Source organism: Musca vetustissima, unplaced genomic scaffold (genome assembly GCF_032173495.1).
Source record: "Musca vetustissima isolate MV318-11 ecotype Yass unplaced genomic scaffold, APGP_CSIRO_Mvet_v1 utg20336, whole genome shotgun sequence".
In the NCBI taxonomy this organism is placed as follows: Eukaryota; Metazoa; Arthropoda; class Insecta; order Diptera; family Muscidae; genus Musca; species Musca vetustissima.
This window is the reverse complement of record NW_026886023.1, coordinates 1-135,480: the sequence shown is the minus strand read 5'-3', so window position 1 is coordinate 135,480 and position 135,480 is coordinate 1. Positions and strand designations below refer to the sequence as shown.

The window sequence follows — 135,480 nt, the reverse complement described above, 5'->3', positions numbered from 1 at the left end:
TACAGGATTAGATAACACCTAAAAGTACTTTACATACTCTAGATAACATGTAGATAAATTATGAAAATAGTTAGGATAATATAAATAACCTTTCAATAACATTTAGATGTCATATATAAACCATAAAGGCCCTTAGATAACGTGATCACGTCATTAACATGACATAGATAATCTATCCACATGAAAAATAACACCTGAAAGTATTATAGATAACGTGTAGATAACTTATGAACGTCGCTAGGATATCAAAAATAATCTATCCATATCGTTTTTGCTGCCATAGATAAAATCCTTAGATATACTAATTACGTCATTATGCATCAAAATATCATAGATTAACTAAGCATGTCATTGGAATGCCATAGATAATAGCTGAAGCTGAATTTCGATAATATAGATAACCAATATAAATTATAGGTAATCTATCCTATCTATGATATGGAGGCTTTTTTATAATGTATATATCTATAAAGATTATGTAGATCATGTAGATAACACTTGAAAGTACATAAAATATTATAGATAATTTTTAGATAAATTGTGGACTTCGTTAGTATATCGATAAGAACATTTCCATATCACTTCGATGTCATAGATAACCCTTTAAAAACCCATAGATAACTTATCCACACCATTAAAATTTTATAGATAAATTATAAACATTGTAGATAACTTGTCATCCCTCGTTTTATGGTTAACTGTGCACTCGATAAACTTATACACGTTTTCTTCTATATCTTCCATTTAATTCCACATTTGCACAGGTACACACAGACATGCATATCTCTGTATGTGTGTGTGTATCTACATGCATGTGTAAGTGACTATATCTCTATAACATATCATATGGAATTAGATGTGGAAAAGCCGTACAAAGCCAAAAACATATACAGTTGAGTGAACATGATGTAACATGTTCATTGGCGAAGAAGATCTGTTCTTGTTGTTTTGGTTGTTGTTGTTGCATGCAACACTGAAGTTAAGCAGCTAAGCAGCAGACAAAAATACCGGCAAACATTATCCGATACACAGTTGTTGTAAAGGGAAGTCACTGCTCTAAATCGACAGCTATGTGCAGGACACACTCTCACAAGCATAGCCATAGATTTTTTGGAGGATTTTACTAAGCAAAGGACTTGAGTTCGAAGCGAACAAAAAAAAAAAAAAACCCTTTACCACCATGGCAACTGACACAGCGCCAGAGAGGAATTTGGGGTTTTCAATAATCAAAATGATGTTTAGGTTATTGGGCGACTAATTTTTTTTTTTTTAATTTCAATATTAACTTCCAAAGGATATGTGCGGATCCTTTACATATATTCAAAAATTTCCCCCCGGTCCGCAAAATTCAAATCCAATTAGCCTCATTTTCAATTATCATGAACATTTGACTCGAAATTTTGTATTGCGTTTATCTTTGTCAATGGCTTGAGGTTTTTTTTGGAGGGGTATGAGTCCACACAGGAGTCTGCAGTTGAGTTGCCATAGACATTTGTACCCAACCCATCCTGCCTGGGCCGTCGTCTACTTCTTCTTGACCATTTGTAAATTTATGTTATTGCCAAACGGTGTTGGACATTTCGAGTGCAACATTGATAAATGTGTAGGGCAACAGCAGCAGTAGCTCACACACACACACACACACTGTGTCTGGTGGTGTGCTGGCTGTCCATAAAGGGCCTGAAGGGGAGCTTGTTATGGTAGGTTGAGAAGCTGATATTTTAAGTTAATTAAATATGGGATTGTTGTTAATTTTCCATTATGCCGGAGTAAGGAGGATGAGTAATGCATGAAATATGCAACGTCACGTAGGTGATAGACGCACTCACACATACACCCATGCACGTATATCACGTAAAGGGATGAATATGAAGGGTTATTATTTATAGAAGACCTACATGAGAGTTTCCAGGTATAGAAGAGCTTTAGAAGGGTTAAAATATATCATCAATATGAAAGGCCTATTAAAATCTCAATGAAGTGAATAATTTATCTATAATAAGATAAATTATTATTGATGACTAGGATAGCAATAATTGTGGCCTCTGGAGCGACCAGAAAAACAGACAGAAATTAAGTATATGGTCCATTTCATCCCCTAAATATTATCCTATCTTTACAAAAACCAATATGGGTCTTCATTGGGCAGAACCCATTCTACATGCAAAATTTCGTGAAGATTAGTTCATAATTGTGTCCTGTATCGAGTTTACAAATTATAATGAACAGACGGACGGACGGACATAGTTGTGTAGGGTATACCAATTCACGCCATTGGTACCTACTTGAAAACATTTTTTAAAATAATCTACGCCTGTGGTAGCTATTTGAAAATATTTTTTTTTAATATTTTTTAAAGAATCCATGCCAGTTGGAACTACTTGAAAAATAATTAAAAAACCAGTGAGCGGAGCAGTATAGTCGGACGGGGCCGACTACCACGTAACTCAAATTTTCTGCGGGTGTTTTTTCCCAGCCTGGGAAATATTTCGTGAAATTTGCACCCTTTTTCCCGATTAGAGGTAAATAGAAGGCGTTGTCCTTGACCATAACTGGAACCTCATGGAAAATTTCACTAGTTCCACTAAATAATCTACGAATACGGAGATACCTGTAAATATTTGGGTGTAACTCCCACATCCGAGCACATACAACAATATAATGGGTATTAATTTAAGGGTCAACCTCTCCCCTTGGTCTATGTCCTTCAGAATAAAATTTTTGTAATTTTTCACACAAAAGTCAGGGTCCATTCGGCCCGCTAAATATTGACCGATCTTTATTAAAACAGGCATGCTTATTGCTTGGCCCGATCCCCTTCTCCATGTAAAAGTATGCGATGCTCGAGCCATTATTGTGGCCTCTGGATCGACAAGAAAATCTGACAAAAATAAACTTTTTGGTCCATTAACCCTAAATATTAACCGATCTTTACCAGAAACAATAGAGATCTTCATTGAGCAGAACCCATCATACATGCAAAATTTCGTGAAGATTGGCGCATAATTGTGACCTGTATCGTGTTTACAAATTATAATGGAAAGGCGGACGGACGGAGGGACACATATGTCTAGATCGACTCAGGTAGTCGAGATTTGACGATCGGGCTGCACAAAGCTATAATAACCTGACAACATAGTTGTGTCGGCCAACGTCTGTCACCTCAGCCCATTGTGTAGAAGCAATAGGGCTGCTACAACAACAACAACTTGAAAAATATTTTTAAAAAATCCAGGCCTAAGCCAACCTATTTTTTACATTTCATTAATTTACATGTATTTCCCTTCCCTGCCTGACCATCCCCGCTGATAACCATTTATAAATTTTCCTTGCATGTAATGGAATAAACAAATCCCTTTGAAACCCTTCTGCGTTTGTGTTTTTGTCGCCCGGTTCTGCTCCAATTATTTCACACTTTAAATGTCATTCTAATGGAAAAATTGCAAACTGTTCCCCTCTTTTCCTCTCTCCCCAATCACCCTTTACTTTGAAATCAATGAAGGCTATTTTGTTGTTGTTGTTCATTATTTGTCTTTAAATAGAATCGAAATCAATGGAGCAAAGCAATTTTAATACGCATTATCTAATAGCTGATGGCCTTGAGGGTATGTTCTGGTTTTCACTACAAAGCCTATTGATTATCGTTATAAAGGGTGTTCCAACCACCCACCACAACCCTCATGACATTTTGCATTTAAAATTACAATTCGATTTAATTCCATTTTTGTTGAAATAAAGACATTTATGACAGAGAAACCCCTTAAGCGTTCGTTTAGAACTATCAAGGAAAAATTAATTAAACTAAAATCGCAAATCACTTCAATCGGGTGGGGGTGGAGGGAAATTCATTTTGAGGTCTTTCATTTGGAAGACTAATGCCAAGGATATTAGAGTGCAGTGCGCAACAACCACCAGACCGCTATTCAAGTCTGGCCAAAGGATTTATTGTTCGGCTCTAATGATGATAATGACGACGATAATGACTACCACGACAATAATTATGAGGTTTGGAGTGTGAGTAATCTCTTGTAGGCCTTTTGTGTGTGTGTGTTTCTCTGGTAACCACAATTTCCATGCAGCAAACCCCAGAGCTGACTGATTGCGGCCTCTCGGCATGGTAGCATTTTTTTTCTTCTGCAAATTCGGGAAAACAATTATTTTTATATCAAACAATGGAGGCAAACCTCCAACAAATTACTTTGCAAATTCTATTAGAGAATGAATCCATCCACCATCGAATCCAAAAAACACACACAATCTCATTAGACGATGGCCGGGTTCAATATGAATACCAAGCCAGCTGGAACTCTAAACCAACCTAACGCGCGGTCTCTACTTCTTTATACTCCACCGAAAACTGCAAACCATAACAAAAAAGACTCCATTCATACGAACCGAACATAAAAACCAAATCCCAGACAAGTGGATTTTGTGGCCAGAAGTGGAGCACAATTGGAATTCAATACACAGCGGCACAAAAATGAAATGCTGATATCCTGCAAAAAAAAGAGTACCACGAGAAGAGAACAACAACAACGGAACACCAATTCAAATCACTGCATTATTTGCTGAAAGAGGAGGAAATAACAAAAACAAATAAAATATTTGAACATAATGAAGCCACATAGTTTGCATACCAAAGCAACGTGAGCGGAAATGGCTAGAGAAAGGCTAGCTAGGAAGCCTTATAGAGGAGAATCATTACTAGTGCATATTTCCCGCAAGCATTGAAGTAAATAAAGAAGTTGAAAACTAAAATCTACTTGAGATTTGGTAGTAATTTTTCCAATACTTATACTTAAGAGAACAATTCAGATGAATTCTCAAAGTTTGGAAAATATAGATATTTTGAAAATCAACAGGAGTTCACTTATAATAAGATAAAATAGAAATGCAGTTTAAAAAATTATTTTTCAAGGCCTTACTATAGGCGTGGATTTTTTTAAAAATATGTTTTCAATACCTTATCGCGTGGATTTTTTACAAATATTTTTCATTGCCAAGATTTAGGCGTGGATTATTTAGTTTTAGGTTTTGCTGGTCGCTCCAGAGGCCGCAATTATGGCCCAAATGTTGCAAAATTTTACATGGAGAAGGGCATCGGGCCAAATAATAAGCATGCTTGTTTTGATAAAGATCGGCCATTATATAGCCGTTCAAATGGACCCTGAGTTTTGTGTGAAAAATGCCTCCTGAAGGACATCGATCCGAAAAGTTGATAGTGTATCCAAGAGGAGGTGTTTAGGTATGATGTGTGCTATGATTCGCGAAAATCGGGTCATATTTAGATATGGCTCCCATATATATTTTGGTCCGATTTAATGAAAATGGTGTACCAAAGTCCCTTTATATCTTTCGATTTGCACGAAATTTGGCACAGCGTAACGATTTAGGTCTAGAATGATGTGTGCTAAGTTTCGTGAAAATCGGTTCAGATATAGATATAGCTCCCATACATATTTTCTTCCGATTTAATGTAAATGGTGTACCAAAGTCCGTATATATCCTTGGTTTTTCACGAATTTCTGCATAGTGTACTGAATTGAGTCTAGAATAACGTTTGTCAAGTTTCCTGAAAATAGGTCCAGATCTAGATATAGCTCCCATATATATTTACGTCCGATTTAATGCAAATGGTGTACCAAAGTCCCTATATATCATTAGATTTGCACGAAATTCAGCATAGCGTAATGAATTAGGTCTAGAAGGATGTGTGTTAAGTTTCCTGAAAATCGGTCAGGATTTAGATATATCTCCCATATATATTTTCGTCCGATTTAATGTAAATTGTGCACTTGTGTGTCCGATCGCCACACAATTTTGTACAATGAACTGTAGTTAATCTCTGGCAAGTCTCATTGAAATTTTGCACAACGTACTGAAGTTAGTATAACCTAGAGGTTGGATATAAATGCTTTAACAAGGTGGGTCCAATCGACACAACAGTTTGCACTACGTAGTGAAGTTACTACAACATAACGTGTGGAAAGTTTTGTCATTTTCATGTTAATAGTCATTCAAAAATTCATCTGTGGAATATGCCAAAGTAGTGAAGGGTATCGGCCCGGTCCGACTTTATTTCTTTCCTTACTGGTTTTAATATGTTCTAGTAGTTCTTCTTTACATTTTATATCCACGTTTCCTCTCCTTATCCCTTAAAAATCAATATCCACATATATCCCTATGTCATGAATTATGTCAATGTCTGCTTTGAAAAAAAAAATTAATTAATCTTGTCTTTATTCTATGCAAAAATTTTGTTCAACCTGTTCTTGTGGCACGAATGACAAAAAAAAAGAGAATAGAAGAAAATATGGGATATAACTGAGTCACTAGATAGATGTTCGCTTACCTCAGAGTAACGACTGATGGATAAGTATGGCAAATCCTGTACTCCATATAGTATCTTCTTTTTAAGTTTTGCAGGTGACATTTTTTTCCAAACACCGTTATTTATGTCTGCCAACCAGTCATGACATTCGTTTTGGCAAAAAGTTTCTGGTTGTTTTTTATTTTCTATTCTGGCGTCAAAGACATCACCTAGCATGTCGCCATCAGTGCAATCACCACCACGAACGATGATGATGACGATCAAAATTATTGAAGTTTTTTTTCATTTTCTTCCCATTTTTTGGTAATGGTTTCTGCAGGTGGGCGATTGGAAGATGGAGGAACTGGAAATAAAAAAGGAATAAATGTAAAATGGTAGGTCTTGGAAAAAATATTTAAAAACCAGTAGGGATAGTAGTAAAGTCGGAGTGGGCCGACTATATGATACACTTAACCACTATATGTATATTGTAGATATAAGTATCCTAACAATTTAATGTCGTGTCAACCTATGCTAAATTTAATTTCAATTAAATTTTTGGAAATCGATTTAGTGCAAACTTGCTACACACGACTCAGTATGCCTCAATCTCAATCTGACACCCGTTCGAAATATATATGAAAGCTGTGTCTGAATAAGTCTCAATAAGATACGTTGTGCAAAATTTCGTGTCAATCGAACAAACATTAGGAGGTTGGTGCACCATTTACCTAAAATCGGACTAAAATACATATATGTGGGACCTATATCTAAATTTGAACCGATTTTCACAAAACTTAGCACAAAACATTCTACACTCAATTCAGTATATCTTACGCCAAATTTCGTGCAAATCGAAAGATATGTAGGGACTTTGGTGCACCATTTACATTAAATCGGACGAAAATATATAGGGGAGCTATATCTAAACTTGAACCGATTTTCTCGGAATTTAACACATCTCATTCTAGAATTATTAAGTAAGCCATGCCAACTTTCGTGAAAATCGAAAGATATTAAGGGACTTTGGTGCAATATGTATATAAAATCGGACAAAAATATATATGTGAGCTATATCTAAATCTGAACCGATTTTCACGAAACTTAACATTTGTAATTCCAGACTCAATTCAGTACTCCAAACCAAATTTGGTGCAAATCGAAAGTTATATAGGGACTTTGCTGCACAATTTACATAAAATCGGACAAAACTTGGCACACATCATTCTAGGCTCAATTCAGTACTCTATGCCAAATTTCGTGCAAATCGAGAGATATATAGGCACTTTGGTGCCTATATCGGACGAAAATATATATGGGAGCTATATCTAAATCTGAACCGATTTTCACGAAACTTAACACACATCATTCTGGACCTACTTCTGTACTCTATGCCAAATTTCGTGCAAATCGAGAGATATGTAGGCACTTTGGTGCCTATATCGGACGAAAATATATATGGGAGCTATATCTAAATCTGAACCGATTTTTACAAATTTTTTATAAGGTTCTTGGGCCAAATAAGTGACTTGTGCCAAATTTCATCCAAATCGGACCATAATTGCGACCTGTAATTTGTTTACAAATTTAATTAATGCATAAATCGACTTAGAAAGTTATTCTATGCATATTCTCAAAAGGAACCACGTGTCTATCTCGTTTCCTTTTGCCTGTTACAAACATATGCACAAAGACATAATACCCTGTACCACAGTGTGGTGAAGGGTATAAAAATCCAGGCCTATAAGTAGGCCTTGGATACATATTTTACACAAATCCTGGCCAATAGGTAGGCCTTGGAAACTACTCGAAAAAATATTTTTCAAAAATCCAGGCCTGTAGGTAGGCCTTGGAAGCTACTAGAAAAAATATTTTTCAAAAAGCCACGCCTTTGGAAGCTACTCGAACAAATATTTTTCAAAAATCCACACCTTTGGCAACTACTTTAAACTGGCCACCCTGTTCACCTTACAAAATAAATCCCCTCATTGGCACATGCAAAAAAAATCTCCCAGGTATTTTGATTAAGGATTAAATGTTTTGAACTTTGAAATGTGTAAATAATACGGAAAATGTTTTAGCTACAGAAACACATACCAACACGCTGATACACACACACACAAACACACATTCTGATACCACAAAGTAATTCCCAGCCATAACAGACGAGTGAAAGATAGGAAAAAAATGGGCAACCATTAAAAGTTTAATTGACCATAACATTAGAAACTAAATACATTGTGAGTACGTGTGTTTGTTAGTATGCATTGGAACGCAAATATAAACACATATATTGACTTGAACGCACGCACACACATACATGGATAGATAAATTTTCCATTTGCTCACAACCACATATTACTTGTTTGGAGAAAAAAACTACTCTTCATCTGAGGCAAATAACCACACAGTGCGTTGTGAGCCGTTGAGTGAATGTGTGTGTGTGCCAGAAAAACTATTTTCAGTTTTGTTTACAGATGGATGTACCCATATGTGAGTGTGCCTGTGTATGTGTGTGAGTGCTATGTTGATGGAAATAAAAAAAAATAACTACCAACTACGCACTACTCTTTATTTTGCTCATTCGTCATTTTAGCCAAAGTATGCACGAGAATAGTGTATCTGTGTGTGTGTATGTGTGTTTGCTCCATGTGTGATATGTTAGCTGTGGCTCAATGTCGGCCATAAGTATTGCCTTGCCTGTGTTTTGCCCAATGTTTTTAACATTGGACACATGAATGATGTTGTTTGTTTGTGTGTGTGTTTGATGGTATTAAGTACTGTTGCTGTTCATCTCGAAACATGTTGTTGTTGTTCTCGTTGTTGTTATATTATGGCAAGCTTAATGTCAGCTAGCTGTTGTTGTTGTTCCGTGTGTCCATGTCCATGGCTGGTTAAAGCTTAGTAAATGTTTTATGTGTTTATGTCAGGGTGTACGAATAACCGGTTATTGGAACGGACATTTCGAACAACATGCCCGAGGAACATGAAGTGGATCAGCAACACTGACACAACATGCAATGTGTGTGTGTGCGAGTGTGTGGGTACATACTTATACATGCATAGCAAGAAATAAAACATAATCTGGGGGATTGTTTTCAAAGTCATGCATTGGAAGTGGATTTGCGGGAGACGACATAATACGAGGGGAGGAGAAAAGCGCACAGGAAAATATTTAAAAAAATCTTAAAAAAATATTAAAAATAATTTCCACATATTTGGCTATATTTATTTAAATATTAAAATTATATATTTAAATTATAATATTTAATTTAGGTAACTACTTGAAAAAATATTTTTAAAAAATCCAAGCCAGTAAGAAAGTAGTAAAGTCGGACTGAGCCGACTAAAGAATACCCTTCACCACTTTGGGTATATTGTACATGTGTATCCTTACAATTGTAAGAATACAATGTTTCCTCGAAGGACATACTCGCGTCTTTTTGCAAACTATGATAAATTTAATTTCATTCGGGCAGATTTAGAGTCGTCTGCGTACCATGGGACAGATTTATGGAAAACGATTTATAGCAAAATTGATACACGCTATTGGGTACGCCGTACTGTTAAAAATTTAATCTCAATCAGACACCCGTTCGAAATGCACCAATTTCAACAAAACGCAATAACATCATTCAAGTGCAAAATTTCGTGTAAATCGGACAAACATTAGGTGCAATCGTAGGAATATATATGAATCTGTGGGTGTCATATCGAAATCTGAACCGATTTTCCCAAAACTTACCACTCATCATTCTAGACTCAATTCATCAAAGGACATATAGGGACTTTGGTGCACCATTTACCTAAAATCAGTCGAAAATATAATGGGAGCTATATCTAAATCTGAACCGATTTTCACAAAATGTAACACGCATCGTTCTAGACATATTTCAGTATGATAGGCCTAATTTCGTGCAAATCGAAGGATATATAGGGACTTTGGTGCATCATTTACATTAAATCGGACGAAAATATAAATGCGAGCTATATTTAAATCTGAACCGATTTTCTGGAAGCCTAACACACCTCATTCTGGACCTAACTCCTTACGCTGTGCCAAATTTCCTGCAAATCGAGATATATATAGGGACTTTGGTGCACTATTTACCTAAAATCGGTTGAAAATATAATGGGAGCTATATCTAAATCTGAACCGATTTTCATGAAATTTAATACGCATCGTTCTAAACACATTTCAGTACGCTATGCCAAATTTCGTGTAAATCGAAGGATATATAGGGACTTTGTTGCACCATTTACTTAAAATCGGTCGAAAATATAATGGGAGCTATATCTAAATGTGAACCGATTTTCGCGCAATTTAACACTCATCGTTCTACACATATTTGAGTACGATTGGCCTAATTTCGTGCAAAGCAAAGGATATATAGGGACTTTGGTGCACCATTTACATTAAATCGGACGAAAATATATATGGGAGCTATATCTAAATCTGAACCGATTTTCAAGAAACTTAGCACACATCATTCTAGGCTCAATTCAGTACGTTATGCCAAATTTCGTGAAAATCCAAAGATATATAGGGACTTTGGTGCACCATTTAAATTAAGTCGGACGAAAATATATATAGCAGCTATATCTAAATCTGAACCGATTTTTGCGAAACTTAGCACACGTCATTCTGGACCTAATTTAATACCCTATGTCAAATTTGGTGCAAATCGAAACATATATGGGGACTTCGGTCCCCCATTTACATTAAATCGGACGAAAATATATATGTGAGCTATAACAATTGAACATGGACAGACAGACAGACGGACAGACATGCAAAAATCGACTTAAAAAGCGATTCTATGCATATTCTCAAAAGGAACCATGGGTCTATCTCGTTTCCTTTTGCCTGTTACAAACATATGCGCATAGACATAATACCCTGTACCACAGTATGGTGAAGGGTATAAAAATCGACGCCTATATTTAGGCCGCAACAGTTTTTTTTAATTCAGCGTATATTTAGACCCCAAAAATATTTAAAAGATTTTATGCCTATATGTAGGTCTTAAAACATTTTTATAAAATCCTCGCCTAGTTATTGGTCTTAAAAATATTTTTAAAAAATTCAACCCAATTTATTTTCCCTCCTTCATATCTTAGAAGACATTTCTTAATATAACATCACTTAGTAAGTCATTCCTATGTAAGCTTATTTATATAATATCCCCAAAAGTATACTCATTTTAATTGAATAATTAACTAAAGTTCTCTATACAATTTGTCGTTGTCGTTTGAGAAATTTATTTAAAAATTTAATGAAACAAAAACCACAAAAATTAAATGCAATTTCTACAAATATGGGATATTCAAGTGGAGTTTCCTTCTGCATCACCCGTTCGGCTTAAACCGACCGAACGACTGGCAGACAGACAGACAATCAAGTTTACAAGTATCGGATCCTTTGTCTCCTATGGTCATAAGCAGACATTCATTCTCAGACTTTTGTCTAAGTGTTTGTTGACCAATAAGTGTATCCACTTTACAAGTCTGACTGACTGTCTGCCTATCTGTCATGATGGCTAGTGTTGGCTGTGATGTCTGCTGCATAACCATTCATTAAGTTGGTTAACGCCATGGCCCTTATAAAAGTCAAACCATGGATTTTTATTATCCAGCTATCCATGCTCGTTCGCTCGCTCTCTCTGTCTCTCGTCTGCCGTCCTGCTCCTGATTTGCTGTAGGGTAGGTTATTTTTAGTGCTATTGGAAATGGCCTCATAAATCCTTCAAGTGTTTCATTATAAATAATTTCATATGCACTTTACCAATACAATCAGACACCAAACAGTCGGGATGGATGGTTGAAGTTCTCCACACCCCTCTCTCTCTCTGTCACTCTCCACCTCTCTGTTATGACCAACCATTACCATGTTGCCATTGCACTAAAGTGCATTGCAATTGCATTGGAGCTTCATTCAATTCTCCGGCTCTACTGGTATTTTGGGTTTTATGGTTGGTCATGGCAGAAAGTAGTTTTATGTGTGTGAGAGTACACACAGATATATGTCTGTGTGTGCTCCAAAAGAATGCTTAAATTTCCAATGTCCTTTTATTGTTTATATTGTACACTGTGACTGCTGCTACAAGCCTGTCTGATAGGACTTAATGTTAATTCGTTTTATATTATTCATATGCACACTTACACACACATGTACATATATGATATTATATATATAAATGCATATAAGTTCCAGTTTACAAGTGAAGTATCTCTGTGTGTATATTCCAAATTGAACATGTAGCCCATATCCGTCCAAAATGCTGGCCATGGATCATAGCTTTTATAAGAACATAAAACGTACAAATGTGTTTCCCGCTGTAAATGTGTGTGTGTGTGAGTACGGATTTTTGGGTGACTAACAGAAATGTAAATTTTATAGGCATTAGTCATGATATTACGATTTAAAAAATATTTTTTTTTTCAAGTCCTTATTTACCAAAGGTGTGGATATTATTTTTCAAGTAGGCGAAGTTGTTTGAGATTTTTGAAAAAAAAATAATTAAGTAGCCAAAACTTTTATATATTTTTAAACATTTCCCGGAGTAAATCTTTAAAAATATTTTTTCCAATAGCCAAAAAGTGGCGTGGATTAAAAAAAAAACAGTGAGCGGAGCAGTATAGTCGGACGGGGCCGACCATACGATACCCTACACAACTACCACGGAAATCTCACTTTCTGCGGATTTGTATTCCGAATATGGGCAATATTTCGTAATAGTTGCAAACTCTTGCCAGATTAAAAGTCTAAAGCACCTCTTCCTTACACTGACATATTTTCCGGATTTTCCAATATTCAGTACAGCCCTTCTAAACACTTGTCCAGATTCCATTCACTGTGGGTTCTGTTGTGACGTTCGGCATGTGGTCTGTTGATCGAATCGAAAAACACAAAAAATTAATATTTTCGGCTCAAATGGACCATCCCTTTTGTGTGAAAAATTATTATCAGATCATCACCTAGAAAATTATTGGAGTTGTCCTTGATACCAATTATATAGTCGTATGTATTTACATAGTCGAAAATTTTAAAGCGATCAGTATTCGCCATTATTTAGTAACCCATTACCACACTAGTGTGGATATATAGGTTACTAAATTTTATATTAGATTCCAGTTATGGTCCAGCAACGCTGGTGATGATCATATAATAATTTGGGATAACTGCCACATTTTTTTGAGTTTCTTCATACCACAATATAATTGGTATCAAAATTTAAAGGTCAACCACTCCTCTTGGATATAATATAAACTTTTCGGGTCCAGGTCCTTCAGGGGTAAATATATACGCTGTAGAATACAAATTTTGTAATTTTTCACACAAAAGGCAGGGTCCATTTGGCCCGCTCACTGGTTAAAAATATGTTTTCCAATAGCCAAAAAGTGGCGTGGATTTAAAAAAGAAATAGTTTTTTCAAGTAGCTTCCTTAGGATTGGATTTTTTTAAAAAAATATTTTTTCAAGTAGCCAACAAAGGCGTGGATTTTTTAAAAATATTTTTTTTTGAGTGGCGTGGATTTTTATACCCCTCACCACTCTGTGGTACAAGGTATATCCATAGAATCACTTTCTGAGTCGATTTATGTGTCTGTTGGTAAAAAAAAGTACAGGTCGCATTTATAATCCTGTAAATTTGGTGTTTACAAATTATTGGACAGACGGACAAGAACGACACACATGTCTTGAAAAAAATCGGTTCAGATTTAGATATACCTCCCATATATATTTCCGTATACTGTAAATTGTGTACCAAAGTCCCTAATATCTTTCGATATGCGTTACAAATTTGGCACTGCGTAATGAATTAGGCCTAGAATACCCTGAAAATCATAGTTGTGTAGGGATATATATTTTTTTTTTAGGTAAATAGCTTCCTTATATCTTGGATTTTTTAAAAAAAATTTTTTACGGCGTACAGGACAAAAGGCGGGTGTGCTTTTTAAAAATATTTTTTTTTAGCTCCCGTATATATTTTCGTACCCCTCAATGTCTGTGTAGCAAAGTATATCCATAGAATCACTTTCAGAGTCGATTTATGCGTCTGTTGGTGTTAAATTGTAAAAAAAGTACAGGTCGCATTTATAATCCGAATTCGATTAAATTTGGTGCAGTTCATTTATTTGGTCCAAGAACGAACCATATTGAAATTGAAAAAAATCGGTTCAGATTTAGATATACCTCCCATATATATCTTCGTACGATTTTGGGTAAATAGTGTACCAAAGTCCCTAAATATCTTTCGATATGCACGAAATTTGGCACAGCGTACGGAATTAAGTCTAGAATGGTATGTGTTAAGTTTCGTGAAAATCTGTTCAGATTTTGATATACCTCCCATATATATTTTCGTCCGATTTAATAGAAATGACGCATCAAAATCCCTATATATCTTTCGATTTGCACGAAATTTGGCACAGCGTACGAAATTAAGTCTAGAGTGATATGTGCTAAGTTTCGTGAAAATTGGTTCAGATTTAGATATAGCTCCCATATATATATTTTCGTCCGATTTTATGTAAATTGTGTACCAAATTCGCTATATATCTTTCGATTTTCTCGTAATTTGGCACAGCGTAATGAATTAGGTCTAGAATGATTTGTGTTAAGTTTCGTGAAAGTCGGTTAAGATTTAGATATAGCTCCCATATATAGTTTGGTCCCTATATATCTATCGATTTCCACGAAATTTGGCATAGAGTAATAAATTAGGTTTGGAATGCTGAGTGGTCAGTTTCGGGAAAATCGGTTCAGATTTCGATATAGCTCCCATATATATTTTCGTCCGATTTTATATTGACTATACCCAAAGTGGTGAAGGGTATCATATAGTCGGCCCCGTCCGACTTTACTACTTTCCTTACTGGTTAATGGTCTACAATAGGCTAGTATTTATGAAAAATATTTTTTCAGTAGCTTCCTTAGGTGTGGATTTTTTAAAAATATTTTTTCAAGTATAACTATTTATGTACCCCTGCCTGTATTCGCCCTTTTGGAAAATGTGTCACTTTGTATATATGTATACAGTTGTGTATATGTATGTTTATGTGTCTGTGTGTGTGCGTTTTAAACATGGGAAGGAAATTGCATTTTAATGCAACAATTCATGTTTTATTATGGTTACATTTTATGCATCGCATGATTTTATATTTTTAAAATCCGTTTTCACACACACACACCAACACTTATTTATTTAATATACACATACCTATAAACAAATACTTATTCCCTTGGGTGTATTTGTACATATTTAAATTTTCTATTGTATTATAAATGATTTGGCATAAAATTTCACAAAAATTATCCTTACAAATATTTCTTTGCCGATTTACTTGCAAATATGTGAGTATTTACTAAGCTTAAATGTTTGTCCTGTGGTTAGTCACACACAGACGCACTCACATCCACAAATGGGATTTGATTTTGAATAGATGTCACAGAGAGACAGAGAGAGAGAGAGAGAGAGAGAGAGGATTCTTATCTTTGCTAAATGACTATCACTTAATAATCAGGATATGCTTCAATGAATTGGAATTAAATGTTATGGAGATGGATTTGTTTGAATAAATTTCGATAGGCGATCAAACTGGGGAGGTGAATGGTAGAGGGAAAATAAGTGACAGTTAGCATACAAATTATATGGAATTTTCTTGTTATTGGATTTTGAAATTATTTTTCTTAAATAAATTATAATATCATGTAAACATTTTTGTATAGGAAAATGAAAATAAAGACATTTACAAATTTTAAATATTTAATTTTCTTTTCATACAAAATCCCGATATAACCTCAGTTGGATTCCATCGGAACCAAATGGGCTATATTCACCTCTATGAGTAGTTGGAACCCCTCATACATTCCAAGCAATTTATTTTTCCATTAACCCCTTTTGAAAACAAAACAACAATTGCACACACCATCTATCAAAGATCAAACGACAACTTCGAAGACATCGGACACTACATCAAATGTAGCCAAACTTTAAGTACTAGCAGACTAATTTCAGCAATTCATTCCTCCCCCCTCATCTCCGAAAAACACCCCTCACCAAAAAAATCCATAAATAATGATTTAGATGCGGGTTCGGATGGTGTGATGACATTCCAAACAGGAGATGTTCACGCCAAGCCAAAATGAATAGGCAATGAACTTAGCACGCATCCATAGGACATGTTTGGCTAGTCAGTGTTACAAAATTGCTTATCGAATGTTGGTAGTGTTGTTGTGGCGTGTTGTTGTAATATTGGAGTTTAATGAAGTTTTTTTGGTTATTTTCTCAGTTGTTGTTGTGTCTGCTTTCAACTAACGCCCCGGGCCTCATCATAATGTCATGCACATCATTTGAATGACGTTGTCTGAAATGTTGTTGTGTGTCTTGCATTTTTTTGTTGTGGTTCGGATCGGATCTGTTGGAAATGGTTTTACACCAACTGAAGGTAATCATAACTCAACAAACAACAGCAAATGGCAACCAATGTTATAAGTTTTTCCGAAATGAATTTCTAATGAACAATTCACAGTTAAGGCGGCAAAGGTTATGAGGGCTAGGGAGGGAGTATGTGTGAGAGTTGAATGTACATAAAATACAATAGCAGACAGGTGAATTTAAAAGTAGACGCACGATGTTAACTAGGGTGGGAAGGACATGCATTTTTTTTTAAAATATAGTTTTTTTTCAAATAGGCATTGATTTGTTTCAGGGCCTACATATGGACGTGGGGTCATTAAAATATTTTTTTCAAATTGCCCTGGATTCTTGTATTTATTTCTTAAACATATTGTTGCATACTCCCAAATTGCCGAGGCGTAGATATGGAGATTTGTTGAAAATCCAACAGAAATTTGCTTTTCAGAGCTATCTTCTCTCTAAAATATTTTTGAATATATGTGGCGTATACTTACCGCCACAACGTATACGCCATAGGGACCGCTAAAAAAATTCAATCTATTTTAATTGAAGTTTCTTCAGAAATATTAAAGCCAATTATTTAAAACTAGCAATGTGCCCGCTACTTCGTATGCCGAAATGGGAATAAAAAAAAAACAAATAAGTAATATTTTATATGGGAATCGTGACTGTATAATTTGTTGTACTATAATTCCGAATTTCACTCATATTCCAAGTTTATACATCTAATATACAGATTCAAAAGTGATCTGACTTTCAATTATATATTTTAGCATCATATTTAGTTCCATTCAGCACCTTTCGAACACATAAGTACAAATTTACAATACTACCTCCATACATCAATCGTAAAATTTAGTACATCCAAATTGTAACAAATTTACTGCCATATTTATTACATTTCGTAGACGTAAGTTCGATTTTCCAAATCCTCCTCAATTCTACACTCCAACAGTAACGTTAATCACAAATTTCAGGATCACAACCCTATCCTTTCTAAATTCTACCATAGATCTAAATTGTTATAAATTCGAATTTCCAACACGACCTCAATCATGTTCATTTCAGTTCCTAATTTAGGTTTTCCATCTCTATCCGTTCACTCAAATCTAAATCTTCTAGTATGGTTCGTACCAATACATACGAAGTTTCTTAAGTACCTCATAAATGTTTTCTAATCGATTTACAGTCATTTAATTTAGCTGCATTGCATTTAGCTGCATTGCATTTAGCTGCATTGCACTTAACTGCATTGCACTTAACTGCATTGCACTTAGCTGCATTGCACTTAACTGCATTGCACTTAACTGCATTGCACTTAACTGCATTGCACTTAGCTGCATTGCACCGGGGTCAATGACCTTTAATCTGGGGTCAATGACCCTTAATCCGGACTAAGCCTTAATCCGGGGTCATTGACCCTTAATCCGGATAAAGCGTTAATCCGGGGTCATTGACCCTTAATCCGGATTAAGCGTTAATCCGGGGTCATTGACCCTTAATACGGATTAAGCGTTAATCCGGGGTCATTGCCCCTTAATCCGGATTAAGCGTTAATCCGGGGTCATTGCCCCTTAATCCGGATTAAGCGTTAATCCAGGGTCATTGACCCTTAATCCGGATTAAGCGTTAATCCGGGGTCATTGACCTTTAATCCGGATTAAGCGTTAATCCGGGGTCAATGACCCTTAATCCAGATTAAGCCTTAATCCGGGGTCAATGACCCTTAATCCGGATTAAGCGTTAATCCGGGGTCAGTGACACTTAATCCGGGGTCAATGACCCTTAATCCAGATTAAGCCTTAATCTGGGGTCATTGACCTCGGATTAAGGGTCATTGACCCCGGTTTATGGCTTAATCCGGGGTCTATGACCCTTAATCCGGATTAAGCCTTAATCCGGGGTCAATGACACTTAACCCGGATTAAGCCTTGATCCGGATTAAGCCTTGATCCGGGATCAATGACCTTTAATCCGGGGTCAGTGACCCTATTCCGGATTAAACCTTAATCCGGGGTCAATGACCTTTAATCCGGGGTCAGTGATCCTTAATCCGGGGTCAGTGATCATTAATCCGGGGTCAATGACTCTTAATCCGCATTAAACCTTAATCCGAGGTCAATGACCTTTAATCCGGGGTCAATTACCTTTTATCTAGGGTCAATGACCCTTGATCCGGGGTAAATGAACCTTAATACCTGCACAAACAACATTTCTGTGCAGGTAAGTCAAATGTGCAGCTATCTTAAATTTTTTACCTGCCTCAACCTGCACGTAAGTGATATCACAACATACAAATGGAACAATGGTAAATGTTTTGAAATGCGATATCAACGCTAAGTATATTTTAATGAAAATGAAGGACTATTGGCATCGATCGTGTCAATAATTGATAAATAGAGGACATGAATGTGTGTAGTTTGCGATGGTGAGTAAAAAATAACGACTCGTTGTTATTTTGATACTAGCATATACCCGCTATTTCGTTAGCGAATGTGGGATGTATTTAAAACCCTATACCGATTAAAATTTTATAGCCATTTAGTGTACGCCATTTAGTTGTGCGTTTTTCAAAACAACCTCTGTATCAAAAAAAAAAAAAAAAAAAAAAAAAAAAAAAAAAATAAAAAATAGTTCACCCAAATCCAAATTGATTGGTGTACATCATAAATTGGCAAGGGTACCCTGGGTCGTATACATGGTGACAATACGTATACGTTATCGGTGTTTAACTTAAATATTTAAATGTTCTCTCAGATATTTTTTTTAAATATAAATTTTTAAGGACTCAGTTTATTAAAAAAAATCCTCGTCCTTTGTTTCTGAAAATGTAGCACCCTAATATACGCACACATGTTATGCCAGACAACCACATCATCATCGACGTCATTGTTAAAGAGAGGTAGAGAGATGGAGAGGGAGTTCAAAAGAAATTATCAAAGTATGAAACTTTTTTTGATAATGATGTTCTCCATCATGATGAGACCAATTTAAAATTTCATGAATATAAATTGGATTCGGAAAAAATAACAACACATTATGTGATTTGGTACATACGCACACCAATACAGCCACATACATGCTCCGACTCATAACATATACAGGTACCTCCTACACATGTACATACATGCGTTATTTACTCCAGACTACTAATCACTGATATTTTAAACATTTTAGTATGCAATTTTTATTTTTTGTTGTTGCAAGGAGTAGGAGAGGGGCATTTTTGAAGAGAAAAGTTTATTTCTTCGTTTATGCCAAATGATGGGACAATTTTGTCGATTTTGAACTTGGAGGTAAAATAAATTGGGGATGGATTTTTTAATGGGAGGGGTTTAAGGTATTAAGAAAATATATGGAAGATTAAATTGAAAATATGTGTCTCAAATGTTTTGAATTGTTTTCTGTAGAAATTTTAATTTTTTGTTTTCATTTTTGTTGTCCTTTTTTCATTTCCTAATAAACATCCTTTAAATCCTAAATACCCATAAACCCATTTTTCCATAGAAATATAGTTTCCGAAAAATAATCTTTCACTTATCTTTAGTTTGAAATCATATCAAATCCGATTAGTTGTTGCTTTTCGACTTTTCTCGAAAAATTGGTAAACAGGAAATAAAGCAACAGCTGTTCCATATTCGACAGTTCTTTTCTTTTTTGGCTTTAGCTAACGGATGTCTAATGTAGTTGATTTTTGTTGCTGCCGTTTTATCTTCCAATTACCTCCCTAATTTGCCAGAAAATATCCTCCATCCTGCCAAAAAAAAATGGAGAAGAGGAAAAGAGGGGAATTTCGGATTAATTCTTCGAATGTTTATCCTTTTTAGCTTAAATGATGAACTTCAATTTCGGGCTGTTTGTTTATTTGAGTTGAGTTCGGCTCAGTTCGGTTCACTGCAGCCAAAACTAATGCTAAGCTGATGCCGCTGCCGTCACAGCTTCCAATCTCCATGGCCAATCTCCGCTGGAGTAAATTGCAAATACTTGTTGTGTCGTATTGCCAGTTGTTGTTTCTTGTGTGTGTGTCATTCAAACAACTTGTCTTGTCTATCATTTTCTTCTTGATTGGCTTTTAGTTTGGGACAGATTATTTGTTTGGCTGTGGATATGAATCTCCGGAGAACAAAACTGCACAACTATTGAGACCATTAAAACGTGGAGGGTGGCGGGGGGCAAGAAAACAATAATAGTTTTTGGCTAAAGATTTTTTGCAAACCCCCATCCCTCGTTCTTTCGTCCTGGCAAACAAAACTTCATTATACAATCAATGTCTGTCCTGATGTTCAATGTTGTATTTTTCCTTCAAAGGATTTACCAATATACGACCAATGTGGAACAGTAAATTTCCAGTTCATGTGCATGTTTGTGTATGTGGGAATATTGCCGCTACTGATTGTCTAAAAAACGTAACTACATTTCAAATACTTTTCTATCTAATATATAGTTTGTGATAGAAATGCCAATTAAAAGAGATTTGAAGAAGACAAAGAAACACAACAGAAAACAAAGAAATAATAAAAAAACAATATTTTACACCATTTAAATCCGATAAATTATAAAGGAACTATCGGGCGTATACATTGTGACGGTACGTATACGCAACCTGTATGCGGGTATACTTTTCATTCTTCTCTGAAAAGCGACTGACATTTTTTTTTAATTTTTAAAGCAATTTTTCAAAAATCGGAAGGGAAAATATCTTTGGCCCAACCGTCGGAAAATTCAGTCTTCATGAAGAAACATCCGACAACGGCATGAGGTTGATTGACTTCGCGGCAGCAAAAAAAACATGGTAGTTAGCAACACCAGATTCAAGCATTTCGATATACACAAGGCCACCTGGATCTCTCCTGATCATGCAACGAGAAATTAAATTGAACATGTTGTGATAGACGGAAGGCATTCATCCAGTGTTTTAGACATCCGATCGATCCGAGGAGCGAATATCGATTCGGACCATTACCTTGTGGCAGCCAAGTTACGCACCTGTCTTAATGTAGCAGCAAAGGTGCGATCTAACACAACACGGAAACTCGACGTCGAAAACACAACAGATAGCCGAGGCCTACTCCGCCCAACTTACTCCTCTGCTTGAAGAAAGCACTTCATGTTCCGATAATAGTATAGAAGCACAATGCAAAAAATTGCCCACTCCCTACAAACTGCAGCAAAAGCAACACTTGGGTACCAAAAACCACCACCAAGAAACCCATGGTACGATCAGGAGTGTCGTAATGCTACTGATGTGAAAAACGCAGCGTATAGGGCAACCCTGCAGACAGTAGCAACACGTAATGTGATGGAGAATTATCGGAAGAAAAGGAGAGATAGGAAAAACGTGTTTTCAGAAAAAAGAAGAAAGAACAAGAAAAACGTGAGCGTGAGCAAATCGAGATGTACAGGAGCCAGAATGAAGTCCGGACGAGTAAAACACCAAACCCAAGGCTTTGGTGCAGGCACATCCTCCTGTAGAGATAAAGAAGGAAACCTGGTGACAGATACTGACAGCGTGCTTAGGATCTGGAAAGAGCATTTTGAAAAACTTCTGGTATCAAATAGTGGCGTTGAAGAAGATACCCCAGAACCAATAATAGATGACGGTATAGAATGTATACCACCTACCCAAGATGAAGTCAGAATAGCAATCAATCGGCTGAATAATAATAAAGCAGCAGGTGCCGATGGGTTACAAGCCGCACTATTCAAGACTGGTGGTCAGATGCTGGTCAGCAGCATGCACCAGCTGATTAGTACAATTCGGCTAGAAGAATGCATGTCCAATGATTGAGGTTCCAATCATTGCATCCTGTGTCCCGTGCAGGAGAGACAAGGCGATACGTGCCAACTATAGAGGAATAAGTCTCCTTCCCATCGCATATAAAGTGCTATCCAGCGTACTGTGTAAACGACTGAAGCCTATGGTCAATGATATTAGTGGACCATACCAATGCGGCTTCAGACCTGGCAAGTCCACCATTGACCAGATTTTCACTCTAAAAAAAAAAACCCACGAAAAACACACCGACACATTCCACCTATTCGTCGACTATAAAGCCGCATTTGACAGCCCTATCCGATCAGAGGTGTATAAAGCCATACCTGCGTTTGGCATTACTGCAAAACTAATTCGGCTATGCAGGATAACTTTGACAGGCACAAGATCAGCAGTTAATGTCGGAAAGGACCTCTCAGAGCCCTTTAATAACGAATGAGGATTCAGACAAGGTGACAGTTTGTCGTTTGACCTTTTTAACATCCTGCTGGAAAAGGTCATATGAGAGGCAAAAGTGTACGGAAATGGTACTCTGTACACCAAACAACACATGTTACTCGCCTACGCCGATGACATTGAACAGATTGAGAAGGAGTCTGCCAAAGTGGTTCTGGCAGTAAACGGCGAGAAGACCAAGCTAATGGTATCAACGCCCAAGACGTCTAATGGACTCGAACCAACTGTGGAACTTGAGAACTACAGCTTCGAGGTAGTCAAAGATTTTATATACCTTGGTAGCGCCACAAATAAAACGAATGACATCAGTTTTGAAATTCGGAGAAGGATGATAGTGATGGTCAACTGATGCTACTATGGTCTGAGCAAACAACTCAAAAGCAAGGCCACCTTCCGCAAGACCCAACTCACATCTCTACAAGACGCTGATACTACCCGTGCTGTTATATGGATCTGAAGCATGTGTAATTTGCGCAAGCAAATGAGGCAGCTCTTGGAGTGTTTAAGAGAAAAATTCTTCGAAATATCTATGGGCCGATCTGCGTTGACGGTGAATATCGCCGTCGACATTGTTAGATGTATTGTAGCTGCAGTATTCTCGGACATGTTGTTAGACATATTGAGCTGCAGCGACTACGTTGGCTAGAGCATATTAAAGCGAACCAGCTGATGGCTCACGCAGAAGGGGAAGGCCACGAATACGATGGAAATATCAAGTCGAAGACAGCATTGCCGAAAATAGTCTTCCAAATTGGAAAAAATGCGCAAAAGACCGACGCTCCTGGAAATCTTTTCTAAGCTCGGCTTATGGAACGACAGTTCTGTCACAAGCCAGCTAAGTAAGTAATATACCATTAATTTTCATTGATTCTCATGCTGTGAGAATGGATGAAGATGCCCCAGTCCAGAAGGCATATAAAACGAACCAGCTGATGGTTCACGCAGAAGGGGAATGCCAAGAATGTGATGGAAAGATCAAGTCGAAGACAACACTGCCGAAAATGGTCTTTCAAATTGGAAAAACATGCGCAGAAACCGACGTGCCTGCAAATCTTTTCTAAGCTCGGGTTATGGAACGAAAGTTCTGTCACAAGCCAGCTATGTAAGTAATATACCACTAATATATATTGAGATGTTGTGGCGTATACGTTCTGTCAGAAGTTATACGATCCCACGTACCTCTAAATTGAGAATATATGACGTATACGTTCTGCCACAACGTATACGCTACCACGAACCTCTAAACATATCAATTCCTTAGAAATTTTTGTGTAGAAAAATAGAGAATACATGGCGTATACGTTCTGACCCAACGTATACGCTCCCACGAACCTTTAAACTTATCAGTTTCTTAGGATTTTTTGTGTAGAAAAATTTTGTTTCGGGAAACTGTGTAATTTTTATTTCATTCTTAACCAAGCAGATACTACTAATGGTCAATCCAAAAAAAGAGAAAACCCTGAATCCACATTCCAACTAGTATTTGTTGTAGATAAACCTTGATAAAAAATAATGCCAACTACTACTGACCATCTAACCAAATGACAATTGTACAAAAAGAAGAAGAAGAAAAAAATAAAATAGAAAACCTAGAGAGTTCACTTAGCTTTGTGGGGTCTCCTTTAATTTGTTTTGCAAAGTTGTTGCTTTTAAAGGAATCTCGTCTTTTTTCAAGTTTCCTCTTTTTTACTATTTTGTGATATAAGTTTATTGCTATTTTGTCTTGTCTCCTCCTTCTCCTCCGATTTTTGTTTGTTTTGGACAAAAAAAAAAACCCCAACTAAATCTTTAAATATCTTTGTGCTGGTCTTGAAGATTTGTTAGTTGTTGGTGAACATTAACTAAGTCTTTATTTGTTGCTTTAGCAAATTGTGGGAGCTGCGATGGTTGTTCTTCATGAGGAAGCAGAACTTTTGTTAATGCCATCAACTAAAGAAACTTTTGGCCGTTGGAGCATTGCAACGTGGCTTAAGTATAACGAAATTATATAATCCGTGATTTGGATGATGCGAATACGACGACGACAATGAGAAATGAATGTCTGAAAAGTTTTGCACACAGTCCAAAGTCCGCACAGACAACAAGTGGTCTGCCAAAGATGGAGGAGGAAAGAATTCCAAACCACAGCAACAAAAGGAAATAACATCTTGGAGATTGTTGAACTTTGGGTAAGGAATTCTTAATTTTATATTAGTTCGAGGGAAATATTTTTTTGTGCAGGAAAGGTCCATTGTAGTATTTTTTCGGAAAATAAACAATTCTTAGGAAGACCATTGCACATCCTGAACAAAGTAACAAAAACAGGTTACAGGAATTGAAAATTTTCTTAAAGAAAATAATATTACTTCCATTTGAGCATTGAAAAATAAATTTCTTACTCAGGGAGCGTATAAGTATTGACACAACGTATACGCCCCCATGGAATCCTTTCAAAATAAGTCGTTCAATGCTGTTTTTAAAGGAATAATTAATGGAAAATATTTACACATCGTTTATTTATAAAATCTACTCTATGTATAGAAATAATTTCCATAAATTATTTATTCAAATAAAGAACTCAATCAATGGTCTTCAAATAACCCAAAACCTTACACAAGCAACACTACTCTCCTTCTCATCTTTCCTTCTTCTTCTCGAAGTCCTCAACTCAAATTCAATAGTTTCAATTCGTAATAATTACATGCTATTCGTTTGTGCCTTTTGGTCATTTTGGCATCACGACATGACCTGAATATTATACTCGAATTTGTCACAGTGTCATCTGTCTTTGGATATCCCGAATTCAGTTCAAGTCGACCGAGAATTTATGTGCGCAACACATAAGTGATTATATTTTACAAATATTCACCATGAAGAGAAGAAGGGGATTTCAAAAATGTGTGTGTGAATGTCGTTTAAAATATTTGATTGCCCAGTTGGAAATTTTGGAAGAAGGAGGGAACTGGGGTGACCATGTGATGCCCAAATATACAAATGAAACTTCTGAAGACTCTACGACAATTAAGGAATTAAAACATTGAATGACCAGGGTCAGGTTTAATGGAAAAGATTCTCGAAAAATTTTTTATACAATATTTTTCTTTTAGAAAATTACTGTATATGTAGGAACAATACAAAACTAAAAATGCCGCTTGATAAAATTTGAAAAGGTTCTATAGGGTCGTATACGTTGCGACATTATGTATACGCCACACATAGCATTAGGTCAAACAAAATAGAAAATCCTCCCCAGGAATTCTTTTTTCTATGGGGAAAAAGTCCCCATGAACTGAGATCAAAATTTTGTTATATTGAAAAAAGTGATCAGGAGCATAGGTCCAATTTTCTTCTATCGAAAAAGGCTTCACAAACAGAATTCGATTTTTTTCATCAAAAAACGGCTTTATGAGCTACGGTCGAATTTTATTCCCATCTAAAAAAGACCTCAGGAACTGAGTTCGGATTTCACCTATGAAAAAAAGATCTCAGGAACTGAGTTCGAATTTCACCTATGAAAAAAGGCCTCAGAAACTGATGTTGAATTTGTTCTATCAAAAAAGACCTCAAGATCTGTGGTCGAATTTTGTTGTCTATCGACAAAAAGGACTCAGGAATTGCATTCAATTTTTTTCTCAAATTTTTTCCTCAATAACCGAGCTCATTTTTTTTCCTAATGAAGCGTTTATCTTGTGAAAAATATGCATCAGTTTCCGGGAGGTTAATCTTGGTGCGAATACGCGATGACAGTATGTATACGTTGGTGTATGCGTTTGGACAGAATGTATAAGGGAGGTCAAGAATGGAGGTCAATGTTTTCCTCTATTGGAAAAAAGTGGTCAGGAACTGAGGTCAAATTTTCTTCCTTACGAACTGAGTTCGAAGGACCAAAGGGAGTATTGTCTAATTTTTTTCCTATCTAAAGAAGACCCCAAGAACTGAGTTCGAATTTTACCTATGGAAAAAGGCCTCATGAACTGAATTGAATTTTTGCTATGAAAAAAAGCCTCAGATTCTGAGATCGAATTTGGTTGTCTAACGAGAGAAGGACTCAGGAATTGCATTCAAGCTCATTTTTTCCTAATGAAGAACACCACGAACTGCTTTTTAGTGTTTATATTGTGAAAAATATTTATCAGTTTCCGAGAGGTTCGTCATGGTGCGAATACGTTATGACAGTACGTATACGTCGGTGTATGCGTTTGGACAGAATGTATAACGGTGGGTTGACGTTATGACATTACGTATACGCCATATAGGATCAATTTAAATAAAATATAACTATTCCGGTCATAGGAAGTATGGACGATTCTGTTCTGAAAAAATCTCATACAAAAATGTTTAGTTTTTTTTAATAGGAAAAAATCCTGTAGAAAAATCTCAGATATTGATGTAGATCCCAAGGGTCTGAGGATATATTTTTTAATTAGAAAAATTCCTCAGAAGCTTAGGGAATTTCTGTTTGATAGGAAAATATAATCAGGAGCTCAAGGCAATTGTATTTCTTTCTCGGAAAAATTTCTCCGGAGCTGAAGACAAATTGTTTCTTTAGAATTTTTCTATGGAAAAATATATCGGGAGCTGAGTATAATCTGGACCTTAAAACAATTTTTTTACTTCACAGAAAAAAACTTCTGAGCTGAAAATATTTTTTTGTCTTTAGCAAAAATTGTCAAGAACGCAGTATAATTTTTTATATAGAAGTCCCTACGAGCTGTGACATTTTTTTCGATAGAAACAAATATTCATGAGTTTAGGGAAATTCTTTTGATAGGAAACATATTTCAGGAGCTGAGTACACTTTAGAAACGATCGTCAGGTACTAAGATTAATTTGATTTATATCAAAACCCCATTTTAAGTAGAACTTTATAACTGATAACGAGGCGAATACGTTGTGTCAGTACGTATACGCCACATATATCCAGATTAATTACAGTGAAATAAATCCGCACTTAGGAAGTGAGGATGAATTTTTTCCTTTAGAGAAAATCCTCAGACACCTAGATTTCTATCCTATATCCTGTAGAAAAAACGCAAGAGCATTTTTACAGAAAAAATCCCATGAGCAAAAATATTTTTAAAAGACCCACCCATACCCATAGGCATATGGAGACCTTAAAAATATTATTAAGTATTTCGCACCTGTTGTGTATATCGCCTATTCTTGTATTATTCTATATGTCGCACCTGGCCACCCTGCAGATTGCCACAAATCCTAACTGCAATATCAAATCTATTTTAAAAGGTAGTCTATGAATCTAATTACAATTCTACATTCCAATGCAGAATACTCACACACAGACACTCATATACACATACGACATTGCACTCTCTGCATGCATGTACGTCTGTCTGTACGTACGTGGCTAGGTGCTACAATTTATGTCCTGATGATTGGTATCCAACCGACATTGCTACTCTACGGCTACAATATAACTATGACTTAAATATTCAAATGCAACAACAACGCAGCAGCAAGGACAACAAGGATATCTGAAATAGAAACATACATTTACATTGGTTGTAAATGTACGACATACATAGATATGCATATGTATTTGTATGCGTTTGTTTACTGGGTCCTTTTTATAGAACGGACGTGTTTCCTGTCGAGCAGAGAAAATTATTTTCTCTGTGATACCCCACGCATGGAAGTTAGATCCCGTAAATATTATTAACATTTACAATAAAGTTGCAAAAATACCCAGGATCTGGGTGGCACATTGTCACTTCGTCATAAACATTCACACATGCCCACGAACACGCACACACACACATAAACGTTATTTCTGTTACACCTATGTCACGGTAAAGGGAGGAAATCCTCCACCCCCACTTCCTGCCATACCCAAAACATCTTTAATTCAATGAAACCATGAAATTGTTGGTGTTTATGGGTTTCGGTTAGGCCTGCAGGGTGAAGTGCGGGGAGAGTGTGTAAGGTGTCCTTTTAGCTCCTCAGAGTTACAACGATTTCTGTGGTAAAATTGTACAAACCCACAAAAAGTGTTGGGTTGTGATGTCAAACGAACGAAGAACCTGTAAGCCATTGCCCTTCGGAGCTTGCCTGGCGTGTCGTTCGGCTTGAATATGTTATTGTTATTCTTGTTGTTGTCGTTGTTGTTATCGTTGTAGCATCTATTGAAAATTCTATGCATAATGTTAACTGTGTATGCCATCAAAATTATATGCAAATACATACAAATTTGTGGCAAACACACACATTTTATGGTATTGTGAAACGTGTGTAACTCATCACAGCATCGTCATCAACAGCAGCAGCAGCATCCTCAACGTTCGAAGGTACGTTTGTACTTCAGTAACAGTTTTTGAGGTTATGGTCGTGGTTAAAGGATTGTAGGCAAGCCCAGAAAAAATTAAACACTCAAAAAGGAAGCTACTTAAAAAATATTTAAAAAAATACACGCTTTCGGCAGCTACTTGAAAAATAATTAAAAAAAATTCACACTTAGGGCAACAACTTGAAAAAAAAATATTTTTAAAAAAATCCACGCCTTGGGTAACTACTTGAAAAAATATTTTTAAAAAATCCACGCCTTAAGCAACTACTTGAAAATATAATTTTTTAAAAAATCCACGCCTTGGGTAACTTGCTTACTTACTTAACTGGCTTGTGACAGAACATTCGTTTCATAAGCCGAGCTTAAAAAAGATTTCAAGGCGCGTCGGTTTTTTGCTCAGTTTTTCCAGTTTGAAAGATCATATTCGGCAATGTTGTCTTCCCCCTGATCTTTCCATCTTATTCGTGGTCTTCCCCTTCTGCGTGAGAATAGCTGGTACAACTCATAGGTCATTCGACGGCGATATTCACCGTCAACGCAGATCGGTCCATAGATCTTTCGGAGAATTTTTCTCTAAAAACACTCCAACAGCTGCCTTATCTGTTTGCGTAAATACCCATGCTTCAGATCCATATAATAACACGGGTAGTAGCAGCGTCTTGTAGAGTGTGAGTTTGGTCTGGCGGGAGGTGGCCTTGCTTTTGAGTTGCTTACTCAGACCATAGTAGCATCTGTTGGCCAACATGCTTCGTTCGTTTTATTTATGGCAGTACCATGGTATATAAAATCGTTGACTAGCTCGAAGCCGTAGTTCTCAAGTTCCACAGATGGAAAGAGATGGAAAGATCCACCTGATCTTTCCATCGTATTCGTGCCCTTCCCCCTCTGCGTGAGAATAGCTGATACAGCTCATGGTTCATTCGACGGCGATATTCACTGTCAACGCAGATCCGCCCATAGATTTTTCGGAGAATTTTTCTCTCAAACACTCCAAGAGCTGCCTCATCTGCTTGCGCAAATACCCATGCTTCAGATCCATATAGCAGCACGGATAGTATCAGCGTCTTGTAGAGTGTGAGTTTGGTCTGGGGGGAGGTGACCTTGGTTTTGAGTTGCTTACTCAGACCATAGTAACACCTGTTGGCCAACAATATCCTTCTCCGAATTTCAAAACTGATGTCATTCGTTTTATTTATGGCAGTACCATGGTATATAAAATCTTTGACTACCTCAAAGCTGTAGTTCTCATGTTCCACAGTTGGACCGAGGCTACTGGACGTCTTGCGCGTTGATACCATCAGTTTGGTCTTCTCGCCGTTTACTGCCAGACCCACTTTGGCAGACTCCTTCTCAATTTATTCAAAGGTGGCTGTTACCGCTCTCAATGTTCGACCCATTATGTCGATGTCGAGGAGTAACATGTGTTGTTTGGTGTACAGGGTGCCATTTCTGTTCACCTTTGCGTCTCGTATGACCTTTACCAGCAGGATGTTAAAAATATCACACGACAAACTATCACCTTGTCTGAATCCTCGTTCGGTATTAAAGCGCTTCGAGAGGCCATTTCCGACTTTAAATGCTGATCTTGTGCCAGTTAAAGTTATCCTGCATAACCGAATAAATTTTGCCGGAATGCCAAACGCAGACATGGCTTTAAACACTTCTGAATAGATAGGTCTGGGGAATGCGGATTTATAGTCGACGAATAGATGGAATGTGTCGGATAGGGCTGTCGAATGCGGTTTTATAGTCGACGAATAGGTGGTATGTGTCGATGTGTTTTTCGTGGGTTTTTTTAAGGATTTGGCGCAGAGTGAAAATCTGGTCAATGATGGATTTGCCAGCTCTAAAGCCGCATTGATATGGTCCAATAATGTCATTGACCTTTGGCTTCAGTCGTTCACACAGCACACTGGATAGCACTTTATATGCGATGGGAAAGAGATTTATTCCTCTATAGTTGGCACATATCATCTTGTCTCCTTTTTTGTGCACAGGACACAGGATACTGAGGTTCCAATCATTGGGCATGCATTCCTCTAGCCAAATTGTACTAATGAGCTGGTGCATGCTCCTTATCAGCATCTGACCACAAGTCTTGAATAGTTCGGGTTGTTACCCATTGGCACCTGCTGCTTTATTATTCTTCAGCCGATTGATTGCTATTCTGACTTCATCTTGACTAGGTGGTATACACTCTATACTGTCATCTATTATTGGTTCTGGGGTATCCTCTTCACTGCTACTATTTGATACCAGAATGCTCCATCCAGATTCTCAGCACGCTGTCTGTGTCTGTCACCAGGTTTCCTTCCTCATCTCTACAGGAGGATGTGCCTGCACCAAAGCCTTCGGTTTGGTGTTTTACCGGTTGGTAGAATTTCGGACTCGGACTTCATTCTGACTCTTGTACATGTCGATTTGCTCACTCTCACGTTTTTCTTGTTATTTCTTCTTTTTTTCGGAAAATACGTTCCTTCTCTCTCCTTTTCTCCCGATAATTTTCCATCGCATTACGTGTTGTTACTGTGCGCAGGGTTTTTCATATCAGTAGCATATCGACACTCCTAATCGTACCACGGATTTCCTGATGGTGGTCTTTGGTACCCAAGTGTTGTTGTTGCTGCAGTTTGTAGGGAGTGGGCAATTCTCCCCCATTGTGCTTCTATATTATTATCGGGACAAGGGGTGCTTTCGTCAAGCAGGTGGGTAAATTGAGCGGAGTAGGCTTTTGTTATCTGTTGTGTTTGCAGCTTTTCGACGTCGAGTTTCCGCGTTGTGTTAGATCGCACCTTTGCTGCTACATTAAGACGGGTGCGTACCTTGGATGCCACAAGGTAATGGTCCGAATCGATATTCGCTCCCCGCATAAGGTAACTACTTCAAAAAATAATTTAAAAAAATCTACGCCTAAGGTAATTACTTCAAAAAATATTTAAAAAAATCCACACCTGTTTGTAGGCCTGGAATAGGCCTTAAAAATAAATTAAATTTTTTTTCGAGTGTATGTTTCTCATTTCTCACACTCTCTCTCTCCCTCTCTTCCTCACAAACTCTATTCGAAAAATATTCATATTTGTTACTTCGTCTACAATACAGGCTAACTAAGCTTTGGAGTTTTGCTGGCAACTTTCATATTTTCCTATTCAACCCCCTCTTCTCTACCCTCTCCCCTCTAACCGTGTAGTCGTCTACCTTAGAAAAAGAAGGGGTTTGTCCTGGAGATTTGAGTGAATATATTTTCAAAATATAAATTTCATATGTTTTACATTAGAAGAAGCAAAGATGTCGGTGATGATGATGACGAGCACGACGATGGATATGGAGATGGTTGTGACGAGAACGATGGTGATGATGACGACAAGGACATTGATGTGTAAGCCTTTGTTACACACAAAAATGTATATAAATTAAATTATAAAACTGGCAATAACAGCAACAACAACAACAGCAATAATAATATGCTGGAAAATACTGATGATGACGATGAGGTGGTAGTGGTAGGGGAAGTTGAGGTTGAAAGGGGCTAACTCGTAGTTCAAAGCAATATTGTTGTGATGGTGTTCTTGATACCCTTAAGGATATACATTTTGTAAGGATATGTAGATGTGTTGTTGCTGTTGTAGTTGTTGTCGATGTTTGATTACAAGTATAAAATTAAAATTTCAATATTTTATTATTATTATTGCTGTAAGGGGAATGTGTGAGAGGGCGGGAGGTGGTAGAGTGGAATCGAAAGGGGGTTTGGGTTCTAGAGCAACACAAATATTTTGTGTTTGCCATATTAATAAAATTATGTTCGAAAAAGTCAAAACTGTTAAGTAGTCCTTTGGGTGATTCGAGGATATAAAGGAGGAATAGGGTGGAGGAGGAGATCAAAATATTTATTATAGGTCAGGATATTTCATATTTTTAATGTGGTCCAAGCAAATACTGTGATTAAAATGTTTGCGGGTTTAATGGTTAATTTTGATATTTTGCTTATTGCCATTAATAATATCCTTGGCTTAATCCTTTTTATAAAATTTAAAAATATTCTTGCATATTTTCTTTCGAAATTTTATTCTCACAGAAGAGTCAGTCTCCTATGTAAATTTCAGTTTTCCCCATTTTTTTTATTATTTATGAAAAAATATATCCTTTTTGTCAACAATTATCTTCTTCGCCAAGTAGCCAACCCCTAGAAAAGGACTTTATTTCTAATTGCCCAGGCTCAAGTATCCCTTGCCAAAGGGACAGTAATCTTTGATGATTCCAACAAATCCTCTTAATAAATTTTGTGTGTCCTAAATTTTGTTTTTATTTTATGTTGTTGTGGCAAGGACGAGCCTTTTCAAGGACATCTAAAACTGCCAAATAATGTTACTGCTACTATTACCACAACTTTTTTTGATGGACACGATGATATCAGGAATGACAATGATGGAGATTGTTTAAAATATTATCATATCATTACAAAACTAACAAAAAGGATAATCGACAGAGTAAGCGTCAACACATATCGTCCTTTAAGAAAATATCATTTTTGTAAACATGATATCAAAAAAATGGCATCAAATATTCTGTCAAGGTTTTTGGGGGATTATTCACTTCAAATTAGTTGTAAAGTAAAAAGTTAGTCCTTTAAATATTTAAAAGGACGAAATATTTAAGCCAAACAGTGGAAAAACCTCCAAAAATAATTACCAAAAAAATCCACGCTTTTAGAAAGACCTCAAAAATAATTTAAAAAATCCACGCCTTTGGCAGGACCTCAAAAAATAATTTAAAACATACACGCCTTTGAAAGGACCTCAAAAAATAAGTTTTAAAAAATCCACACCATTAGAAGGATCGCAAAAAATTCAAGCCTTTGGAAGGACCCCAACAATATTCTTTTAATCCACGTCTTTGGAAGGACATATGGAAGGACCTCAAAAATAATTTCAACATATCACATCGATCGAACGTGTTGATCGATACGAGGAGGGAATATCGACCATTACCTTTTGGTAGCCAATGTAACACGGAAATTCGACGTCGAAAAGCTGCAAAAAAAAAACAGGTAGCAGAGGCCTACTCCGTTCAACTTACCCACCTGAAAGCACTTCTTGTCCCGATAATAATAAAGAAGCACAATGGCAAAGAATTGCCCATTCCCTACAAACTGCAGCAAAAGCAACACTTGGGTACTAAAAACCACCATCAAGAAATCCATGGTACGATCAGGAGTGTCGTAATGCTACTGATGTGACCGGCATGTTAGCAGTCGTAACATGGACCAGGAGCTAAAAATCGATCACAAACCTGTTTTAAACCATTTACACAAAGCTGGATTCAAAAAGAAGCTCGATGTTTAGGTGCCACACCAATTAACTGAAAAAGATAGGATGAATCGAATTTCCATCTGCGAAGCCATGGTCAAACGGAATGAGAAACACCCATTTCTTAAACGGATGGTGACTGTAGATGAGAAATGGATCACATACGATAACCCTGTGCGAAAAAGATTGTGGTCAAAGAGGGGTGAAGCAACTCAAACGGTGGTCAAACCACGACTAACGGCTAGAAAGGTTCTGCTAGGCATACACGATTTCCTTACAAAGGAAATGGAATGTGAAAAACCCTGCAGACAGTAGCAACACGTAATGTAATTGAAAATTATCTGGAGAAAAGGAGAGAGCAGAAACGTATTTTCAGATAAAAGAAGAAAGAACAAGAAAAACGTGATCGAGAGCAAATCGAGATGTACAGGAGTCAGAATGAAGTCCGAAAATTCTACCAACGGGTAAAACACCAACCGAAGGTTTTTGTGCATGCACATCCTCCTGTAGAGATTAAGAAGGAAACCTGGTGACAGATACAGACAGCGTGCTGAGGATCTGGAAGGAGCATTTTGAAAAACTTCTGGTATGAAATAGTAGCGGTAAATATGATACCCCAGAACCAATAAAAGAAGGCGATATAGAATGTTTACCACCTAGCCAAGATGAGGTCAGAATAGCAATCAATCGGCTGAAGAATAATAAAGCAGCAGGTGCCGATGGCTTACAAGGCGAACTATTCAAGACTGGTGGTCAGATGCTGGTAAGGAGCATGGCCCAGCTGATTATTACAATTTGGCTAGAGGAATGCATGCCCAATGATTGGAACCTCAGCATCCTGTGTCCCGTGCACAAAAAAGGAGACAAGACGATATGTGCCAACTATAGAGGAATTAGACTTCTTCCCATCGCATATAAAGTGCGAACGACTGAAGCCAATGGCCAATAACATTATTGGACCATACCAATGCGGCTTCAGACCTGGCAAGTCCACCATTGACCAGATTTTCACTCTACGCCATATCCTGGAAAAAATCCACAAAAACACATTCCACCTATTCGTCGACTATAAAGCCGCATTCGACAGCCCTATCCATTCAGAGGTGTATAAAGCCATGTCTGCATTTGGCATTCCTGCGAAATTATTTCGGCTATGCAGAATAACTTTAACTGGCACAAGATCAGCAGTTAAAGTCGGAAAGGACCTCTCGGAGCCCTTTAATATCGAACGAGGATTCAGACAAGGTGACAGTCTGTCGTGTGTCCTTTTTAACATCCTGCTGGAAAAGGTCATACGAGAAGTAAAGGTGAACAGAAATGATACTCTGTACACCAAACAACACATGTTACTCGCCTACGCCGATGACATCGATATAATGGGTCGAACATTGCGAGCGGTAACAGCCACCTTTGAACAAATTGAGAAGGAGTCTGCCAAAGTGGGTCTGACAGTAAATGGCGAGAAGACCAAGCTGGTGGTATCAACGCGCAAGGCGTCCAGTAGACTCGAACCAACTGTGGAACTTGACAACTACAGCTTCGAGGTAGTGAAAGATTTTATATACCTTGGTACCGCCATAAATGACATTAGTTTTGAAATTCGGAGAAGGATAGTGATGGCCAACTGATGCTACTATGGTCTGAGTAAGCAACTCAAAAGCAAGGCCACCAGACCAAGCTCACACTGTACAAGAGAGAAGGAGTCTGCCAAAGTGGGTCTGGCAGTAAATGGCGAGAAGACCAAGCTGATGGTATCAACGCGCAAGATGTCCAGTAGACTCGGACCAACTGTGGAACTTGAGAACTACAGCTTCGAGGTAGTCAAAGATTTTATATACCTTGGTACCGCCATAAATAAAACGAATGACATTAGTTTTGAAATACTGAGAAGGATCACTATCCTATGCTATCCAACCGATGCGACTATGGTCTGAGTAAACAGCTCAAAAGCAAGGCCACCTCCCGCCAGACCAAACTCACACTCTACAAGACGCTGATACTACCCGTAATGGATCTGAAGCATGGGCACTTGCGCAAGCAGATGACGCAGCTTTTGGGGTGTTTGAAAGAAAAATTCTACGAAAGATCTACGGGCCGATCTGCGTCAAAGATGAATATCGGTGTCGAATGAACCACGAGCTTTACAATTTATACGCGGTCAGTGGTATTGAGCTGCAGCGATTACGTTGGCTAGGTCATGTTGTGCGAATGAATGAGAATGCCCCAGCTCAAAAGGCACATAAAAGCGAGCCTACTGATGTTTCCCGTAGAAGGGGAAGGCCACGAATTAGATGGAAAGACCAAGTAGAAAACAACATCTTGGAACGTGGTCTTCCAAATTGGTGGATATGCGCATAAGACCGACGCGCTTGGAAATCTTGTTTAAGCTTGGCTTATGGAACAACCGTTCTGTAACAAGCCAGCTAAGTAAGTAAGTTACCAAAAACAATAGGGGTCTTCATTGGCCAGAACCCATCATACATGCAAAATTTCATGAAGATTGGGCCATAACTGTGGCCTGTATCGTGTTAACAACTTATAATGGACAGACGTACGGACGGAAGGACACACATGTCTAGATCGACTCAGCTAGTCAAGATATGACGATCGGTATACTTAAAGGTGGGTGTACGACCAATATTTCGCGGCGTTACAAATTCTTGGGGCTGCACAAAGCTATAATACCCTGACAATATAGTTGTGTAACGTATAAAATTCCAGGACTATGAAAGTGTCTCAAAAAATATTTAAAAAATAATTTTTAAAAAATCAAGCCCTTGGAAGGAACTAAAAAATATTTTTAGACCTCGCCTTCTCCTAGGCCTCGAAAAAAATACGTTTGGTAAACTTTTAAAAAATATTCTTTTAAATCTTGAAAACAAAAAAATAATCTTACCATTCCACCGTTTTAATCTTCTCAATATTTCTTTTCTGGGCAACGCGAGAACACCATCCGGAATTCATATGTATCCTCCTTGTATATTTACATTGGTCCACAAAAGATGTCCTCCTTTTAGATGTTTCTTATTTTTCGTTTTCGTTGCGTTTTCATGTTTTGTTTTTCTCATTTCTAAGCTCCGACTTGCTTAGGCAAACATTTTGTTGTATCACTTTCTCTTGACCCATATCTGAGGCGGCCTCGTCCTTTATGTCAACGTGTGGATTTGGTCCTGCAAAAAAAAATTGCAAACATAGAAAATGACAACAAGAACAACAACGACAAAACAGAACTAGAAAAATAAATCTTTGCATATTTTTGTTTTTTTTCTGTAGATTTTTTCCAGTAGAGTAACAAAAAACAAGTAAAGGAGGCTACCACTACAATACATAGACGAGGAATTTACACAATGTACAAGTGTGTGTGTAAATAGTGAAACAAATTTTGTAGGCAAAAAAGAGTTTTAGGATGTGCACAGTGGGAGGAAATTTTTGAAATATTAATGATATTTAATAAATAATAAATACGCAAAATATTATGTATTGGAACATTGGGTCGTATGAGTTGTGACGGTAGTTATACGCTCCATGGTACCATGTATTATATTTTTTTATGTTGAAGTGTTGAACAAGTATCAAATTTTTAGAAATTCTTATTATTTAAATAGTTACAGTCCAAATGGCTTTGGAAGACCTTCAGAAGAAAATTTTCAATCTAGAAGATATTCTAGTCGTTCCAGAGGCCATAATTATGGCCCAAACATTGTGAATTTTGTCTCAAAAATTTACCAACATTTAAAGTTCATAAAAATATTTCTAAAAAATTCTGGACACTTTCCTGAACATAGATGGTCGAGGCATTATACCAGATGATACTTCTAATGACTTCATGGACATAAAAAAAAATATTTTAAAATTTGTAAATTGTATTTCTACCAGAGATTTATACTAAACTTTTACTTTTCTCAGACCTGCTTTTGTCCCAATTTATTTGTCTACGTTTCCCAAGATTATTCTCCACATTTTGTGTGTGTGTGTCATTTATCATGTTTTGTTATGCAAACTCTTGTCATTTTTTGATGTTAGAATGTTAGCAAAATTTTAATGTGTTATTGCTTTGCAGATACATGTATGTATGTAAAGCAACGTACAAAATTTTGTTACATTTATGCATAGAGCCCTTCAAAAATATGTGATGTGTTTTGGTTTTTGGTGTCTAAGAGGAGGCCCAACACACATTTTGAGATGAAAAGGAAATTTTTCAATACTCTGGAAGAGAATAATGTCTTATGAATGTTAACAAATAAAATACTTTGCTAGATAATCGTATTATCGATTATTCCTTCAAAGAGAATTCAGTGCGTATACGTACTGTCAACACTCATACGCACAATTGGACTCAAAATTAATTGCTATGCTGGGTTAATGTATCTTCTAAAAAATAGGTTTCATTCTGCATTGCTAGGCTATGTTCTACCAAACGATGACGGATTCTAACACTGACATTATCTGTGCTAGTTGTTGTTTTTTTAGTTTTAAATCCTAGCATGGTATGTGATATGGAAGCAAGGATATGTAGCTGGTATGTTTTTGTTTTGTTTTGGGAAACTACTTTGCCTGTTTATAATTCCTAAGCAGTTTTGCTAGAAAAAATAAAATGGACTTAATTTTTAATGTGGGTTCTAGGTTGCGACAAACTAAAGTCTGTGGATGTAGTGTAGATTTGTGTGTGTTTTTTTTTTTAGCAAGGAAAAGGATTGAAAAATGAAACCTAAAATGAGGAAACTGCATGAAAGTAGATTTAGTATGGTAATGAAAAGCTATAGATTCTTAGGAGTAGATTTTAAAAAAAATTTTTTTGGGCACTACAAACAAGCGTAGATTTTTTAAAAATATTTTTTAGAAACTACAATTAGCGTGGATTTTTTATACCCCACACAACTATGTTGGCAATGAAAGGATATCGATTCTTAGGAGTGGATTTTTATACCCTACACAACGATGTTGTCAGGGTATTATAGCTTTGTGCAGCCCCAAGAGTTTGTAACGCCCTGAAATATTGGTCCTAGACCCACCTTTGAGTATACCGAACGTCATATCTCGACTAGTTGAGTCGATCTAGACATGTGTGTCGGTCCGTCCGTCTTTCCGGCTGTCCATTATAATTTGTAAACACGATACAGGCCACAGTTATATACCAATCTTCACGAAATTTTGCATGTAGGATGGGTTCTGTCCAATGAAGTCCTCTATTGTTTTTGGTAAAGATTGGCTAATATTTAGGGGATGAAGTGCACCAAAAACTTTATTTTTGTCCGATTTTCTGGTCGCTCCAGAGGCCGCAATTATGTCCCAAACATCGCGAATTTTTATATGGAAAGGGGATCAAGTCAAAGAATAAGCATGCCTGTTTTGAGAAAGATCGATTAGCGGAAAGATATTTAGCGGGTCAAATGGACCCGGACTTTTGTGTGAAAAATGACAAGCCTTCGAAAGGAATTCAAAAAATATTTTAAAAACAGTGGGCAGAGCAGTATAGTCGGACGAGGCCGACCAATATTCACGAAATTTTGCATGTAGGACGGGTTCTGGTCAATGAAGACCCCTATTGTTTTTGGTACAGATCGGTTAATATTTAGGGGATGAAATGGACCAAATACTAAATTTTTGTCAGTTTTTCTCGTCGCTCCAGAGGGCACAATTATGGCCTGAACATCGCGAATTACATAGGGAAGGGGATCGGGCCAAAGAATGCATCCTGACTTTTGTGTGAAAAATAACAAAATTTGTATTTTATAGCGTATAGATTAACCCTTGAAGGACATAGGCCCCAGAAGTTGATAGTATATCCAAGAGGAGTGGTTCGCCTTTAAATTGATACCAATTATATTGTCGTATGTACTCGGGAGTTACACGTAAATATTTGCAGGTGCTTCCGTATTCATATATTATTTAGTAACTCATTACCACACTGGAGGACGAAATTAGCGATGATCGCTTTCAAATTTTCAATGAGGATTCAGATATGGTCAAGGACTACGCCTATAATTTTCGGTGATTATCATTATAATAATATTGGGATGAGGTGGACTGAAAACTTATTTTTTTTGTGTTTTTTCGAGTCGATCTATAGGCCACAATTGAAAGCCGAAAATCACAACATAACCCACGGTGAAGGGAATCTGGACAAGTAATTAGAAAGGCTGTACTGAATATTAGTAATATTCTGAAAATATGTCAGTGTAAAGAAGAGGTGCTGTTGACCTCTAGTGGGTCAAAAGGGTGCAAATATTGCGAAATATTGCCCAAGCTCAGAATATAGAATAACAGAAAGTTAGAATTTTGTGGATGTTGTATAGGGTATCATATGGTCGACCTCGTCCGACTATACTGCTCCGCTCACTGGCTTAAAAGGCCTTCAAATAGGCGTGGATTTTTTTTTTAATTTTTAAAGATTATCAAGTAGTTACTCAAGGCGTGGACTTTTTAAATTTTTCAAGTAGTTACTCAAGGCGTGGATTTTTTAAAAAAATATTTTTTCAAGCAGTTACCCAAGGCTTGGATTTTTTAAAAAATATTTTTTTTAAAGTAGCTTCCAAATGAATTCCCTCTTTTACTTCCCCTCGTTTGTTTGCATTGCAGTTCGCTAAATTTATGTTAACATATTTTAATAAAATGCATGACGATGACGAGTGTTTCCTAGATTTCTAGGTCCTGGTGTACCACAAAAATAAACCAAATAAAAAAACCCAAATGGAATAGTTTTACGGTTAATGTGTCTTGATTTGTAGCTGCATTGCTGAAAGCCAGAAAAGAAATCTGACTGAAGTGCAGCAAAACATGACAAAACATTAACATATCACTAGATTTCGAGGGATTGCAAAAACAAAAAAAAAAAAAAATATATATCTCAAACTGAAACTGAGAATAAATCTACATTTTAAGGTCACAAGGAAAGTTGTGGGAAAACCTGAATGATAAAGGGTTGGATTTTCAGGGAAAGGATATGAAAATAAAAGTTTTGAAGGACATCTAGGAGATGGGCTGAAATGAAATTTCAGCCCATAATTTGGGTCATGGTTAGACGCACCTATTTCAGGAATATTTATTTTCTCTTAGGGATTTCCTGGATCAGAACCAATGGTTATGTTTGATATATTTATAGGTCATTGCTAAGGGATAACATGTGGTAAAAATGTCCAGGGGAAAAGAATTTCAAATATTTTAAGTGATTATTTATAAATATGATCTAAATGTTGCAATGAAAAGGAAAGCTTAACCAACGGCGAAACGCGTCGCATAATGGTGGGTACGTAGGTTCTTCTCCTGGCTTTCCTTTTCATTGCAAAATTTAGATCATCAAGCTCGACTCGAAAGAGTATAAATAATCACATAAAATCACTTTCAAAATGATCACAAAAATTCAAATAACAAAAAAATTTCAAATATTGATTTTAACATTTTAGAAAATAATATTTGTTCAGTGTGCCCCAAGCCTCCACCCTCTGTACGATTAAGCTCTATTGTCTTTTGTTGCTAAAGGATAATTTTTACCGAAAATTAATTGGAATTCTTAATCCTCCTCTCTTAAGCCTTTTTACAAATAATCATTAAATTTTTATTAAGCGGTAATGCAATGAACTTCTGCCATTAAGTAAACAAAATTCTAATTCATTCTTTCATCCACCCAGACGAGACAGACAGGCCAGTACATCCATCCATCCCAACGACCGACCGACAGTTTATCAATGTCAGAATGGAACAATAAACCCAGTTACTTTCATGGACTTCATTTCAAATGTCAAAAACATATGGCATTAGGCGTAACACACACACAAACACACAAATAACTAAATTCATATGCAGACACATTAAGGAGGTCCTGCCATTGGCCCTAAGGATTTATTTGCTTTTTTTGCGCATTGAAATTAATTTTCTTTGCTTGTCAAAAGTTGGGGGTTTTTTGTTATAATTCGAAGAATAAATTTGAATAGTAATTTTGTAAATAATAAATCAGAAGAAAATAATTTGAATAATTAAAGGGTATAAATATAGAAATTAAAAAAAAATGTTGTAAATCGACGCCTATTTGAGACCCTATAAAATATTTAAAAAATCACGCCTACTTGAACAAATATTTTTAAAAATCCACGCCTGTCGGAACTACTTGAACAACTATTTTTAAAAATCCACGCCTGTCGGATCTACTTGATCAAATATTTTTAAAAATCCACGCCTGTCTGAACTACTTGAACAAATATTTTTAAAAATCCACGCCTGTCGGAACTACTTGAACAAATATTTTTAAAAATCCACTTCTGTCGGAACTACTTGAACAAATATTTTTTAAAAATCCACGCCTGTCGGAACTACTTGAACAAATATTTTTAGAAATCCTCGCCTAAGGAGGCTACTTTTGGAGGCTCTGGAAAAATATCTTTAAGAAATCCACGTCTATTGTAGGCCATAGGAAAAATATTTTTTAAATGCACACCTATTGTATGTCTTAAAAATATTTTTAACCAGTAAGCGTAGCAGTATAGTCGGACGGGACGACCATATGATACCCTACACAACTTCCACCGAGATCTATGTTTTTGCGGATCCATATTCCGAGCCTGGGCCAACAGCTCCACATTCTAACCCTGTCATACTTTCCAATTCTCCTTTAACAGAGGTAAATATTTACGCCAATAAAAAGTTGGTCACTTTAGGTTTTGGTTGATTAGACCATCGGAATCTTGACCAACCATGAGCTAAACACCCTTTATAAGTATTTTGGCAGATCGCCTTTACCGTGTAAAATATGCGATGTTCTGCACATAATAATAGCCTATAGAGCGACTACAAAAATTGACAAAAATAATTCACCATATAAATATCATACCATAAACTTTCACCGAGATCTATGTTTCTGCGGATTCATATTCCGAGCCTGAGTCAACAGCTCCACTTTCTATAAATATTTACGTATAACTCCCACATCCGAGTGCATACACCGATGTAATTGGTCAACCAATTTAAAGATTAACCAATCCTCTTGGATATACTATCAACTATATTGGGTCTATGTCCTTCAGGGGTAAATATGTAGGCCCCAGAATACAATTTTTTTTATTTTTCACACAAAAGTCTGGGTCTATTTGAACTGCTAAATACCGACCGATCTTCATCAAAACAGACCGGCTTATTCTTTGGCCCGATCCCCTTCTCCATGCAAAATTTTGCGATGTTCTAGCCATAATTGCGGCCTCTGGAGCGACCAGAAAAACCTAAAAAAAAACCAGTGAGCGGAGCAGTATAGTCGGACGAGGCCGACCCTATGAACGAAAATCTAACTTGCCATGGTTCTATATTCAGAGCTTTGCCTATATTTCGCGATCTAATTCTAATATTCTAATATTCAGTAGACGGGGACTGTACTTGTCCAGATTCTCTTTACCGTGGGTTATGTTGTGATGTTGGGCTTTCAATTGTAGCCTATGGGTCCAATCGAATAAAACACAAAAAAATCATCATCCTAAAATTATTATCTGATTATCACCGAAAATTATAGGCGTTGTCCTGGACCATAATTGGAATCTAATGGAAAATTTCAAAGCGATCAGCGCTATATTTCCGTCCTCTAGTGTGGTAATGGGTTACTAAATAATATCTGAATCGTAAGCACCTGTAAATATTTACGTGTAACTCCCACATGTGAGTATATACGACCATATAATTGGTATCAATTTAAAGATCAACCACTCCTCTTCAACATAGGTCAACTTCTAGGGTCTAGGACCTTCAGGAGCAAATATATACGCCATAGAATACAATTTTTTTTAATTTTTCACACAAAAGTCAGGGTCCTTTCGACCCGCTAAATATTGACCAATCCTTATCAACATAGGCATGCTTATTCTTTGGCTCAATCCCCTTCTCTATGTAAAATTTCGAGATGTTGGGGCCATGATTGTCTTCAGAAGCGACCGAAAAAATTAAGTATTTGGTCCATATCATACCCTAAATATTAAGAGATCTTTATCAAAAACAATAGGGGTCTTCATTGGGCCGAACCCATCCTACATGCAAAATTTCGTGAAGATTGGTCCATAACTGTGGCCTGTATAGTGTTTACAAATTATAATGGACAGACGGACGGAGCTAGTGGAGACATGACCAATATTTTGCGGCGTCACAAATTCTTGGAGCTGCACAAAACTGTAATACCCTGACAACATAGTTGTGTAGGGTATAAAAATCCACTCTTATAGGTAGAGATTAAACAATATCAGGGTCCATTTGACCCGCTAAATATTGACCGATCTTTATCAAAATAGACCGGCTTATTGTTTGTTCGAGCTATAATTAGGGCCTCCTGAGCGACCAGAAAAACCTAAAAAGATAAGTATTTGGTCCATTTCATCTGTTAAATATTAACCGACATTTATCAAAAAAGGTTGGGGTCTTCCTTGACCAGAACCCATCCTACATGCAATATTTCGTGAAGATTGGTTCATAACTGTTGCCTGTATCGTGTTTACAAATTATAATGCACAGACGGACGGACACACATGTCTAGATGGACTCAGCTAGTCGAGGTGGGTCTAGGACCAATATTTCGCGGTGTTACAAATTTACCTGACAGTATAGTTGTGTAGGGTATAAAAATCCACTCTTATAGGTAGGGCTTAGACATTTTCTTAAATCCGCACCTGATCCCTAGGAAATTTCCATAAATTTTTCCAAATATACTTTCAGCCCCCATCCTTTCTTTGTACTAACCCATGAATGTTCACAAATCCTCGACTAATGTTCGCCGACACACTTAAGATGTCATCTTTAAGTGATTAGCCAAAAAGAGAGCCAAACGAAAGAAGTCTATCAAGGACTTGACAGCTTCATGCTTTAATCAATTAATGACATCGAACAAACAAAAACAAAAAACATCCTGGTATAGTGGTATGTGTGTACGTATGTGTGAGTTTGGTTGGTTGGTGTTGTTTGACTTGGTCAAAGACACTGTTTTTTTGTTCCTCCACTTCATTGATGATTTGTTTCTTAAGAGTTTTCATCAATTACTAACAACAGTTGGCGATATGTTCGATGAGGACGTCGAAGCTGCTATTGCTGTCGATGATTCTCCGATGATGAGAATGATGAAGACGCATTTGGTGTTGTTGTTACTCTGGCTGTTGATGTTTGTTGTTTTTACGCTCCTTGCACTTTACACTTCATTATAAGCAAGTGTTGTTTTGGTGGGTTGATGGATAGACGGATGGCTGGGCCAATACCAAGCGGAAAGGGGGAGAACCGTGCAGATTAAACTATGGATTCTGAAGCTGACGTTGCCCATGGCCATATATTGTGAAGGAACCTGCCAAGACGTAACGTTGCAAACTCATAAGAGTATCTTAAGTTGTTACTTCTTAGATGGCAGGGCAACAGTTGCTCGAAATGGTTGCTGGTTGTCACACACACTCAAACACACACAAGAGATTTCTGATATTATGACAATGACAACGATGATATTATATTTTTATTTGAAAGTCTGTATGTGTGTGTGTGCGTCTTGAGCTCATCAATGTGTGTGTGTGTCAAAGTATTTCAAACAAACAACTATCGATAGGGTTGTTCGGCATGTCTCTCCGTCTGTGTGTCACTGTAACTTTTCGTGCTCAAGTATCAATTTGTTGTCTTGAAGTATGTGTGAGAATGTACTTGTGTGTGTGTGTGTGCACCAAGTGGAAATTCTTGTAATGTTATTGACATATTGTTGAAAATTGGGTTAAGTTTGTCATATTACAACAAAAAATCGGAAAAATGAAAAAAATAAAACAAAAACAAGTTCATTGAACCATAAAGGGATTGAATAAAAATGTAAGAAGACTTTGCAGCTGGCTGCAAGAATGACAGGCTATTACTACCAGAGAATGTCGGACACACACAAACATGAAGGAAAATTGAGGGAAATTTTTAAGGAAAATATGTAGGTTAGACAAATATTAATCATAGTAACTAAAAGTCCTATTATGTCCAATATTAAAATTTTTAAAAAATATACAGTTTTTTCAAGGTCCATATTTAGCGGTGGATTTAAAAAAAATCAAAGTACGCCTGGATTTTTTAAAAAATATTTTTTCAAGTCGAACCTTACTTACTTCCTTATCTGGTTTGTGACAGAACTTTCGTTCCATAAGCCGAACTTAGAAAAGATTTCTAGGCGCGTCGGTTTTTTGCGCAGTTTTTCCAATTTGAAAGACCATTTTCGGCAATGCTCTCTTCGACTTGATCTTTCCATCGTATTCGTGGCCTTCCCTTCTGCGTGAACCATCAGCTGGTTGGCTTTTATATGCCTTCTAGGCTGGGGCATCTTCATCCATTATCACAACATGTCCTAGCCAACGTAGTCGCTGCAGCTCAATACGTCTAACAATGTCCGAGAATAACTGGTAAAACTAATGGCTCACTCGACGGCGATATTCACCGTCAATGCAGATCCGCCCATAGATATTTCGGAGAATTTTTCTCTTTAACGCTCCATGAGCTGCCTCATCTGCTTGCGTAAGTACCCATGCTTCAGATCTATATAACAGCAAGGGTAGTATCAGCGTCTTGTAGAGTGTGAGTTCGACGGCGATATTCACAGTCAACGCAGATCCACCCATTGATCCTTCGGAGAAATTTTCTCTCAAACACTCCAAGAACTGCCTCATCTACTTGCGTAAGTACCCATGCTTCAGATCCATATAATAGCCCGGGTAGTATCAGCGTCTTGTAGAGTGTGAGTTTGGTCTGGCGGGAGGAGGCCTTGCTTTTGAGCTGTTTGCTCAGACCATAGTAGAATCGGTTGGATAGCATAGGATAATGATGCTTCTCCGAATTTCAAAACTAATGTCATTCGTGTTATTTATGGCGGTACCAAGGTATATAAAATCTTTGACTACCTCGCAGCTGTAGTTCTCAAGTTCCACAGTTGGTCCGAGTCTACTGGACGTCTTGCGCGTTGATACCATCAGTTTAGTCTTCTTGCCATTTACTGCCAGACCCACTTTGGTAGACTCCTTCTCAATTTCTTCAAAGGTGGCTGTTACCGCTCTCAATGTTCGACACATTATGTCGATGTCATCGGCGTAGGCGAGTAACATGTGTTGTTAGGTGTGCAGAGTGTCATTTCTGTTCACTTTTGCCTCTCGTATGACCTTGTCTGAATCCTCATGCGGTATTAAAGGGCTCCGAGAGGTCCTTTCCGACTTTAACTGCTGATTTTGTGCCTGTTGAAGTTATTCTACATAACCGAATTAATTTTGCAGGAATGCCAAGCGCAGACATGGCTTTATACACCTCTGAAAGGGTAGGACTGTCGAATGCGGCTTTATGGTCGACGAATAGGTGAAATGTGTTTATGTGTTTTACGTGGTTTTTTCCCAGGATTTGGCGTAGAGTGAAAATCTGATCAATGGTGGAATTGACAGGTCTGAAGCCGCATTGGTATGGTCCAATAATGTCATTGGCCATTGGCTTCAGTCGTTCACACTGTACGCTGGATAGCACTTTATATGCGATGGGAAGAAGGATAATTCCTCTATAGTAGGCACATATCGTCTTGTCTCCTTTTTTGGAGATTGGATGTCAGGATTGAAACCTCAGGATACTGAAGTTCCAATCATGGGGCATGCATTCTTCTAGCCAAATTCAACTTATCACCTGTTGCATGTTCCTGACCAGTATCTGACCACCAGTCTTCAATAGTTCGGCTTATAGCCCATCGGCATCTGCTACTTTATTATTCTTCGGCCGATTGATTGATATTCTGACTTCATCTTGGCTAGGTGGTAAACACTCTATACCTATTGGTTCTGGGGTATCCACTCCCCTGCTACTATTTGATACCAGATGTTTTTCAAAATGTTCCTTCCAGATCTTCAGCACGCTGTCTGTATCTGTCACCAGGTTTCCTTCTTTATCTCTACAGGAGGATGTGCCTGCTCCAAAGCCTTCGGTTTGGTGTTTTACCCATTGGTAGAATTTTCGGACTTCATTCTGACACCTGTATAGTTTTCAATAGTTCGGCTTGTAGCCTATCGGCACCTGCTTGTTTATTATTTTTCAGCCGATTGATTGCTATTCTGACCTCATCTTGGCTATGTGGTATACACTCGATACCATCATCTCTTATTGGTTCTGGGGTATCCACTTCCCTGCTACTATTTGATACCAGAAGTTTTTCAAAATGTTCCTTCCAGATCCTCAGCAAGCTGTCTGTATCTGTCACCAGGCTTCCTTCTTCATCTCTACAGGAGGATGTGCCTGCACCAATGCCTTCGGTTTGGTGTTTTACCCGTTGGTAAAATTTCCGAACTTCATTCTAACTCGTGTACATCTCGATTTGCTCACGCTCACGTTTTTCTTGTTCATTCTTCTTTTTTCTGAAAATACGTTTCTCCTCTCTCCTTTTCTCCCGATAGTTCTCCATCACATTACGTGTTGCTACTGTCCGCAGGGTTGCCCTATACGCTGCGTTTTTCGTATCTGTAGCATTACGACACTCCTGATTGTACCACGGATTTATAAATGGTGGTCTTTGGTACCCAAGTGTTGCTTTTGCTGCAGTTTGTAGGGGGTGGGCCTAAGATTTATTAAGAATATCTTTTCAAGTAGCCTCCTTAGACGTGGATTTTTAACAAAATATTTTTTCTAGTAGCATGGATTAAAAAAAAAAAATCAACTAGCTGCCAAACGCGTGAATGTTTTAAGCATGATTTTTTAAGTATTTACCAAAGTCTTGGATTTTTCAAAAATAATTTTTGGTTTTAAATTCTAATCTTGTGCCCACGATTTTTTTTTGAAAATCATTTCTTCTGACAGTTCTTTTTATTTCGTTCATGTCCTGCCTCCCTTGGGTCTTCATATATGATAATCATGTCACCAAAATTTGCACACCCCAAAAGAATTATCAGCATTCCAAACAAGCTGTTTCAAAAAGTGACAGCAATTTGGAAATGTTTCATCTCCAGTTGGGTGACAGGGGGATCTGGAAGATAAAACCCACCGGTGTAACAACGATAATGGCAATAGAAAAGTTAAGAAAGCCAACATAATGATTGGTCTACTCTATACGTGCGGAGCAATTGACATAGTTACTGATACACAGAGGCAAGCATATATGGCTTTGGAAAAGGTGTATCATAGGGTGGAGAGGGTAAAAATGGGAAAAATATTTTTTAAAAAAATAAAGGGGGTGAAAGGGGGACTCGGAAGAAGGTATGGTAAAATGTAAAATATCCTAGGATGGATTTCGCCATTTCCGAATCTATAAATTTTAAAGCTGCCGGTATTATTCTTCCTTTGAAAGAGCTGCAGAAATTCCTCTTCCTACGGAAGATCTGCAGGAGTCTTATTCCTGTGAAAGAGCTGCAGGTATTTTTCCTTCTATAGGAGAGCTGGAGGTCTTCTTCTTCCTATGAAAGACCTGGAGGTATTCTTCCTTTAGGAGTGCTGCATGTAATTTTCTTTTTATAGGAATGCTGGAGGTATTTTTCTTCATATAGGAAAGGGGGACTCGGAAGAAGGTATGGTAAAATGTAAAATATCCTAGGATGGATTTCGCCACACATCTATCAGAAATAATTTCCGAATCTATAAATTTTAGAGCTGCCGGTATTATTCTTCCTTTGAAAGAGCTGCAGAAATTCCTCTTCCTACGGAAGATCTGCAGGAGTCTTATTCCTGTGAAAGAGCTGCAGGTATTTTTCCTTCTATAGGAGAGCTGGAGGTCTTCTTCTTCCTATTCTATTCTTTTTCCTATGAAAGACCTGGAGGTATTCTTCCTTTAGGAGAGCTGCATGCAATTTTCTTTCTATAGGAATGCTGGAGGTATTTTTCTTCCTATAGGAAAGCTGTGGAAGAACTGCAGGTATTCTTCTTCCTGTGGAAGAGCTGCAGGTATTCTTTTTCCTGTGGAAAAGCTGCAGATATTCTTTTTCTTATAGAACATCTGCAGGTATTCTTCCTTTAAAAGAGCTGCAGTTGTTCTTCCTCCTCTAGGAGGGCTGCATGCAATTTTCTTCCTATAGGAATGCTGTAGGCATTTTTCTTCCCATAGGAGAGTTTGAGGTCTTCTACTTACTAGAGGAGAACTATCGTATTCTTCTTCCTGAGGAAGAGCTGCAGGTATTCTTTATTTATTTTTTAAAATTTTTCTTAGAATATCTTCTATGAACTCCAATATTTTTTCCGAAAAAAATACATGTTTCCTTCATTCTCTCCACCCCAATGTCACCTTACCTTTGTCACAACTATTTTAAGTGTGACACATTTGAGCATCAGCACAAGACATGCAATCATGTTTAACTCTCTAAAGCAGTTCGCCCCGACAAAAAAAAGAACTTGCAATGCCTTTCAATATCGCCACAGCCATCATCATCAACACCACCATCACTGCCACCACCACCACCATATTACACTTCGTCCATAGTTTCTTGGAATAGTTTAGCAAAATCGGTGACTGTTAGTGTGTGTGTGTTGAATGCCAAACGCAGGTATGTGTGTATTTGTCGATGATTGCTGTCATTGTTGTCCTGGTTGAGTTTTGCAGATGAAAATGTCTTTTTGGCCACCGGCTGTTCTTGATAACCAAAACGTGATTTTACTTCTAACATAAAAATCGGTGCGGTGCTTCGTCGGGTTCTCCATGTCATTTGGAGTTGGAAACCACTGTTTTGGTTGGTTGGTCGGCTTCATGTCCCTCTTGTATGTTTGTAAGTTAGTTCGTAGGGAGTTGTAGCAATTCGGAGCAAATGTTGATGAGTTTTAGAAGGCTGTTGTTTTTCTTGTGTGTGCATGTGTGTGTGGTGTCGCATTCTTAGTAATGGTGCTAATGAAGATTCCAATAAGTAGCAGCCATGGACGACAATGCAGTGGCGATTTTGGGGACTGGTTGGATAGAAGGTATGGCGTTTGAGGCAATAACCAAGCAGAACTATTTTGGAGAGACATGGATTTTTAAACATATTTTTTTAATGTAGCCAAAGTAGGCGTGGATTTTTAAAAAAATATTTTATTCATGTATTTTAAAACAATATTTTTTTCATGTAGCCAAAGTAGGCGTGGATTTTTAAAAAAATATTTTTTTCATGTAGCCAAATTAGGCGTGGATTTTTATACCCTACACAATTATTTTGTCAGGATATTATAGCTTTGTGCAGCCCCAAAAGTTTGTAACGCCGCGAAATATTGGTCCTAGACCCACTTTTAAGTATACCGATCGTCATACCTCGACTAGCTGAGTCGATCTAGACATGTGTGTCCGTCCGTCCGTCCTTAAATCATAATTTGTAAACACGATGCAGGTCACAGTTATGGACCAATCTTCACGAAATTTTGAATGTAGGATGGGTTCTGGCCAATGAAGACTCCTATTGGTTTTGTTAAAGATCGATTAATAATTAGGGGATAAAATGGACCAAATGCTAAATTTTTGTCGGTTTTTCTGGTCGCTCCAGAGGCCGCAATTATGGCCTAAACATCGTGAAATTTTACATGGAGAAGGGGATCGGGCCAAAGAATTTATATGCCTGTCTTGATAAAGATCCGCAAATATTTAGCGGGTCAAATAGACCCTGACTTTTGTGTGGAAAATTACAAAATTTGTATCCTATGGCGTATATATTTACCCCTGAAGGACATATACCCGAGAAGTTGATAATATATCCAAGAGGAGTGGTTGAATTATATTTTCGTATGTTCTCGGATGTGGGAGTTACACTAAAATGTTTACAGGTGCTCCAATGGCACGATATATTATATAGTAACCTATTACAAAACTAGAGGGCGGGAATATAAAGCTGATCGATTTGAAATTTGCCATAGGGTTCCATTTTATGGTCAAGGACAGCGCCTATAATTTTCGGTGATGGTCAGATAATAGTTTTGGGATGAAGTGGACCGACAACATAATTTTTTGTATTTTTCGAATTCGATCTCTAGGCCACAGTTATAAGCCGAAAATCACCATACAACCCGCGGTGAAGGCCATCTGGACAAGTAATTAGAAGGGCTGTACTGAATATTAGAAATATTCGGAAAATATGTCAGTGTATGTAAGAGGTGCTGTGGACCTCTAATCGGGCAAGAGGATGCAAATGTCACGAAATATTGTTTAGGCTCGGAATAAACATCCGCAGAAAGTTTGAACTCCGTCGTAGGAACCACGCCTCTTTTGGCTACTTGAAAAAAATATTTTTTATAAAATCCACGCCTTAGGGAACCACGCCTCTTTTGGCTACTTGAAAAAAATATTTTTTATAAAATCCACACCTAAGGGAACCACGCCTCCTTTGGCTACTTGAAAAAAATAATTTTTTTATAAAAACCACGCCTCTTTTGGCTACTTGAAAAAAATATTTTTTATAAAATCCACGCCTAAGGGAACCACGCCTCCTTTGGCTACTTGAAAAAAATATTTTTTATAAAATCCACGCCTAAGGGAACCACGCCTCCTTTGGCTACTTGAAAAAAATCTTTTTTATAAAATCCACGCCTAAGGGAACCACGCCTCCTTTGGCTACTTGAAAAAATATTTTTTATAAAATCCACGCCTTAGGGAACCACGCCTCCTTTGACTACTTGAAAAAAATATTTTTTATAAAATCCACGCCTTAGGGAACCACGCCTCCTTTGACAACTTGAAAAAAATATTTTTTATAAAATCCACGCCTAAAGGAACCACACCTCCTTTGGCTACTTAAAAAAAAAATTTTTATTAAATCCACGCCTAAGGGAACCACGCCTCCTCTGTACAGAAAATTAGAAATATTCGGAAAATATGTCAGTGTATGGAAGAGGTGCTGCTGACCTCTAATCGGGCAAGCGGGTGCAAATTTCACGAAATATTGACTAGGCTCGGAATAAAAATCCGCAGAAAGTTAGAACTCCGTCGTAGTTGTGTAGGGTATCGTATGATCGACCCCGTCCGACTATACTGCTCCGCTCATTGGTTTAAAAATATTTTTTTTCAGACAGTAAAAATATAACTGGGTTATGTTTGGCCTCCATTTAGATGTTTTTTCTCTTTTCAAAATAAAAAAGGATGGAAACCAAAAGTGTTGAAAATAAAAACATGCTTCGTGACAAAATAGCGAAATGAACAACAACCCAATAAGTAAGAAGAAAAACAAGACATACACACACAGGCATACACAAGGTATAATTTTTGGCGTACCTAGGAAAAACTGTGCCTCTGTGGCTGACTGGCCTGTCAATAGGAGAAGAAACAACAACACACACACACTCTCTTCGAAGTTATTTTTAAGCATAGACTCCAATGGCACGATTCCATGGTGTGTGCTAGAAATTGCTGCTGCCCGGCTAGACGGTGCTGGTGATGACAGTGAATTTTGTGGATGCAGCCAAAAATCGGTGTTGTTTTTTCCTCTTCTTCTTCTTCTTCTTCTATTTTTGTTGTGAGACATTTTCGTTTTGCTACTTTGTGTGTTCCACATGGTTATGGTTATTTTCGCTTTTGAAAACATTTTCTCAACACTTGGAGAACGTGTGACACCACACACAAACACACAAGCCATTTTTTGGGTGACGTTGACAATGTAGACCGGAGACCAGCTTCGTCGAATATATAAAGAGAAAATTCAACGATGCGTTACTTTGTTATGATGCCTTTGCCGGGCACATGGGTTGTTGTTGCTGTTGTTGTTGTAGTTTTTTGGAAAATGAAATTGAAATTTATTTTTGGTGTAAATGGAAGCCAAAAATATAATGCTGCGGATCCGAGCAAGAACAACATAGTTGTCCCCCTTTTCTTTTGGTTGAGTTCTAGAAAATGAAGTTCGCAATGAAACGCAACATGTGCGGTTGCAGCGACAGAATATTCCTCTTGATTAGTTTGCGTTTTAAAAAAATATATATTTCCCCTCCCTACCCTTTTAAAATAATATTACCTTAACTAGCTGCATGCTTTTCGCGCAAGGTGCTATTGGAAACTTTGTTTCTTTTAAAATTTTGTAAAAAAAAGTTTCAACATATTTCCTGTTTACTTCGCATTGGGGGAGGAAAATATTCTGTTTTGTGGTTGTTGTTGTCGTTTTTCCTCATTTTGTTTATGTCATGTTTAATTTACTTAATTAAAACAAATCAATCATCTGTTCGTTTGATGCTTTCCATTCCGTTTACTTTGTATGTAAGTTGGAAATAATTATGATGATGTCTTTATTTGGAAAATCAAATCATAAAGAGAAGGAGGAGGGTGGGCGAACCTGGGGTAGATAATAAAAAAATTGTGGGAGGGGGATATTCACTGAAATCTATTTTTAAAAAAATCCACGCCTTGGGTAACTACTTGAAAAAAATATGTTTAAACCAGTGAGCGGAGCAGTATAGTCAGACGGGGCCGACCAGATGATACCCTACACAACTTCCACGAAAATCTAACATTCTATGGTTCTATATTAGAGCTTCGGAAATATTTCGCAATATTTGCACCCTCTTGACCGACTAGATGTCAACAGATATTAGTATTATTCAGTAGACGAGGGCTGTACTTGTCCAGATTCTCTTTACCGTGGTTTATGTTCTGATGTTGGGCTTTTGTAGCCTATAGATCGATTTAAAAACAAAAATTTAGTTTTTGGTCCACTTCATCCCAAAATTGTTATCTGATCATCACCGAAAATTATAGGGGTTGTCCTTGACCATAACTGGAACCTCATGAAAAATTTCTAAGCGATCAGTGCTATATTTTCGCCCTCTAGTGTGGTAATGCTTTATTAAATAATATCTGAATACGTAAGCACCTGTAAATATTTACGTGTAACTCCCACATCCGAGTACATACGACCTGGAGTGACCAGAAAACCCGACAAAAATTAAGTATTTAGACCATTTCATCCTCTAAATATTAACCGATCTTTGATCCTACATTGGACAGAACCCATCCTACATGCAAAATTTCGAGAAGATTGGTCCATAACTGTGGCCTGTATCGTGTTTACAAATTATAATGGACAGACGGACGGACACACATGTCCAGATCGACTCAGTTAGTCGAGATATGACGTTCGATATACTTAAAGGTAGGTCTAGGACCCATATTCCGCGGCGTTACAAACTCTTGGGGCTGCACAAAGCTATAATACCCCGACAACTTAGTTGTGTAGGGTATAAAGATCTACGCCTTTGTTAGAATAAAAAAAATTAGAAAAATCTACGCCTTTAAAAAAATATTTTAAAAAAATCTACGACTTTAAAAAAAATATTTTACAAAAATCTACGCCTTTAAAAAAATCTACGCCTTCGAAAAAAATATTTTAAAAAAATCTACGCCTTTGAAAAAAATATTTTAAAAAAATCTACGCCTTTGAAAAAAATATTTTAAAAAAATCTACCTCTTTAAAAAAAAAAATGGAAAAATCTACGCCTTTAAAAAAAATATTTTAAGAAAAACTACGCCTTTGAAAAAAATATTTAAAAAAAAAATCTACGCCTTTGAAAAAAATATTTAAAAAAAAGTCTACGCCTTTGAAAAAAATATATGCATTTGAAAAAAAAATATTTTAAAAAAACCTACGCCTTTGAAAAAAAATTAAAAAAATTTACGCCTTTAAAAAAATATTTTAAAAAAATCTACGCCTTTGAAAAAAATATTTTAAAAAATCTACGCCTTTGAAAAAAATATATGCATTTGAAAAAAAATATTTTAAAAAAATCTACGCCTTTGAAAAAAATATATTTTTAAAAAAATCTACGCCTTTGAAAAAAATTAAAAAAATCTACGCCTTTAAAAAAAATATTTTAAAAAAATCTACGCCTTTGAAAAAAATATTTTAAAAAATCTACGCCTAAGGAAACCACGCCTCTTTTGCCTACATGAAAAAAATAACCACGCCTCCTTTATACATTTGAAAAAAATATTTTTATATAATCCACGCCTGAGGGAACCACGCCTCCTTTGGCTAGTTGGAAAAAATATTTTTATATAATTCACGCCTGAGGGAACCACGCCTCCTTTATACATTTGAAAAAAATATTTTTATATAATCCACGCCTGAGGGAACCACGCCTCCTTTGGCTAGTTGGAAAAAATATTTTTATATAATTCACGCCTGAGAGAACCACGCCTCCTTTGGCTAGTTGGAAAAAATATTTTTATATAATTCACGCCTGAGGGAACCACGCCTCCTTTGGCTAGTTGGAAAAAATATTTTTATATAATTCACGCCTGAGGGAACCACGCCTCCTTTGGCTAGTTGGAAAAAATATTTTTATATAATTCACGCCTGAGGGAACCACGCCTCCTTTGGCTAGTTGGAAAAAATATTTTTATATAATTCACGCCTGAGGGAACCACGCCTCCTTTGGCTACTTGAAAAAAATATTATTTATAAAAACCACGCCTCCACGCCTCCTTTGGATTTTTTATATAATCCACGCCTGAGGGAACCACACCTCCTTTGGCTACTTGAAAAAATATTTTTTTTAATATCCAAGCTTAAGGGAACCGCGCCTCCTTTGGCTACTTGAAAAATATTTTTTATAAAATCCACGCCTACGGGAACCACACCTCCTTTGGCTACTTGAAAAAAAAATTTTATAAAATCCACGCCCAAGGGAACCACGCCTCCTTTAGCTATTGAAAAAAAAATATTTTTTATAAAATCCACGCCTATGGGAACAGCGCCTCCTTTGACTACTTGAAAAAAATATTTTTTATAAAATCCACGCCTAAGGGTACCATGTCTCCTTTGGATACTTGAAAAAAAATATTTTTATAAAATCCACGCCGGGTAACTACTTGTATAAATATTTTTAAAAATCCTATTCTTTCTATGAGTTTTTTAATCAGTTTTTATTTCCAGCTGTTTTTATAGACCTTCCACTTTTTCTAATCCACTTGTCATTATTAAAAAAATATTTTGCCAATTAACGGCTTATAATCTTCATTTAATATATGTACGTTTGTCATGTTAGGCCTATTAAAATAAAAAAATCAACACACACATCTTATTAGGAAATTTTGCACATGTCCACATCTCATCGCAGTGATTCCAATGATTTGTCATACCTCCCATAAGTCAGCCACTGTTAACCGAAAAAAAAACAAAATATAGAAAAAACTGGCACACATGTTGTAGTTTTTGTAAAATGCGTGGGAGTCTTTCACTACTAAAATAAATTAAAAGAAAAAAGTTCAAACTGAACTGAAAATATCAACAAAAGAAAAAAATTGAAAAAAGAATTATGGCCTACTCAGTCAACCGTAACAGCTATGCTGACAAATGTGACAAATTTTGTCTGCTACAACAAAAAAAATTAATTAAATAAAAATTTTGAAATTTGTGTGGACAAGAAAAAATTGAAAATAAATTAAACACATGATTTAGATAAATTATTTATTTAATTATTAGCTACTCATAAAAAACTAAAAACATTATTTTCCATTAGTCTAGCTATTAATAATATTTTTTAATTATTAATTGATAATAAATTGTGCAATTTATTAGTTATGACTATATTTTGAAATTTATTAATTGGAAATAAAATTTTGAAATTTTATTATTTATTGAAAAAATAAAAACAAACAATAATTTGGCAATGTGTGTGCCCGCCTGCGAAATCTGTAGTGGTTTCACACATTTACTTTTCTTCATTTCCCTTACAGGTGGCATCTCTCTTTAACAATCGAATTTCCCATTCACAGTTCTCTTCAAACATTTTCGAACTTAACTCTCTCTCTGATTTTACTCTCAGAGAGTAGAACATGCGCCTTAATAGCATCTCCACTCCCCAAGATTCTCTCCACAAAAAATACTGGGAATTTCCTTCAGAGGCATATAGGTGTGCCTGGTTGCAAGTGTGTGTGATATAGGTTTGTTGTTATTGTTGCTGTTGTTCGCTCTACACCTGACCACATCCAACAAACACAAGTTCTCTATATATACAATATGAAAATCCATAATAATATCCTCCGTTAAGGTGATTTGATGTGACATGACTTGGACAAGTGTTTTAATTAAAGAGCACACACACACACACACTCACACACAAAAAGGCCAAGAACAAACCCATATTTCAGAAAAACAAAAAAATATCAACAAAAAGCAACAACAACTATTGATGTATGTTGTTCTTGTTGTTCGTTTTCCTCAGGTAGACATTGAATTAAAAATAAATGATTTCACCTGAAAATGTCTTCGAACAAAAACGAAAGGTAAACTTTTCGTTTCATTTGCATGTGAAGGTGGTGGCAGAGGAGAAATAGGTGGTGATGAGGAGAGGTTCATAAGAAACTGAAACACTTTCTTTTTGCTGTCATGAGTTGAGGAATTTTTTTTCGGTTCGTTTGAGGTAGAGCAAAGGAAATAACATTGGAAATGGAAGTTGTTGGGGTCAATGAACTAAATTGAAGTGGAGAAATGTGGGTAGATTTTTTCAAATAAGTTTTTAAAGGGCTTTTAAAAAGTGAGGATTTTTAGATTTTTGGAAATATTTATACCCTTCACCACACTGTGGTACAGGGTATTATGTCTTTGTCCATATGTTTCTAACAGGCAAAAGGAAACGAGATAGACACATGGTTCCTTTTGAGAATATGATTAGAATCACATTCTAAGTCGATTTATGCATGTCCATCTGTCCGTCTGTCTGTCCATGTTAAATTGTAAACAAAGTACAGGTCGCATTTATGATCTGAATTGGATGAAATTTGGCATACGTCACTTATTTGGCCCAAGGACGAACCCTATTGAAATTGGTGAAAATCGGTTCAGATTTAGATATAGCTCCCATATATATTTTCGTCCGATATAGGCACCAAAGTCCCTATATATCATTCGATTTGCACGAAATTTGGTACAGCGTACTGAATTAAGCCTAGAATGATGTGTGCTTAGTTTCATCAAAATCGGTTCAGATTTATATATAGCTCCCATATATATTTTCGTCCGATTTATGGTAAATGGTGCACCAAAGTCCCTAAATATATTTCGATTTGCACGAAATTTGGTATAGCGTACTGAATGAAGTCCACAATGATGTATGTTAAGTTTCGTGAAAATCGGTTCCGATTTAGATATAGCTCCCATATATATTTTCGTCCGATGTAATGTAAATGGTGCACCAAAGTCCCTGTATATCTTTCGATTTGCACGAAATTTGGCATAGCGTACTGAAATAAGTATAGAATGATGTGTGCTAATTTTTTTGAAAATCGGTTCAGATTTATATATAGCTCCCGTATTTCGTCCGATTTAATGTAAATGGTGCACCAAAGTCCCTTAATATCTTTCGATTGGTACGAAATTTGGTATAGCGTACTGAATGAAGTCCACAATGATGTATGTTAAGTTTCGTGAAAATCGGTTCTGATTTAGATATAGCTCCCATATATATTTTCGTCCGATTTAAGGTAAATGGTGCACCAAAGTCCCTATATATCTTTCGATTTGCACGAAATTTGGCACAGCAAACTGAATTAAGCCTAGAATGATGTGTACTAAGTTTCATGAAAATCGGTTCAGATTTAGATATAGCTCCCATATATATATTCGTCCGATTTAATGTAAATGGTGCACCATAGTCCCTAAATATATTTCGATTTGCACGAAATTTGGTATAGCGTACTGAATGAAGTCCACAATGATGTATGTTAAGTTTCGTGAAAATCGGTTCCGATTTAGATATAGCTCCCATATATATTTTCGTCCGATGTAATGTAAATGGTGCACCAAAGTCCCTGTATATCTTTCGATTTGCACGAAATTTGGCATAGCGTACTGAAATAAGTATAGAATGATGTGTGCTAATTTTTTTGAAAATCGGTTCAGATTTATATATAGCTCCCGTATTTCGTCCGATTTTATGTAATTGGTGCACCAAAGTCCCTATATATCTTTCGATTTGCACGAAATTTGGCACATCGTACTGAATTAAGCATAGAATGATGTGTGCTTAGTTTCATCAAAATCGGTTCGATTTATATAAAGCTCCCATATATATTTTTGTCCGATTTAAGGTAAATGGTGCACCAAAGTCCCTAAATGTATTTCGATTTGCACGAAATTTGGTATAGCGTACTGAATGAAGTCTACAATGACGTATGTTAAGTTTCGTGAAAATCGGTTCCGATTTAGATATAGCTTCTATATCTGACCAAATGAAAAATTTAGTATCGGTTGTAGAATGCCATATTTATGAATCCAATTTCATTTTTCTGGTCCTTTAAAAATGCGACGTCTGTTAGGATTCATCTGTTGAATATACCCAAAGTGGTGAAGGGTATCATATAGTCGGTCCCGTCCGACTTTACTACTTTCCTTACTGGCGTTCCAGTTGTCTCCGCAGGTCTGGATTTCCTTAAAATTCCTCTTTAGACCACAGAAAATTAAAATGCCTTTTTAGGCGATAGAAGCCTTTAAAGGCCTTAAAAATTTTTTTTCTAGAAGACAAAAAATTCGCTTTTTTAGGCGATAGAAACCTTTAAAGGCCTTAAAATGCCTTTTTAGGCGTTAGAAGCCTTTAAAGGCCTTAAAATGTCTTTTTTAAGCGATAGAAGCCTTTAAAGGCCTTAGAATGCCTCTTTAGACGACAAAAAATTAAAATGCCTTGTTTAGGCGATAGAAAGCCTTAAAAATACCTTTTTTAGAAGACAGAAAATTAATATCGATTTTTTAGGCGATAGAAGCCTTTAAAGGCCTTAAAATGCCTTTTTCAGACGATAGAAGCCTTTTTCCAAGTATCTATCAAAGGCGTGGATTTTTTAAAAATATTTTTTCAAGTAGCGAAAATATTCTTTAATATTCAGACTTCATTAATAACAAATTTTATTTGTTGTGCATTGCTAATCATATTAATCGCCACACAATGACCCGTCCTGATAAGCAACAGCAGCTCATTTAATCCTAGAACAATAAACTTTTAACTTCGAAACGAAACGACTTGACCTCCAATTAGAGCAGAACACAAAATTTATATTAAACTACAAAATTGTGTGGTACTCCTAACCCAACTACCACCTACCCCTCCCTCATCCTGACACACTCAAACTCAAGATAAATTCGATAAATAAATTTCCATAATCCCCACTAATTGCTATTGTTGTTGTTGCTGTCGTTGTTGTCGAGTTCAACAAATTCATTGCTGGCATGCCTTCCTTCCTGCCTGCCGGCCAGCATTACTGACAACCAATTGTTTTTGTGGCAACAAAACAATTGCTTTGGCAACACCAACAACAACAACATTTGTTGCAATTGCCCCGACTGCAGTCGTTGGCATAGCTTCGGCCGTTACACCGAAACCACTTTAACCACAAACACTGCATTAACATTTTAAAGCAGCAACTTTGCAAACCAGCCCATCTTTTGTTCTCATCAACGGCAATACAAAATTCTACACCAATTTCGGTATTCCTTTCAGAAAACATCCCCCTCTGGAGGAGGGGTGGGGGAGGGGTGGCGGTACTTCGTTCAAATAACAATGGGAACAATTACCGATTAAATGAATTTAAATGGTTTCGGTCAAATAATTACAATTCAATTGAATTTGTTGTATCATCAGTAAAATACAATGTAAACTTATATGTGTGTGTGTGTGGGTAGTGTATATGTAGGCAACACGAAAAGTTGGAAGTTGGGACTTAGATAGGCAAACAATGCGATACTATTCTTATGTACATATTTATGTAGGAGATATTCCAAATGAGCCAATTAAAAAATAAAAGACTGGCAGTGGGATTTTTTTAAGTAGTTAGGAGATTTTTTAAAAATAGTTGTTCAAGCAAGTGTGGATTTTTCAAAAATATTTTTTCAAGCAGTTACCGAAGGCGTGTATTTTTTAAAAATATTTTTCCAGGTAGTTACCAAAGGCGTTGCGTGGCGTAGGGGATGATAGATACCAAGCTACGGCTCTGATTGGCTTTAACATGGCGAATCCCAGACTTATCTTGGTCCCCCTTTCATCTCAATTGTGGACACTGACCTCCCGCGGTGTCTCCTGGGGTGGCTATTTTTATCACCCGTTGACATAGTGAGCTGATGTGAGCAGGCTTTGGCACAGGCACATCCTCATGTAGAGATGAAGCAGGAAACCTGGTGACAGATACTGACAGCGTTGTGAGGATGTGGAAGGAGCACTTCCAAAAACTTCTGGTATCAAATAGTAGCTGTGAAGAGCATACCCCAGAACAAATAATAGATGACGGAATTGAGTGTTTATCACCTAGCCAAGATAAGGCTAGAATAGCAATCAATCGGCTGAAGAATAATAAAACAGTAGGTGCCGATGGGTTACAAGCCGAACTGAGACTGGTGGTCAGATGCTGATAAGGAGCATGCACCAGCTGATTAGTACAATTTGGCTAGAAGAATGCATGCCCAATGATTGGAACCTCAGCATCCTGTGTCCCGTGCACAAAAAAGGAGACAAGACGATATGTGCCAACTAGAGAGGAATTAGCCTTCTTCCCATCGCATATAAAGTGCTATCCAGTGTGCTGTAGTAAAGATTGAAGCCAATTGTTAATGACATTGTTGGACCATACCAATGCGGCTTCAGACCTGGCAAGTCAACCATTGACCGGATTTTCACTCTGCCCCAAATCCTAGAAAAGACCCACGAAAAACACATCGACACATACCACCTATTCGTCGACTATATAAAGCGGCATTTGACAGCCCTATCCGTTCAGAGGTGTTTAAAGCCATGTCTACGTTCGGCATTTCTGCAAAATTATTTCGGCTATGCAGGATAACTTTAACTGGTACAAGGACCTCGGAAAGGAACTCTCGCAGCCCTTTAATACCGAACGAGGATTCAGACACGGTGACAGTTTGTCGTGTGATCTTTTTAACATCCTGCTGAAAAGGGTCATACGAGACGAAAATGTGTACAGAAACGACACTCTGTACACCAAACAACACATTTTACTCGCCTACACCGATGACATCGATATAATGGGTCTAACATGGCGAGCGGTAACAGCCACCTTTGAACAAATTGAGAAGGAGTCTGCCAAAGTGGGTCTGGCAGTAAACGGCGAGAAGACCAAGCTGATGGTATCAGATGGCGCAAGACGTCCAGTAGACTCGGGCCAACTGTGAAATTTGAGAACTACTGCTTCGAGGTAGTCAAAGATTTTATATACCTTGTTACCACCATAAATAACACGAATGACATTAGTCTTGAAATTCGGAGAAGGATAGTGATGGCCAACCGATGCTACTATGGTCTGAGCAAACAGCTCAAAAGCAAGGCCACCTCTCGCCAGACCAAACTCACACTCTACAAGACGCTAATACCACCCGTGCTGTTATATGGATCTGAAGCATGAGTACTTGCGCAATCAGATGAGGCAGCTCTTGGGCTGTTTGAAAGAAAAATTCTCCAAAAGATCTAAGGGCCGATCTGCATCGACGGTGAATATCGGCGTCGAATGAGCTTTACAACTTATATTCGGACATCGATATTGTTAGACGTATTAAACTGCAGCGACTACGGTGGCTAGGCCATGTTGTACGGGTGAATGAGAATGGACCAGCTCAAAAGGCATATAAAAGCGAGCCTACTAATGGTTCCCGTAGAAGGGGAAGGCCACGGATTTGTTGGAAAGAACAAGTAGAAAAAAGAACATCTTGGAACATATTCTTTCAAATTGGAGGAGATGTTCACGTGATCGACGCGTTTGGAAATCTTTTTTAAGCTCGGCTTATGGAACAACCGTTCTGTAATAAGCCAGCTATGTAGGTATGTACTAAAGGCGTGGATTCTTTACAATTTTTTTTTTCTGGTGTGGTTTGTTATGGATTGCCTCATATGAAGGCAAATGAGTTGCAAATAAATTCTTCATTTCGAACAATTAACGTTTAACACTCCCCACAAGATGTTTGCCGGTGGGATAAATAATAAATAAATTGCAAAAGGTATTGAGGCATCGACACAAGGTCTCTACAAATATTAGGGAATTGGTTATATTTATATACACGAAATGGTGAAGGGTCTCAGATAGTCGGATGGGGTCGGACTTTTGGCCTTTCCTTAATGGTTTCTAAAGAAAAAAGAATCCACTCTTGTCTGAGCCCTTAAAAACATATTTTTAAAAAGTCCACGGTTTTGTAAGCATTCAACAACATATTTTTATAAATTCATGCCTGTCGGAATTACTTAAATAAATATTTAAAAAAAAAAATCCATGCCATATGTAGAAGAATATTTTGTTAGTTATCTGTCAGTCATCATTATTAATTTTTAGTAATTTAATTTAAATAATTATATTTCAAAAAAAAAGAAAACCTAATATCGTGTTGATAAATCAATTTGCAATTAAACTAATCAGGATATCAATTGTGAGGAAGGATATCTATGTCTGTCCATTTTCCCATATTTGTGTTCTAATTAAATAATGAAATTCGAAACTCTTAATTTTCTTTAAATCTATTGCAATTATAAAGAAGATGGCAACAACATCAACCACAATAACAAAACAAAAGATTAATTTGCAAACAAATTAAATTATTTTGATACACAAATTGGAATTGTTAATCACACACACACACACACATTCAAACCTACACAAAGATTGCTAAATTGATAAATTGTTAAAATAAATGCTTCCATTTCATCGAAAGGTTTCTAATTATTTCTTCCAGATTTCCTTTGTACTAACAACCCTAAATAATCTTCCCCAACACCTCCTCCCCTTCCTCTCTAGCCTTATCATAACTACAATCATATATTTAAATATATCACTAAGTAAATAATTGCATTAATGTAGCACTGCCTCTAATGATTGAGTGACCAAGAGTGTGTGTGTTTGTGTCGGCATATGTGTGTTTGTGTCCGTGTGTGTGCGTGAGCGTGAGAGCTCTCGTGTGTTTGTTCAAATGTGTCAATAGAACCCAAACATAAATATCATATTTATATCTACATTTATGGTCAGTCTGTCCATGTGACTGACAGTCCGATAATTTTGTGTGTGTTCAAATAGATAGAAGACACTGCGTAAATATGTATTTAAAATAAATATTGAAATAAACAAGAACAACAACAAGTTGTTGTTGTTGTACTACTTGTCTTTGGTAAATATAAAACCGTAAGAATAAATAAACGCACGAATGAACTCGAAGGGTATGGGTGATTGCACAGAAAAAATTATTTCTAAAAAAATTGGCGACTATTTTGGCCCCTTGAAAAAAATAATATTAAGGAATGCACGCCAAAGGAGGAAAACAATTTTTTAAAAAATCCACGCCTTTGGTAAGGCCACAAGTAGATTCACAAGTAAAACCAGTAAGGAAAGTAGTAAAGTCGACCGGGCCGACTATATGATACTCTTCACCACTTTGGGTATATTCAACAGATGAATCCTAACAGACGTCGCATTTTTAAAGGACCAGTAAAATGAAATTTAATTGCAAACCGAAAGATATTAAGGGACTTTGGTACAACATTTACCTTAAATCGGAAGAAAATATATATGGGAGCTATATATTAATCTGAACCGATTTTCACGAAACTTGGTAGACATCACTATAGGGTCAATTCCGTACGCTGTGTCAAATATCGTGCAAATCGATAGATATATAGGGATTTTGGTGCACAATTTACCAAAAATCAGACGAAAGTATATATGGGAGATATATCTAAATCAGAACCGATTTTCATGCAACTTTGCACACATCATTCTAGGCTTAATTCATTACGCTGTGCCAAATTTCGAGCAATATATATAGGGACTTTGGTGCACCATTTACATAAAATCGGACGAAACTATATATGGGAGCTATATCTAAATCTCGACCGATTTTTACGAAATTTTGCGCACATCATTCTAGGCTTAATTTAGTACGCTGTGCCAAATTTCGTGAAAATCGAGAGATGTATAGGGACTTTGGTGCACTATTTACCTAAAATCAGACGAAAATATATGTGGGAGCTATATCTAAATCTGGACCGATTTTCACGAAACTGGGCAGGCATCACTATAGGCTCAATTCCGTACGCTGAGCCAAATTTCGTGCAAATCGGATGATATATATGGGACATTGATGCACCATTAACATAAAATCGGATGAAAATATGAATTGGAGCTATATCAAAATCTGGACCGATTTTTACGAAATTTGGCATACGTTACTCTATGCTCAATTCAGTACGTTAAGCAAAATTGCGTGCAAATCGGATGATATATAGGAACTTTGGTGCACCACTTACATTAAATCGGACGAAAATATATATGGGAGCTATATCTAAATCTGGGCCGATTTTCACGAAACTGGGCAGACATCACTAGGCTCAATTCCGTACGCTGTGCCAAATTTCGTGCAAATCGAAATATATATAGGGACATCGATGCACCATTAACATAAAATCGGACGAAAATATATATTGGAGCTATATCAAAATCTGGACCGATTTTTACGAAATTTGACATACGTTACTCTATGCTCAATTCAGTACGTTATGCCAAATTGCGTGCAAATCGGATGATATATAGGGACTTTGGTGCACCATTTACATTAAATTGGATGAAAATAAATATGGGAGCTATATCTAAATCTGAACTGATTTTTTCCCAATTTCAATAGGGTTCGTCCTTGGGCCAAATAAGTGACCTATGCCAAATTTCATCCAATTCGGATTATAAATGCGACCTGTACTTTGATTATAATTTAACATGGACAGACGGACGGACATGCATAAATCGGCTTAGAAAGTGATTTTATGCATATTTTCAGAAGGAACGATGTGTCTATCTCGTTTCCTTTTGCCTGTTACAAACATATGCACAAAGCCATAATAATGGTAAAGGGTATAAAAATGTTTTAATAAAAAAATCCATGTAGTACCCCATATATAATTTACTTATTTACCCCACACAATGTCCATGTTCATGTCATTATCGATAAATTGATTACAAGAATAATTATGACTCTTTGAAAAACGGCTTCCTTATATTTGAATATTTAGTTTTTGTTAAGCCTTAATGGACAACAATTTAGGTCGCCTTAGCTGTCACTAGAAATCTCATGATAATTATCGGAATCATCATCGTCATCATCATGATGATTATTACCTTCATTTACAAATCTGAAAAGACAGCAGGGAATATTTCTACGTAGCGCCAGCTGCTTCTGCTGATTTTCCAAATGCCAAACGTCGATGTCCCCCCCTCCAAGTGTCGTTGTCACCATTGATGATTTCGTTGATGGACAGCAACAATTGTCACAAGTGACAATAATTATTCGAACATTGGAACACTTAAGTAAATGAATGGGGGACAATTGGACGGACAGATCGATGAACAGACTTTGAATCGATAAGTAATGGGCGGCTATAGGCAATCAATGGTTATTCAATTCTGATTCTAATTGGAAACAGATATTGAAATTTTTTTTTTTTTGTTTTTTCTTTAAGAGAGGACATAGTTATTGAGTTTTATTATAATAGTTAGATGGGTGATCTATTTGTAAATTATTTTGAAATTTTTTAATATCAAGATTTCAAAACCTAACTATTTATTTTTTTAATTTTAAAAATCCTCTATGAAAATTCCACACCATCCAACTGAAACTCTTATTTTATATGGACAAATTCTTTGATTTTTTTTAATATTTAAATTTTCCATTAATTCCTTTAATTATCCCTTTTGGAATTCCTTTTCCATATATAATCCCTTTGACACAATTCACCTAACCATCTAACCTATTTCCCTCTATCGCAAGCCTTACTCAAACAAATAAAACCATCTTATTAGAGGCAAAGCATGTTCATGCAAAAAAATACTACGAAAGCCTTGTGCAAACAACAACAACAACAAACATTGGCCAAACGACATGACCTATACGCTGTTGGTTGACACTGAGGAATGAAATCTAATCTGCTCTAAACCTCTAATGATGACAGTTTATAATAACAAACTCAAATATTCATAATGTAATTACCCTTTGTTGCCTTTCCCACCAAAAAAAGAACGAAACATGTACTTGCACGCACGCACTCACACAAACACACACACTCACGTAGAAAGACAGTAACAAGGACCGATAAGAGATGGAAATGAACCAACAGTTATAATATTGCCAAGCAACAAGGCAACAGGCTGTTAGTGTTTACAACACAGACAATATAAACTGTGTGATACCCAGTAGAGTTAGTGAAGAGATAGAGAGAGAGAGGCAGAGAGTGAGAGTGTATGCAAACTACCGTAGTCATTTCACTAAATAACAAAACAAACAAATTTCCCCGTTATTAGTGTTTGAGTAAAGGAAATTGTTTTGTTTCACCAGAGAGAAGAGTAGAGAGCGAGAGAAGTGATGCGAGCGAGATAGTGTGAATGGCAGAGAGTAACGGCTGTTCGAAAAATGAAAATGAAACATTGAGTTGTGTTTATTGTTCCCCCACTATACAATGGAGCAAGCAAAACACACAGTGTTTGTGGGTGCCATACACATATACACACACACTCACTCACCGTTTCACACACAGCCAGCCAGCCGGGTTAAGAACTATAACAGAAGCCACTTTTAAAGGGAAAATAATCAAAGATGAACATGTTTCGTATTCAGTATGAAACGAAACTTTAACGGATGCGGACGGTCTGGAAACGGATGTTTTGAAAGGTCTCTACAAAAGCGAAATAAAAATAAATAAATGAATACAAGGAAATAAATTGTAATTGAAAAATAAATTTCAAACGAAAACGAAAAAATAATTATTTCACAAAATAAAAAATAATTGGAAACGAAAAAAAGCCCGACGAAATTAAATAAAAATAACAAATTAAAAAAAATATATCGAAAAAAATTAAAATAAAAAATCTTTTAACATAAAATAATTTCTTGCTTAATCTTGAATGAAAATTTGTAAACCAATTACATCTTAACGACAACAACAAAATCAGCAAATTTATTGCAAACAAATCACCTTTTGGAGGTGATAAGGTGAACGAAAATCAAGCCGAAAAAATCGGGATAACAAAAATAAACAAATGTTAATGGCTGTCATTAGCCAGTGACAGGGAGTGCGTAAAGAGAAAAAACCGGCAACACGTAGAAAAGCAACAAAATAAAAAAAATACGTGAAACAAGTGACATTTAAATTTTAAATCACTCGAGCAAAGATAAAACAAAGGGAAAATGTAAAGGAGGGGAACAAATCAAGGAGGAGATGTAAAAAAATCTGACTTAAAACACAACACAAGAGAGAAAAAGAAAAAAAAATAGAAAAATTCAACAATAAAAAATAGAAGACAAATCTAAAATCTATCAAATAATAATAAAAAATTTTCGCGAAATACAAATTTTAAAGAAATTCACAAAACAGTTCCCAAAAATAAAATTTCTACAAAATTTCAATTTAATTTTTATTTTTCGTAAAAAACTCACCTTGCCATGAAAAAACCTCCCGCCCACAACATGTATAGCCTCATAATTTTCCTCATTTCCCTGCTGCCTTGCTGGGTAATGCCGGCTCCATCTACCGCACTGGATGCTGGCAGCTATTTTACCTCAAATGGTTATGTATCGAGTCCCTCGATTTATTCGTATACCATTGAAAATCAATTACCGCAAATCAATCAAACACAACGTGAAGTGCCATCATATTATCAAGCGGCAAACGGAAATAATAATCGGAACTTATATTATACATCAGAATCCTCTTCAAATAATAATCGGGATACTAATTCACAATCTACACCGCTATTGGGTTCAGCACCCACTCAGCCGGCACCAATAAGCGATTGCACTGTCGACCGTTTGGCGGTCTATAAAGTCGTCTTACACACCTATTGGACTAGGGAATTGTTTCCCAAACATTATCCAGATTGGCGGCCCACAGCACAATGGACTAAGACAATAGGTAAGTGGATGGAGGAAATTATTTTTCTTTATTTATAAGGGTTGGAAAATTGAAAATTTTGGGAGATGAAAATTTTAAACTAAAATCGTCAAAGATGAATTTTGAAAGTTCTGAAAAAAATTAAAACGTAAAAAAACACAGCAAAACCGAAGAGATTAACAATATTGGACTTATTGGACTTAGAACTATCATAGCCACAGAGAAGATAGTTTTCAAAGGGCCCAAACCTATGATTTCCCAAGAATATTTTTTTAACGACCAGGGCCTGAGCTTTTATTGCAATTTTTCAAAGAACCAAAGACGTACCCCTTTGAATAAGAATCAAAGTTTCGGATTTGTTACAAATATTTTTGAAATAAACCAAAGCCTTAAATTTCTTTGGAATTTTTTTTTCAAACGACAAAAAGGTGGTTGTTTTACAAAATAATTTTTAGGTCTTAAACTAACTAAGGGATACTTAAAAATAATATTAAACCAGTAAGGAAACTAGTAAAGTCGGACTGGACCGACCATATGATACCCTTCACCACTTTGGGTATATTGTACATACGTATCCTTACAATTATACAATGTTCCCTCGAAAGATATTTAGGAATTTTGGCGCACCATTCACATTAAATCGGACGAAAATATATATTGGAGCAATATCTAAATCTGAACCGATTTTCACAAATTTTAGCAGATATAATTCTAGGCTCAATTCAGTATGCTGAGCCAAATTTCGTGCAAATTGAGTGGTATATAGGGACATTGGTACACCATTTACCTTAAAACGGACGAAAATGTATATGGGAGCTATATCTAAATCTGAACTGATTTTCACCAAACTTACCAGACAGGCTTAATTCAGTACGCTATGACAAATTTCGTGCAAATCGAAAGATATTTAGGGACTTTGGTGCACCATTTATCTTAAATCGGACGATAACATATATGGGAGCTGTATCTAAATCTGAGCCGATTTTCACGAAACTTAGCAGACATTTTTTCAGGCTTAATTCAGTAGGCTGTACCAAATTTCGTGCAAATCAAGAGATATATAGGGACTTTGGTGCACCATTTACCTTAAATCGGACGAAAATATATATGGGAACTGTATATAAATCTGAACCGATTTTCCTATAGATTGACTCGAAAAACACAAAAAATTAAGTTTTTGGCCCACTGTATCCAAAAAATTTTTATCAGATCATTGCCCAATATTATTGGCGTTGTCCTTGACCATAACTTGAACCTCTTGGGAAATGTCAAACCCATCAGTGCTATATTCCGTCCTCTAGTGTGTTAATGGCTTACTAAATAATATCTGAAGACGTAAGCACCTGTAAATATTGAAGTGCAACTCCCACATCCGAGTAGATACATCACTATAATTGGTATCAATTTAAAGGTCAACTACTCCTCTTGGATAAACCACCAACTTCTCGAGTCTATATCCTTCAGGAGTAAATATATACGCCATAGAATACAAATTTTGTGATTTTTCACACAAAAGTCAGGGTCCATTTGACCCGCTAAATATTGACCGATCTTTACCAAAACAGGCATGTTTATTCTTTGGTCCGATCCCCTTCTCCATGTAAAAATTCCCAATGTTTGGACCATAATTGCAGCATCTAGAGCGACCAGAAAAACCGACAAAAATTAAGTATTTGGTCAATTTCATCCCCTAAATATTAACCGATCTTTACCAAAAAAAGGCCTTCATTGGCCAAAACCGGTCCTACATGCAAAATTTTGTGAAGATTAGTCCATAACTGTGGCCTGTATCGTGTTTACAAATTAAAATGGACAGATCGACTCAGATAGTCGAGATATGACGATCGGTATACTTAAAGGTGGGTCTAGGACCAATATTTCGCGACGTTACAAACTCGTGGGGCGGCACAAAGCTATAATACCCTGACAACGATTTTTCGAAATTTCAATAGGGTTCGCCCTTGGGCCAAATAAATGAGATGTGCCAAATTTCTTTAACTTCGAATCATAAATGCGACCTGTACTTTCTTTACAATTTAACGTGGACAGACAGACAGACAGACGGACATGCATAAATCGACTCAGAAGTTGATTCTATGCATATTCTCAAAAGGAACCATGTGTCTATCTTAAAATAGTTTTTAAAATATATTTTTTAATGACCCAGTTTAGGGCTATGAATAACTATTGAGAAATCGGATCATGTAATAGTCCTTAAAATTTTAAATTCCTTGATTTTTTTTAGATATATTTTGTATTCCCTATTTTCCAAATTTTAGTTTTCCCTTCTTCAAAAAATATTTCTACTCTCTTACATCAAAAATTAAATTCCAATTATTATTTCTTCTATTTGTGTGTTGGCATTCAAGATGTTCTTAGAACATATTTTATTCTCCGTTTTTTTTTCTTCAACAAAAATTTAATTCTTTAGTAAATAAAGGATTATGACCTTTTTTCTTCTATTTTTTTTTAATATTTTTTTGTTGCTGGTGTTCCATTGGCATTATTTTCTTGATATTCTTTACAAAGTTGTGAAGCATTTATGGCAACAGACTTTTTTATTCAGTCATTCTTTTATTCATTTCCACACATATTTAGTTATTCATTTTTGTTACATTCAAGCAGTTAAATAAATATGTATTTATATTAATATGGTATGGTGTGGGGTTATTAGTGAGCAGAGACGGAGAAAGGTAGGGGGGTTCTTTGGTAGAATAAAAATTTTGAATTAAAAAAGTTAATGAATGTTTCTTCTCCTTAAAAATTGGCTTTTAATGATCGATGTTGTTTACGACTTAGGAATATATTTTCTTAAACAAAAAAATTAAATATTTACCTCATCAACTCTTTTAAAAAATTTTTTATCTTAACTGAAGGGGTCTGCTTGTATTTTTTGTTTAATTATCACTGCTGTCTGTCTACTTTAATATTTTTTTTATTTTTTTTAATTTTAATTTTTAGAAAAATCCTACATAATCGACTCTTATGTCTCCTTTGAAGACAAATGTTGAACTTTGACAAATTTGAATTTATTTCGCATATGCAAGTTTCGCATCAGGGCGGAATAAATACAAGTTATCAACGTACGACCTTTGTAAAGCCACATAGCCCAATATGCCTGATGAGCCGCTTAACCAACGGCGAAACGCGCCGCATAATGGTGGGTACGTAGGTTCTTCTCCTGGCTTTCCTTTTCATTGCAAAACTTAGATCATCAAGCTCGACTCGAGGATATTTATTGAAAGTTATATAAAAAAGTATTTTTAACAAATTTCAAGTCTCAGTGTGGGTTTTTTTTTAAATATTTTTAGGCCTCAGCCCACAATGTGGATTTTCTGAAGATGGATTTTCTTTTCAAAAAAAATTTTTTATTTATAAAAATAGATTCTTTATAAAAATATTTTTTAGCATCAAAAATCTAAAAATCTGAAAATAATGAAGAAAAAAAATGTTTTTTTTTATAAAATCTACGCTCTTGGCTATTTTTGTAATTTTTTTCTAGACATTTTTTATCCTTTAGTTTTCCCCTCCCATAGTATCAATTTGGCCACGCCATTGATATCGTATTTTTTATGTATGTATATTTATATGTATGTTTGTTGCCATTCAAGTAATTCTTCTTTCAAGAAAACCATTCATTCAGCCAACCATCCAGCCAGCCCTTCAAAACCCGCCATATGTTTGCAGGGCAACAATGTTTAGGCCTCTTGCAAGGGTTTCCTAACCTAACTAAAGAAGGGAATGCTTTAAAGATTATTTTTATTTTATAACCGGATGTTGTGTGTAACAGCATTCCCATATATACCCTTGCACTTACAATTCACACACATACATACATAGCTACACATACTTAGACATACACAATAATAAAAAAAAGAGTTCCTTTTTGTTGTTGTTGTTTTTTTGCTGTAGTACATAATGCGATTTGTACGTGTTTAACCTACATTCAAAAGGCCTTATGTTAGCACCAGGACTTTTATGTGTGTGGCAGCCATCCTGCCTGCGATTCAGCCTTAACCATATCCTTATGCTGTTCCAGAATATCTTTCTACTCTCAGGGTTTTTGTTGTTGCTGTTTTTTTATTTCTACAACAACGAGAAAAGATTAAGTTTTCTTTCATTTTATTCCCTTACTGGGTTATTTCCTCCGTTTAAGAGGGCCAAAGAAACGAAACAAAAAACGGGAATAAAATGTAAGGCAATGTTGCAAACTTGAAGCGGTTCCTTGGCTCAGGAAAAAAATGGGTTATCATAAAATCTTATTGCAGAGGTATGAAATAAAAAAAACACACAAAACTACTACCATATGGCCACTTAGTAAGGAAAATGGAGCCTTTAACAGTTTTTTTAAACCATGGCTAAGCAGAAGAATTTAGATTTTTTAATAAGCCATCCCCCCACCATCATTCAAGGAGTTAAGAAAGTAGGGCAACTTAATGTAACAAGATGTTCGAGCTTTTTGGGGATTATAAAAAATCATGTTTAAAGTGAAAGTTAAGTGATAAAATGGCTATCACTTTACACACACCACCACCACCATGAGCTGTTTAGAAAAATTTGTGTGTGTGTATGGATGAGCGTTTTTTCTCTTTAAATTGTCAATAAAGTCAAGTGGTCTTGGATAGGTTTTTAGGGGATTGGAATATTATTGGAGGGTCCTAATTTTTACATATGTGAAAATTAAATGTTAAACATTATTGGAGTTTGGGAATGATGGCCACTTAACTAATGAAAGTTTGTGCATTTTTTGTTTTGCTTTTGAAAATTTGGTATCAATTTGCCATCCAACATGTTTGATAAGATGAGATAAAAAGTATTTTTGTTTTGTTTGCCTATTGATTTGTTCTTCGTTTAATTTTCAAATTGAATTTTGATGTTTGGAATAAAAGGTATTGAAAATGGAAACAACAAAAACGAAACACTTGATGCTCTATTTTAATTTCTCCAATTTTCAATTTAAAATATAATTAGAACTAATTAAATTTTAATTTTAAAATTAACTTTTTATTAATTTTTTAAATCCAGCCAGTTGTGAAGACTTTCAATAATGATAAAAAAGTTTCCCCTTAGTGTCAAATTCTTATTTTTGTAATAAATCTTTGCGTCTGCATTTTTAAAAATATTTCTGGCTAAAATATTTTTTAATTAAGTATTGACTCCTCTGCTAAAAAATTAAAAAAAAAACACATTGGTACCAACAAATTATACCCTACACAACTATGTTGTCAGGGTATTGTAGCTTTGTGCAGCCCCAAGAGTTTGTAACGCCGCGAAATATTGGTCCTAGACCCACCTTTAAGTATACCGATCGTCATATCTCGACTAGCTGAGTCGATCTAGACTTGTGTGTCCGTCTGTCCATTATAATTTGTAAACACGATAAAGGCCACAGTTGTAGAACAATCTTCACGAAATTTTGCATGTAGGATGGGTTCGGCCCAATGAATACCCCTATTGTTTTTGGTAAAGATCGGTAAATATTTCGGGGATGAAATGGACCAAATACTTAATTTTTGTCATTTTTTCTGGTCGCTCCAGAGGCCGCAATTATTGCCCAAACATTGCGAAATTTTACATGGAGAAGGGGATCGGGCTAAAGAATCAGCATGCCTCTTGATAAATTGTTAAAGATCGGTCGTTATTTAGGGGGTCAAATGAACCCTGACTTTTGTGTGAAAATTTACATTTTTTATTCTATGGCGTATATATTTACTCCTGAAGGACATAGACCCGAGAAGTTGACAGCATATCCAAGAGGAGTGGTTGACCTTTCAATTGATACCAATTATATTGCTATATGTACTCGGTGGGAGTTACACTTAAATATTTACAGGTGCTTACGTATTCATATATTATTTAGTAACCCATTACCACACTAGAGGGCGGAAATATAACGCTGATCGATTTGAAATTTTCCATAGGGTTCCAGTTATGGTCAAGGACAGCGCCTACAATTTTCGGTGATGGTCAGATAATAATTTTGGTATGGAGTGGATCGAAAACTTATTTTTTTTGTATTTTTCGAATCGATCTATAGGCCACAGTTATAAGCCGAAAATCACCATACAACCCACGGTGAAGAGAATCTGGAGAAGAAATTACTGAATATTGTGAATATTCGGAAAGTATGTCCGTATAAGGAAGAGGTGCTGTTGACCTCAAATCAGTCAAGAGGGTCCAATTATCACAATATATATATATATATATATAAATGCGCAAAAAGTTAGAGTTCCGTGATAGTTGTGTAGGGTATCGTATGGTCGGCTCCGTCCGACTATACTGCTCCGCTCACTGGTTTCTAATACGCATTGTTGTGTTCTTCATAAATGTGTTTTTGAACCACTCTGCTGTCTCTTTTTGTTTTTAACTTTCGTTTTTTTTTTTTTAATTCCACACCAGTACCTAATCTTTAATTGGTATTAAGTAAATATTTTTTGTTATTCCGTGACCTATAGTGAAATTTAGAGTAGAGCATTTCCTTCCCTTATACCAACCCTCTAAAGTGAACCACATTGGGAGATATTGGCTAACGTATGAAAGTCACCAAACTACCTTAACAATTATTCTATTTTTTAAATTATGTAGCCAAACTTCTGTGTGGATTTTTTGCATATACATATAATAATTACAGATTTCCTCTGTTCGGTGACCCATAGTGAAATTCGATGTAGAATAGTTGTTACCTTTATATCATCCCACCAGAGTGAGTAGCAAGAGGAGATTTTAGCTTTATATGAAAATAACCCCAAAAAATGTATAAAAATTAAACATGGATATATGCATAAATTTGTGAATGAAATATCTCACATATATATGACAGATACAGATTTCTTGGTCTCGGTGACCTATAGTGAAATCTAGTGTAGAATATTTCCTACCTTTATAACAATCCACTAAAGTGAACCCCATTGATAGATTTTGGCTGAGTTTCAAAATACCCCGAATTATGATAATTTTATTATTTATATACTAAGATTTGTGAGTAAAATATCACCTATACATGTTTCATCTAGAGATTTCTTCTGTTCTGTGGCCTGTAGTGAAATCAAGTGTAGAATTATTCCTTCCTTTATACCAATCCTCTAAAGTGAACCACATTTAGAGATATTGACCTTACTCAAAAAGACACGTAAATAACCTCAGCAATTATAATACTAATTTATTTTTATTATATTGCCAAAATTCTGAGTGGATTTTAACACATACGTATAATACATACAGAGTTCCTTAGTTAGGTGACCCATAGTGAAATTCGATGTAGAATATTTGTTCCCTTTATAGTATACCACTAAAGTGAAAACCAAGGGGAGATTTTGGCTTTATACAAAAATAACCGCAAAAACAAATTATACAAATTATACTTGGGTAAGTGCATAAATTTGGGAATAAATTACCTCACATATATATGATAGGTAGGGATATCTTCCGTTCGGTGACCAATAGTGAAATTTTCTGTAGAATATTTCCTCCCTTTATACCAATCCATGAATGTGAACCCCATTGGGAGATTTTGGCTGAGTTTCGAACACACCCTTTTACTATTCCAAAAATCATAATATTTTTTGTAAGTTTATACTAATGTTTGTGTCTGAAATTTCACCTATATATATATATATCGCTTTTACAGATTTCTTTTTTTTCGGTGACCCATAGTGAAATAAAGTGTAGAATTTTTTCTCCCTTTATACCAGCCCTCTAAAGTGATCATCATTGGGAGATATTGGGTAAAATTCAAAAGCCACCTAAAAAGTCTAAACCGTTTTTATATATTTTTTTTAATTATATCCAAATTTCTGAGTGGATTTTTACTCATTCATATAACATCTACAGATTTCCTCTGTTCGGTGACCCATAGTGAAATTCGATGTAGAATATATGTTCCATTTATATCATACCACTAAAATGAGTAGCAAGGGGAAATTTTGGCTTTATGCAAAAATATCCCCAAAATTTTATAAACATTATACTAGGTTATATGCAGATATTTGGGTACCAAATATCTCACATATATATATAACAGCTAGAGATTTCTTCCGTTCGCTGAACCATAGTGAAATTTAGTGTATAATTTTTCCGCCATTTATGCTGGGCCTCTAAATTAAAATTTTTGGAAGATTTTAGCTGAGTTTCAAACACACACTTTAATAATGCCGAAAATCATAATAATGTTTGTATTTATATACTAACATTTGCGAATGAACAATCACCTATATTTATCGTATATACAGAATTTTTTGTTCGGTATTGAAATTTAGTGTAGATTTTATCCTCCCTTTATACCAGCCGTCTACCGGCACTTCTAGGTCCCATATAAGGGTCTTTTTCTCAAATGTTAGTATTTTGAAGCTTTTGTGCAAGTTTTTCAAGGGAATTGGTTATAAATTGGTATAAGAGAATCTCATTGAGAAGAAATCTCCCTTTCAAAAGATATCAATATTTGCCCCGATATAACGTTACCCCAAAGTATTCGGTATTTGTAAGCTATTGGGTACGTTTTTCATCAGAATCAGCATTAATTTGGTATTTTGGGTTTTCATGGGCTGTCAAATCTTCTTAACAAAAACTGTCAACATCGGATTACATTTTGGTATAGCACCCATATAAGGGTACCCGACCCATTTTCCGTATATTAAAGGTTTTATTCTTATTTTCCAACCGATGTGGTTATAATTTAGTATAAATGGTTCTTGAATGCTTATATATATATAGGTCCGTGTTTTCACATATAGCTACCACATAATCTAAGCAGGCCAGTTTGAAGGCTTCATCCGCATTTTCTCATAACAGTGTCTGTAATTTTGGCATTCCGAGTGATTGGAGGGTAGAATAAATTTTTGCGAAAAAACCAGGTTTTGAAATAATCCCTCACCTCATTTGCGGATTTTTTCAGCTTTATGCTGTATTTTTCAAACAAATTTTCGAAATATGTTCCTGTGTTGACTTAGCCTTCATATGAAGGATCCAGTGTTTTGAAGGTTTAGGCCGAATTTTCCTTTTGCCGAATTTTGCGAAAACCCAGGTTTGTAATTTTTCAGCTTTAAACTGTATTTTCCAAACGAATTTTCGAAATATGTTCATGTGTGGACTTAGCCTCCATAAAAAGGTTGAGGTGTTTTTAAGGTTTAAGCCGAATTTTCCTCTGAAGATGTTGTATATTGGCAATCTGGTTCTTGGACAGCAATAGGAAAACATCTCTTCAGAAAAATTTTCTATGTCAGACGATGTTTTGTCACAGCTCCCACATAAAGTTCCCGCTCTATTTTCGGTAATCTCTAACCGAATTTATTCATCGAAGTGGCTATAATTTGGCACTTAGGATTACTAGATGTTTTGTCACAGCTCCCACAAAAAGTTCCCGCTCTATTATCGGTAATCTCTTACCGAATTTATTCATCGAAGTGGCTATATTTTGGCACATTTGGATTCCTAGCGAATACATTTTTTTAGAAATTATTCAATACAAATGATCTGTTTAGTTGTCGTTATGAACTTCAACCTGGTTTTCCAAATTGAGTGTCGGTAATTCGAAGGCATTTTGGATGCGCACCATGTGGTGGAGGGTATAAAAAGTTCGATCCGGCCGAATTTAATGACGTTTTTATTTGTTATTTATTTAAAATAATTTTTCATATTTTACAAAATTTTCTATTCCTTATTTCCCCCTAAATCTCTCTATCAATTCATTTATTAACATCCAAATAGAAATAAATAAAATATCTGATAAAGAAAACCACACAAATAGTTAAACTATAAATTTTACTTCAATAAATTTTTTTCTTCTTCAAAAAATCTGAAGAATTTTTAATAAAAAAATACCTTAAAAAATAATACAAAAATATTTACTCATACATAACAGGAACTAAATTTAAAACATACGCACACACACACACAGACTCCAACATCTAGCAATTGACACCCAAAGTCATATCAATTTAAAGCGGAGACATTCAACCAGACAAATAGGAGGAAGAAGACAAAAAAATCGAAACGAAAACATAACAATTCAGGCGTTGAAAGGAAAATATTAAATTTACTTCCGTTTTCTGTTTTTTTATTTTTTTTCTTGTAGTGGTAGTTGTTGTTGTTGAAATATTTTCCTTATGGATATTTCCTGTTTATCAGTTATTTTTGTAGAGACTTTTTTATGGTTACAAATGAAGAAGAAATGGCGAAGAGGAAGAGAATGAAAGAAAACAAATAACATTAGTATATTTTATTTGTTTGTTTGCTTGCGAGAAAGTGTGTGTGTATCTGTGTGTAAATGTTTGGCTGGCAAAGAAAAATGTTATTTGAATTCAAATGTTGATTTTCATAAAGTCCTTACGAAGACAGAAAACAACAACATCAGGAACAACAACTACATTACCAAAAATAACATTACTTTTGGAAATAGCAGCAATTTGTCGAATTCTTGTCTTGATTTTAGTTTTTCGTTTTTTGCTTCTACTTCTTTCCTTCTTAAAGTTCTCCACTCCTTGGCCATTTGCCTGCCATGGCGATAGGCCTGGCAGACAGCCTCTAGAAAAAAGCCCAGCAGACATTGAAAAGAAAAAAAATAACATGCCAACGAAAAATTGCTTGTTTCCTTATGCTGTTCCATCTTCGACTTTCGTATATCCTTGTTTTTTGTTTTTCCACTTTTCGCTTACAAAGTTGCCAAGAATGTTGAAAACATTTTCTTTACGTTTTTTTTCGGACAGTACCAAAATAAATTCGTTATTATGTTCGTGCAAAGATAATCATCGTCATGTTTCGCAAGATACCAGCAGCAGCAGCAGCAAAAATTCTTTATTTATGAGCTTAAGATAAATTCGAGTGATGGATCTGAGATGGATGAAGTCTTGGGTGGTCATTTTAATGATGAAATACGAATGAGTTTTTGAAAGGTTTCGTTTTTTTGCAATTTTTGTTGTTGTTGTGAATTTTGAAAGGAATTTTTTAAATTGATATTGCGAATTTTATGAGGTTTGGAAGGGAAGAGGTTGGATAAGGTGATAGACAAACAAGAATGTCGAAATTTAGAAAACATATTCTTTCCCACATTCAAAGAACAGGATTTAAAAGGTAACAAATATTATTACTCATACGCTTCAATATTTGAACATTTAAATTACTCATACGCTCCCATTCACTTCAATGATTAACAATAATACGCAACAGTGGCCAGCAGAGAAAATCACATAAGGAGCAGGGCATGGAATTTTTTACAAATATTTCTTCGAAGGCTCAGACAAGGGGTGGATCTTTTAAAAAATAATTTTCAATGGCTGGGACTGGCGTATAATCTTTATACCCTACACAACTATTTTGTCAGGGTATTATAGCTTCGGGCAGCCCCTAAAATTTGTAACTCCGCGAAATATTGGTCCTAGACCCACCTTTAAGTATTTCTCAACTAGCTGATTCGATCTATACATGTGTGTACGTCCGTCCGTCTGTCCATTATAATTTCCACAGTTATGGACCGATCTTCACGAAATTTTGCATGTAGGATGGGGTGCTGGCCAATGAAGACCCCTATTGTTTTTGGTGAAGATCGGTTAGTAGTAATTAGGGGATGAAATGCACCAAACACTTTATTTTTGTCGGTTTTTCTGGACGCTCTAGAGGCCACAATTATGAGCCGAATATTTACATGGAGAATTGGATCGGGCCAAAGAATTAGCATGTTTTGGGGACCTGCCAAAGGCGTGGATTAAAAAAAATGAGGGCATTCCAAAGGCGTGGATTTTTAAAATTTTTTTGGAGGTCCTTCCTAAGGTTTGGACCAAAAACTTTATTTTTTTTTCTGATTTTCTGGTCGTTCCAGAGGTCACAATTATGCTCCAATCATCGCGAATTTTTACATTGAGAAGGGGATCGGGCGAAAGAATTAGCATGCCGCTACCCTGGCTTTTGTGTGAAAAATGACAAACTTTGTATACTATGGCATGTATATTTACTCCTGAAGAACATAGACCGGAGAAGTTGACAGTGTATCCGAGGGGAGTGGTTGGCCTTTAAATTGATACCAATTATATTGTCGTATGTACTCGGATGTGGTAGTTACACCTAATTATTTACAGGTGCTTACGTATTCAGATATTATTTAGTAACCCATTGCCACACTAGAGGGCAGAAATATAGCGCTGATCGCTTTGAAATTGTCCATGAGGATCCAGGTATAGAAAAGGACAATGCCTATAATTTTCGGTGATGATCAGTTTATAATTATTGGATTAAATGGAACGAATACTTAATTATATTTTTCACCACACTCTGGTAGAGGGTATTATGTATTTTTGCATATGTTTGTAACAGGCAAAAGGAATCGAAATAGAACCATGGTTCCTTTTGAGAATATGCATAGAATCACTTTCTGAGTCGATTTACGCATGTCTGTCCGCCTGTCCATCTGCCCATTTTAAATTGTAAACAAAGTACAGGTCACATTTTTGATTCGATTTTGATAAAATTTGGCACAGCTCATTGATTTGGCCCAAGGACGAACCCTATTGAAATTGGGAAAAATCGTTTCAGATTTAAATATAGCTCTCATATATATTTTCGTCCGATTTAATGTAAATGGTGCAACAGAGTCCCTATATATCTTACACGATTTACACAAAATTTGGCTCAGCGTACGGAATTAAGTCTAGAATGATGTGTGCGAAGTTTCGTTAAAATCGGTTCAGATTTAGATATAGCTCCATATATATTTTCGACCGATTTTAGGTAAATGGTGTACCAAACTCCCTATATATCTTTTGATTTGCATGAAATTTGGCATAGAGTACTGAATTAGGTCTAAAATGATGTGTGCCAAGTTTCGAGAAAATCGGTTCAGATTTAGATAAAAATCCCATATATAATTTCGTCCGATTTAAGGTAAATGGGGCACCAAAGCCTCTAAATACATTCTGACTTGCACGAAATTTGGTATAGCGTAATGCATTAAGTCTAAAATGATGTGTGTTAAGTTTCGTGAAAATCGGTTCAGATTTAGATATAGCTCCCATATATATTTTCGTCCGATTTAAGGTAAATGGGGCACCAAAGCCTCTAAATACATTCTGACTTGCACGAAATTTGGTATAGCGTAATGCATTAAGTCTAGAATGATGTGTGTTAAGTTTCGTGAAAATCGGTTCAGACTTAGATATAGTTCCCATATATATTTTCATCCGATTTAACGTATATGGTGTACCAAAGTCCCTATATACCTTTCGATTTGCACGAAATTTGGCACAGCGTATTGAATTAGATCTAGAATGATGTGTGTTAAGTTTTGTGAAAATAGGTTCAAATGAAAAATTCAGTATCGCTTGCAGAATGACATGTTTATGGATCCAATTTCATTTTACTGGTCCCTTAAAAATACGACGTCTGTAAGGATTCATCTGTTGAATATACCCAAAGTGGTGAAGGGTATCATATAGTTGGCCCCGTCCGACTTTTCTATTTTCCTTACCGGTTTTTTGTGTTTTTTTTTTCGAGTCGATGCCAATAATAGGCCGAACATCACAACACAACCCACCGTGAAGGGAATCTGGACAATTAATTAGAAGGGCTGTGAACTGAATATGAATAGTAATATTCGGAAAATATATCAGTGTAAGGCAGAGGTGCTGTTAACCTCTAATCGGGCTAGAGGGTGGAAATAACACGAAATATTGTACGAGCTCGGAATAAACATCCGCAGAAAGTTAGAGTTCCGTGGTAGTTGTGTAGGGTATCGTATGGAAGTCGTATGTACGACTATATTGCACCGCTCACAGGTTTTGTTATGATTTAAAAATATTTCCTTTGTCTATTTTCATAGAAAATATAATTTTTCTTTAAGGAAAACAAGAAAACTATCCAAGCCATGTTCCGCAGAGAACTTGGACGCTGCTGTTTTTCTTTTTCCACTTTATTTCCCCATAGTTGTTTTTCCAATTTTTTCTGCTCTTGTCCTGGCATTTTGTGTCGTAAATACATATTTTAGAAGCTAACTTAGTTTCTTGTTCTTCAGTTAGTTCAGGGTTTTCTGTTACTACTTTTTTTCGTTCTTTTTTTGTTTTGTTTTTCATTTGGTTCTTCTTTTGTTTACTTTGTCGTCCTGTTGGTGTTACTTTTTGGTTTCGTTGTTTAGTTAGAAATTCAGTAGTAGTTTGTCTAAAGTTTCCATTTCTTGGGAAAATTATTTTTCCTTGGGCAAAAGTTTATTTTTTCCTCGAAACTACGAAGAAGTTGGAGGTCCATGGAGAAGATGAAGCTGGAAAGAAATTTTTGCTGACATTGAATGCATGCCTGCATGCATTCCTTGTTGCTCTTGTTGTAGTGAGTTGTCTTATTGGATTTCAGATATTTTTTGAAATTGTTTTATTTTTTTTCCTTTTCTGGCTGCCATGAAACATAAATCCAATTTAATATTATCTGAATTACGAAAAGGAGATTTAAGTAGATTTCGCTAGAATCGCATAACAATTTCTTTCAAATAGAAGAAAAAATAAATTTCTAATTTCCAAAAGCCACAATTAATTCCACCTTTTGAAATGCCATTGACAGCAGCTTGAATGTGAAATTTCCCTGGAAACCTGATTGATTAGAATATTTGCAAATCCCTTAAATTACTTTCCGAAGATTGCTTTCACAGTCAGACAAGGCAACCCCCTCGACCGCTCTCCTGTGGCAGCTTTTTGTGTGTGCTTTGATGCTTGAGTAGATAATGACATACTTTGTCACAATGTGAGTGTATGTGTGTGTGACTGAGTGTTTTTTTCATCTTACCATGAAAAGGCTCTTGTCACACACGCTCACACACACAAAGACATTTTCCTCTGTAATTATTTGAATGAATTAAAAGTGAAAATCAAAGAAAATTCGAACAAAAACCCCATTGCATTGCGAAAATGGAAAACTTGAAGGATCATTGAGTAAATATTCTTCTTGTGGCAAAATAAAACGCAAATAGTCATTTTGCTATTCCATTGAAGAATAGGAGGAGGGGGAGAAAATGATGCGGGGTAAGAGGGTATAAACTCATCTAACATCCCCACCATATATCCATACCTTTGTCGATATCCCATCTCCCCCTCAGTTTAATTACAGAGTATCAACAAATGTGGAGATACTTCGAATTGCTTTCCCTCTGCCATAGTCCTCCTCATCAGGATAACGGTACTTATGAACACATGTAAGAGAGTACTCAATGGTATTAGCAAACATATTTTTGCTGAAGATATTTAGACAGACCACACACACATACATGGGGAGGATGTGTGGAAAGTGATAGCGGGAGGAATTAACAGGCCAAGGGACTGGATTTTAAAATGGATTTTGGATTTTTAAAAAATATTTTTTTAGCTGAAATAAGCATGGAAATCGACCGGGAGCTATATCTAAATCTGAAACGATTTTCACGAAACTTCAAGTACGTCATTCCAGACTTAATTCAATACGCTGTGCCAAATTTCGTGCAAATCGAAAGATATTTAGGGACTTTGGCGCACCATATACCTTAAATCGGACGAAAATATATATGGGAGCTATATCTAAATCTGAACCGATTTTAACGAAACTTAGCACACCTCTTTCTAGACTTAATTTAGTACACTGTGCCAAATTTCGTGCAAATCGAAGGAAATAAAGGGACTTTGGTGCACAATTTACCTTAAATCGGACGAAAATATATATGGGAGCTATATCTAAATCTGAACCGATTTTCACGAAACTTAGCACACATCATTCCATACTTAATTCAATACGCTATGTCAAATTTCGTGCAAATCGAAAGATATTTAGGGACTTTGGCGCACCATATACCTTAAATCGGACGAAAATATACATGGGAGCTATATCTAAATCTGAATCGATTTTCACGAAACTTAGCACACATCATTACAGACTCAATTACGTACGCTATGTCAAATTTCGTGCAAATCGAAAGATATTTAGGGACTTTGGCGCACCATATACCTTAAATCGGACGAAAATATACATGGGAGCTATATCTAAATCTGAATCGATTTTCACGAAACTTAGTACACATATTTCTAGAATTAATTTAGTTAACTGCAAATCGAAAGATTTTTAGGGACTTCGACGCACAAAATCGGACAAAATTATGTGTGGGAGCTATATCTAAATCTGAACCTATTCCCAGGAAACTTCACCTACGTCATTCTAGGCCTAATTCAGTACGCTATGCCAAATTTCGTACAAATCGAAAGACTTTTAGGGACTTCGACGCACTATTTTCCTTAAATCGGAAGAAAATATATATGGGAGCTATATCTGAATCTAAGCCGATTTTTCCCAATTTCTATAGGGTTCGTCCTTGGACCAAATAAATGAGCTGTGCCAAATTTCATCCAAATCGGATGATAAATTCGAGCTGTAATTTGTTTACAATTTAACATCAACAGACGGACGGACATGCATAAATTCTATGCATATTCTCAAAAGAAACCATGGGTCTAGCTCATTTCCTTTTGCCTGTTACAAACATATGCACAAAGACAGGGTATAACCAGTGGTTGGAGCAGTATAGTCGGACGGCCCGACCATACACAGCTTCCACGAAAATCTAACTCCCTGTGGTCCTATACTCTGAGCTTGAAAAATATTCGTGTTGTTCGGCTTGTGGCCTATAGATCGACTCGAAAAAACACGAAAAATTAAGTTTCCTCATGGAAAATTTCAAAGCGATCATCGCTATATTTCCGCCCACCAGTGTGGTAATGGGTTATTAAATAATATCTGAAGACGTAAGCACCTGTAAATATTTCTGTGTAACTCCCACATCCGAGTGCATACGACAATATAATTGATATCAATTTAAAGGTCAACCACACCTCTCGTACATACTATCAACTTCTCGGGTCTATGTCCTCCAGGAGTAAATATATTCGCCATAGAATACATATTTTGTAATTTTTCACACAAAAGTCAGGGTCAATTTGACCCGCTAAATATTCATCGATCTTTATCAAAACAGGCATGTTTATTCTTTGGCCCGATCCCCTTCTCCATGTAAAATTTCGGGATGTTCGGGTTATAATTGCGGTCTCTGGAGCGACCAGGAAATCAGACAAAAATTAAGATTTTGGTCCATTTCATCATCTAAATATTGACGGATCTTTACCATAAAAATGGGGGTCTTCATTGGCCGGAACCTATCCAACATGCCAAATTTCGTGAACATTGGTCCATAAATGTGGCCTGTATCGTGTTTACAAATTATAATGGACAGACAGACGGACACACATATCTAGATTGACTCAACTAGTCGAGATATGATGATCGGTATACTTAAAGGTGGGTCTAGGACAAATATTTCACGGTGTTACAAACACTTGGTGCTGCACAAAGCTATAATACCCTGACAACATAGTTGTGTAGGGTAGAAAATGCACACATCTTGTAAGCTCTTAAAAAATAATTTAAAATAATCCATGATTCTTACAAAAGTTATTTTAACAAAAAATTAAAATCAATATTTAAATTATTTTAATAAAATTATGAATAAAAGGTCTCAATTCCCAATCCCCTGGCTGTTGTGCCATGTAACCATTAGATTAAGCTGGGGAATAGAATTTTCGTTATATAAAATAAAAGAAAAACAATTTAAGGCAATTTCTTAGATAAACATTGACAAAACATTACGACAAAATACATAAACGGCACACCTTAGACCAAATTGGTGAGACACAACACGGACCCCCTATAAGTACCCCATCCATATGCCTTACATAAAATGAAAGAAAAATACACAGAGCTCGCTCTTTCTCCCTTCTCTGAGTAGACAATTGGACACCTTTTGTGGCATATTAAAGCAGCGGCAGCATTTGCCGAGGCAATAAATACAAGATTTGTCAAAGCCCAAAATAAAATTTGGTAGAAAAAAAAAAACATGCTTGGCCTTTAAAGGCAGAATATACCCACCCCCCACACACAAAAAATCGAACTGGAATAATGGGACTGATGGTTGTTGTGGTGGTGGTAATAAAAACTAGACAAGATTTGGTCTCTTCTTCTTTTGAGAAGAAAAAAATTGTGTGGACAGTTTCTGGTAGGCCTGTTAAGAAGTAGTGTGTGTGTGTGGAGGGGTCCACACATACATCACCCACACCCCCACATCGTCATGCATTTTGGCCACCAATTGAATAAATTTTTTTCTTTCCCCTTCCTCGGTGTTTGTGTCTGTGAGTGTCTTTTATAGACTCTAAGTTTCGGATAATTTAGTTTTATTTGAATGGTTGGACCCTTCCTGGTGGAATTTTTTAATAGCCGTAAATTAAAATGTTTGCCGACAAAAAGATTTCCATGCATCGAGGGGTGCAATGTCTTAAAAGTGAGAGTGTGTGTGTACGTATGCTTAAGCTCTTTGTTTGCAAACACAAAGATCTATTGTGAAACGTTTATGTTGTGTGTGGATTGTAAAGAAGTGGCCGGGAGGTGGATGATGGTGGGAGGTATAGTTTTTTTGACAATTTAACTTTGACCCGTATCCAATTTTTTTCGACAACACTTTAGTTATGCTTTCAGCTTAGAGACGTGAGTTGTGTGTAAATAATGCCGAGTATGAGTGTTGCTGTTGTTTGTAAACCATTAGTTAAGCCTGACAAATAGCAACAGAAGTCCAGTGGCCAAAGATTGAAGATTCTATACGAAAATATTTTTATAAAGGTTGTACGAAAAGATATGCGTGCATTTTTATACCCTACATAACTATGTTGTCAGGGTACTTTAGCTTTGTGCAGCGCCAAGAATTGGTAACGCCGCTAAATATTGGTCTAGACCCACCATTTAGTATACCGATCGTCATATCTCGACTAGCTGAGTCGATTTAGACATGTGTGTCCGTCCGTCCGTCTGGCCATTATAATTTGTAAACACGAACAGGCCACAGTTATGGACCAATCTTCTGGCCAATGAAGACCCCAATTGTTTTTGGTAAAGATCCGTTAATATTTAGGGGTTGAAATGGACCAAATACTTATTTTTTGTCGATCGAGATATATGAGTCGATATAGACATGTTTGTCCGTCCGTCCGTCTGGCCATTATAATTTGTAAACACGAACAGGCCACAGTTATGGACCAATCTTCACGAAATTTTGCATGTGGAATGGGTTCTGGCCAATGAAGACCCCTATTGTTTTTGGGAAAGATCGGGGATGAAATGGACCAAATACTTAATTTTTGTTAGTTTTTCTGGTCGCTCTAGAGGCCCCAATTATAGTCCGAACATCGCGAAATTTTACATGGAGAAGAGGATCGGACCAAAGAATAAGCATGCCTGTTTTGATAAAGATCGGTCAATATTTAGCGGATCAAATGGACCCTGACTTTTGTGTGAAAAGTTAGAAATTTTGTATTCTATGGCGTATATATTTACTCCTGAAGGACATAGACCCCAGAAGTTGATAATATATCCAAGAGGAGTGGCTGACCTTTAAATTGATACCAATTATATTGTCGTATGTACTCGGATGTGGGATACTTAAATATTTACAGGTGCTTACGTACTTAGATATTATTAAGCAACCCATTACCATACTGGAGGACGGAAATATAGCGCTGATCGCTTTGAAATGTTCCATGAGTTTCCAGGTATGGTCAAGGACAACACCTATAATTTTCGGTGATGATCAGATTATAATTATGGGATGAAGTGGACCGAAGAGTTTTTTTTTGTGTTTTTTTAATCGATCTATAGGCCATAATTTTAAGCCGGACATCACAACATAACCCACGGTGAAGAGAATATGGACAAGTAACTAGAAGGACTGTACTGAATATTAGTTATATTCGGAAAATAAATCAGTGTAAGGAAGAAATGCAGTTGACCTCCAATCGGGCAAGAGGATGTATACTATCTCGAATAAAAATCCGCATAAAGTTAGAGTTCCGTGGTACTTATGTAAGGTATCGTATGGTCAGCCCCATCCGACTATACTGCTCCGTTCACTGGTTTAAAATATTTTTTTTTGACGACCTACGATAGGCGTAGATTTTTAAAAATATTTTTTTTCAAACGACCTACGATAGGCATAGATTTTTTAAATTATTTTCTCCATGGTGCTTCAATTTTCAATTTCTACCCAAAAAAATGTGTCTCTTTGTTCCTCTTTAAATCGCCGAAAATATATCTGTTGTTTTTGTTTTTCCTCAAGCTATATATCATCTTCTTTATGGGCCTTCGTGGCATGTTTGGACTTTCTCCATAGCCAATTCAGTTTGTCTATGTGTGTGTGTGTTTGTGTCTGTTTTATTGGTAAAAGATTTTTTTATTGGCCAATTCAAAACGTTTATTGGCCCACCAGAAAAAAAGAGAAAGAATGTGCCTCCAATTGACATTCTACAATCCGGCAGTTAACACAGATAAAGGTCCAAACAGTCAGTCAGCCAACCATCCGAACCGAACCTAGCCAAGCCAAACAATGGTAATTTTCGATGGCAATAATTCCAAATAAAAACCTCGTACCACTACTAACCCATTTTTTGGTCCTCCAACGACGTTGATGTTGCTGTTGTTGGAATTGAATTGCTGGCAGCTAGCAGTCGACAATTTAATGGAGACAGCAGCCACGGCGAACAAAAACAGGAAGGACAACACACACACAAAAAATGAATCTATGTCGGCATAGATTCATTCATTTGAATTTTTAGACAAATCCTTTAGAAATTTATGGCAATTGTTTGTCGGTGTGTGTGCGTGTTCAAGTGTATGTGTGTTTGTTTTACAGCAGGAAGACAATGACTCTGTGAAAGAGAGAAGGAACTTTCATTTTATTCAGTTTTTAAGGACCATGATGATTTTCCCTTTATTAGCATTGTCTGTGTATTGGTAGGAGTCTTTTTATTCTCAAAATAGTTTAAGATTACAACAATAGATATGCACAGTTGTTGTTGTATTAACTAAATTAAGTGACACAGCTCTCTTTTCAATATGGCCCGTTTAATAGTTTTTACAGTTCATTGTTCCTTGGAGCCTTGTTAAGTAAATTGTTTACCCTAGATATAGATGTATGTGTGAGTGTGTGTGTGAGAGATAGTTTGTGAGAATAATAGCGACTAAAATTACTTCCGCCTGTCTCCGAGTTGGGATGCTGTCATCCTTCTGTTTAAAATGTTCAGCTAAACTGCTGCTTCAGCAAATTTATGGGATTTAAATTTGCTTTTAAAGGAAAAAGGATTTACGAAAGCCCAAATGACGTGTGGGAAAGTTTTTCAGAGAAAATACAGGGGAAATTTAGAAGGAAATTTGTTAAAGAGACATTTTCCTTTAAATGACTCATAATTTTTTCTAACACAATAAATCACCTTTGAAAAAAATAAATAAATTGTCACTCGTTTAGCAATTTTCTCCGCGAAAAAAGAAAATCCATTCCTTGACAAAATAAATATCTGTCTGGGAATTTTAATCGTTTTTCCATTTTCTGTATTTTTTTAATTTTTTTTTTTTTGAATTTCTATTTTCATATCATCTTAAAAGCTTTTTTATGTTCTTCATTGTCACTCAAATTTGTATTTTTCTCGTTTTGTTTTGCCTGCAGACATGAATACTGAATTTTGACATGTTTTTCTTTCAGAAAAGAAGAAGAAAACAAAAATTATAACACGACACTTGTTTTAGCTGACACCTTAGATTAAGAGATCATATTTTTTGGCGACATTAGGAGCAGACACTCCAATATGGATGGATAGAGGTTTAGGGTGGCGACAGACATCCAACCTGCCAGACAGAAATAAATCCATATAAATCATTTGGTATAGATTTTTTAAAAAAGATGAATTGTTTTTCCGAGTAGACATGAAAATGTTATTCATGTTTTTAAAAATATACATTTCAAATACAAGGAGGTTATCCCCTCCTTGGAAAATGTGTTAAGAAATCTCGAATGGTACAAAAAGTGGCCTGCAAACAAACTACTACTTTAAAAATATAAAATATTTGTTAATTGCTTGAAAAAAGAGTTAAAAAATTTTAATTGAAAAAAAATTTAAAAAAATATTTTTTAACAAGTGAGCGGAGCAGTATAGTTGGAGGGGGCTGACCATATGATACCCAACAAAACTTCCACGAAAATCTAACATTGTGTGATTCTCTATTCTGAGCTTGGGCCATATTTCGCGATATTTGCACAATCTTGATCGACTAGGGTTCAGTGCAACTAATATTCAGTGCAGCCCTTCTAATTACTTGTCCAGATTCCCTTTACCGTGGGTTGAGTTGTGATGTTCGGCTTTCAATTGTGGTCTATAGATCGACTCGAAAAAAAAAACACAAAAATTAAGTTTTCGGTCCACGTCATTCCAATATTATTATCTGATCATCACCGAAAATTATATTCGTTGTCCTTGACCATCACTGGAACCTCACGGAACATTTCAAAGTAATCAGCGCTATATTTCCGCCCTCCAGGGTGGTAATGATTTACTAAATAATATACGTAAGCACCTCTAAATATTTAAGTGTAACTCCCACATCCGAGTACATACGACAATAAAAATGGTATCAATTTAAAGGTCAACCACTCCTCTTGGATATATTATCAACTTCTCGGGCCTATGTCCTTCAGTAGTAAACATATACGCCATAGAATACTAATTTTGTCATTTTTTTACACATGGTCCATTTTCCCCGCTAAATATTGACCGATCTTTATGAAAACAGTCATGTTTATTCATTGGCCCGATAACCTTCTCCATGTAAAGACTCGCGATGTTTGGACCCTAATTGCCGTCTCTGGATCGACCAGAAAAACCGACAAAAATTAAGTATTTGGTCCAATTCATCCCCTAATATTAACCGATCTTCACCAAAAACAATAGGGGTCTTCATTGGGGCCATCCCACATGCAAAATTTCGTGAAGATTGGCCCATAACTGTGGCCTGTATCGTGTTTACAAAGTATAATGGACAGACGGACGAACACACATGTCTAGATCGACTCAGCTAGTCAAGATATGACGATTGGTATACATAAAGGTGGATCTAGGACCAATATTTCGCGGCGTTACAAACTTTTGGGGCTACACAAAACTATAATACCCTGACAATATAGTTGTGTAGGGTATAAAAATCCACACCTTGAAAAAATATATTCAAAAAATCCACGCCTTTGCCAAGGGCTTGAAAAAAAACCACGCAATTTTTTTGGCTACTTGAAAAATATTTTTAAACCAGTGGGCGGAGCAGTATAGTCGGACGTGGCCGACCATACGATACCCTACATAACTACCACGGAACTATAACTTTCTGCGGATGTTTATTCCAAGTCTGGGCAATTTTTAGTGATAGTTGCATCCTCTTGCCCGATTTGAGGTCAACAGTAGCCATTCCTTACACTGACACATTTTCCGAATATTACCTCATGGAACATATCAAAGCGATCAGCGCTATATTTCTGCCCTCCAGTGTGGTAATGGGTTACTAATTAATATATAAATACGTAAGCAACTGTAAATATTTGAGTGTAACTCCCACATCCGAGTACATACGACAATATATCAGTTTAAAGGTCAACCACTACTCTTGGATATACTACCAACTTCTCTATGTCCTTCAGGGGTAAATATGTGCGCTAAAGAATGCACATTTTGTCATTTTTTCACACAACATTCAGGGTCCATTTCACTCGCTAAATATTGACCTATCTTTATCAGGCATGATTATTCTTTGGCCCCATACCCATTCTCCATGTAAAATTTCGCGATGTGCGGGCTATAATTGCGGTATTTGGTCCATTTCATCCCCTAAATATTAACCGATCATTACCAAAAACATGAGGGGGTCTTCATTGGCCAGAACCGATCCTACACGTGAAGATTGGTCCGAAACTGGGGCCTGTATCGTGTTTACAAACTATAATGGACAGAGGGATTATTTTTGTAATCCACGCCCTGGTTTGGCCACTTGAAAAAAATTAAACAAATCCTCCTGTCCTCTTCTCTCAGAAAATGATGACTAAAAGGAAAACCATGACTAAATTATTTGACAATTTTTTTTCGCAGTAGTATCCCAAAATAAAATTAAGTTGTTGGTCAGCCATTACCACCCTTTTTTCTCCCAGATTCGTTTTTGTGTTCTCCTTTATTTAGGTTAAGGGGGTACAAAATCTGTTTGAATCTGAATGTTGTTGTTATTCTTATTTTTATAAGAGCAACCACATAGAACAGTGATGACGATGACGAGGATGACGAGGACAACACAAATAAACAAAAGACAAACAAGTTTGTTTTTTAAGGATTTGGGTTCCATTTTTTGTCACTTCTCCAGTTTTTCGTTTTTTTTTTTGCAAATGGTTTCAATGAAGTTTTCTTTCCCTAAGTATTTCCTGGCCCCAGAAGCGGGAGTGTGTAAGAGCGGTTGGAGAGGGGTGTTGTAGCCTGTGTGCCAGCCAAATAAGTTAAGTAAATGTTTTGCCCAAATAGTTGAAGTCATTTGTTTGCTAAATCTGTTTTTATTTCTGCCTTCCCTTTTTGTGTTTTATTTTTCCTTCTGTTTGGGTTACAAAAAAGGATCCATAGATGATGGGTGTTCCGTCATGACACTTTTGTTTGCTTTGGAACACCAACACCACCACCCCGCCATTATCAGGACATTATGTACCAAATAAAGGGGCCATCATGGTACTTGAAAACTTGTTTTCGTTTTTGTTGTTTGTGGTGATTTTGTTGTTGCTGTTGTTTTTTTAGTAGTGCACAAAAAATTGCCTTTGAAGTTGGTCGGTCGGGTCGGTTGGTTGGTTGGTTGGTTTCATTCGTTATGGCTTTTAAAAGTATGCTGGGATAAGCGTTGAATATCGTTGTTGTTGTTGCTGCTGTTCATTTGTGGATGCTTTGGTGGAACGTCATCATGGTAGGGATTTTTTTTTGCCTCGCTTGGCTGTGTGTGTGGTTGTGTGCGCTCTCCGTCAAAAGAGTGTGTTAATTTCCGTTTCCCCTTAGGCAAGCCTTGCAGGCTTTTTGAAATGGGTTTTTTGGGAAGGGGAGGGGAGGTGGAGAGGCAGGATTTTTCTTTAGTTGAAGTAGTCTGTTCCTTTTTTCGGTTGTTGTTGGATTTTAATGATGCAACATTTTTGCGGTTGAGTATTATCACCCAAAAATACACTTTGTGTGTTAATTTAGCAATGCTGCTACTACTCCCCTTTCCCTCCTGCTCCTCCTTGAACAAAAAAATTATACTATGGGTAATATTCATTTAAAAAAATCCACAAAAAACTTCAACTTGAGTAGCTTGATTTTACTGAGTGACACAGATTTTGGGTCATCCTCCCCTCCTACACCCCCCACCAGCACTTGAGGGTCGTTGTCGTTTTAGCAGTTCCACTTGTGAGGCTGCTGACATTTCTGGTTCTTCTTTCTCTTTTTTTGGATAAAGTGCCGAATGACGATTTGTCTGTCAAAGTATTTAAGCGCATAAAGTTAATGATGCCTAAAGTTTTCGTCGTCGTTTTTCCTTTTTAGTTGTATTCATGGGAGTATTGTGTTAAGTTATGATGTGGAAGGAGGGGGAGAAGCCATTTAACAAAAGCTCTTTGCTCCACATGATTTATTAAGAATTTGTTTTTGTTTAAAGAAATATGTATTTTTATTATTTTGTTTTTTTTTTACTTTGGGGAATTTAAAACCGAGAAACGCTTTGCATAATTTATAAATGCCAACAACAAGAACTTAACAACATGACATGAAAATAAATCAAAAAGAAATAAAGATATATGAGACTTTAAATATGTTATGTGCGTTCCATTTATAGGGCGACATTCTTTTCTTAAATTCTAAGATTATAAAAAGGTTAAATGTGTGGGGGTCCTGCTGGGAGGTCGTTAAGGAAGTGGTTTGAAATTAAACAAAAATCCACAATTGTATCTAGTCCCTTAAACAATATTATTAAAAAAACTAAATCCTTGAAAAAATAAATAAAAATTATATCTAAAAAATATTTTTAAAGCCAGTGAGCGGAGCAGTATAGTCGGACGGGGGCGACCATATGATACCCTACACAACTTCCACGAAAATCTAACTTTGTGTGGATGTACATTCTGAGCTTGGGCAATATTTCGCGATATTTGCAAAAATATTACTAATATTCAGTCCAGTTTCCCTTCACCGTGTGTTGCGTTGTGATGTTCGGCTTATAATTGTGGCCTATAGATCGACTCATAAAAAACACAAAAAATAAGTTTTCGGTCCACTTCATCCCAAAATTATTATCTCATCATCGCCGAAAATTATAGGCATGGTTTACTAATTAATATCCGAATACCTACATGCAAAATTTCGTGAAGATTGGTCCATAAATGTGGCCTGTATCGTGTTTACAAATTATAATGGACGGACGGACGGACACACATGTCTAGATCGACTCAGCTAGTCGAGATATGACGATCGGTATACTTAAAGGTGGGGCTAGGACCAATATTTCGGGCTGTTACAAGGTCTATTGTAACCACTTGAAAACATATTTTTAAACCAGTGAGCGGAGCAGTATAGACGGACGGGGCCGACCATACCATACTTTACACAACTACCACGCAATTATAACTTTCTGTGGATGATTAGTCCGAGCCTATGATATTTTTAATATTTGAACCTCTTGTCCGATTAGATGCCAACAGCACCTCTTCCTTACATTGACATATATTCCGAATATTACTAAAGTCCAGTACAGTCCTTCTAATTACTTGTCCAGATTCCCTTCAACGGTTTATATTTGAGGCCTACAGATCGCTTCGAAAAAATACGAAAAAATTAAGTTTCGGTCCACTTCATCCCAAAATTGTGAACTGATCATCACCGAAAATTATAGGCGTTGTCCTCGACCATAACTGGAACCTCATAGAAAATTTCAATGCGATCGCCACTATATTTCTGGCCTCTATTGTGGTAATGGGTTACTAAATAATATCTGAATACATAAGCACCTGTAAATAATTAGGTGTAACTCCCACATCCGAGTACATACGACAATATAATTGGTATCTATTTAAAGGTCAACCATTCCTCTTGGATATACTGCTAACTTTTCGGGTCTATGTTCTTCAGAGGTAAATATATTCGTCATAGAATCCAAATTTTGTAATTTTGCACACAAAAGTCAGGGCCTATTTGACAGGCATGCTTTTTATTTGGCCTCATTGCTTTCTACATGTAAAATTTCGCGATGATCGGGCCATAATTACTGCCTTTGGAGCAACCAGAAAAGCCGACAAAAATTTACAATAGGGGTCTTCATTGGCCACAACCTATCCTAGATGCAGAATTTCGTGACGCCGCGAATTATTGGTCCTACACCCACCTTTGATATATCGATCATCATATCTCGACTTGTTGAGTCGATCTAGACCAGTGTGTCCGTTCGTCCGTCTGTCCATTATAACTTGTAAACACGATAGAGGCCACAGTTATGGAGCAATCTTCACGAAATTTTGCATGTAGGATGCGTTCTGGCCAATGAAGACCCCTATTGTTTTCTGTCTGATTTTCTGGTCGCTCCAGAGGTCGCAATTATGGCCCGAACATCGCGAATTCTAACATGAAGAATGAGAACGGGCCAAAGAATAAGCATGCCTGTTTTTATAAAGATCGGTCAATATTTAGCGTATCAAATGGACCCTGACTTGTGTGTGAACAATTACAAAAATTGTGTTCTATGAAGTATAAATTTACTCCTGAAGGATGTAGACTCGATAAGTTGATACTATATCCGAGCGGAGTGGCTGACCTTTAAACTGATACCAATTATATTATCATATATACTCGGTTGTGGGAGTTACACTTAAATATTTACAGGTGCTTACGGTTCAGATATTATTTAGTAACCCATATTATTTTGTAACCGAAGGTGTAGTAATTAGAAAGGCTGTACTGAATATTGGTAATATTCGAAAAGATGTCAGTGGAAGGAAGAGGTCCTGTTGACCTCTAATCGGCCAAGAGGGTGCAACTATCACGAAATATTACCCAGACTCGAAAAAAAAATCCGCAGAAAGATAGAGTTCTGTGGTAGTTGTGTAGGGTATCGTATGGTCGGCCGCGTCCGACTATACTGCACTGCTCACTGGTTTTAATTATCAGTGTTCCCAGTTTATTTTATATTTTCTAACTTATAAACCGATTATTTAACTCCTTGCCAGACATTGTATAATTCTCCCATACATAACCTCACATTTCACCACCTAAATTTCTGAAAAAAAGAAACACCGGGCAATTATTGTGGCGGCGTCTAAATTACACTAAAATGGTATTTTTATGTTGGCATTTCTTCTTTTGTCTGCATTTTTTGTTTTTTTTTTGTCATGCCTTGGCAAAAAATGTCTATGGTGAACTTCAAAGCGGAAACTTATTTTTTTTTTCGTGTAACAACATACAAAACAACAACAAAAAGAAATATAGCAGAAAATCCAGCACACTTAAAAATTAAAAAAAAAACTTCAAAAAGAAAACACAAAAGTCGCCGTTCCTTTCCTCCAAAAAAAAAAAAGAAAATACGAAGTAGAAATGTGGCGCCAATTTTTAAGTAGAACGTCGTTGCTTTTAAAAGTCACCGTCGCCAGCGACATATCACGGACTTAGCATCTGTTTTCTACAATTGAAACAAAGTTGTCGGTTTGTTTGTTGTTGTTTTTATTTTATTTTTCCAACATTCTGAGGTAAGGTTACATTTGTGAAATTTTTCAGATTTTTTTTTGGTAAGGACTTCTTCTAGACAAAAGTTTTGGTGAGTGGGAAAAAATAAAGAAAAATGTCTTTGTTTTTTTCAAAAGATTTTTTTTTGCTTTTGTCTACGCCATTGTTTTTTTGGGCTTGTTCTACATACCAACCATTATCCTGGAACCCCCACCCCAACTTTTTTACTCACTTTCTTTGACTTCAATATTTGTTTCTTCAAAAGCCAACCCAAGATTTCTAAAGAAAGAAGAAAATTTTTAGATTTCTTGTCATGAATATTTGCTAAGCCATTTATTTTGGTCTCTTTGAGTAATGGCCTGTTTGTACATTAGATAATAAGGCAAACCAAGTAAAGATTTTTGTTTCAAATTCCGAATAAATAATTTATTTTTCTGATCCCAAAATTAAAGGTCACATTTTATTGGGAGACTCGTTCTATACCACAAGAAATTCCAAATTCCCTGACCTTGCATTGGCTAGTCATGGCTAATTAACTCATAAAACTTAGTCTTAATTTCAGTGAACTTTGGCCACCATTTAATATTAATCTCCCTCTATCCTCCGCTATCCTTTCTGAGTCACTCTTTAATAACGTCTAGAAAAAAAATCCCCTATAATTTAACCAAAATTTATGACACTTTACACCCCCAGCCAGCTCTTGTTATACCTTCCAAAAATTGTGTGTTAATATTAATTTGTAGGTATTTTTCTTTAAATATTGCCTTATGCCAATGTCCACCGCCACCCTCACTCCCAATTCACTTTGACTGTTAGCGATGCATGTCAGTGACCGTTTAAGTATTTAGTCGTGTGCTGTAAGCGTGTGGCTAAAACTACAACGCCCAGCGCCCCAATGTCAGCAAACAACCGACACTTAAGACGATATTGCCTTTCATTGAGAAATAATTTGAATGGGGAGGTTGGTAACTGGCGGGGTGAGGACATTTTAATAGTTTCTTTGTTCGTTTATAAAGTACGAAAGAAAATATAGCTTTCAAGGGACAAATATTCGAATCGATTTTTTTAAAATATGTTTTCGCGTAGTTACCAAAGGCGTGGATTTTTTAAAAATATTTTTTTAAAGCCTTAACCATAGGCTTTCAGGTTCAACAAAGGCTCAACATAGGCGTGAATTTTTTAAAGACATTTTTCAAGGGTACAACAAAGTCGCGGATATTTTAAACATATTTTTCAAGCCCTAGAAATATGCACGGATTATTTAAAAGCATTTTCAAGGCCAAAAAATATGTGCGGATTTTTTAAACATATTTTTAAAGGCTAAGAAATATGCGTGGAATTTCTAATATTATTTTTTAAATAACTTGAAATAGGCTTGGAATTTCTAAAAATATTTTTTTTTTTTTGAAAAAGAGCGGATTTTTAAATATATTTGGTCAAGTTTTTCAAGGCCAACAAATGGGCGTGGATTTTTATATCCTACACAACTATGTTGTCAGGATATTATAGCTTTGTGCAGCCCCAAGAGTTTGTAACGCCGCCAAATATTGGTGCTAGACCCATCTTTAAGTATACCCATCGTCATATCTCGACTAGCTGAGTCGATCTAGACATGTGTGCCCGTCCGTCTGTCCATTATAATTTGTAAACACAATACAGACCACAGTTATGGACCAATCTTCACGAAATTTTATATGCAGGAGGAGTTCTGACCAATGAAGAGGTTAATATTTAGGGGATAAAATTCACCAAATACTTAATTTTTGTCGGTTTTTCTGGTCTCCCCAGAGGCCGCAGTTATGGCCCCAACATCGCGAATTCTTACATGGAGAATGAGATCGGGTCATAGAATAAGCATGCCTGTTTTGATAAATATCGGTCAATATTTAGCGAGTCAAATGGACACTGACTTTTGTCTGAAAAATTACAAAATTTGTATTCTATGGCATATATATTTACTCCTGAAGGACATAGATCCGATAATATGATAGTACATCCACGATGAGTGCTGGACCTTTAAATTGATACCATATAATTGGCTTGTCGTATGTTCTGAGATGTGGGAGTTACACTTAAATATTTATAGGTGCTTACATATTCATATATTACTTAGTAACCCACACTAGATGGCGGAAATATAACGCTAATCGCTTTGAAATTTTCCATGAAGATCCACTTAAGGTCAAGGACAACGCCTATAATTTTCGGTGATGATCAGATACTAATATTGGGATGAAGTGGACCGAAAACTAAATTTTTTTCTGTTTTTTTCGAGTCAATACCAATAAAAAGCCGAACATCACAACACAATCCACGGTGAAAGGAATATGAACAAGTAATTAGAAGGGCCGTACTGAATATGAATAGTAATATTCGAAAAATATGTCAGTGTAAGGAAGAGGTGCTGTTGACCTCTAATCGGGCTAGATTGAACAAATATCACGAATATTGCCCAGGCTCGAAATTAACATCTGCAGAAAGTTAGAGTTCCGTGGTAGTTGTGTAGGGTATCGTATGGTCGGCCCCGTACGACTATACAGCTCCGCTCACTGGTTTAAAAATATTTTTTTCGATTCTTTGAAAAAAAAGTAAAATATTTAGCGGTCTCTCGAAGCCTATATTGAGGCTAAAATCAAAAAAGAAATTAGAAATAAATTTCTTATACTTGACCGTGATGTAAATGTCTTTCAATTTGCTGGCTCCCCTCTCCCTTCTCTCCCAACACCCTCACTCTTTCCAAAATGCCTCCATTCATTTTGTAATAAAGTGTATCTATTTTTTTCGTTTGTCTGGTAATAATGTCACGTACAAATGCATTTTATTTCTAGATGGTAAGGGAATCAAATGGAGGGAGGGGTGTTCGAAAAAGTTTAAGCATTTACTTGTACTGGGATTTGTAAGAATTTTCCTTTCCCCTTCCCTTTTAAGGATTTTTTTCTTTGTGGTTTCTTTTCGACAAAAAAACAGCACTCCGAAAGATTTAAAAACTTTATATATTTTTCATTTTGTGTGACAGTGTATTTTTATTCTTCTTCTTCTCGACTTTTTTCTAATGCTTTATTACATTTTAAGTCTTTTTTATGGTCGGACAGAACGACTACACCCTAACTATTATAGTCCCTACTTAAAGAGACATTAGACGAAAAACGACTAGCGCTTTTTTTTTAGAGTATACCTTCCAAAATCTAATCCATCCATCCAGCCAAGTAGAGAAAATGGAAGGCAAAACCACAAAACCGTCAAACTAACAAGAAGCAACAACGACGGCCACAACAACAACAAAAAACAAACTTGTGGCAATAGAAAGCAATATAATGTGGAGGAGCATAGAACAAAGGATAACAATGGAGGCAACATATCACAACTAATGGCTAAAAGTTTAGATTGTTAAAAGCCAACAAACAACCACAAGCTACAGATTTTTTTTCTCTCTCTCCTTTTCTATCCTCCTCTCTCTTCACTGCCTCTCCCCTGAAGAGTGTGGGTGGATTTTGTGAAAAACTACAAAACTTTATTAGGTTTGTTTGTTAGAAACGGGATGGGGGTGCCAACATGTTTTGGTCACCATTTAGCCTGGCAGCCAACCATCCATCCATCCTCAATTTAGCCTTGGCCATAAGAAAATTTAACAAATTACGTATTTATTAAAAACTTTGTTTCGAAACAATAACAGCAACAACAAAGAAACCTTAATAAATCTTAACACTTTTTTTAACTTCTCTCGCTTTCTCTCTCCGAAGTTTGTGGGTTTTTTGGCTTCATTTCATTGTCGTAAAGAAAAAGAAGTTGGGTTTCAATTTTTTTCTTTTCTTGGTGTTGCGACACAAATTAATAAAAATGTTCAAAATAACACTTTGCAAAATGCCTCCCCTCCCCCTCCAAGAACTCGCTCCCATACCTTTGCCGAGAAAGAAAAAACAAAAACTCCCTTAAAGTTTTTTTTTTCTTTTTGGCTTTGTGGGTGGTGTCATTGCCAGCCAGTGTCGGGGTGGATTTCATGATTTAGTTCTGGCTGGTGTTAACTACGGCAAGTGGGTTTTCTAAGTTTACTGAACAAAAAATTGTTTCTCTTTATTGTTTTTGTGGATTTAGTTGCCCTTTTTAATGGCCAAATGTGTTGCGGTCGGTTAACACTGCAATAAAAATGAAAGTTATTAACTGCAGTGGCTGGGTCATAAAGAAAACCTTAAATTGTCAAGAAGAAAGGAGAGGGAGGGGGGGGGGGATGGGTAATTTTAATAGGTCTTCTACATAAAAACTGTATATAGGAGGTCCTGACAGACCTTCTGACAGTTCAAGTCCTCGATAAATATTTTATTGGATTAACGAAGGTATCTAACAGGTTCTCTGAGGTCCTCAATGGGTCCCAAAAAATTGAAACCTGTGGTAACTACTAAAAAAATTATCATCAGCTTGTATTTAAAAATAAGAGAAAAAAACAAGTTGCGTATATTTTTGAAAAAAAAATCATTAGGGAGCGTATGTTGAATGGTAAATTGCATACGTATGTATATTTGAATATTAAAGTCTATGTAGTTTCCTACTATAATCACAGAGACTTAGATGGTTGCCTATAAATTAAAGTCTTTGCAGTTTCCTCCATAGGTAGAAGACCTCATAGATTCCTCTGTACATCGACTTAAAAATGTTTTAGCAATAATTTTTCACGTCTATCGTTTTTAAATATTTTCCAAAACATCCAACAAGGCGTAGATTTAAAAAATTACATTTTCAAAGCAATTATATTTGGGATTTTCAAAATCCTGTAAATATTTACAATAAAGTTATGGTCCTTCGATTCGTAGCAACGTTTGCAACAAGTTCAAATTACAACCTTCATATTTTCCTCTCTAAATTCCCCTCATCTTTAAATAAAAATTGTCTATTAAAGTTTAGCAAATTGCTTTAATTTCCGGAAGATGTTATATGCCATTTCCTTATTATTATTTTTTTTTCATTATTAAAAAAAGGTGGTGTGTTTTGACTCGTCTTGGTCTTATCACTGTCAGGGTTGTAAATATCAAATTACTGATGATTAATCAACACAACAAAATTTACTTCCGACAACATTTTCAATCAATATTTGCTACCCTTATTTTAGCAGTTCAACTCAAGCATAAAGGCTGGCCAGCAAAATGTAATGATAAGGGAAGAAGCAAGAAGTGGAGAACAATCGGATAGACAGACAGATGTCTTTTAAATTAAGTTTTCATCATGATGATGATTTCAGTTTAGATTTATAATCTAATAAACATTGTCATCATCAGTAAATCATCAATATCGTTATCACGATTCCTATATTTTATTGACGTATTATTGAAAACTAAGTTTTAAGAATATATAATATATTTTTGAAACAAGTATGTAGTTACTTTAATTTCCAAAATAACCTTAATATGAAGGTCCAAAGGAAAATATATATATTTTTTTTTAAATTCAAACTCGTATGGACTTTCAAAAATATATTTTAAACCAGTGAGCGGAGCTGTATAGTCGGACGGGGCCGACCATATGCTACCCTACACAACATCCACGAAAATCTAACTTTGTGTGGTTCTATATTCTTGATCTTTTGACCTTCACCGTATGTTGTTATGTTTGGTTTTCAATTGTGGCCTAAATATCGACAAAAAAAAAGTTTTCGGTCCACTTCATCCCAATATTATTATCTGATCATCACCAGAAATTATAGGCGTTGTCCTTGACCATACCTGGATCCACATGGAAAATTTCAAAGCGATCAGCGCTATATTTTCTCCCTCTAGGGTGGTAATGGGTTACTAAATAATATTTGAACACGTAAGCACCTGTAAATATCCACATCCGGGTACATACGACAATGTAATTGGTATCAATTTGAAGACCAACCACTCCTCTTGGATACATTGTCAACTTCTTGGGTCTATGTCCTTCAGGAGTAAATATATTCGCCATAGAATACTAATTTTGGAATCACACAAAAGTCAGGGTCCATTTGACCCGCTAAATATTGGCCGATCTTTATCAAAACACGCATGCGTATTTTTTGGCCCGATCGCCTTCGCGATGTTTGGACCATAATTGCGGCCTTTGGAGCGACCAGAAAATCAGACAAATATAAAGTTATTGGTCTCTACCAAAAACAACAAGGATCTTCATTGGTCAGAACCCACCCCTCCTACATGCAAAATTTCGTGAAGATTGGTCCATAACTGTGGCCTGTATCGTGTTTACAAAATATAATGGACAGACGGACATGTATGGATCCATTCAGCTAGTTGTGTATGGTATAAAAATCAAATTAAATTTTGTTCGAACAAAGTTTGATAAAATATTTTTTCGAAAATATAGACTTTCCGACTATCTGTTTACCTACCCAACTACCACGATCTAAATCTAACTTTCTCCGGTTTTTTATTCTGAGCCTGGGCAATATTTCACGATATTTGCACCTTTTTGACCGATTTTAGGTGAACAGCTCCACTTTCTAACGAGGTGAATATTTACGCCATAAAATAAAAATTTGATTTAACCCTCGTATATTGACCGATAATCATCTAAACAGCCGTTTCAAGTAAATGGTCAGATCCCCTTCACCGTGTAAAATATGTGATGTTCTGCATATAATAATGGCTTATAGAGGGACTAGAAAATCTGGCAAAAATGTTTGGTTCATTGCACCCGCTAAATATTATCTCAAGTCATATTTCCAATGGATGAAAAGTTTAAATAATTTTTTGAAAAGTATAAATTTTTAAAACTTAAAAAGTTCCTCCCCTGGGGCGTATACATGCTAATATTCATAACACGCTCCCTGTGAATATATTACCATCGAGCGAATAAATGTTGTCATTCATCATACGCTCCCTTACAATATTTTTTCAATCTTAGAACTTAAAAATCTGTTTCTGGTGGCTTGAAAAATGTGTATTTTTTTAAATCTGGCCTTGCTGACTGATTCAAAAAAAAAAAATAAAAAAACTTTGGGTCTTCTGAAAAATATTTTTCATAAAGTCTTTGAGAAAATGTTATTTGAAAAATTCACGTCTTCCGGAGAACCCCGATAATTTATAAAAATATATATTTTTAGTTCATAAAGAGGCACTTGAAAAAATTGTCTCTTATTGTCTCCAGTAACCCTAAAAGTATGCACTGAATAGCAGTCAAATTTCTTTTGATACCATTTTCAAAAAGAAATGTTTTATTTTGTTGTCAATTCGGTCTTTTGATAAATTTGTTGCCTCATTTGTTCTTTTGGTTTTTATTTCATATTTGTTGTTGTTGCTGTATTTGCTTAAAGTCTATCTTTTGGACCATCAGTGTTAAAGACATTATTTACCTTTTCAGACTCTTTCACTACTTTTTTTCTCTGGCGTTGTTGTGAATGCCATCTCTGTAGTTGTGAATTCTCTTTTTGTGTAAAGCGAAAAATGCGTCTTCATTCAGAGTTTGTGAAGGTTAATGAGATGGGAATGAATGCGAATGAATGGAAAAAGCTCAAAAACATTAATGAGAATTACAAATTTTTTGAGATAAAACCTGCAAAAATGGATTAGGGGCAATATCATTGTTCATTTTGTTTGAGAAAAAGTTAGGATAAAAAGAGTAGAAAATAAAAATTATTATAGTGGAGCGTATGATGAATGACAACATGTATACGCTCCGCGTTACCATAATCACAAGGGAGCGTATGATGAACGACAGCATGTATACGCCTCAGGGAGGCTAGGTTTATAAATACGTCTTTCGCAGATTTTAAAACCTGTTTTTAATAGATTTTAATTAAAAATTTTTAATTTTTCAAATTTTTTTTAAGATTATTTAGTATTTGATCATACATTCCATTCCTCAATTTCCTAGAAACAAAATTTAATTCGTGTATATTAAATTGTGTTTCAAGGAAATTGCCCCCAATTCTAACAACCAATCCTCATCATCATCAAATCGTATAATAAACTAATTTATATACAATATCCTACACCTTATTAGGGGTTATAAAATACAAGCCTAAATACAAAATACCTCTCCCAATCTACATCAACAACTTTAATGATGGCAAACAACCACCAAAGGTATTGAAAAACGACAATTCTAATAACCTCCCCCCGCCATAAATATAGGAAAATAATTTGTAAAATTGACTTTGCCACCCCCGTCTCCCAAAAAAAAAAAATTCAGTTCAATGGTCTAGTTGTTTTGGCTATGACCAGGTTTTTGTCAACAACATTGTGATGACAGAACTCAATTATATCATAAATCCATAAATTTTGTACGGTACTACTGATAAAAAAAAACAACCCTCTACCAGCACTCGGTCATCTAAAGACATTTACCAGCAACAAAGCCACTCAAGTTAAGGAGTAACTGTCAGTTACGAGACTACCATAAAATATTCTGTTTGTTCGCAAGTTTTGATGGTATCCTCCTCTTTGTCTGTTAAATTAGAAAAAAGGCAAAAACAACAACGTAGACAACACCAATTGATTTTCGTACAATCCCAAAGGATACTCGTTTGGCAAGGCCTGTCCCAACTAAATATTTCAGTGTGGGGTAAGGCAAGCCACTGCTTTTTTTGGGGTGAAGGGGGAGTGGAGTGCTAAACAAAATATGAAAAGTTGAAATCCATAAAATTAATAAAATTCCCCAAATGGCCATAAAATATAAACATAAGGTGTTCACGTGGAAAAAAGTTGATGGGGAGGGGGAATTTGGAATTTATTTTTTTAAGGAAGAGGAAAAAAATCAAAAATATATTATTTAAGGTTCTCTTCTTTAAAAAGTATTGTAAAGGAACCAAATTAAGGATATTTAAGGAACAGTTTTCCCACGCCGTAGTTTAAAAAATATATATTATAAATTTAAGGATGGAATAGATTTAAAAAAATATTTTTAAGTACCCAAAAATACCGAAATTTAATAGTAAAATTTATTTAAAGGACCTTCAAGGAGTACATTTGAAAAATTCAAGGACCTTGTAAAGTATTGATTTCTAGTTGTCGAGAATTTGAGAAAATATTTTCAAAGCATATCGGGCGTATAAGTAACATCGTGTGAAATATAAATTATACGCTACATTATTTTAATTTAAAATAGTTATACGACCTATTGGAAAGGATCCAAATTAGGGAAATTTAAGAAACAGTTTCCAATGCTGTAGTTAAAAAAGAATTAGAAAATAATAGATGTTAGAAAATAATTTTTTCCTGGAATAAGTTTTACAATAATTTTTATAAGTACCCAAAAATGCCGAATTTAATAATAAAAAAATTAATTAAAGGGTCTACAAGGTGTACATAATAAATTCAAGGACCTTGTAATGTGTTGATTTATACCTTATCGGGAAAAAAAATATTTTCAAGGCATATCGGGCGTATAAGTAACATCGTGTGTGACATAAAGTATACGCCACAGTATTTTATTTTATAATAATTATACGACCTATTGTAAAGGATTCAAATTAGGGAAATTTAAGGAGCAGGTACCAAAGCCATACTTAAAAAAGAATTAGAAATTTAAGGATCTTAGAAAATAAAATTTTCTTGAAATAAATTTTAAAATTATTTTTATAAGTATCCAAAAATATCGAAAATAAAAAAAAATATTTAAAGGACCTTCAAGGTGTCCATTATAAAAATTCAAGGAGCTTGTAAAGTGTGGATTTAAAGCTGATCGAGAATTTGAGAAAATATTTTCAAGGCATATCGGCCGTATAAGTGACATCGTGTGTGACATAAAGTATACGCCACAGTATTTTAATTAATAATAATTATACGACCTATTGGAAAGGATCCAAATTAGGGAAATTTAAGGAAAAGTTTCCAAAGCCGTAATTTTTAAAAAATATTATAAATTTAAGGATGTTAAAAAATATATTTTTCTTGGCATAAATATAAAAATAATTATTTTTAAGTGCCTAAAAATACCGGAATTTAATAAAAAAATATTTAAAGGACCTGCAACGTGTTGATTTCTAGCTGATCGAGAAGTCGAGAAAATATGTTCAAGGCATATCGGGCGTATAAGTAATATTGTGTGAAACATAAAGTATACGCCACAGTATTTTAATTAATAATAATTATACGACCTCGTGGACTAAGTATCATTATTAGCGATTATTTTCGCCTTGGATATAAAAAATATATATTATTTAAAACCCCAAGGAGCCGTAATTTTTATAAAGATTTTTTTTTCTAGGACCCAACTAGTTGTATTATCATACCCTACACAACTATGTTGTCAGGGTATTATAGCTTTATGCAGCCCCAAAAGTTTTTTAACACGGCGAAAAATTGGTCTTAGACCCACCTTTAAGTATACCGATAGTCATATCTGGACTAGCTGGGTCGATCTAGACATGTGTGTATGTGTCCGTCCGTCTGTCCATTATAAATTGTAAACACGATACAGGCCACAGTTATGAATCATCACGAAATTTTACATGTAGGATGGGTTCTGGCCAATGAAGACCCCTATTGTTTTTGGTAAAGATCTGTTAATATTTAGGGGATGAAATGGACCAAATACTTTATTTTTGTCCGTTTTTCTGTCGTACTAGAGGCCGCAATTATGGCCCGAACATAGCGAAATTTTACAAGGAGAACGGGATCGAGCTAAAGAATAAGCATATCTGTGGTTTGATAAAGATTGGTCAATATTATGCGGGTCAATTGGACCCTAACTTTTGTGTGAAAAATTACAACATTTAAATTCTGTGGTGTATATATTTTCCTCTGTAATACATAGACCCGAGAAGTTGATAGTATATCCAAGAGGAGTGGTTGACATTTAAATCGATACCAATTTTATTGTCGTATGTGATCGGATGTGGGAGTTACACTTAAATATTAAAAGCTGCTTATGTATTCATATATTATGTAGTTACCAATTACCACACTAGAGGGCGGAAATATAGCGCTGATCGCTTTAACATTTTCCATGAGGTTCCAGTTATGGTCAAGGACAACGCCTATAATGTTCGGTGATGATCAGAAAATAATTTTGGGATGAAGTGGACCGAAAACTTATTTTTTGTGTTGGACTGTACTGAATTTTAGTAATATTTGTTGACTCTACATGGTCAAGAGAGTGCAAATATCGCGAAATATTGCCCAAGCTCAGAATATAGAACCACAGGAAGTTAAATTTTCGCGGAAGTTGTGTAGGGTATCATATGGTTGGCCCCGTCCGACTATACTGCTCCGCTCACTGGTTTAATATTAATTTCAGGGCCATACATTTTAAACTATTTGAATTTCAAAAAATACAAAAATATTCCTCCTGCCTTTAATTCCCTCTCTTTGAATGACAAAAAAATCGACAAAAAAAGAACTCCAACACAAAACAAGGCCAAAACAACAAAGCATGAAAATCGTTAACCCAATTTTTTCCCATTGTGGTCTCACATAAATTGTACTTTTATCTTTATGAATTGTTTTTCAGTACGATTGTGTCTATGTGTGTGTGCCTTTGTAATTTGTTTTTCCAACGACATTCCCAACGACAACATTCATCTCTACGCAATCTACATTCCATTGGCATTGGTATTTGCAAAATCGTAATGTGTTTTTCTGTTTTCACACAGTTCTTTCCATTCTCTACAAACTGGCTAAGCTCCCTCTCCCTACTCTACAGCCACTTACTCCACTCCGCTTTTTCTGAATAATCAACAAACACACAAGTTCGAAAGTTACACTAGATGGAGAGAAAGAATTAGAAGGGAGTACTGGCAAAAGTGTGGAGTTGAAAACGCAAATATATTGGAAAAAAAAAAAATTGGAATAGAAAATATAGGAGATGCAAAAACGCCATAAGAAATCTGTGAAAATATGTTTTTGTGCTCTTCTTTTCGCATCTTTACTTCCTGTTGTTTTTATTTCTCTTCGAAAAAAAGGATTAGGAATTTTAGTCGAAAAATTTATAGTTTTTTTTTCGCAGAGAGTTAAAGGATTTTTATGAAAACTGGTAAAAAAGAAAGCAATAAACATAGAGTGGGAAAAAGTATATCCTGTTGTCATATGGATTTCCGAGAATTCGACTAAAAATTAATTAAAAGTGGAGAAATAATGCCAGATGGCGACATTTGGTACCATCAGGTCGTATGATTGTTATAAATTCCAATATTGTGTCGTATACTTTATAAATCACACGATGTTAATCATACGACACAATATCTGGTATTCTAAAAAATTCAATTCTAAAATCCTGGAAAGCATAGGGCCTTAAAAATATTTTTTTATCCTCACCTATAACAGATATTAATTAAAACATTGTGGCGTATACTTTATAAAATACACGATGTTAATCATACGTCACAATATCCGGTATTCTACAAAATTCAAACTTAAATCCTCGAAAAAAATAGAATTAAAAAACACACCGATCGTAGCAACTTTAAAAAAATTTTATTAAAACCAGTGAGAGGAGCAGTATAGACGGACGGGACGACCATATGATACCCTACACAACTTCCACGAAAATCTAACTTTCAGTGGTTCTATATTCTGAGCTTGGGCAATATTTCGCGATATTTGCACCCTCGTGACCGACTAGATGTCAAAACATATTTCTAATATTCAGTAGACGAGAGTTGTACTTGTCCAGATTATCTTTACCGTGGGTTATGTTGTGATGTTGGGCTTTCAATTATGGCCTATAGATCGACTCTAAAAAAACACTAAAAATTATGTTTTCGGTCCAATTCACCCCAAAATTATTATCTGATCATCACCAAATATTATAGGCGTTGTCCATGACCATAACTGGAACTTCATGAAAAATGTCAAAGCAATCAGCGCTGTATTTCCGACCTCTCGACTGGTAATGGGTTACTAAGTAATATCTGAGTACTTAATATCTGAATCGTAGGTACTCCCACATCTGAGTACATACGACCATATAATTGTTATCAATTTGAAGGTCAACAACTCCTCTTGAACATACTATGAACTTCTCGGGTTTAAGTCCTTCAGGAGTAAATATATACGCCATAGAATACAAATTTTGTCATTTTTCACACAAAAATCAGGGTCTATTTGACCCGCTAAATATTGACCGATCTTTATCAAACAAGGCATTCTTATTCTTTGGCCCGATCCCCTTCTCTATGTAAATTTGCGGTGTTTGGGCCATAATTGCGGCTTCTGGAGCGACCAGAAAAACGGACAAAAATTAAGTATTTGGTCCATTTCATCCGCTAAATATTAACCGATTTTTACCAAAAATAATAGGGGTCTTCATTGGGCCGAACCCATCCTACATGCAAAATTTCGTGAAGATTGGTCCATAACTGTGGTCTGTATCGTATTTACAAATTATAATGGACAGACGGACGGACACACATGTCTAGATCGACTCGAATACAAATTTTGTCATTTTTCACAAAAAAAGGCAGGGCCCATTTGATCCGCTAAATATTGACCTATCTTTATCAAATCAAGCATGCCTATTTTTTATCCCGATCACGTTTGCTATGTTCGGGCCATAATTGCGGCCTCTGGAGCGACCAGAAAAACCGACAAAAATTATGTATTTGGTCCATTTCATCCCCTAAATATTAACCGATCTTTACCAAAAACAATAGGGATATTCATTGGCCAGAATCCATCCGAGATGCCTGTATCATGTTTACAAATTATAATGGACAGACGGACGGACGGACACACATGTCTAGATCGACTCAGCTAGTCGAGATATGACGATCGGTATACTTAAAGGTGGGTCTAGGACCAATATTTCGCGGCGTTACAAACTCTTGGGGCTGCACAAACCTATAATACCCTGACAATAGTTGTCCACGCCTTTGATAGGTCCTTGAAACATATTTTTAAAAAGTCCACGCCTTTGATAGGTCCTTGAAACATATTTTTAAAAAATCCACGCCTTTGATAGGTCCTTGAAACATATTTTAAAAAATCCACGCCTTGGATAGGTACTTGAAACATATTTTTAAAAAGTCCACGCCTATTTTATTCCACGCCTTTGACAGGGCCTTGAAACATATTTTTAAAAAGTTCACGCCTATTTTATTCCACGCCTTTGATAGGGCCTTGAAACATATTTTTAAAAAAATCCACGCCTTTATTTTGGTCCTCATATAGACCCTAGAAAACATATTTTTAAAAAATCCACGCCTTTGATATGTCCTTGAAATATATTTTTAAAAAATCCACGCCTTTGATAGGTCCTTGAAGCATATTTTTAAAAAGTCCACGCCTTTGATAGGTCCTTGAAACATATTTTTAAAAAATCCACGCCTTTGATAGGTCCTTGAAGCATATTTTTAAAAAAAATCCACGCCTTTGATAGGTCCTTGAAACATATTTAAAAAAAAAATCCACGCCTATTTTACTCCACGCCTTTGATAGGTCCTTGAAATATGTTTATAAAAATTCAACGCTTATGGCTGGTACTTGAAAAATATTTTTTAAAAACCCAGTTCTATTTTGGCTATATATTTTTTTAAATCCACTATATTTTGGCTTTCATAATAAGTCTTCTTCAAAAAAATTGTCTTTAAAAATCCTATAGGAATCCTCATAATTTTTCTTCAGTTATCCTCGCCTTGTTAGGCTGCTATTGATTTCATCCTAACCTATTGTAGAATACCAATAATTACCAATTGATATTTATCTTTGGTAAATATAACCTAATTTATATTTGTGGCAATAAAACCACAACAGGCAAACAAATACTTGCAAACACATACACAAAGGACCTTTTGTGTATATATATATATATATATATGTCGATTGGTAGTACAAAAATAATTAGACAACAAAACTAATTGTTTATCTATGATCTATAGTTTATATCTATATTTATAAAATAAATGACTCTATATGTGTGTGTGGCAACACATGCACACACATTGACAAGGGAAACGATAATGAGAGCATCGGAATTATGCTGACGTTCGATTGTTCATTATTAATTAGCAGGCATACAAACAGAAAAAGAGGACACTTACTCACATATATATATATATATATATATATAGATAAACACAGGGTAGGAAGGGATGATATTTATAGGCCTTTTGGTGGTATATTTAGAGGCCTTTAAGGTGTATATTTTTCAATTAGAAAATTTATGTATTTGTTGGTTGTTTTTGGGACCCTCCCCGTGTCGACGTCCCTGCCTAAATAAACTAGTTATATTTTGTTATAACAACTAGGTAATTATTTGTCGTTGTAGCTTTGTTGGCAATATATTTTAGTTTATGATATTTTATTTTGCTAATATTATTTTTATTTGTAGAACACACCCTCCACTATATATTATGGCAATGTATTTGCTACCACCTAGGCTCCTGATATTTGCAAATAAATATTTTATAGATTTTTATTAATATTTTATATGCGATTGTTAACAAATAATGTCGCATCATAAAAATTGTAGCAGCTTTTTAGGCAACATTGTTTTTGCTCTGTTGCTTTTTATTTATTATTATTTTTATTATAATATATTTCGATTGTATGACTAACCCATCATAAACCAACCTGTCATAACATGTATTACTTCATACAGCCAACTCCCACCTACATTTGATGGCAGTTGCCTGTTAAAGGCATTTTGTTCTTTTTTTTCGGAATGTGTACGGAAATAAAATTAATGTGGCATACAAAAAACTGGTATGTTTGTGTGAATGTATGTATATATCGATTTATTGTTTTGAGCGGCTTATAGTCTTATATTGGTATGAAAATGTGAAATATCTGAGTAAAGGAGGAAGGGGAATATGCAACTGAAAAAATATTCATAAATAAGAAGATCAAAAAACGCAACATAAAAACCAAACAAATTGAGCTATGAAACCGCTTAAAAGCAGTCATGGCAACAAATCGGTGTAATATAAATTTCAATAAATTTCAATTTAATTTTTAAATAAGCACATGTATCGCTTACAATTACAAATAAATAAAATTTAAAGAAAATCTGAAGTATTTACTTTATTGTAAAGCATAGGCAATAGGATTTTTTCGTAGACAAATTTTATTGAAATAAATAAATTACGTATGAGTAATATTTTTTTATTAATAAATCATACGTAACATGGCACCTTTGTGATTAGTATCATTCATACGCACCAATGACCGCAAATGTTTGTGATAATAATAAGAAAATTCTTTTAAAATCTAGCAGCCTTTTTTTTAAATTATTTTTAATGATTTTATACATTTTAAAATGATGTTTTGTACTTACCTTCATTTACTTGAATATTGCTGAAAGAAAAATAACATAAAAAATCAATATTTTGGAATCTACGTATTTGGGGTTTTTGAAAAAAATTTAATTTAAGAATTTTCGGATCATTGACAAAATATTTTTTGTTTCATTGTCTCTTTGAGAAACTTTTTATAAAAAATGTTGGCCTATAGGTACCTTCAAAAATATTATTAACCCCTGCCTTTTTAGCCTTGTGAAACATATTCTTAAAAAAATCCATGTCATTTTTGGTTCATAAAAAATAATATTTTGAAAAATCCACGTCTTCGATGGTATTTCTGGTCCATGCCTATTTGGGACCTTAAAAAATATTTTTTTAATATTGAAAAATTGGTTGTAAATAATAGTAATGTGGAATTAAAATATTTAGTAAAAATTAAAAAAAAATAATCATAATTTTATACATTATTAATAAAATTTGTTTTATTTTTTTTGTAATTTCAGGTAATATACTTTACTTTCTGAAGTGTATCGTAAGTGATTGTATATTTACCTTAAGGGGACCCCCCATTCTCGGTGTCAACAAATTTTATTTAGTTTTTCGAATCTACACTAATTCAAGATTGTGCCTACAAAATTTCAAGTGAAAATATGAACAACTCTTGAACATTCCTCTGGGAATATATAGCTGTCGTATGAACTAGGATAAACCCAATCAATAAAGAACTTCCTTATTTTTTAACATAGTTTTTGGTGAAAAATACGCGAATTTCCAAAAAACAAAAAAAAACCAAGGGTCCGCCATTTTGTTAATTATTGGACCGAAGTCAATAAAAAAAGTTACAAACCTTAACAGCTAAATAAAAATCTTGTAAATTTAAAATTGAAAATGGGAGAGGTCCCCTTAATTAACATGTATTTTTTTTAAAGTTAATTAAATGAAAGGTCACATGGTCGTATACGTGATGACAACACTTATACATAACGCACACCCTCGTAATAAAAGGAGGATTTTTTTGTCAGTAGAAATAAAAGTCATAAAGACTTAAAAAAAGAGGCCTCAGGGTAATCTGATAATTTTTTTCTTTAAAAATTCTTACGGATCCTAAGGATTTCTTTTCTATTCAGAAACCAGTAAGGAAAGTAGTAAAGTCGGACTGAGCAGATTATATGATACCCTTCACCCCTTTGGATATATTGTACATATGTATCCATACAATATCGAAATCTGAACGGATTTTCCCGAAACTTACCACACATCATTCTAGACAAAATTCAGTACGCCATGCCAAAGTTCGTGCAAATCGAAGGATATATAGGGATATTGGTGCACCATTTACATAATATCGGACCAACATATATATAAATCTCAACCGACTTTCACGAAACTTAACACACATCACTCTCGACTTCATGCAGTACGTTATGCCAAATTTCGTGCAAATTGAAGGATATAAAGGGACTTTGGTGCACCACTTACCTAAAATCGGACGAAAACATATATTGGAGCTATATCGAAATCTGAACCAATTTTTCTCAATTTTAATAGGGTTCGTCCTTGGGCCAAATAAATGAGCTTGCCACATTTCATCCCATTCGAATCAAAAATGGGACCTGTACTTTGTTTACAATTTATGAACTGTGCAACATTTCATCCGATTCGAATCAAAAATTGGACCTGTACTCCGTTTACAATTTAACACGGACATGCATAAATCGACTTAAAAAGTCATTCTATGTATATTCTCAAAAGGAGCAATGTGTATATCTCGTTCCCTTTTGCCTGTTACAAAAATATGCACAAAGACATAATACCCTGTACCACAGTGTGGTGGAGGGTATAAAGAGTCCTCAGGAGTATCTGATGATGTTTTTATATAAAAAATAGTTCTCACGGGTGCTAAGAATTTTTAACTGTGTCTTTTTTTCTATAGAAAAAAATCCTTGGCACTTGTGAGAACTGTTTTTATGGAAGAAATCATGAAATACTCTTGAGGATTTTTTTGGTAACTATCGAAGGATCTGATGGGAACTCTTTTTATAAAAAATACTCAGAAGAGACTGAGGACTCTTCTTAAAAAAATCCTCAGGCACCTCTATAACTTTTATTTGTATAGAAAGAAATTGCTTACAGTTAGAGTCCTTCGTCGGTCCTGAGGATTTTTTTTTTTTGGTTTGTAGTAAAAAGAGTGCTCAGTCAGCATTGAGGAATTATTGTCTATAGAAAAAAGGTACATTATTATTATTGTTTTTTTCTAAAGATAGGAGTCCTCAGAGGTCCTGAAGAATTTTCTCAAGAGTCCTGAAGATGTTTTCTATAAACAAAAGAGCTCCAGTGTTTTTTTTTTTAAGATAGGAGTACTCAGAGGTCCTGAAGAATTTTCTCAGTAGTACTAAGGATTTTTTCTATAGAAAAAAAAGACCTCCAGTAGGTTAATTTGGAATTTATTTTTTCTTAACACTCTCCTCCTCCTCCTTCCATATTATTGAATCGATAATGCAAACATTATCTAAAAATTTCTTCAAAATCATAATTAGATGCCATTACATTCCATGTGCTCATTAGCATGCCATTAAAAATTCCATTTCAATTTTGTGAAGGGTGGTGGTGGATAGGAGGTGACAGTTTTGAGCAAATATTCAAATATGTCATTCATAATGCTCCACACACAAATATTCATATTTAATCAATATTTTATTACAATTTGGTATTTTTGTGTCGTTTCGTTGGCATAAATGGATGTAAAGCCAGCCAGCCAACTCAACGTAGGCGTATGCGAGCTGTGGCAAATCAATTCAATTGTTACTTATACCCCAACACAGAGGTTGGATGTGGAAGGGGGTAGGAATTTTCCCATTGTGATTGCAATGTGAACTTTGTGAACTCACACAGGGAGAGGGTGGGTAAAATACGTAGATTTATTATTATTGCACTTATTATTTAAATTATTCACCCACACAGTCATATATATATATACATACACAAATTGGACAAAACTTACTTAATGACAAAAGTACACACACAGACATTCACATGTGTGTAATCATCTAGCATAAGGCATGGACACTTTGAGCCAATGCCAACATTTAGACATTAAATATTTAACATTATTTTTGCCAGATTTTTTGTCCATAGATGTATGAACACATGTATATACATGTGTGTGTGTGTGTCTCTTGGTTTGTCTCCATATGCCTGTGTGCGTTCGCATTTTGATTTGAAAATTTTGTTGCTTTGGGGAAATGTGTTCATGACTATTTGATATTGCACTGAGAATTTTTACTAGCAAAAACGGGAGAGAGAGAATGCAGAGAGGTGAGGTAGGGAGAAATAGAGAATAGGTAACACAAAAACACTTTATAAATTCAAAAGCTTTCACCAGCACACATTTAACTTTAAGCATGCAGGCAAACACACACACAGACACACACCCATGCCCATACACAACCAATTCGCCACACATACTCAAACACTTGAATATAATTGTAAGAGAACATTAACCTCAAAATGCACTGACATACAATTATAACAGCGTACAGGCAACAAAAGCAACAACAACAACGGTAATACCATACACAACAGCAACAACAACAAAAAAAGCAATGTATTTTTGAACTACGAAAACTACCGAAAAACAACAAGAAAACGGATATAGACAACACTCCCACACACACAGACACATTCAAAGTGGATGTGTTTCTCTACTTTGGCAAGCAGTTCTCTATATTTGGCTGTGTGTGGGTGAATGGTTGTGTTTTTGTATAACCATAAATGCTGTGATTCAGTTTTGGCACACACACACACCTCGACCATATTCAAGCAAATTCACACACACGCTAAATTCACTGTGAATGTCATAAACTGTGTGGCACACACACACACATATGCAATTGCATTTGTTTTTACAAAATTCAAAAGTAAATTGAAACATTATGCCAAAATTGTTCCTCCTCTTCTCTACGACGACAAATGAAAAAAAAAACAGAAAAAACTTTTCATTGCCGTTAGATTTTTCACATGAACTATGACGGAAAGGGGGCTACGCGGGACAACAAATATGGGTCGCCGGATTGTGGGCGACATGTTTGCGTGTGTATATTTTCATCGCAGTTTTTTGTTGCAATTCTCAAATGTTTGCGGATTTTTCCATATCTTTTCTGCATGGAGGAAATTCGAATTGGAGGTTAAATGTTAAGCATAAACAGCTAACAAGTTCAGTGCAATTGTTCGAAAAAAAGCAAAGCTGGAGAAGAATAGAGGCCATCAAATTTAAGAAACAAACAAAAAATAATAAAAATACTATAATTCATTACGAAAAAATTCTAAATCAGTTTCGACTTTTTTTGGTCCTATAAATCGAAAAATATATATGAGTATATCCAAATCTCTTCAGGACTATTTTTCTAGACTTCATGCTATGCCAAATTTCGTGCAAATCAAAAGATATATAGGGACTTTGGTGGACCATTTATTTTTATATATGGGAGCTATATCTAAATCTGAAAAATTTCAAAATTAAGTGACCTGTGCCAAATTTCATCCAATTCTCTGAATGCGACCTGTACTTTGTTAACAAAAATACATGGACGGAAAAAAAAAGTGATTCTATGCATATTCTCTGGAGGATCTCTTATTTTTGCCTGTTACAAACATATGCACAAAGACATAATACCCTGTACCACAGTGTGGTGAAGGGTATAACATAGCATAGATCCATTAAATTTAGGAGACAAAAAAACTGAGGACTAGAAAAAATTTTTCTTACAGAAAAAAAAATCCTCAGAACTTTGATGACTCTCTTTTCTATAGAAAAAATCCACACTACCCTGAGGACTCTTTTTTCTATAGAAAAAAATTCATCAGTACTCTGAGGACTATTTTTTCTATAGAAAAAAATTCTTCTGTGCCCTGAGGACTCTTTTTCTATAGAAAAAAATTCCTCAGTACGTCTGAGGACTCGTTTTTCTATAGAAAAAAAAATTCCTCAGTACGTCTGAGGACTCTTTTTTTCTATAGAAAAAAAAATTCCTCAGTACGTCTGAGGACTCTTTTTTTGATAGAAATAAATAGTCCTCAGACGTACTTAGGAATTTTTTTTCTATAGAAAAAATTCCTCAGTACGTCTGAGGACTCTTTTTTCCTATAGAAAAAAAAAATCCTCAGTAAGTCTGAGGAATTTTTTTTTTTATAGAAAAAAATTCCTCAGTATCCTGAGGACACTTTTTTCTATAGAAAAAAATCCTCAGTACATCTGAGGACTCTTTTTTCTATAGAAAAAAATCCTCAGTACATCTGAGGACTCTTTTTTCTCTAGAAAAAAAATCCTCAGTACGTGTGAGGACTCTTTTTTCCTATAGAAAAAAAAATCCTCAGTAAGTCTGAGGAATCTTTTTTTCTATAGAAAAAAATTCCTCAGTACGTCTGAGGACTCTTTTTTCCTATAGAAAAAAAATTCCTCAGTACGCCTGAGGACACTTTTATCTATAGAAAAAAATTCCTCAGTATCCTGAGGACACTTTTTTCTATAGAAAAAAATCCTCAGTACATCTGAGGACTCTTTTTTCTATAGAAAAAAATCCTCAGTACATCTGAGGACTCTTTTTTCTCTAGAAAAAAATTCCTCAGTACGTCTGAGGACTCTTTTTTCCTATAGAAAAAAAAATCCTCAGTAATGAGGACTCTTTTTCCTATAGAAAAAAATTCCTCAGTATCCTGAGGACACTTTTTTCTATAGAAAAAAATCCTCAGTACGGACCTTTTTTTCTATAGAAAAAAATTCCTCAGCAACACTGAGGACTCTTTTTTCTATAGAAAAAAATTCCTCAGTACGACTGAGTTGTCTTTTTTCTATAGAAAAAAATCCTCAGTAAGTCTGAGGAATCTTTTTTTCTATAGAAAAAAATTCCTCAGTACGTCTGAGGACTCGTTTTTCCTATAGAAAAAAAATTCCTCAGTACGTCTGAGGAATCTTTTTTCTATAGAAAAAAATTCCTCAGTACTCTTGTGGACTAGAGGCAGTAAGATGAACGTGTACTTCATCCCATAAATCTCTAAAGATTTTCATCAAATATCCTTCGATTTTTTCCTCGTTATTATTAATTCTAGTTATTTCTTTTAATTAATTCCCTTTAAAATTGAGCTACTGATATATTTTATGGGGATTTCGTCGAAAACAAGAAAAAATGACAAAATTGCAAACATTTTCAATTAATTGTAGCAGCTTTCGAAATTTCCACGAAAACCCCAATATCAGCAGCAGCAATGACAAATTAATGAAATACTCAATTGGCTTTTTGCGCAATGTTTTTTTTTCATTAATCTCATTATTTCTGTGCTATTTAATATGGAATTTTTCAATTAGTCCGCCATGCTGTAAGGGAGAAGTTGTTGGGGGAGAAGACATTGTGGCAGTGGTTGGCTGCAAGGATGTGGTTATTCTATGTACAAAGAATGTGTGTGTGTGGGGGTATTTAAAATCAATAATGTTCAATTTAATTTGAATATTCTTGTCGGATTAAACCGCAATTTTATTGACAGATAATTGAAGCATTTTCTTTTCCTCCCTTCACTCCTCGAGTATCAGAATTTTTATGCAAATATTAACATGTGTCAATGTTTGGTTTTCTTAAAAATATTCCATTTGTGGTCTGTGGAAATAATCTACGCGAAAATATACATATGTACTTGTGTGCGTATAAATTATTAGTTTTTAAAGACTTTTCAATTCATTTGAAAATATACAGACAATTGTTTAAACAATTTATTCCCTACATAGTGCGTATACGTATTGTCAGCATGTATACGCCACCAATCCGCTAGATTTTAATATTTGTTAAATCAGTCTATAGAATAGGTTTCTTCATTTGTCTGGGATCCAAAAACAATTTTAAGAAGATCGAGCCCTCAGTATCTAAGTTTTTATAACAAGTAAAAAAATTCTGTATAGAATATATATTCAATATATTTTTTTAAATTTCTGTTCGGATTTTTCAACTTCCATCGACCTCCAGATATCGTATTCCCAATTTTATCTGCCAAAAAAAGTGATACAACGAAAACACAACAAATTTCAATTTGTTTTCATATGTGTGTGTACTTTAATTTATGCCACTGCAGGGACAAATATAATCCCACCACTTCAATTGCAACATTGTTGGTTCCTCAAGTCCCACCCACCTCCAAAACCGATTCAAGTACGAAAAAAAACACACACAACAAAAAGTATGTCAACTGTCATAATATTGACATGTTTTTCTATGGGGAGATCTTGTTCAATACTTTTTTCGCATAAATACTACTCTATTTTGTCGTCAGTTCGTGTATATGTGACAATTTCTGTCATTTGTATACTAACAAGTGTGTGTCAGGGTGGGAATATGGGGCCGTATCAAAATAACAAGGTAAACAACAATCGTGCTTGTACATATATATTCGTATCTCTGGGCCCAGCTATGCAAATAAACAATGCCATCTCCATATTGGCTGTTGTGCCACCTTCTTTTTTTGATAACTTAACGTATACATTATTGCAGCTATGGGTCAATGGAATACCTAGAAAAATTGGAGAACAAAAATAAACAACCAAAAAACAAATGTGAAAATGTATTGTGTCACAACATACGAATCTGGTAATAGATTGGTAAAACATTTCCCAAAAATAAAAAAAAAACAAATGAATTATCTGAAACAAAATGGAAAACAATTTTATTTGTTTTGTTCAAAATTTCCTAAGAAATAAGGCAGAAAAAAAAGAATTTCATTCAGAGGGACATTATGGCGTATGCGTGTTGACACTACGTATACGCTCCATAACACGAATTATTAATAAATCATAATAATCCATATTTCTACAAGGCGTGGATTTTTTAAATTAAATTTCAAAGTCTATTTACAAGGCGTGGATTTTTAAAAATACAATTTAAGGCATATCTACAAGGCGTGAATTTTTAAAAATACTTTTTAAAGCCTATCTACAAGGCAAGGATTTTTAAAAATACTTTCTAAATCCTATCTACAAGGCGTGGATTTTTAAAAATACATTTTAAAGCCCATCTACAAGGCGTGGATTGTTAAAAATACATTTTTTTAGCCTATCTACAAGGCGTGGATTTTTAAAAATACATTTTAAAGCCTATTTACAAGTCGTGGATTTTTAAAAATACATTTTAAAGCATATCTACAAGGCGTAGATTTCTAAAAGTAATTTTTAAAGCCTATCTACAAGGCGTAGATTTTTAAAAATACATTTTAAAGCATATCTACAAGGCGTGGATTTTTAAAATCCAATTTTAAAGCATACCTACAAGGCGTGGATTTTTAAAATCAAATTTTAAAGCATACCTACAAGGCGTGTATTTTTAAAAATACATTTTAAAGCCTATCTACAAAGCGTGGATGTTTAAAATTAAATTTTAAAGCCTATCTACAAGGCGTGGATGTTTACAATTAAATTTCAAAGCCTATCTACAAGGCGTGGATGTTTACAATTAAATTTCGTAGCCTATCTACAAGGCGTAGAGTTTTAAAAATACATTTTAAAGCATATCTACAAGGCGTAGATTTTTAAAAATACATTTTAAAGCATATCTACAAGGCGTGGATTTTTAAAATCAATTTTAAAGCATACCTACAAGGCGTGGATTTTTAAAATCAAATTTTAAAGCATACCTACAAGGCGTGGATTTTTAAAATTAAATTTTAAAGCATACCTACAAGGCGTGGATTTTTAAAATCAAATTTTAAAGCCTATCTACAAGGCGTGAATGTTTACAATAACATTTCAAAGCCTATCTACAAGGCGTGGATGTTTACAATTAAATTTCAAAGCCTATCTACAAGGCATGGATGTTTACAATTAAATTTCAAAGCCTATCTACAAGGCGTGGATGTTTACAATTAAATTTCAAAGCCTATTTACAAGGCGTGGATGTTTACAATTAAATTTCGTAGCCTATCTACAAGGCGTGGATTTTTAAAAAAAAATTTTAAAGCCTATCTACAAGGCGTAGATTTCTAAAAGTCATTTTTAAAGCCTATCTACAAGGCGTAGATTTCTAAAAGTCATTTTTAAAGCCTATCTACAAGGCGTAGATTTCTAAAAGTCATTTTTAAAGCCTACCTACAAGGCGTAGATTTCTAAAATTCATTTTTAAAGCCTATCTACAAGGCATAGATTTCTAAAAGTCATTTTTAAAGCCTATCTACAAGGCGTAGATTTCTAAAAGTCATTTTTAAAGCCTATCTACAAGGCGTAGATTTCTAAAAGTCATTTTTAAAGCCTATCTACAAGGCGTAGATTTCTAAAAGTCATTTTTAAAGCCTATCTACAAGGAGTAGATTTCTAAAAGTCATTTTTAAAGCCTATCTACAAGGCGTAGACTTCTAAAAGTAATTTTTAATGCCTATCTACAAGGCGTAGATTTCTAAAAGTAATTTTTAATGCCTATCTACAAGGCGTAGATTTCTAGAAGTCATTTTTGAAACCTATCTACATGGCGTAGATTTCTAAAAGTAATTTTTAAAGCCTATCTATAAGGCGTAGATTTCTAAAAGTAATTTTTAAAGCCTATCTACAAGGCGTAGATTTCTAAAAGTATTTTTTAAAGCCTATCTACAAGGCGTAGATTTCTAACAGTTATTTTTAATGCCTATCAACAAGGCGTAGATTCCTAAAAGTAATTTTTAAAGCCTACAAGGCGTAGATTCCTAAAAGTAATTTTTAAAGCCTATCTACATGGCGTAGATTTCTAACAGTCATTTTAAAGCCTATCTACAAGACGTAGATTTCTAAAAGTAATTTTTAAAGCCTATCTACAAGGCGTATATTTCTAAAAGTAATTTTTAAAGCCTATCTACAAGGCGTAGATTTCCAAAAGTAATTTTAAAAGCCTAGCTACAAGGCGTAGATTTCTAAAAGTAATTTTAAAAGCCTAGCTACAAGGCGTAGATTTCTAAAAGTCATTTTTAAAGCCTACAAGGCGTAGATTTCTAACAGTTATTTTTGAAGCCTGTCTACAAGACGTAGTTTTCCAAAATAATTTTTAAAGCCTATCTACAAGGCGTTGATGTCTACAATTTAATTTCAAAGCCTACCTACAAGGCGTGGAAGTTTACAATAAAATTTCAAAGCCTATCGACAAGGCGTGGATTTTTTAAATTATATTTCAAAGCCTATCTACAAGGCGTGGATGTTTACAATAAAATTTCAAAGCCTATCTACAAGGCGTGGATGTTTACAATTAAATTTCAAAGTCTATCTCCAAGGCGTGGATTTTTAAATTAAATTTCAAAGCCTATCTACAAGGCGTGGATGTTTAAAATTAAATTTCAAAGCCTATCTACAAGGCGTGGATGTTTAAAATTAAATTTCAAAGCCTATCTACAAGGCGTGGATTTTTTAAATTATATTTCAAAGCCTATGTACAAGGCGTGGATGTTTACAATAAAATTTCAAAGCCTATCTACAAGGCGTGGATGTTAAACATTAAATTTCAAAGCCTATCTACAAGGCGTGTATGTTTACAATAAAATTTCAAAGCCTATCTACAAGGCGTGTATGTTTACAATAAAATTTCAAAGCCTATCTACAAGGCGTGGATTTTTTAAATTAAATTTTAAATCTTGTCTACAAGGCGTGGATGTTCAAAATTAAATTTTAAAGCCTATCTACAAGGCGTGGGTGTTAAAAATTAAATTTTAAAGCGTATCTACAAGGCGTGGATGTTTACAATTAAATTTCAAATCTTGTCTACAAGGCGTGGATGTTCAAAATTAAATTGTAAAGCCTATCTACAAGGCGTGGGAGTTCAAAATTAAATTTTAAAGCCTATCACAAAGGCTTTTTTTAAAACTACATTTTAAAGCCTGTCTACAAGGCGTGTATTTTTAAAAATAAATTTTAATTTCTATATAAAAGAAATTGCTAATAACTTATTGGCTATTTTTGCATCCACGTGTCTAGTTGTTGTTTTTGTTTTTTAGTTCTTAATTTAGTCCAATTAATTAAATTAATTACCACTTATTTATTGTAAGCACATTTTAAAATTAGCATTTAAATTATATCACACTTGTAACACATTAACCTAATTTATTTTTAATTGAATCACTTGACCGCATTTTGTTATTGGCAATTCTAGTTTTTTTTCTATTCTTGTGAACTGCAATAGAAATTGAAAAAAAAATAAAAAAGAGCAAAAAAATTGCAACAAAAAGCAAACAATTTAATCACATGTTTTCCTCATTAAGTCCGTGACTGTTTTAATAACTTTAACATGAATCATTTAACCCACAAGAGATTTTCCGATTTTTTTGGCATGATATTGGCAAATGGCTACTGCTGCTACTGATCTTTTCGTTCGCATGACAGATGCATACGCTCGCATAAATTATCACCGCACCGTTAAATTCTTTACGTTCTCGTGTGAGCAACAAACAATGTTCTCAAGCCCCTACTAATCACTTGACCATTCGATCACTTTAGAGGCAAATGGTGGAGGCTGATCACCGCCCATCACCTTTTGGTGGTCGCCGAGCATAAAACGTATGTGGCATAAAAATGCTTGAAATTTGAAAAATGTTTCCACACACTACCGGTGTTATGCGGGCAGCTGAATGCCCTCGCACGCTCATCAATATGAGCGGTGGGGTTGTGGTTGTTGTTGCCAGCGTTTTGAATGAATCGTATGAAAGAATTAATGATCAGGTCAGTAGTGGGCATTTTGCCAGCAAAACATTTTGGGTGACACCGCTTAACATGGCAAACACACGCATCGGAACACACACACACGAACTCACACACTAAGAGATACTTATCTACTTAGATCAGATATTGATATGGTCGGCAAAGTTGAAAAAAAAATTAAATTTAAAAATTTCCCCCTAAAAAATTAAGAAAGAATGCATTTCAATAATGAAGAAAATATTTAAAAAAATATGAAAAGTGTGTCAAAAGAGCAGTGACAGAAACAGCGGCAGTATCAGCAGGAAATGTTAAGTGGCCCACACTGCTGCCATATATATTTTTTATGAGCACAGCGAACACTCATCCGTGTGATTATCTGCTTTCATATTTGGAGCAGACACACATCCGCAGATATCAGAATGAATTCCGAAAGAAGAGAAAAACACAATAATCAGCATGCAAAAGATGCACAGCATTGACAACAGTAATGAGATAATTATGCACAATGGGTTGGATTTTTTAAAAATAATTTTTAAGGTGTCCTGACTAGGCGTGATTTTTTTACAAATAAATTTTAAGGACTCCTCACAAGGCGCAGATTTTTTAAATCGTTTTTAAAGCCTATCTACAAGGCGTAAATTTTTTTTAAGATTTTTTAAAGCCTATCTAAAAGGCGTAGATTTTTTAAATAGTTTTTAAAGCCTATCTACAAGGCGCAGATTTTTTTAAATAGTTTTTAAAGCCTATCTACAAGGCGTCGATTTTTTTAAATAGTTTTTAAAGCCTATCTACAAGGCGTAGATTTTTTTAAATATTTTTTCAAGCCTATCTACAAGGCGTAGATTTTTTTAGATAGTTTTTAAAGCCTATCTACAAGGTGTAGATTTTTTAAAATAGTTTTTAAAGCCTATCTACAAGGTGTAGATTTTTTTGCAATAGTTTTTAAAGCCTATCTACAAGGCGTAGATTTTTTTACATAGTTTTTAAAGCCTATCTACAAGGCGTAGATTTTTTTGCATAGTTTTTAAAGCCTATCTACAAGGCGTGGATGTTTTTTAAATAGTTTTTAAAGCCTATCTACAAGGCGTAGATTTTGTTAAATAGTTTTTAAAGCCTATCTACAAGGCGTAGTTTTTTTTAAATAGCTTTTAAACCCTATCTCCAAGGCGTAGATTTTTTTAAATAGTTTTTAAAGCCTATCTACAAGGCGTGGATTTTTTAAAATAGTTTTTAAAGCCTACCTACAAGGCGTCGTCTTTTTAAATAGTTTTTAAAGCCTATCTACAAGGCGTAGATTTTTTAAAGCCTATCTACAAGGCGTAGGTTTTTTTAAATAGCTTTTAAACCCTATCTACAAGGCGTAGGTTTTTTTAAATAGCTTTTAAACCCTATCTACAAGGCGTAGATTTTTTTAAATAGTTTTTAAAGCCTATCTACAAGGCGTAGATTTTTAAAAAGTAAAAAGTATTTTAAAATAGTATTTAAAGCCTATCTGCAAGGCGTAGATTTTTTAAATCGTTTTTAAAGCCTATCTACAAGGCGTAGATTTTTTTACATAGTTTTTAAAGCCTATCTACAAGGCGTAGATTTTTTTGCATAGTTTTTAAAGCCTATCTACAAGGCGTAGATTTTTTACATAGTTTTTAAAGTCTATCTACAAGGCGTAGATTTTTTTAAATAGTTTTTAAAGCCTATCTACAAGGCGTAGATTTTTTAAAGCCTATCTACAAGGCGTAGATTTTTTAAAGCCTATCTACAAGGCATAGATTTTTTTAAATAGTTTTTAAAGCCTATCTACAAGGCGTAGATTTTTTTAAATAGTTTTTAAAGCCTATCTACAAGGCGTCGTCTTTTTAAAGCCTATCTACAAGGCGTAGATTTTTTAAAGCCTATCTACAAGGCGTAGGTTTTTTAAATAGCTTTTAAACCCTATCTCCAAGGCGTAGATTTTTTAAATAGTTTTTAAAGCCTATCTACAAGGCGTGGATTTTTTTAAATAGTTTTTAAAGCCTATCGACAAGGCGTAGATTTTTTTGAATATTTTTTAAAGCCTATCTACAAGGCGTAGATTTTTTTAAATAGTTTTTAAAGCCTATCTACAAGGCGTCGATTTTTTAAAATAGTTTTTAAAGCCTAGCTACAAGGCATGTATTCTTTTTTTCTGGATTTCTTGGGTTTCCTCCCATTGTCTGGCCATTTTCATAATTATGAAAATTAATTGAATGCAATGCCACGGTTGTTTTCCACTTAATGGCTGACTGAATTACCAGAAAGTCGGCATAAAAATGTATGTCAGGTTATTTCGATGCCGCGGATGATGATGCTGCCATTGCCACGACTTCTCCTTTTCATTTCTTGTGATCTTTTTCATGCTATGGCCATTCACAGATATATCTTTGTGTGTGTGTATATACGAACAACATTTTCATTATGCATTGTGTGCCAAATTTTGTTCGCGCAGAGGAAATATCAAATATATCTGTTGATCTGATAAAGCAATATTAAAATCAAAATAATAAATGTTTGCTTTTATCTGTTTCTCGTTTGCATCTGAATTAACCCTAATTTATGTGTCATGCCGACAACGACAACAACGCCGATTTTTAATGAATCTGCCAGCCGTGCATTTTATTTGCTTATTAAATTGCAATAAAATATGCGTGGCAGTGTTGTTGAAGGTGATATTTTATTTCATTATTAAAATTTTATTATATTGACTAGCCACTTAGTGTGGTGATTATAAATAATAATAATATTGTTGTTGTTGTTGTTGTGCGACCGATGACAGCCGGGGATTTTTGCGACAATAATGCGCCGATGATTGATGTATTCATAATTAATGTGAATAAATAAAAATTTCTGTTGTGGGGTTGGGATAATAAGGTTTATATTGTTTAAAAATATTATTTTTAAATACAAAATTTATTAGACCGGGGAGAATTATAAATCGAAAAATAATATAAAATGTTTAAAATTATGCATTGAGGCGTATACGTATTGTCAACATGTATACGCCATGATTACTGTGAATAATATTCGCTTTGAAAATTATATATGTGAAGTATACTTTTAGGAGTTTGCCCACTATTTGCTGGGAATCTAGAACAAAATAATCTGGGAGCCGTGAACAAACGTTTCAGGGAATATAGACCAAAAGTAGAGGGGGTTAAAAATAGTTTCGTATGTTGAGGCCTCAATAAACCTTAATAAATCAAAATGTGTTGTAATTATAAATTACATTTTTAGGACTTAAACTAGAGGTCATCTTTTTTAAGGGATTGCACTTTTTACTCCCAGGGTTTTCACCATCTAAGCCCCATTAAATTCCTATTTTCCAATTCCGTACCTTAGGGTGTATGACTAGTGTCAAAACGTATACGCCACTAGCTTTCATAATTTAGAGCATAGAACATAAATTAGAACAAGAGAATCTGAGAGTCTAGAACAAACGTTTCTGGGAATCTAGAACGAAAGTAGGTGGTTTAAAAATTGTTTCGTATGTTGAGGCCTGAATAAACCTTAATATATCAAACTGTTTTTAAATTGGAAACTACATTTCTAGGACTTAGACTAGAGGTTCACACATACATCTTTTATGAGGGATTACACTTTTTCGTCCCAGACTTTTCACCACCAAAGACCCATTAAATACCCTTTTTCCTATTCCGTACCCCAGGGCGTATGACTAGTGTCAAAACGTATACGTCACCACCTTTCATAATTTCAATTCCTTTGATTTCAATACTAATTCTTTAAAAAGAAAATTTTTTTTTTTTTAATATTTATTTGAATTATATAGTCTTATAATTTAAATCTTCTTAAATAAGAACAATTTTTTTAATTTAAGTTTTATAGACTCTATAATATATTTTCCCCCCTTCAACTAATTGCCTAAATTAAATTAATACCATATTTTTTTATTTTATCTCTTTGCTTTCTCTTCAACATTTGCATTTTGTGAATTAAGTAAATAATATTTAATACTTTAATATGTTTTTATTTTGTTCAACTTCCACATATAAAATAATAATAACTGTATGCCGACATAAGTGCAGGAACTTATCCAGGAATAAATTATATTTGCAATTTTATATACTACAGATATATATGTATAAGCCTCTCAGATATATTTATAAATCCCTTGCATAATAATGACTATTGTTGTTTTATTTCCTCACATACTCACATCTGCAAATGCTGGTGGAGATGATCTGAACCAATATATATATTGTACAGCTGTTGCTGGCTGGGATAATAATAATAAAATAATACTCTCGAAATATGGTTATGGATATATTTGTGTCTGTGCGTGTGTGCTCTGGAATAAACTACCAAACATATTTTATTTTTTGTATAAAGTAGTAAAAAAAATTAATAAACGTATCATTCAGTTATTTAAATATTATATGGTCAATTGCAATCATAATATGTTATTTTTTGTGGTTATACGTATATGACAGAGAAGAGTTATTTGAAAAATATTATTTTTTGCATTATTTTTAGTTGACGTTGCTAATTTTAAATTATCATGATGGTATCCAAAAGAAAAGGAATAATTATAGTCTTTAAAAATTTTTTAAATTTATATTTACATACAAAAAATTAGAGTATATTTTGGTAAATAGAGGAGTATCTCTTTGGAGATTTCTTGACGTATACGTTGTGACAGTAGTCATACGCTCTGAGGTCCTTTAAACCAAATTGATAAATATAAACCAAAGTCCTCAATGATCGAAGGTTTTTTTCTGTAGAAAATCTCAGAGGTGGAATTTGTGTAACTAATTTTTTTCAATAATCTTGGGAGTCGTTTTATGGACAAAATTCCAAAATAAACTTAGGTTTAGTTTTTGTCGAAATAGTATGACTCCTTTAAAAATATGAAAAACATTCCATAGCATTATATCCTGCAGAAATTTATCACAATTAATAAAAATAAAAAAACAATACAGAATTTGTTAAATAGAGCAGTTTTTATTTGAGAGGTATGGTGGCGTATACGCTGCGACAGTATTTATACGCACTAAGGTCCCATAGAAGAAATTCATAAATAGAGAGGTTTCCAGGAATAAATTGTTTATTAATTAAAAATTCCCAGCAAACGGTGAAAATTTTGGTCTATAGAAAAGAATCGAATCTGTGAAAATATTCCACAGCATTCCAGGGAACTCTTATTTTCATAGAGAAAAAAGTTCTCATTCCCCTGAGGACACCTTTTTTACAGAAAAATTTTCTCAGTACTCAAAAGGATTTTTTAGAAAAAAATCACCAGCACCCTGAAATAATTCCTCAGTTGCACTAAAGGAAAAGTTGATTATTAATTTTAATGAGAGTATTGATGTTGTATACGTTGCGGCAATAGTCATACGCACTAAATAATAAATAAAATAAAAAAAATAAATAAATTTCTCAGGTTAGTGACGATTTTTTTGTACGGACTCTTTTTTCTATAGAAAAAAAATCCTTCAGTACGCCCTCGGACTCCTTTCAGAGACGTACTGAGGATTTTTTTATAAAAAAATTCACTGTAACATAAGGAAGTCTTCTTTTGTAAAAAATTGTCTCTACCCTGGAAAAAATCCACATTACTACAAAGAAAAAATGGATTGCTTTAGGAGAAATGGTGGCGTATACGTTCTGACAATATTAATACGCACTGAGGTACCCTTTAATAATTTTGCTTAGAATTTAATATTTCTCATCGGATATGAAAATGGTGTGGGAGGAGATTTTGTTAAAAAATAATTATGACATTAAAAATCAATCACTCCATTCGCCACAACCCTTTTTACTGGCATAACTGGTTATCTAGTGTAATTACCATTAGCCCGCAAGTTAGTAAATATATTCTAGTTATTTGTATTCCCATTAATCCAATATAATCTATTTCAACTGAAAACAAATTATAGCCACTAAAACAGAGGTTCATTTGTTCCTCCATATTAAAAATTTAAATAGCTCCGATTTTTTTTTAAATTACAGCAATTTGCCAGCAATTGCTTCCGAAACCCCTAACTACCCCCACTTATTGATTCGTTTCATTTCTTCATTCTCTTTGCAGGACGTACACATGACGCCAAATATGCTCTATATCACATCGGCCAACAGGCAACATCCGGTGTTAAACAATTTGCCGAAACGGGTAAAAGTGAAATATTGGACACACAATTAGGCGAACAGCAACAACTGCAAATGCAACAACAAAAACAACAATCACAGAAATCTACATCATCTAGCACGACATCCTCATCGTCCTCGTCCGCATCGACGTCTACAACAACACGCAACAATCATAATACGCCGACAGCTGTTCCGACCGGCGAACGTAACATTTTCGATGAATTCAATTTGCCGGCCATTAACCAGGGTGCGGGTCGCAGCGAGGCAAAATTCTTTGTCGATAGCAATCACAGTTTGGTGTCATTAATGACACGCATCGTACCATCGCCGGATTGGTTTATAGGGGTCGATTCATTTCAGGTAAGTGGTCATCAACAATGGATGTTTACCAATGTTGTAATGAGGCGGGGTGGAGGGCATTCTGAAGAAATAAATTGATAGTTTAATTTAAGAAAAGGTTACAGGTAACAAATTACTCAATGGCACGGCTAAGAAAGGGTAGACATGTAAATTATGGGGAGTGGGAAGGCAGAACTGAGAAAACACAATATTTTCCTCAGTAGAAAATAAATCATCAGTACCTTAACGAATGGTAACGTATGCGTTGCGACAATATCCGTACGCACAAAGGACCTCTACTTTAAGTTGCTTAATAGCAAAATTTCCCCAATACAGTGGCGATTTATTCTACAGAAAAAATCCTCATATTACAGGGTTCTCTATTTCCTATAGAAGCACTACAAACATAAACAATTTTTTCTTTGGTAGATAGGGTGGCGTATACGTTGTGACAATAGTCATACGCACAGAGGTCTCAGAATATTTTTTTGTGATTCTGACAGGAATATTAATCTTTTTTCTTAAAAAAACAAATTTATTAAGTCCCCTGAGTTGATTTTTTGTACAGAAACAAAATCGTCAGGTCTCCTGATGTCTGTTTTTCTATAGAAAAAATTCGTCAAGTCTACTGAGGTCTGTTTTTCTATAGAAAAAAATCGTCAGGTCTCCTGAGGTCTGTTTTTCTACAGAAAAAAATTCCTCAGGTCCCCTGAGGTCTGTTTTTCTATAGAAAAAAATTCGTCAGGTCTCCTGAGGTCTGTTCTTCTATAGAAAAAAAAAACGTCAGGTCTCCTGAGGTCTGTTCTTCTATAGAAAAAAAATCGTCAGGTCTCCTGAGGTCTGTTCTTCTATAGAAAAAAAATATCGTCAGGTCTCCTGAGGTCTGTTTTTCTATAGAAAAAAATCGTCAGGTCTTCTGAGGTCTGTTTTTCTATAAAAAAAAATTCGTCAGGTCTCCTGAGGTCTGTTTTTCTATAGAAAAAAATTCGTCAGGTCTCCAGAGGTCTGTTTTTCTATAGAAAAAAATTCGTCAGCTCTCCTGAGGTCTGTTTTTCTATAGAAAAAATTCCTCAGGTCCCCTGAGGTGTTTTTTTCTATAGAAAAAAATCGTCAGCCTTGCTGAGTGGTTTTTTTCTATAGAAAAAAATTGTCAGGTCTCCTCAGGTGTTTTTATTATAGAAAAAAAAATCCTCAGAATAGAAAACTTTGGTCCCCTGAAATGTTTTGTTTATAGAAAAAATTCTTCTGATTGTTTCTTTAAATAAAAAATTCTGGGGACTGAATAATCCATTTTTTCTATTAACCTTTTTTTCTGTTCCTTTTTTCAGCTCTGTGTTGGTGGCTCCTGGATCGACACTGTCACCGTGGAAATGGACCCCTTGGATGCTGGCACCGATAATGGCTTCACCTTCACCGCTCCCAATTGGCCAACATCGCCGCAGGGTGTTATCTATCGTATAACATCACGTTATCCCGCACATCCGGCGGGTAGTTTTTTCTATCCGAAAAGTAAACGTTTGCCGCCCATGGCGACATTTCAATTTATAAAGGTATGTATGAGTATGTGTATGTGTGTTATTTCCGTATTAAAATATATGTAAGTGTGTACGCCTTAAGGTGCGTGTGTCTGTGTCAGCGGAAAAAGGATATCTGTGTTAAGTACTCTCATATGTCAAAAGCACTCTTCAACCTTTGAGTATTTTGCCTGTCGGGCACCTCCTGTGAAATTTTGTTGGATTTTCGTAGGGTGAGAATAGGGTGGCCCAGCAATCTCAACAACATAATTAGTTACAAATTAGCAACACTTCCGTTCCAGAAGGTGGGGGAGGGGTGCTTGGTAGTTTTTTCGTTTCGTTTTTCTCTTCTTGTTCTCTTTTTTCTTTGGAGAAATTTGTTTTTCCCCAATTTGCCCTGGCTTTAACTCGCTCGAATATTAACAACATCATTAAAAATTACTAATGATTCATTAACATGAAATCATGTTTCCGATTTTTTTTCGGTACCGAGTTACTTCACTCATGTTGTTGTTGTTACTCTAAGGCAAACAAGTGGCTTTGTAGAAAAAAATTCTCCGACAAAAAAATACTGAGTAATGAAGGAAATTATAATCATCATGAGTTGGAATTTTCAAAGCAGCATTTCCGAAGCATGCAAGGAGGGAAGGATACCCAAAAATATCAAATGGTACTACCTAAAAATATATATTTTTTTAAATCCATGTCTATAGTAGACCACTTTTTTTATCGAAGACCCTGAACAAATATTTTTTAAAAAATCCACTCCTATTGTATATC

At 35.4% G+C, this 135,480-nt stretch overlaps 1 protein-coding gene across 1 annotated transcript; it reads left to right on the top strand.

Moving 5' to 3' along the window:
- Window positions 1-69,929: 69,929 nt before the first annotated feature.
- On the top strand, window positions 69,930-134,736 carry LOC133333507 (spondin-2-like; the record flags this gene model as incomplete). Its single annotated transcript, XM_061541825.1, has 3 exons — window positions 69,930-70,326; window positions 132,789-133,207; window positions 134,515-134,736. Coding segments are annotated over exons 1-3 (1,038 nt in total), but the record flags the coding sequence as incomplete, so codon positions are not given.
- Between the last annotated feature and the right edge of the window lie 744 nt (window positions 134,737-135,480).